Below are 142,742 nucleotides of genomic sequence, written 5' to 3'. Positions count from 1 at the left end.
TTAAGTTCCCCCTGACATATCAAACTCAGCTCCATCTACCAACTGGGCAGAAGCACATCCTCAAACGCAACCATTTTCACAAGCATTCATGCTTCACAGCAGGCAACATACCACCCACTATCTTTCTACCAGCATTTGCATGTTGTAAAATTTCTCTATCCATATTCTCCTCTTTTGGAAACATTCTGCCAAGATATGCAAATTCATCCTATTTTTTTGGTTTTTCATCATTTAAATACTGCCCAGAGCCATTGTTATATGAGGTGGGTGGTGAATAAATATGATACAATAAATAAATAAATATAACTTGCAATCATTCATTCCATTTTCCTTGTGAAACATGACCACTTTGGTCTTTGATTCATCCATGTCCGGATCCCTGTTTCTTGTCACGTCATACTATCAGTCTAACATTTTCTGCAAGTCAGTTAGATTCCCAGCCAACAGCGCAGGGACATCTGCATGTAAAAATACACGCAATTCACATTCCCAACCCGTGTACCTCTGACCTTTATCTATAAATACGTTAAACAAGGGTAATATCAGACATCCTTGTCTTATTCCTTTCTCACTGTGGAACCATTTGTGAAGCATTCCATTTATTCCCACACGTGCTTTACTTCCATCATATCTGATCACATTCAGCAGCCAACCTTTAACTCCGTATTTGTGCAAAGCTTTCCGTACTTCAGACTTACTCACTTTATTATACCCGCATCTCTAACGTACAACAAATGTACAACAAATCTTGCTCACACTCATGTGTGTTTCAGTGATGCACTGCAAAAACCTTGTCTTCAACCCCATCCCACCCCACCCTGCATGGCATCAAATCGCATTGCACTCCCCAAATTTTGCTTATGGCCATCTCCTGGACCTTTTCATCAAAGTTCTGCCAAACGTCTTCCCAGGCATATTCTGCAAACTCAGCCCCCTGGAATTTTTGCATCCCCCCTGGCTACCTCCCCCTTGCAGAGGGGAACCGTAATACTGGCATTCTTCCAATCATCAGTAGAGACGCAGTAACCTTTGTGTACGTGAAGCCAGCATCACAGCCGGTTTTAAAACCAAAGCAAAGCACATCCAGATTTTAACATTTCTCCCATTATACCATCCATACCTGCAGCCTTACCCTTGTTCAACACTCTCACGGTGTTTAAACATTACTTTTCATCCACCTTTTCTTGGATGCTAACATTTGTAGTGTTCATTACGGATCCACTCTTCAAAAAACTCCTGTCATTCCCCTGCAGATCTCTGGAACGCCCCTTCCCGCCCTTCCCGCCTTGGATATAATCCCAAGCCATTTCATCACTTTTGGTTTTAGCTCAATTCGCTCTGCTGGGGTCTTCTGGTTTAGCCCTCTTCGCCAGCTTTCATTTTGGAAGCATTTCCCTCAACATTTTATTTATTTATATATTTCAAATTTAGTCACCGCCCATCTGACTCAAAGAGCGACTCTGGGAGGTTTACCATAAAGATTCCTTTAGACAGTAACCCTGGCTGAAATTGAGGGTGGAAGTCTCTGCGTCCTGTTTCAGTCGCTTGCAGGCTGAGGCCGGTGCCTGCGGGGTACCTTCTCAGTGCCAGGCTTCCAGAAGTCCAGCTGTGGGACTCGCTCGAAAACAATACGCCGTAGAAGGAAAGGCCTGCAGCCTCGGTGCTGTATCTTCTCTTGCCATCCCTGGTTTTCAGCAACTCTTCCAAAGCACTTTGGGAGTGATTGTAGGCTTCACACACAACAGCCGTATATCTTAAAGTGAAACTGAACCTCTTTGTCACAGAGAAGTAGATGGTGCAAGAATTCCTCAGACTGCTAGTGATTCGGGACAGTGTTTTGAAAAAATCATTTGGCCTTCTCCCTACTTTTAATTTTCACTGTTCCTGGCAACTAGCTTGTCTGCAAACGCCATCTTTTCTCTGTCCGTAATATACAATATCTTCCTTTTAGCTCCATTGTTTTGCAGCAAGCATTCTCCTTGATGCATTTTCAGTTCATTGTTCCAATGAGCACCTTTTTCGTACTTCAGTCCCACTCTGCAATGTGATTCTTTTCACCCTGTTCCAGGCAGCTTCTGCATCCTCTTTTCTTATATCTACTTTCCTTGCATTCTGTTGAGGGATCAGTCTGTCTTCTACTTTTCATTCAGGACTAATAGCTTCTCTTCCTGTAGTCATTCTACTTTTATTCCTTTCACTCCTCTCCTTTTCTTCCATGCCTATTTTTTCTTCAGGATCCACTCTTGAAACGGTCTGCCCCACACTTGGAACCCCTCATCACCCTTCCCAAATTCACCCATTCTTTTATCATAAACAGTCATCGTGCATACCTTTAGTTTCAAATCAATTCCTTTGCCACATGTGCATATGAATAGATCTGTGCTTAAACCCTGTGTCTGAAACCAACAGGCCTTTTCTAAGCAGATACCCACCAGTCAGCATTCTTTCTTGGGTCTTGACCCAATCTAAAAGAATAATTTTCCCCCCCTGGATTACATCCGTTGAGAATGTTGTCCAGTTTTTCTGTGGTTCACTATTCACAGCTACTTAACATGCAGCTCTCACCAGCCAATGGTTCCTTCTTTCATACACACTGATAGCAACCTAGAAGATAGCAATTCAGACTTTCTGACATACAGTTAGCTCTTTCATTCGTAATCACACCCACACCTGTACCTCCCTACATGGGGCTACCCTTGAAGAGTATCCAGAAGCTTCAGCTGGTCCAGAATGCAGCTGCACGGGCTATTTTTGGCGCCCCTAGAAGGGTGCACATAACACCTTTGCTATGCGAGCTGCATTGGATACCAGTCTGCTTCTGGGTCCAATTCAAGGTGTTGGTTATCACCTTTAAAGCCCTACATGGCATGGGACTGGGTGTCATGATCACCGTTGCGATGCTTGTGACATCGCAACGGCTCGCATGACAATACAGGGAAATGGGTCCCTGGCGGATTAAGGCAAAGGCAACTATGAAACACAAAGGAAAGCAACAGGTGCAGGAAACTAAGTAACAACCGAGACTGGAGGCGCGGAAGACAGCGATACAAAGTTGCCAACAAGCAATTGACTAAATAACAAGAGAGGCGCGCCCGAGCTGTCAAAGGATTAAGAGCCTGATCGCCCAGCAATGAATCATTACTGTTCAGGAAGGTGATCGAGGCGATGCCCGGGGTGCAGGGGGGCTGAACGACCTCTCACCTGACAGGGACGAAACTGGTGGGACTCGTGGGATGCACCTGGAATAAGGTGGGGTGGAGCGCTGACCGGTGCGGGCTATTTAAATCCTGTTCCGGCATGCTCCCCTCACTCTCAGCTTTTTAAAGGCATGCACTCTGTTCCTCAATAAAGCCAGAACCTAAGCCTACGCTAGCATCTGTGTCTTTACTGGATCACAGGCAGAGCCTGACATAAAGCTGAGAGTCTCAAAAACGAACCTCGCCAGTCTCCACCAGGAAAATTTTTTTTCTGCGGGAGAAAACACCAGCAATGACAGAACCAGGGACGGCCATGGAGTCGGCGCTTCATACCAGAGGCGTGAAGGACGCAATGCAAGAGGGGGAGACGATCCGACAGCTGCTAGAGTCGGCGCACTCTAGATGGGACACGGGCTCCCTCCCTGCCCACATCGCACCCCAGTTCCAGAGCTGGAGCTCCAGCCCGGACTGGAGAGCCCCGACGGAAGACGAAGTTGGGGGCCAACAACTCTTCACGTGGGAAGGCGGAGCAGGACCCTGGACGGGGACATCCTACACCACCTGGAGACTCCACTACCCCCAAATGCCCGAGCAAGGAGTCACAGGACTGCTGATCGGGCAGCAGCCGCCAGCACAGAGGACGGACGACCCTGTCATACCGGACAGGGTCAGCGCCCTGGAAGCCAAGGTACGAGCCCTGGAACACATGCTCCAGTCCATGGCATCGGTGGTGAGCGAGCTCACAAAGACTGCTGCTGCACAGGGGGCAGGAGGGGATCGGGGCACACTACCCACCCCATCGACAACCACGAGAGGAAGGGGCCAAGCACGGACTCTTTCGCAGGGCTTCGTGGTCCCAGCCCGGTGGGGGTCATCCCTAACCACCCACAGGTGGGGGTCTCCCAAGTTGGGGGATTCGCCAAGGACTTCCCCGTGAAGTTTGACGGAGACCCCATGAACCTGTCATTCTTCCTGACGAACGCCAGGAACTACATGGCCCAGTATGGACATTGCTTCGAGACAGAAGCATCCAAAATCTCGGCAGTGGCCATGAAACTCAAAGGCAGGGCTGCGGACTGGTACGTCCAGATGTCGGAGTCTGGAGCCCCTGCCCTGGCCACTTTTCACAACTTCCTAGCCACGCTCAAACAATACTTCGAAGACCCCCTGGCAAAGGAAAGGGCCAAGAGTACCCTTAAAGGTCTTCGCCAAGGGAAAAAAGTGGTGGCAGACTAGGCTCTTGAGTTCAAGGCCCTAGCGGGTAAAATCCCGGAATGGTCTGAGGCCACCTTGATCGACATGTTCAAGGATGGCCTCAATCGTGAGGTGCTACAATGGGCACTCTATAGGGACGACCCAGACTCCCTACACGGGTGGATTTGTCTGGCCGGAAAGGCTGAGCACGCCCAGCACACCTTCATGCTAGCAACCACGAATGACAGAACCCCTCCCAGCGGGAGAGGACCAGTTCCACAGTCGGGCCCGACCTGGGATGCAGAGTGACAACGGTGGTTTGCCCGTGGGGAATGTGCCAGGTGTGAGAAGACGGGCCTCCGGGCAGCTGAATGCTTCAAGGACAGAACGACGGATCGCCTGCCCAGACCAACACTGAAGGCGCTGCACAAGCCGCCCAACCCTCCCAGACAGCTGACAGGAGCGCTAGCGACCCCGAACGAGGAAGCGGACGCCTACCTCGCAGGGGACGTGGTTGACGCCCAGGAGCAGCCGGCGGGAAATGCCTCCCACCTGCCCTAAGCAGCGCCGCTGGGCAGGTGGTAAAGGAGGGGTGCGACAACCCCAGGGTGAGTGAAGATTGCTCCATCCTGGCAGGGAAAATCAAACTGACTTACGGCTCTAGAGCCATCGCGGTCGAAGCTCTGGTGGACTCTGGGTGCTCCAGAAATCTAATCCACCCAGACATTGTCACTATACTAAAACTGCCCTGCTCCCCCCTCCCTAAACCGCTGATGTTCCAACAACTTGACGGCTCTACAGCGGGGGGTGGGGGGACTGGCCACCCAGGGTACAAGAAAGGTCACCCTGAAAATGGGCACCCACAGGGAGTCCATAGACTTTGTGGTAACCCTGGTGGGGAAGCCCATAGTGGTGCTGGGGATCCCCTGGCTAGCACGCCACAACCCCTGCATAAATTGGAGGACCCGCTCTATAACGTTCGAGGACGGGGTCTACCAAGCACCAACAAAGGAGAAATCCTCTGCTCTGACTGTGGGGAGGGCAGAGATCATCGACCAAACCCACGCCCCCCCCCCCAGAAGGACTGCCAGAGCAATACTCAGACTTCGCAGACGTCTTCGGGGAGGAGGAGGTGGACCAATTACCCCCACATCGCAAGATGGACTGTGCAATCGAACTGCTCCTGGATGTCCCATTACCCAAGCCCAAAATCTACTCCATGACCCAGAAGGAATTGGCGGCGCTGCGAGAATTTTTGGACAAAAACCTCTCCAGGGGCTTCATCAAACCGGCAAGCTCGCCAGTTGGAGTGCCCGTCCTATTCTGAGAAAAGAAGGACGGCACCCTGAGACTATGCACAGATTACTGCGGATTAAATTCCGCCTCCCTATCCAACAAATACCCCCTTCCTCTCGTAAAAGACATGCTGGCACACTTGTCAAAGGGAAGGGTGTTTTCCAAACTCGACCTCCGCGAGGCGTACTACAGAATTCGCATCAGGGAGGGGAACGAGTGGAAAATGGTGTTCAACTGTCCCTTGGGCTCCTTCCAGTACAAGGTACTGCCTTTTGGTCTTGCGGGGGCCCCGAGGGTCTTCATGCAACTCATCAACGAGGTGCTGCATGAACATCTGTTCAAGGGCATACTAGTTTACCTAGACGATGTCCTAATCTACACAAGGACTCAGAGGGAACACGAGAAATTAGTGAGACAAGTTCTCACTAAGCTCCAGAAAGCCAAACTCTACGCTAAGCTGTCCAAGTGCGAATTCCACAAGTCGCGCTTGGACTACTTAGGGTACAGAATCTCTGACAAGGGCATAGAGATGGACCCCGCGAAGGTTCAGGCAGTTTTGAGCTGGGAACGCCCACACACCAGGCGCCAGCTTCAAAGCTTCCTTGGGTTTGCGAACTTCTATAGGTCCTTTGCGAGGGGGTTCGCAGAAATTGCCCTGCCCTTAACCGATTTACTAAAGACCAAAGGCGTCAGGGAGATGTGCAAGGTCAAAAACCCAGGGGCTGTGCTTAATTGGGCTCCCAACTGTCAAACCACTTTTGACAGGCTAAAAGCGCTGTTCACAGTGGAGCCAATCCTGTCCCACCCGGACCCCGACCGGCCTTTTGTGGTGCAGGTGGACGCCTCTGACTTCTCAATTGGGGCCATCCTACTGCAAAAGGATTCCACTGGAATCCTGAAGCCATGTGCCTATCTCTCTAGGAAATTTTCAGAGACAGAGAGGTGCTGGCACATGTGGGAAAAGGAAGCCTTTGCAGTTAAAGCAGCACTGGAGGCTTGGCGTCACCTTTTGGAAGGGGCGACTTGCCCGTTTGAGGTCTGGACAGACCACTGCAATCTCAAGGCACTCCGTACATCCCGGCGCCTCAGTCCCAAACAGATACGCTGGGCTCAGTTCTTCAGCCGGCTCAAATTCCAGCTGAAGTTTGTTTTGTTGTTTATTCGTTTAGTCGCTTCCGACTCTTCGTGACTTCATGGACCAGCCCACGCCAGAGCTTCCTGTCGGTCGTCAACACCCCCAGCTCCCCCAGGGACGAGTCCGTCACCTCTAGAATATCATCCATCCATCTTGCCCTTGGTCGGCCCCTCTTCCTTTTGCCTTCCACTCTCCCTAGCATCAGCATCTTCTCCAGAGCTGAAGTTTATCCCAGGAAAAAAGAATTTCCTGGCAGACGCACTCTCCCGACTACCCCAGGATGCGGAGCCTATCTCCGACATCGTCGGGACTGTGCTCTCTGACTCCCAGCTGGGTCTGGCAGCTGTCACCCGGGGACGTGCTCAGGGACAGCCTGCCCCCCCTGCAAGCGACTCCGGCGCAACCTGCCCCAAGGCGCAGGCAACCACAGATGCCAGGTGGGCTACGGGCAGATTTTATAATAGCAATAAAATCTGACCCCTGGCTCCTCGTCAACCCTAACAAAGTAACTATGGAACAGGTCCTTGCATGGGCGGAGGGAAGGTTATATGTCCCTGACTCACAAAGACCGACGATCCTTAGCAGATTGCATGACAGCAAACAGGCTGGTCACTTCGGGTTCCTGAAAACCCTACACCTAACTCAGCGACAGTTTTGGTGGCCCTCGATGAGGAAGGATGTCAAAATGTATGTGGCGTCCTGCCCGGTGTGTGCGATGGCCAAGTGACCGGCTGGTAAACCCCAGGGGCTGCTGCAACCCGTGGCTGAACCCTCCCGCCCTTGGGATGAAATCTCAATGGATTTCATTGTGGACTTACTGCCTAGCCAAAAGAAAATGATCATTTGGGTAGTCAAAGACTACTTCTCAAAACAAGCCCATTTCATCCCCTGCGCCTCGATCCTGTCAGCACAACAGCTGACAAAACTTTTCCTGGTACATGTGTACCACCTCCATGGGTGCCCCTCTCACTTGGTGATAGGGGCACACAATTTACCTCGAGGTTTTGGCGGGCTTTTTTGAAACTGATAGGCACCCAGCAAGCCCTGTCAACCTCCTGGCATCCCCAGACGGACGGATCTACAGAGATCCTTAATGCCACACTGGAGCAATTTCTCCGCTCCTATATAAACTACCACCAGGATGACTGGGTGGACCTACTCCTGTTTGCAGAGGTCGCATACAACGATGCAATACATCAAAGCACGGGACAAACCCTCTTTGGGGTGGTGTCGGGTCGGGAGTTCATCCCCATCCCTGAGCTACCCCAGCCCCTGTCCCCAGCAGTGGCTGCCTGTGATTGGGGTGCAAAACTCGCAGATTCCTGGCCAGTCATCAAGGACGCGCTTAAAGAGGCGCAAACCGCATACAAACTGCAAGCAGACAAACACTGGCACCAACAACCAATGTTTCGGGTAGGGGACCTGGTCTACCTATCCACCAGATTCATTAAATCACCGCAACCATCTAAGAAACTGGCCCCCAAATTTATTGGGCCATTCCAGGTGACACAAATCGTGAACCCAGTCACGGTGCGCTTGGACCTGCCCCATAATTTAAAGCGGCTGCACCCGGTGTTCCACTGCAGCTTACTTAAGCCGGCAAGTGACCCCTCCCAGTGGCACCCATGCATGCCCCCCCCCACCAGTGATGATAGACGGACAGCAACACTTCGAGGTCAAGGAGGTACTAGACTCCCGCAAGCTGCAGGGCTCCCTTCAGTACCTAGTCAAATGGAAACACTTCCCACACCCTGAGTGGGTTACTGCCCGCGACATCCAGGCTCCCGACCTGATCCGCAACTTCCATACCGCCTATCCCTCCAAACCCTCGGTGATTTCCTAAAGGGGGGCAGTATGTCATGATCACCATTGCGATGCTTGTGACATCGCAACGGCTCGCATGACAATACAGGGAAATGGGTCCCTGGCGGATTAAGGCAAAGGCAACTATGAAACACAAAGGAAAGCAACAGGTGCAGGAAACTAAGTAACAACTGAGACCGGAGGCGCGGAAGACAGTGATACAAAGTTGCCAACAAGCAATTGACTAACAACAAGAGAGGTGCGCCTGAGCTGTCAAAGGATTAAGAGCCTGATCGCCTGGCAATGGATCATTACCGTTCAGGAAGGCAATCGAGGCGACACCTGGGGCGCAGGGGGGCTGAACGACCTCTCACCTGACAGGGACGAAACTGGTGGGACTCGTGGGACGCACCTGGAATAAGGTGGGGTGGAGCGCTGACCGGTGCGGGCTATTTAAATCCCGTTCCGGCGCGCTCCCCTCACTCTCAGCTTTTTAAAGGCATGCACTCTGTTCCTCAATAAAGCCAGAACCTAAGCCTACGCTAGCGTCTGTGTCTTTACTGGATCGCAGGCAGAGCCTGACACTGGGTTACCTGAGGGACCACCTCTTCCCTGCTTCATCAGCACGTCCCACCTGGTCATGCAGAGAGGGCATGCTGCAGACCCCGTCGATAAGAGAATTCCATCTGGTGGAGTCCAGGAAATGGGCCTTCTCTGCAGTAGCACCCGCCCTCTGGAACATCTTGCCCCCAGAGGTGAGATTAGCCCCATCGCTCCTGGCCTTCTGGAGGAATTCGAAGACCTGGCTCTGCCACCGGGCTTGGGGCAGGGAGGAGAATAGTCATACTTGGGGCTGGCTAGTGCCTTGAAGTGCCCCTCCTACACAATGACTGAATGAGACCACAGCCATCTGGATTTTATTATATTTGGTAGTTGTGTGAAATTGTTTTACATGTGTTTTATACTGAAATTTTATTATATATTTATTGTTTTATATTGTAAGCCGCCCAGAGTCCCTCCAGTCGGAGGAGATGGGAGGTGACAAATTTGATAAATAAATAAAATAAATGTATTCATCAGCTCTGCGCCACAAGATCAGGCCACTTCCTTTATTTATTTGTTACATTTCTTTCAGAACTGTTACTTCCTTCTCCTTCTCCTTTTCCTTCTCTATTTTCCTTTCTTTCCTTTCATGCATCACTTCACGCTTTCCGCCCTTCATGCCTCTTAAATTCCAAGTTGCAATCTTTTGTCTGACATGAATCATCACCAAATGAGCTCATAGCTAGTGACCTCCACTGCCCATCATGAGTTTGGTCATTAAAGCTTTCACACAATCCTTTTTAGTGAAATACAGTGGCTATAGACTAAGCTACTGCTGTCTATCACAGCGATGGCACATGCAGCTTTTCTTGCTGATGGTCAGGAGAAAGTATACCAGTCAGTTTAGCCCCCAGATTTTCATTTCAGTAGCTCCTCTTACATTGTCCAAGGAAATCCTCTAGGGCCTGTATCAGTCAAGACTTCAGTGATGTTGCAAAAATTTATTTATTCCATTCAACACCTGGGATCCAGTAGTGGATTTATTTTTATACTCCCATTTTATATCATTTTTGTTTCTGTCTGTTTAATCTAGTACTGAATTAACTATCCAGCATGGTAAATTACTAGCTCACTACCTGAATATTAAACAGACTAACCCAGTTCTCCTGTCTCAGAGGGCTGGCTGCTGTTGTGGGGAGATGCTGGAGAATGGAGCGTGATGTAAGCAACCCTGAGCTCCCATAGGGAGATGAATCAAAGAAAGGAAGAGAACGAGTCATCTAAAACATGCCCCCCCAGCCCTCCTTCCTCATTCAATAGTTCTGCCAATGGGCATTCACAAATCCTCTTCCGGTCAGTACAAGTTTGCTTAGTCAGAGGAGGTCAACACTAATGATTTCCTCTGATCCTGGACTTTTATGGGAAGGTGACGTTTTACTGTTGTGCTATCGTCACTTATGGACTCCAGCAGAGGTCACCTGTCCTCGACAATGAGAAAATAGTGGGGGAGCTGCTTTTGGGTCTACAAGCCCAAGGGCTCCCTAGCTCCCTCTTGCCCCACACCTTCAGCAGTGGGCTAGGGTGAAGGAGCAACATGAAGGAGGGAGGAAAGGAGGAAGAAGCTGACAGGCTCTTCTGCTCAAATTTGGCTGATGCTACCCAGCATGGCTGAATAAGAACCTCCATTGCATACTGGGATGAAGCCACCATAATTGACCGACCCTCCCTCTCCCCTCCCTCCCTCCCTCCCTCCCTCCCCCCTCCCTCCCTCCCTCCCTCCCTCCCTCCCTCCCTCCCTCCCTCCCTCCCTCCTTCCTTCCTTCCTTCCTTCCTTCCTTCCTTCCTTCCTTCCTTCCTTCCTTCCTTCCTTCCTTTTTTCTTGTAACTCTTTAGTGTTCCTCAGCTGAAAATTTCCTACTAACAGTGTTGGATTACAGCTTCCAGAATCCACTCATAGCAGTGGTGGTTGTGGATGTTGGGGCTGCATCCATCTGGAAGAGAACACTGAGTTGGGGAAGATGGATCCACAAACACGCTGTGGCCCAGGAAAAAACAAGCAGTGACTTGAGAGGCACTTCTTGTCTTTAAATGCAGCCTTGGCATAGCCAGTTGCCTTGTTTCTTCTCGGCTGGCTACCTGAGAACTATCCAACGGCTCAGCTCCCACCATGCCTCTTCAAGATGGTGGAAACTCCAGGCCAGGCTTGCAAAAATATTCTGACCAACCAGGGCATATGCAAACTGGGGCAAATCTAATTCAGATTTTGCACTGAGGATAGAAAGGACACGTTAAGGGACTGAGCGACAATTTTGTTTTGACCTAACCTGTCTGGAAATCTTTAGGGTTAGTTCTCAGTGATTTCACTTGCCTCATGGAGGAAAGGTGAACTGCTTTGTTTGTGTGTTTCTTTGTGCCTCACCTGGACCAACACGACTCTCCCAGCACTGAGAAAGCGGTTACCTCCACTCCATCTTACGGGGGGCATGGCATCGGGAGCAGACCGAAAGGCTGCACTTTCATGTTAGGAAACACCCCCCCACACACTTGGTCTCCTCTCATGTCCCTGGTAGGCATTTTGCAAGACCAGGCAGACTTGCCTGGACTTGGTTCCGACACACGACGGTCTGAGGGTGATGGCGGTTCAGAGTGACACAGCGGCTGTCAAGACGGGCTGAGCATTAGGAGAGGACACGTCTGTGCCCTTCGAGTTACCAGTTCCAGCCTAACTGTGCCTTGCCCCCAAAAGGTGGCTGCAGAGGGTGCTTTGACATGTCACCTATTCGGGTTGCCCCGTGCTCTTGAGGGTGAGCTACTAGACATTTACACAGAGTTATTGGTGGATCAACCCTACAACAGACCCATCTGTGAGGGCCTCCATCTTAGTTGCCGAAACTCTGCAACTCTGGGTAGCCAACTCTGATCCTTTCTTAGAGGCGTCATGACCACATGTGGCTTCCATCTTAACTTTTTTGACCCCCCCCCGAGGACACCCTGTCCTCAAGGCCAGAGTTCCTCAACCTTGGCAACTCTAAGCTGTGCGGACTTCAACTCCCCAGCAAAGCTGGCTGGGGAATTCTGGGAGTTGAAGTCCGCATAGCTTAGCGTTGCCAAGGTTGAGGAATCCTGCTCTAGGCTATTTCCTAGATACCTTGATCCCTCTTGTTGCATCTCTGGAGCCCTGCTCTATACTGTACAGCCTGGCAGAAAAAGCAGTGAACTCACAAACATCAGATTCATGTTTTAAGAATTTCAGGAGATATATATTTTTTTTAAAACAGAATGTGTGTTTGTTGTACTTTTATACACTCAGTAAATGGAACCCTCTGTGTGTTATGCAATCAGTTAAAACATTTTATAGGAAGTAAAACCATATAAAAGTAATATTGGAATAAACTTGTTGAACTTGACTCCTGGAGACCATCCATGCATTCTTGGCAGTGTTACAAAAGAGTTTTGTTTTTGCCTTCTTCCAGAATACACTTCCCTGTCTGGTCAACAGTCCTGGGATATCCTGGTTATCTTCCAGCCAAGTTCCAGCCAGTCCCAATCTTGCTTAACTTTTTCTAAGATTGACAATGCATTCAAAAACCAAGCTCCCCCACTTTAATAATGGCCACACCGATTGTTAATGTTCCCCTGTCCCAGAGAGAGAGAGGGAGAAAATAATACTTCCATTTTTTTCTGAAGTTGGTGCCCATTTGCCACATAAGGGCCAGTTGTTTGAATCAGAAGCAGCCAGACTCTGCAGGGGTGGTCAAAAAAGTCAAGATGGCAGCCACCACAGTTGGGCAGCCATATAAATGTGTCAAATAAAACGAACAAACAGTGCCATTGAAACTTTGCCTGCATGCCTGCAGAGGCTGGCCGCTTTTTCATGTGCAACAAAAAATGGGCAAAGCTTTGATGGCACTGCCTGGATGCCATCTTGACTTTTTTGACATCTGTGGACACTCTTGAGCCACTGGAGAGGATATTTCAGTGGAAAATCCACTGGAAGACATGTCTCTGCACAACCATCTGTAACGCAAATCACCTTCTTCTCTGGGTGTTGGTCAAGTGACATCAGGGCAAGTATTAAAAATTCACCACACAGTCCTGAATTCACCTGTTTTCTGGGTTCACACCATCCCTTGATCCACATGTTAACCCAGTGTTTCTCAACCTTGGAAACTTTAAGATGTATGGACTTCAACTCCCACACCCAGAATCCCCTAGCCAGTTGACTTCCACGCATCTTAAGGTTGCCAAGGTTGAGAAACACTGCCCTATGTTGCATGTCCAGTAACATCTTTCTATGTAATTAATTAAATAATTAATTTAGGGATGTATTAATTCAACTATACATCACTTCAATAATTTAAAGTAAAAAGGGTTTTCTTTTTCCAAGGTCCTTGCTGCAACTATGAAGCTAGGGCATCTTTGTTTTGTTTTAAACAGGTGAAATTGGCAAGAATTTTGCCACTTTCCTGGTCTAGCCCAAGTAGTAAGAAAAATGGTAAAAAGCTGATCTCCCTCCCTCCCTCCTTCCTTCCCTCCCTTCCTGAGCTATAGTGAACCTCCTTCAACAAAACACGAAGCCAAGGTGCAAAGGGAAGATTTATGCGCAGGAGTCAAGCAGCTGACAGTTGTAGCGCAGAAAAGAAAGAAGGCTGTGCTACACTAGATTCCCTCCTTGATCAACCAGCTTTCCACGTGCAAGGGATTTGTAAAAGGGAGATCTAATCACTGGAGCCCTCCTTGAAGTCCCAGGCAGGGGAAATTAGAAAGGAGGCTTCCCACTTCAGCAGAAATGGCCCCTTGTCCGTTCTTTACCCCCTGCCATCCCCCATGTCCTCTGACCTGCTGCTTTGCTGATTAATGCCACTGTGGAAACTAATGAAACAATAATTATAGGCGTGCCAAGGTTGCCAGGGAGCTGCCCTGCTGGGAAAGCACATTAAAATCCTACAGCAAACAAAAGGAGGTGAGAACAAGGTGGTGCAGCACCCTTCCCCAAGGGCTGGGCTGGCTGGGGATGATGGAGGTTGTGGCTCAGCACAGTCAGAGAGTTCCAGGCTCCCAAAGGCCAGCAACGATCTATGACCCAGTCTTCTCTCTTCTTTGAATTGCTCCGTCCAAGGAACCGATGCCCTGATGTGATTTTAGCATCATTTTTCACTCCTTTTTCATCGGCTCCACCTCTGAGCCTTTTCCTTCCAGGATTCCACGCCCGTTGCTGCCAGACCTATCACTCTTGATAAACTTTTCCCTTTTCTTGCCTCATTTTGCTTTCTGAGAAGATCCAGGTGATTCATGCCGTGCCTTCCATGGAACATCAGGAAGGGCCGGATCTTCCTCTTGGTTATGCAAGGTTGGGTTCCTTGAAGGAGTGAGATAATTTCTGTGCTATTTTCCTTTCAGGACAGAATGTTCTCCCATGGAGACTCTACATGATTGGAGAATGAGGAAAACACCCACCCCAGTCCTCAAGAGCTGTTTCTTAAACGGCTGGTGGTTACCCAGGGAGACCCAGGTTGAAGTCTACCATCCATCACAGAAGCTTCCTGGGTGACTTTGGGCCAGTACTTCCTTGCAGCCCAGCCTTCCTCACAGAGTCTTGTGGGGGGAAAATGGGAGGAAGGATTGCCATGAGTTCTTCGTTGAGCTGTTGAACAAAAGGTGAGATATGAGTCCAGCAACAAGCAAATAAATAATAAAATTGCATTTACACAGCATAGGAACCTTGGTTAGTATCAGACCTTGATTTTGGGTTTTTTGGGTTTACCATATTGTGTGAATCAAATCCATTTGGTAGTTTATGGTTCAGAGTAATGTGTGAAGCCAAAAAGGGGTTAACATGGTAACTGGGTTAAATCTATATTAAGCACCTGTTGTGAATACAGCACACTCTAACTGCAGCACACAGCTTGGTTAATTGAAGGTAGATTTGCCCACTTAACCCAATGACAGGGGCATCTGAAGAGGGGAGTCAAAAGAAGTCAAGATGGTGGGCATGCCCATGCAATCAAAGCCACTTCCCCTTTTTTTGCACATGTGGGACTTCACAAGCATTTAAAAAGGGATAGGCCTTCAACTGTATGGGCATGCCCACCATCTTGCACCATTGGCGGATTTCCCTGCCCAAAGGCCCGTGTTTGCACAACTCACTGAACCACAGACACTGGGTCTACACAATGCCCCAGACATTGTGTAGACCACAAACAAATGGTTTGTGGTGGTGGTGGTTTGTTTGTGGTTTAGAGTGTTATGCTAACACCGCCTGGTTGTTGTTATTTAACAAGGACAGTCTTTATTCCATTATTTACCTGTCCCAAAACCATAATCTTATTTTGCCTGTTTAAACTCTTGGAAGTTTGCAAACATGTTTATTAGAAACCAGAGAATCAGAGAATTGAATCAGATATCTAAAATTACCAGGGGCTCTTGAGGCTATCAAGTCCACTCTGTGCTCAGGACAGGAACACAAAGTCAAACATGCCTGACTAAGCACTGCCAGAATGCATGCAAAAGGGCATGACTGCCATCTTGAATTTTTTGACTGCCCTAAACAACTCTGCATGCTCAACTACAACCAACTTACTAACTGCTTAAATCCTACAATTGGTTTCAGTCCAGATTTTCTCCCTTAAACGTTCTTTGCTCACCTTGAAAATTGATACTGCCCTGTCTATCCAGGTGTTTGGGCACCCCAGAACTTCCTTCTGTAAACCGCCCCCCCCGAACTTGCTAGCCCTGCTGGAGCCTTGCATCTCACTGGGCTTCCAGTCACTTCCTACAAGGGACAGGCGCAGGAAAAGATCCAGTAGGCAGGGGATGGGGGGGGGGGAAGCATTTTTCCTTGTGTTGGCTAAATGATGTGCAGCTTGAAAAGGTGCACTAAATTTTTTGGGCTGGATCAATCCAGAGGGAACTGACTCATTAATAGGTCCCAACAGCCGAAAGAGAGAAGCCAACAGCCATCCTATCAGGGCCTGTTTCAAATGACCCAATAGGAAACAGGACATCTGATTCCAGGAAGTCAGGGGGGAGGAACCTCCAAATCCACCCCTCCCCCCAAAAATATCTGCAAGGAAGGAGGCAAGAGAAAGGAACTTCAAGGCAGGAAGGCTGGTTTCATCTGGCTGTATCTGTAAAGAAACTCATGAACAACTCATCAACCTGTGACTCATATGGAATATGCCCTCCAGAGGTGCTGGGCCAGTTGCGTCCTGCAGAGATGCTGGGCCAAAAGAACTCAACTTCTTTTGCAAAAGGGTACAGCTGTTGCACCGGGAAGCCCACACACAGACAGTGGGGAGAAAGAAGGCTCATGACTGCATTCATGCAGCATGCTTCACCAGGTTGGTGGCAACCTTAGAGGCGACTGTCACACAACATGGAAACCTTGGATAGTGTGGACCTTGGTTAATTTTTTACAGCTTGGCCTGGTGTGTGAGGGCACCCCATTTGTTTAGTTTGTGGGTCAGTGTATTGAGCAAACCCAGTAAGTGATTAAGGTAGAAACTTGGCTAAGGTTGTGGTGCTGTGCGATGCGGACACAGCAGGGGATGTTTGGCTGTCATAGCCATGTGAATGTTACGGGTGGTTGCTCCACAAAGTGATTAAGCCACATTGCAACTTGCAGTTGTGCAACACCTTGATATATCCTTGTTGTTCCATTGGGTAGGAACTTCCATCTGAAGATAATTAGTGTTCCTAAAACTGACAAGCCCACTCCCCTCTCCCACTACACACGTATGCAGGAACACAACTGAAGCAAAACTCTCTGGTTTTGCTGGTTTCTATAGACTTTGTTGCATCACATCTCCAGAAACTATTTCTGGCATGTGACACTAAAGCTGTGTGACTTGATTGCAAACCATTACTTTATTAGATATACTATTATTTATTTTATTTTTTTATTTTGTTTATCAAATTTGTCATTGCCCATCTCCTCCCATCAGAGGGACTCTGGGCAGTTTACAACAAAGTAATCAATAAAACAATCAATATACAATATAATTAATATATAAAATACGATATATAAAAATACAATTACAAGTAGACAATAAAAATAAATAAAAATAAAATCCAAGTGGCAGAAAGGTCTAATTCAGTCCATGTGTGTGAGGAGCACTCTAGGGCACTAGCCATCCCCAAATGTGACTACTCCCCTCCCTGCCCCAGGCCAGGTGGCAGAGCCAGGTCTTCAAATTCCCCTGGAAGGCCAGGAGTGATGGGGCCAACCTCACCTCTGGGGGAAGAGTGTTCCAGAGGGCGGGATCTACTGCGGAGAAGGCCCGCCTCCTGGACCCCGCCAGACGGAATTCTCTTACCAATGGGGTCCACAGCATGCCCTCTCTGCCTGACCAGGTGGGATGGGTCGATGTAACAGGGAAGAGGTGGTCCCTCAGGTAGCCTGGTCCCATGCCATGTAGGGCTTTAAAGGTGATAACCGACACCTTGAATTGGATCCGGAAGCAAAGTGGTACCCAGTGCAGCTCACGCAGCAAAGGGGTTACATGTGCCCTTCTAGGGGCGGCAAAGATAGCCCGGGTGGCTTCATTCTGGACCAGCTGTACCTTCCGGATAGTCTTCAAGGGTAGCCCCATGTAGAGTGCATTGCAGTAGTCTATATAACAAGGGCATGAGTGACCATTTGGAGGGCCTCCCGATCCAGGAAAGGGCGTAACTGATGCACAACACAAAGTTGTGCAAAGGCCCTCCTGGCCACGGCTGCCACCTGCTCTTTGAGCAGGAGCTGTGAGTCCAGGAGGACCCCCAGATTATGCACCGGGTCTTTCTAGAGCAGTGCAACCCCATCCAGAAACAATGATGGTAAATTCCCGAATACTGAGGAGCCATTAACCCACAGCCACTCCGTCTTACTGGGGTTCAGCTGAAGCCTGTTGTTCCCCATCCAGGCCCCTACAGCCCCCAAGCACCAAGAGAGGACAGTCATGGCATCACTTACCTCACCTGGGATGGAGATGTATAGTTGAGTATTGTCCGCATATTGATGATACCTCATCCCATGGTGATGGATTATCTCACCCAGTGGTTTCAGAAGAGCGGGGAGAGAACTGAACCCTGCGGCACCCCACAAAGTAGAGGCCATGGGCTGGATCTCTTGCTTCCTATCAACACTGATTGGGACTGGCCCTGGAGAAAGGAGGAGAACCAGTGCGAAACCACACTGCCCACCCCCAACTCCCTGAGCCACCCCAAAAGGATACCATGGTCAATGGTATCAAAAGCTGCTGAGAGGTCAAGAAGAGCAAGGATGGATGCACTGCCACCATCCTGCTCCCACCAGAGGTCATCCATAAGTGTGACCAATGCCATTTCCATCCTGTATCCAGGCCTGAAGCCTGACTGAAAGGGGTCTAGATAATCTGTTTCATCCAGAACCCTCTGGAGCTGCAACACCACCACTTTCTCAACCACTTTTCCCAAAAACGGGAGGTGGGAGACTGGACAAAAATTGTCCAGCACAGTTGGGTCCAGCGATGGTTTCTTGAGGAGGGGGTGTACCAGCACCTCCTTAAAGGTAGTTGGAAACACCCGCTCCCTCAAGGATGTATTAGCCATCACCTTCACCCAACCACATGTCACCTCCCGAGCCGCTTTCACCAGCCAGGAGGGACATGGGTCTAGATGACAAGTGGTAGCATTCACAGTCTGGAGGATCCTGTCCACTTCCTTGGGCCCAACAGGATCAAACTGTTCCCAGATAACTAGGTAAATACACTCCCTTGGTATCTCCACGGACCATGCCTCATGCTTGGAGTCTAATATAGAGCAGATCTGAGCAATTTTGTCTTGCAGATGCTCTGAGAACTCCTCTGCATGGCCCTGTAGGTGGGTCACCTGGCCCACTGTCCCCAAAAGGGATCGAGTAATTTTAAACAGGGCTGTTGGGCAGCATTCTGCAGACGAGATAAGAGCGGAGAAATATTGACACTTCGCCGCTCTTATTGCCATTAATCGTGGCCCTAACCAGTGTTCGGTCAGATTTGGTACTCGTCTTCCTCCAGCAGCACTCTAGGCATCTCTTAACCCTCTTCAGAACCCTCAACTCCTCCATAAACCACAGGGAGTGTGGGGTTCGATGGGGCAAGAGAGGCTGCACAGGCACGATCCTGTCCAAGGCCCCGGCCGCAGCCCTATTCCAGGAAGCAGCCAGGGCCTCTGCTGGACCGTGCAGGAGAGACTCGGGTATAACCCCCAGCTCCCTCTGAAACTGTACTGGGTCCATCAGTTGCCAGGGGCGGACAAATCGAATTAGTCCAGCCTCACTGTGGAGGGGGCCAGCATAAGAGAATCTCAGGGCCACCAGGGCGTGATCTGACTATGACAAGTTGCTGTCTTTCAAGTAAACTTACTCCAAATTGTTGTCTTGGGAAAATATAAAAGAAAAACCATCCCGTCTTCCCCCACTTGGAAAAGCTTTGAGGACTGTGGATGCCAGAATTCCCAGTCAACATGGCCAACATGTCCAGTAACATCCTTTCTTTGGTGCACAATGATTGATTGATTATGTACCATCAAGTTGTTTTTGACTCTTAGCAACCTCATAGATGGACCTTCTCTGTGACGATCTGTCCCCTAGTCCTTCAGGTCTTCCAACAGTGTCCCCATCACCAGTGTTACTGAGCCGCTCCCCCTCGCTGCTGGTTGTCCTCTTCTCTTTCTTTCCACCTTTCCCAGCATTAGAGACTAATGTGCAAAATACTGTTTCCTTTTGTTTTCTTCATCTGTCCTATTTTTTGGAGGAATCTGTTTCTTCCAATACTTCCTTGGAACTGCTGTTAATCAAGCATTACTGTTGTATATTTGAGTAACCTCCCCATTTTTTGGAAATATTTAATAACTCTTTCACCTACCCTCATTTGGGCAGAGGGCAATCAACTGATTGAAGTAGTTGCAACTGTTTTCTTAAGTAGCTGTGCCCTATCAACCCCTGTTGAGTTTAAGGCAACTATAATAGAATGGCATATGTAGACATCTGGTAAGAGCCATGGTGATATCATATACATGTGACATTATCACACAAGTGATGTGAATTGCATACTCCACATCATTTGCATGTTGATGATGTCAGGGTGCAGGTCTCATCTCTTCCCACTTCCTTTTCACCAGAGACACCCATAATGGCAAGATCGGTTTCTGCCCCCAAACCATTAATAAATATTGTATTAGCTAGATCCCTGAAGGGATTCAATTTCACTTATTCACCCAGATATTCACAAGGTGCCATTCACTTCCCTGCATCTGTTTCTTTGCTGGTTGCTGATCCTTTTCCCTGGAGCTAAGAGGCAGGGAAATTTTGCCTTCTCTGTGGAAGTAGGTGGGTGGACCATTCAGGAGAAAGACAATGAATCAGCTCAAGTGTCTCACATGGCTTAAATTAAATTTCCAACATCAATGAACTTCATTAAGTCATGGCTCAGAATTCATAATACCCATTCCTTCAATCTGTTAATCTTGCATTCTTTCTCTTAGTGGGTGTGATTTTGGTAGGACAAGGTGTTGGGTAAAGCTGCAACTTGTTGAAAGAAAGGTCCTCCCCAGGGCATCATCTGATTAGTAAGTTGCCTCCACCCCTCCCTCAGCTTCATTTTTACCAAGATGGAGGTCCGTCCAGTACTCAAGTGCTGTCAAGTGAAATGCTTTCATGGATCATGTCCAAGGTAATCAGAGACAGATAGGATTAAGTGTTCCTTCTGAGGTGGCTTCTCATGTTATTGTTGAAAGTGTGTGCTTTTGATCATCTATCATCTAACTGTCATCTATCTATCTATCTCTATCATCTATCATCCATCCATCCATCCATCCATCCATCCATCCATCCACCCCTATATATCCGAATCCATAGCTCGCTCGCTCGCTCGCTCACTCGCTCGCTCACTCACTCTATCTATCTATCTATCTATCATCTATCATCATCTCTCTCTCTCTCATCTCTCTCTCTCTCTCATCTCTCTCTCTTTCTCTCTTTATTTATTTATTTGTCCAACTTATATGGTTGCCCGTCTCAGCAATTGGCTCTGGGCAGCAAACAGAATTAAAATAAAATAAAAACAATTACAAACGTCACAAAAGTTAAAATACAAATCAGCCGAGCAACATCAAATGCAAATCACTAATGCAACCAAGGAGCGTGTCCCCGCTTAACTCCTGTGACAGCAATAAGAAATAAATTGCACTGTTAAGAAGCTGGGAAGTTGTTCAGGGTGGTGGGAGAGATGAGAAGGTTTCCATGTTTCAGAAGAGCTTTCCCTAACTCAGTTGTCTTTGGATGCACTGGGATGCAGGGCATAGTCAAAATAAGTCAGGATGGCAGCCACAGTGATGCAGTCCAAGCCCCACTAGTTTTATACACATTAAAAAAAAGGGTGGAGTTTTGATTGCATCATCACAGCCACCATCTTGACATTCTAGACACCCCAGATGGATTTCATCTCCAGAATTCTCAGCCTGCCCTGCCAAAGGCCAGGGTTTCTGGGTGTTGAGATTGAACACACTTCCCATCCACCAGTCTGGGAAAGGCTGGCTTGAAGAGAAAAAAAAAATGGGTGTTTTTGGTGCAGTTGAATAAAATTATGATAATCTGTGGAAAAAGTGTGCAACTGATTTGGGGAAAGTGAGGCTGTGTTTAAAGCTGCCACTCCCTGCCCGAGGCGGAGTTTGCACAACATGATAAGCCTGCAGTGGGCAAATCCTCTGCTTTTGGACTTGCCCCACATGTTCCCACATGTTCTCTTCCTGGCCCTCCTTGATCTTGCCAGATGTTACAAATGTACATTTCAAGAAGTTTGCCATTTGCTATAGAATTTAGGAACCTTTTTTGTGCAGTGCTAGAGCAACATCAGTGAACACCACCCAAAATTTCCAGGAGACCACTGGTAGATTTTAAAAAGCTTTATTCTAGCAATACAAGCATCTTACATTCACTCCCTCAATCACATCAACCGTACAAACCAAGAAACCCTACTTGTTGTTGGCCAACTGATTAAAGTGGGTGGGAAGTCCAGATAGCTTTCTGAGATTATCCTTGATGGAGTGGAAGATAGGACTTCAAACTTCTCTTTTCTTCACTTCCCCTTTATAGGCAATGTTGGAATATCTCAGCATGGCCCCTTGAGTTGATTGATGGTTCTTCATCAAGCTACAGAGGTCATTCACCTTTGTAGGTGTCATCAGGATGGTCTGGTTTTGCCCATAGGCTGTAACTCTAACCTCAGGGAATGCAAGAAACTTGTCGGAGTGATGGATTTAAGTAGTTTCCCTCTCCTTCACAGCCTGGTACATCTTGAAATGCCTCTGAATGTCTTGTGCAACCAGATGCCATAACTATACATCACTTTCAAAGAGTGCAGCACTTCTACCCTTTAAGGCCTGGCCATTAGCTTGTACGATACTGTATTATATGTTAGTACTCTCATGTTTGAGGTTTTATTCTCATGTATCAAGAGCCTATGTGGTGGTGAAAGTGCTGGGTAGAAGCAGAGAAATCTAGGTTCAAGTCCAGATTTGGGCCAGACCCCTTCTCTTGACCAAAGAACTGATGTGATGGTGGGATGGTGATGAGAACACTGGGATTAACCGTGGGGAGACTCAAGTTTAAGTCCCCCTTGGCCATAGAAGAAACCTGGTTGATTTTGGACTGCTCTCAGCCCAACAGGTCTGTGTAGGATGATGGTTAAGATGCTGGACTAGAAGTGGGGGATCCAACTACTAGTGTCATTTAATCATGGAAGCTTTCTCAGAGACTTTGGGACAGTCATTCTGTATCTGCCCAACCTATTTCATGGGGTTATGGATTTAGGGAAAATCTTTTAAAACAGTGATATGTATAAATCTATATATGTTTAGGCAGGAAGGCTGAATTCCTTGGAACACCAGTGTGGTGTAGTGGTGAAAGTGTTGGACTAAGAGTGAGGAGACCCTGGTTCAAGTCTACTCAGCAACTTTCAGCCTAATCCACAGGGTTGTTGTGGGGAAAAACAGGAGGAAGGAGTGCTATGGACATTACCTTGAGCTAGAAGAAAAGGGAGGGAGGGAGGGAAGGAAGGAAGGAAGGAAGGAAGGAAGGAAGGAAGGAAGGAAGATCTAATCTGATAGCCATGAGGGTCTTCTGTGAGAAGCACAGTCAAGCTAACAGAAATATGAGTGTAAAGGAAGAAACTCAGAAGCAAATAAACAAATGAAAAAATGACACAACTGCTGAATTCCCATAAACAAGCAAGCAAGCAAACAAACAAATGATGCAACTGCTGAATTCCCATCCCTTCTCTTCAGAGATTCCTCAGTGGGAATCCTTGGATCAGAAATCTTTTCCAGCAGCAAATTCAACCTGCCCTCCTCTTCCCTTCATCCACAGCCAGTCATCCTGACAGCCAACATTAAACCAACTTTTCTCAAAGATGCCTTGCAAGGAGAGAGAATTTGAATGGCAATCAGCCACTACAAGTCTGCACACTAGCTCCCTGGCCTGCTTCCATCCCATGTATAGGACCAACAGAGGCTCTCTTTCTGGTCCAACAAGGACGTTTCTCAATAAACTGTCCTTATTCATAAACATTCTGGATACTTCCTATATTCTCCCTGAAGAAAATGCCTTGTTCTTTGGGGAAGTAGAGAAAGTAAAGCCATTTTTTTATATGGCTTTCTCAAAGAGAAGTCATGAAGTTGAACATTCTTGAACATCTGCCACTGCCCTTGGGATGTCTCAATCACGTAAAGCACCCTTTCTAAGGCACCTTCTGCCAAGCTGAAATGCCAGGGGAGAAAGATTAATTAACCAGAGAGCAATTCCACAAGGAAGCTACCTTTTGTGAAACATATATAACCTTTTATGTTATGTATGCAAGATTTTTCATCAATGTGGGCCTCCTGACGCTGGTCCAGTCATGACTGGAAACTCTGTTGTCAGGCTGGATGGAGTTTCACTACAAATTTGTGATAGACAAGAATCTGGGTTGTCTCACTGCACACATTAATATTTTAGCCACAATCACATTGGTTCAGCTACTAATGGAGCAAGTAGGCTACCCTTCACTGGATGGTTGAAATGGAGGCCTATCAATCATCTATTAGTTGATTGATTGATTGATCGATCGATCGATTGATTATGTGCCGTCAAGTTGGTGTTGACTCTTAGTGACCACATAGATTTTCTCCAGAAAACCATCTGTTCGGAATGTTTTAATTTTCATTTCTGCACTGAAGAGGAAGTTAGATTGATGACCTCAAGGGTGTGGCTTTTCAAGTGTGTGACTTTATGATTCATTTAGTTCCTTGCTAATTTCCACATTCTGCAATTGAATCCACTTTATGAGGTCTAAATGTAATTTTCCCATAGAGCCTTTTAAGAAGAAAACGGGCGTAGCAGTAGTCTTTTTCATTTCAGATGACCTGCCAACACCTCTTCTGTTTTAATTCCTTGAGTTTTAGAAGCATCCATCCTCTTCCAGTGCATCTTCAAATGAATGACATTTCTTTCATGACAATTTAAGCATGGGCAATTCACTGTAGCACACACCAGTTTTGTACACTGTGACTTCTTGAAGGAAAAGAAATACATCGTGCATTTCTCTTGCATCTTTACTTTGTATTCCTCCTATAAATAAAGAAATTTTAGTTGCTGGAAGGTGGTGGTGGGTGGTGGGGGAACCTATCTCCATTTTCATTTCTCACAAAGACAACTTTAAGGAGAGTTTAAGTCAAGCTACCAATGGCAATCTTTGGGGTCTCTTGTCTCCAGAGCGAAGTGGGAGTGTTACATTATTGTGATTCTAAAAAGATAAGTTGGGAATAACTTCATTATTTCCAAAGACTCACTAGAATTCAGTCAGTGATTATTATTGCAGGCTTTGGAATTCTTTAAGGCAAGAATTGAATTGCACAATATAGGGTGGATGGTGAAGGGGATCTACATCTGTCATGACCTGTGTGGGTGTGGTGGATCTTGCCTCTGGCAAGCAAGTGAAGATCGGTGCCTGCTGTTTGCCATGATAAGCTGCTCCAATTACACAAGGCTGGTTCCAAGGGTGGGGCCCCAAAACAAAGCTAAGCAGGGGGAGGCCTGGTCAGTACCTAGATGGGAGACCCCCAGGCCACCCACTACCACAATAAGGCAGCATAGCAGGACTCGGGGAGGGAGGTTAGACCACACTAGGAAGTTGGGGGGAAAAAACCAACACAATGCCAAACCACTTTAGCATTATTGCCACGTGGACCTGTCTATAATTAGGTTTGAGTTGAGTAAGACTCAACTTTAAAGCCAATACTATGATCGAGTACACAAAACTATTGGAAGTGATATATAAGCAAACATACTTCTGGTTCTTCTTTGCTTGTGCCTCACTTCAGCTCCAATGTGACTTGGCCATCTTTTTTTCTGTGTGTCTCCATGACATTGCCTTCATCTCATCCACAACCCTTAAATGGTCCTTAGGTGAGCCAGTGTTAATTTTCCAACGTAATCCAACAGAAGTCAGCAACAGCCTCAAGCTGTGACAAATCATGTATTGCCCTGGAGGGATGTAGGTGGCTGCTGTGACTTGAAAGAAAGGCAAGAGAATCTGGATTGAGATCATGAATGGGGACAGTCATTGTCACCTGGTGTTAGCCTTCTGACGTAGACCAGACAGGAAACACAACCAGATGAGATAATTCTACTTTATTGCAAGGCTACATTAACAGAATCTTGCAAGTCTGAAAGTACAAATCTCCCACTGTCTCCTTTACAGCCTGAGAAGCTAGGGAGGGTCCCTCCTGAGCCTCTTGCCCAGCCCACTATCCAGCTGTGGGCTGTGCTGTCTCTTATCTGACCATTCCCTAAGCAGCATCTCTTTGCCCCGTCTCTCAAGGACTTTCCCACACACCAGTATACCTGGGTGTTTGGGGTAGGATGGGTGGAGGATATTTCAACTCAGTGAAGGGAAAAAGTCTTATGAAATGTTATAGCAGCCATATCCTTTGCAAGACTCCTACAACTGTTTGAATGTTGCCCTGGTGTCTCCATGTACGTGTGTGCTTATATCACTGCTTCACTTTGCTGATGGTTGCAAAGACCTGGCACACGCATGCATGTTTTCGAAGCAGCCACATGACTCTCCCAAAACACATGGCTCTTGTAACCCTTCAAAGAGAAAGGCTCCACTCTCACTAACACACTTTGCAAAGCACAACTTTCAAAAGTACTACCATGCATTCTATCTAATCTTTTGTGTGAAACCACTGGGGTGATCTGAAGTCTTATGTCATCATTATAGTCTGTTCCTTCATATTCCAAGGAGGCTGTGAAGGTGTTTTCAGCAACCTGGTGTTCTCCAAGTATGTTGGACTTCAACTCTTGTAATCCTCTTGTTCGGTGGGAATTATGGAGGGTTATCTACTGTATCTTCTACCATATCTACTGTACCTTCTCTTGAGCAGTCCATAATGCTGGGAAAGGAGGAGGGAATGAGAAGAGAACAACCAGCAGCAAGGTGGATTGACTTGATTACAGGGGTAATGGGTGCACCATTGGAAGACCTGGAGGAGCAGGTTGGGGACAGGTCCATCTGGAGAAGATCAATTAATGGAGTTGGTATGAGTCAACACTGACCCGATGGCACATTATCATCATAACCATCTATTGTATCTGGAAAGTATCAGGCTGTGGAAGGAGGCTAGAAATTTGGAGTTTTTTCTAGGCACTGGAAGGTCAGGGAGATAAGGTGATTTATAACTGAGTGTTTTACATAAATAATTTAAAACACACAATAATAAGCATGCAACATTGGTAGAAAGATGCAAGGGACAAAAGGCATGTCATTCCATGAGTACTAAGTTTCAAACAGGAGAACAGAAAGTCAGATTTTTGTGGCACAGGAGGGCAAGTGTCTATGCCAGCTTGGACTGCAAAGAAGAGGCATTTCAAGGGTTGGGCACCATACCTGAGGAGGTCCTTCTTGGATAGCACACCCGTCCCAGACATGAGACATTGAGAAAGGATTTCTGCATAACTGTTGTATACCTCCCAGAGTCACTTTCATGAGATGAGTGGCTATTTTGTTGTTGTTTATTCGTTTAGTCGCTTCCGACTCTTCGTGACTTCATGGACCAGCCCACACCAGAGCTTCCTGTCAGTCGTCGACACCCCCAGCTCCCCCAGAGACGGGTCCGTCACCTCTAGAATATCATCCATCCATCTTGCCTTTGGTCGGCCCCTCTTCCTTTTGCCTTCCACTCTCCCTAGTATCAGCATCTTCTCCAGGGTGTCCTGTCTTCTCATTATGTGGCCAAAGTATTTCAGTTTTACCTTTAATATCATTCCCTCAAGTGAGCAGTCTGGCTTTATTTCCTGGAGGATGGACTGGTTTGATCTTCTTGCGGTCCAAGGCACTCTCAGAATTTTCCTCCAACACCACAGTTCAAAAGCATCGATCTTCCTTCTCTCAGCCTTCCTTATGGTCCAGCTCTCGCAGCCATATGTTACTACGGGGAACACCATTGCTTTAACTATGCGGACCTTTGTTGTCAGTGTGATGTCTCTGCTCTTAACTATTTTATCGAGATTGGTCATTGCTCTTCTCCCAAGGATTAAGCGTCTTCTGATTTCCTGACTGCAGTCAGCATCTGCAGTAATCTTTGCACCTAGGAATACAAAGTCTTTCACTGCTTCTACATTTTCTCCCTCTATTTGCCAGTTATCAATCAAGCTGGTTGCCATAATCTTGGTTTTTTTGAGGTTTAGCTGCAAGCCAGCTTTTGCACTTTCTTCTTTCACCTTCATCATAAGGCTCCTCAGTTCCTCTTCACTTTCAGCCATCAAAGTGGTATCATCTGCATATCTGAGATTGTTAATGTTTCTTCCAGAGATTTTAACTCCAGCCTTGGCTTCCTCAAGCCCAGCTTGTCGCATGATGTGTTCTGCATACAAGTTGAATAGGTAGGGTGAGAGTATACAGCCCTGCCATACTCCTTTCCCAATCTGAAACCAGTCCGTTGCTCCATGGTCTGTTCTTACTGTTGCTACTTGGTCGTTATACAGATTCTTCAGGAGGCATACAAGATGACTTGGTGTCCCCATACCACTAAGAACTTGCCACAATTTGTTATGGTCCACACAGTCAAAGGCTTTAGAATAGTCAATAAAACAGAAATAGGTGTTTTTCTGAAACTCCCTGGCTTTTTCCATTATCCAGCGGATATTGGCAATTTGGTCCCTAGTTCCTCTGCCTTTTCTAAACCCAGCTTGTACATCTGGCAATTCTCGCTCCATGCATTGCTGAAGTCTACCTTGCAGGATCTTGAGCATTACCTTACTGGCATGTGAAATGAGTGCCACTGTTCGATAGTTTGAACATTCTTTAGTGTTCCCCTTTTTTGGTATGGGGATATAAGTTGATTTTTTCCAATCTGATGGCCATTCTTGTGTTTTCCAAATTTGCTGACATATAGCATGCATTACCTTGGCAGCATCATCTTGTAAGATTTTGAACAGTTCAGCTGGGATGCCGTCGTCTCCTGCTGCCTTGTTATTAGCAATGCTTCTTAAGGCCCACTCAACCTCACTCTTCAGGAAGTCTGGCTCTAGCTCACTGACCACACCGTCAAAGCTATCCCCGATATTGTTATCCTTCCTATACAGGTTTTCTGTATATTCTTGCCACCTTTTCTTGATCTCTTCTTCTTCTGTTAGGTCCTTGCCATCTTTGTTTTTGATCATACCCATTTTGGCCTGGAATTTACCTCCGATGTTTCTAATTGTCTGGAAGGGGGCTCTTGTCCTTCCTATTCTATTGCCTCCTTCCACTTCTGTGCATTGTTTGTTTAAAAATAATTCCTTATCTCTTCTGGCTAACCTCTGGAATTTTGCATTTCATTGGGCTATCTCCCCCTATCACTGTTACCTTTTGCTTTCCTTCTTTCTTGGGCTACTTCTAGTGTCTCAGCAGACAGCCATTTTGCCTTCTTGGTTTTCTCTTTCTTTGGGATGTATTTTGTTGCCGCCTCCTGAACAATGTTGCGGACTTCTGTCCATAGTTCTTCCGGGACCCTATCTACTAAGTCCAGTCCCTTAAATCTATTCTTCACCTCCACTGCATATTCCTGAGGGATATTAGTGAGCTCATATCTAGCTGATCTGTGGGTCTTCCCTAATCTCTTTAGTCTGATCCTAAATTGTGCAAGAAGAAGTTCGTGAGTGGCTATATGAATACAATAAATGTATGTATGTATGTATGTATGTTAGTGTTTGGGCAGGTTCCTCCTAGGTAGGTGATTCCCAATGTATCAAGGCTGAAATCATTACCATCATTTCCAAAACCTTGATGGTAGTAGATACTTAACCTTCATAACTTGGTTAATCTTAGTAAGTGTTTTGGTGGCTTAGCACATGCGTGAACTCAGCCTGTTTGGTTCATGTGGAGATGTCAATGTGTTGTGCAAATCCAGAAATGGATTAGTGCAGCCAACTTGTCAGGGAATTGTGTAAACACAATCTCTGGATGGTTTGCTCTTAGCCTTTTGACATAACAGTCCTTCAGATTCACCACTTGGGAGAATTCCAGGAGCCCAAAGGAACAGGTGGAGCCCAGACAGGTTTTGCTTTCTTTTCACAGGTGTACTTACGTTACTCTTTCCTGGAAAATCTCAACCTGATTGCCCAAACATGCCTCCATTCTATTCAATGCAGAGAACCTTCAGCTGTAGGGTTACCATACCATATATGTTGTCTGCATGCCTTGGTTGCCATCTAGCAGGCATCTGGATTTTTGCCGACCAGATTTGGAGGACATATTCAATTGAAACATGGAAGAGAACAGGCTGAGCCTTGCTGAAGACGAGGCCGTCAAATAATACAAACCAGTCCTGTGCCATCTTCAACATTTTACTCATTTGCTTCCAAGAAAGCTTTATAATTTCTTCACAGTTTGAGACCTGCAAATCCAAAGGCTTGTTTCCTCTTAGATGCACCTTTCTGAGACCCTTCAGTGAGAATCTTAGCTTGAATCCACCACCTTTTAAGTACATGGTATTGGATCTATAGAAAGGGCCTTCTTCATGGTGGCACCCAACTTCTCTATTTTGCTGTTGTGGCAGGAGATGTCTATTTTCAGATACCCATTTAAGAATCTACATTTTAAAGAGATGAAATATTCAGGTGTTGCATTCAGTGGTTACTGCTATTATCTTTAGACAAATTTTAGTGGTGTTTTCTATTAATAATAGAAAATTCAACAGCACTAGTATCTATCTGTCTGTCTGTCTGTCTGTCTATCTACCTATCATCTCTATCATCCCCATCTATCCCTCTCTCTCTTTCTCCATCATCTATTATCTATCATCTATTATCTATCATCTTCTATCTTTCTATTTGTAACTCCTGAGATACCCCCAAAAGGTAAGTTGTATTGTTAATAATTTTGGAAGTTGTTGTTGAAGATGTAAAAATTGTGTATCTTAAATCACCTTATGATTTAAGCCAACTGCTAAAGAATTATGTTCAAAATGTGCTTTTTTAAATATACAGCCAATTTTATATTTGCTGCCTACAAATGCAATAACCTGGCCTTTTCCACCTACTACTTCAGCTACTTTTGTATAAATTGAATGATAATAATGGGTTCTTGACATGGCTTTTCTACTTCGCCATGAGTTAAAAGGTAAAGGTAAAGGTTTCCCTTGACATTAAGTCCAGTCATGTCTGACTCTAGGGGGCGGTGCTCATCTCCGTTTCAAAGCCGAAGAGCCGGCGTTTGTCCATAGACACTTCTGTGGTCATGTGGCTGGCGTGACTGAACGGAATGCCGTTACCTGCCCGCTGAAGCGGTGCCTATTCATCTACTTACATTTGCATGTTTTCGAACTGCTCGGTTGGCAGGAGCTGGGACTAGCAATGGGAGCTCACCCCGTCACGCGGATTCGAACCGCCGACCTTCCGATCGGCAAGCTCAGCAGCTCAGCGGTTTAATCTGCAGCGCCACCGATAACCAAAAAAATGTGAACTTGTTCACTTAGCTTCTACTGCCTCTTGATTTATTATATGGGATAAAGGCAACCCCTTTCTTCAGCACTATGCTTTTTAAAATAAGAGCTTTGGAAAGGTGGGGCCATTAATGAATTCATTTGATTTAATAAAAGGCTTATGGGGATAATTTGATGCTCAAACAGGGAGTCCTGTGCAAATACTGGCTTAAAAGCTGGAGCTGTCCAGAGGTTCATCAGGAGCATGAAAAATGTTTTCCTGCCAAGATAAGGAAGGATCTGCATAGGAGCATCCAAAGTGTGTGTGTGTGTGTGCACGTGCGCACACGCGCACCAAAACCTGCAAGATGGTAGGCAGGGCAGGGCTTTGATTGTGACATCATGCCCACCATCTTGGAGATTTTGACACACCCAGACACAGAGCCCTGCAGACACCAGCCCAGGGAGCAGCAGAACCTTGAATGGGGTGGATCGTATAGATCAGGCTGAAAAGTACATGAGAAGGTGATGCCATTGGAAAGTCAAGTTCTGCCTCTAGCCTCAGGAGCAACCCCATGTAAGTTGGCCAAGCAGTTGAATCCCGGGAGCCCTAAGGGACTTAGGGTGAAGATGATTGTTCAAGATCCATTGTGTTCTGGGAAGAGTCCCACTGAACTGGATTTGGCTTGCTTCAAGTAGACAGGATGCCCTGATAGCAGAAGCATCAGAAGGATCTGTAGTTGCACCTCAACTGAAATGCAAACTCTTCTCCTTGACCTGTGATGTCAGGATGCAAGCACAAAAGGGGCTGAATTGCAAAAGCATCATGACAGTGATGATGTCAAATTTTCATAATTTGCCCCCCGCCCCGCCCCTGACAGCTGCAAAGGTCCATGAGGAATTGAAGGGAAGATCCACCATCAAAAATGGTGGTCACTTAGGTTGGGTTCAGACCTTGGAAATGCAGAGATAGAGGCAATGAGCTGCCACCAACTTCATCTTTAAATGGGAAACTAAATATGTGGCTTTTGATGCTACAATGGCTGCAAGTGTGGAAAATTCAGAACTAAAATTACATACGCAGCCCAAGTTAATGTGAAATTTCACCCCAACAAGGAAATTGTCAGTTGCTTACATTTCTAGAGGGCGGGTTTTAATATAAATCCATCTCTTTGAAGCACCAGGAAGGAAACCCGATTCTCTTTGATATTTACTTCTTTTTTCCCCCTTAAAACATGCCACCGTTTTGCCCTGGTGGCATTCAAGGAGACTTAATCAAATCACGAGAAAGCACTGATAGAATAAAAATGTAAAATTGCTGATAAAATCTGAGCAGGTAGCGTTTTACATGAACCAAGAATGAGAAAGGAGAAGTGTGCAAACAAGCAATGAATAGAAGGAAACCAGTCATGGGTGTCTTCACGGGGAGCCAGAAATGTCACGATGGTGGCCACAATCATATGATTGCATGTGAAAATGGTTGGAGCTTCTGTCACATGGTTTTGGCTACCATCTTGACTTTTTTTTGACACCCCAGAATTCCCTGAAACCAGTAAAGAGATATGGACCACCTGGCATCTCAAACATCATCCTGAGATGATCTCTTGTGTAAGGGAGTTCCATGGGCAACATTCTTGCCCTACTTTGTCCTTGCATTGGAAATGAAGGAATTTGGAGAGGACCCAAGTGGGACAGCCAAATTAGTTTTTGATTTTCTGCCCTCTCCATTTCCTGGAATTCCTTTTTCTTTTTTCTCCTTTTCACTCAAAGCCTGTTCACATGAGAAATTGTTTGCCAACTCTTCAAGCAGATAAGTTTTATGAGTTACTGTGCTTTAATTTCCCTCTTTTGGATGATGACAATCATATCCCTGAAGTGGTGCAGATCTCTTAAAATTCAAAGCACTGGGCAGGAGTTCCTCATGGACATAGATGAGAAGAAAATTTGGGTACCATGTCAGGACTGGTACCTGCTGTCATGAGCACTGATGGCGAGCAGGAGGGGGCCCCTATCCAGGGGGGGAAATGCATGCGTAGTAGTGAGGAGTTGAGCAGCCATTCAAAGAGACACAGAACAGACCCACCTTGACCTTCCGGGTTTATCTGTCTGGGTTTTCTCACGCTTCTTCAGTTTGGTAGGATTTTCTGTGTAACGTAGCAGTAATAAAACACTAGAGACTTATTTCTCGCCTCAGCGTGGTTGCTGTTAGGACACCTGCTATGGAGAAAAGCAGATGCTTGAGAAATGGGTGAATTTCTGGATCCAACTTCCTGACCTCCACCCCTTGACTCACTCTTCCAAAGCTAAGATGAGACTTGAATGGTGTAACAGACAATTGTTGTTCCTTGCTGGGTTATGGTGGGACAGGATTACGGTTAGGCTCTCTTAGATCTTTTCCATCTTTTTCCTGAGGATTGGGAATATAAGCCACTTTGAATTGGTGACGATTGAAGCAGAGTAAAAGCCGGAGTAAATAAGTAAGTGCAACCAAAATAAATGTCCAGTCTTTATTTGACCACAAAACTCAGAGCTCACTTGGTGATTTGGGGCTGAGCATGCTGTCTTTCTCTCTCTCGTACACAGCCTACTCTACTTCACAGAGTTAGATAAAATGTGTTCACCCAACATGTTTTACCATGTCAAGTAAAGACCCAAACTGCGTTAGTAGCTCATGTTCTCTTGGTCTTTCATGTTCGCTTAATTTTAACTTTGCAAATCATCATCACCATCATCACCGTCTAGAAAATTCAGGTAGTTTATGGTTCCATTAATTGAAAACAGGTGAATTCAATAACCAAGTTAAGTGTGTGTGTGTCTGTGTATCTGTGTGCCTGTGTAAAACCATTGATGTCCCTTGGTAAAGTCAGGATAGAAGTATAATTTATTTATTTGTTTCTTTGTTAATCAAAGTTTATGGCTGCCCATCTCACAAAAAGTGACTCTGGGCATTTTACAACAATCAGTTTTTCAAAAAATGCATATATAAATAGTCATATAAAAGGTAAAATCAGTATTTAAAAATTAAATATTGTTAAGAATAAACAATATTTTATTGTTTATTCCCCTACTGGAAATGTCCATCCTTCTGTCCATCCAGTGAGATCCTTCTGGTAATTATTATTATTGGCCATCTCTGGATTGATTATTTATTTATAATTAAACTTGTATGCTGCCCAACACCCAACAACTCTGCAGAGATATTTGCAGAGATTCACCAGCCCTTGCTTCTTTGTTATTTCACTGGGTTTGCAATGAACTACTCTCAGGACTGAAAATGAAACAACAACAACAACAACAACAATAATGAACAATTGACCATCTGATCAGGGGCTGCAGCAAAATTTCACAAACTGACTATAAGCAGCACCATGACCCAGTTGCCAAAATTATTCATTGGAAACTTTGCCAGAGGTTTGGATTTGAATGTAGCAAGAACTGCTGGGACCATAAATTGAGAAGGATTTGGAAAATGAACAGGTTAAGATTTTATGGGATTTAAAATCTAAAGAGACAGGCACCTTATTCATAACATGCCTGACACAGCAGTTGTTGAAAAGAAGAATGTCTGGTTTGTTGATGATGTTGCTTTACTGGGCGATGCTAGGATTGAGAAAAAGCAATTACAAAAAATTACAAAATACTGGGACTTGCAGATCAAAGTTCAACACTTATGGAAAAAGAAACCTGCTCTTATACCAATTGTGGCTGGAGCCCTTGGTGCAATACCTAAAGGATTCCCTCGATGTTTGGAAATTTTGAATTTATCGGACTTGAACACCCTAATTTTACAAAAAAATACCCTGCTTGAAACTGCTTATATCTTCAAATGCTACTAGCTTAATAATTCTTAGGTCCTTGGTTAGGACTTGAATTATTAAGTTTTCACCAGTTTTTGACTGTGAATCTAATTGTGAATAATAATAATAATAATAATAATAATAATAATAATAATAATGTATGTGCTGCCTGACTCCCAGCAACTCTGGGCTCCAGCTGCAACTCACAAAAATTTAGTTAATCTGGGCTCCAGCTGCCTTTTTTTAAAATGTGTTTGTCAGAAAAGGTGCTACCAGACTCTTGATTTCGTGCAATCTGCCTGAGGAAGGCTCCTAAGGTTGCATGCTGTCACCATCTGCTGGAAGCATCTGGACAGACTTGGGGGAAAGTGTTAGTGCATAACGAAATGAAATGTGTTCGTTAGAACGCATTGCAGCCCATGAGCATTTGAGTTCTGCAGAACACTTTTGTTAGGACAGAGCTGTACAGAAAGAGCAGTGGGTGAAAGAGAAAAAATAAATAAAAAAGCATTACCACCAAGTCAGATGTAGTTACTTTTGATGGACTGGGTGGCCTCTGTTCTACAACTCTTGTCGACACATGGTGGGTTCACACAAGACCTTTAGGATACCTAAGAGGCTGTGGCTCTATTCACATGTGCTTAGCTTGGTTAGCATTAACTTTGGCCAGTTGTGTTTTTTTTTTACTTAAGCAGCTTGCACAAATTTATCCCTTTGGAATAGTTTATGTATTTGAACCCAGAAAATGGGCTAATTTAGTAACCAGGTTAAGGGTCTTACGGAAATTCAGTACAGGGATGCCACCTTTTCATTCCTAGCATCTTTCAAAAGTGTTACAGGTAATCCTCACTTAACAACCAGAATTAAGACCAGAATTTTGATTGCTAAGCAAAGTGGTCATTAAGCAAATCTGACTCAATTTCACAACCTTTTTTGCAGCGGTTGTTAAGCAAATCACTGCAGGTGTTAAGCGAGCCATGTGGTCGTTAAGTGAATCATGTAGTTCCCCATTGATTTTGCTTACCAGAAGCTGGCCAGGAAGGTCAAAAATGGGAGTCATAAATGTGAATCCGTTGCCAAGCACCCAAATTGTGATCATGTGACCGGGGGAGATGCTGCAACGGTCGTAAGCATGAGGACCAGTCACAAGTAGATTTTTTCAGCACCGTCGTAAGTCCAAACCATCACTAAAGGAATGGTTGTTAAGTGAGGACTACCTGTATAGTAGGGAACTGATACAAAACTCCTTTGCAGAATATTAACCTATTATTTGTTTTGTGCATTATTTTAGTATAATACTAAATCTCTACCTATCCCTGTCCATCCATATCTATACATTTTCCCCAGCACTTACTATTTCAAGGCCTAAAGAATGCAATAAAGATGCACATTTCTTGCTTCGTTATGCAAACTGGGTGAGGATTTGACTCCAGCCTCACCGCAGAGGCTCTCCTGGCATCTCCTTTACATTAAAAAAAAAAAGATGTACAGGTGCAGGAGGTAGCTGAGTCTGCTGATTCTGAAAACCTAAGCAGGGATTGCCCTGGTTCATCCTTGGATGGGAGACCAGAGCACAGGCTGAACTGGGAAGGCCAGTGCAAAAGATTTCAGTATCAGGAAAGCAAGATGGTTTTAATTCCTGGAATTAATAGCATCACAGCTGTTCTTGCTTGGAGATGCTTTGAAGCGGAAATGGCTCTCGCTCTGTGATCTTTGGCATGCAATGCCTTCGACTGTCTGTTCTTAGAAAGATGCTTTCTCCTGCTGGGCCCCAGATGATTCTCTGTTCTGCAGAAGTGAACAGCCATGCCATGTGCTCCTCTCGGCCCACAAAACCGCCATCCATCCCCTCTCCCAGAGAGAAGAGCTGATGGACTGATTTTCACATTCTCTCGGATTCTTCTACCCAACTCGACATATTCTTTTGAAATACATATTGAAGCTTGATGCATTTTTGGTCCACATTTCTCCACATCTGTGCATTTTTGTTGGCAGTTCTGCCAAAAGTAGATGCTTTTTGAAAACAGTTTTCCGTCATGGAAGGCACGGGAATATATTATTTTTTATGATATCTCTGTTTTTGTACATCTTTTCCTTTAATATATTTTTTGTTCTTGATGATACCCTTGATCAATGCTGCTCTTCTGCACAGTTGTAACTATTTCAGCAGATTAGCAGGAGAGAATAATGCTTCAATACAGATCTGTTCTGATATTATCTTGTGTCTTTCAGGATTCCGCATTCCACTCAATTGCTCTGGAATCTATTGGTGGGCATTCACACAATGAGATTAACCAGGTTACTTAGAGACTTAGTGGCCGCAGCTGAACAGCATGCTAAGCTTGGTTAATTTTGATCTTAGCTATTTTAGGGCTTAGCATGTCACACAAACTCAGCCCAGTTTTAGTTTACAGTCTAAGGTAACTGGCAAATCCAGGAAAATGTATTAATCCAGCAACCAGGTTAAACATGATTGTGTGAATGTACCCACTGTCCCTCTTCAACAAGAACTGTTCTGAGGTCACGGCTTGAATTCTTTTCTCCCTCACCTCCCAACATGGAGATGGGAAATAGGATACATTAGGGCTCGGAGGACTATGGTGGGGGCACTGTCTTGATGGATCATTCTGCTCTAGGCTTATTTCCCCTGTTTGTGCCACTTGGTAAACTAGCCACAGCAGATGGCTTGAATATGGCTTGCAAATCCTAGCTCTTGCATAATCAGTTAATGAGCCTTCCATGTGCACACTTAAGGGGAAGCTGGGATAAGAATTGAGTCCTGTCTAAACAGAGGGAGGGAGGTAGCAGGAAACAGGGCTGCTGGTGGATCCTCAGTGCTCAGTCTCATTCTGGATTAATAAACTAAGTTTGCAAAGTTGGCTTGCTTTGCAAATGAGATCACGGCCCATTAGAAGACACATGAGAAGGTTGGGATCCAGAAATTTTCATGGAGGTTTTTATTTAATGCTGTTTGTTGATAATGAGAACCTTTTTGAGGAGATCTGATCTCCCACCAGTTGAGTGCTCAGCTCTCTGCATCTACCTTATCCTACAGGTTCCTATTTCTGCTGGAAGACCAACCAATGCAGAGATCTTCTGGATGTTGGCAACATGGCCATCAGCTTGGTGGTTGCCACAGTCCTTCTCCATTATGCGGGTGGCTCGGTGACAGTCTTGCAGTTTGCTCTCTGTAACTGTCCTGGCCTTCTCCAATGGCTGTTTCCAGAGTCGCCCTGCCAGGTCCTTCCATGACTTTCCTTCATGGTCCTCAGATGCAAGAATTCTCCTCTTGCTTGCCTGCTTTCCCCCAAGACCATGCTGGGGTGGAGGCATCACTGCTTGCTCTCAGAGGACTGTTTGGATATGTTTCTGGCTAGCGTGGTGAGGAGCTGGCTGGGAACGAGGTTCGGGTTAATGCGATGGCCACAATGTCGAAACACTTCCTCCATAGACTCAACGGCAACCTTGGCCACAGACGCTTCACAATCGCCCTGAAGGTCCTGGAGTGCTGAAATGATAAAAGAGAACTAGTACTTTCTGAAAATGACCTTGAGACCAATCGTTATAAACTACAGAATTTATGCAGAAAAAGTCACTGGTCCAACCTAATGAACAGTTTTACTCACCCAGATAAACCTCCTCAACTTGTTTTGCAGTGACTACATCTGGTTTCATATACTGGGCACTGCATGCTAGACAGATCAAGAGAAAAAAATGCTGTTTGTGCCTTTGATCCTTGTTGCAACTGCCAAAGTCCCCATCTCCATTGAGGCAATAAGAATTAGCCAACTTAAAAGAAAAAGGTTGGCAAAATCAAGATGTTCTGCAAAGTAGTGATATCTAGCCAACCTTGGTTGAGATTTGGATTGTATATTGTTGTTTGGTTTTATTGAGTGAGCTGCCCAGGGTCAATTTAAGTTGGGCAGTGTCAAAGTCCAATAAATAATAATTAGTTAATCAATAATATATCATGAAAAAAGCTAAGCAGAGTTGGACCCAATTAATACTTGGATGAGAGACCACATGCAAGGGACTACAGGCAAGATTGGGAAGTTGAAAACATTTCCAGAAGACAGACCACTTCTGTGTTGTTGCCTACATAACAGAGAGAGATGTTCACGTACAAGTACCAGTTCAACACAAGGGGGATGTTATTTTTTAATAAATTGGGCCAATGTGGGGAGGGAAGGAGAGAGGAAGTGGAAATCATAGCAAGGAAGAAGGCTTCTGATAACCAGAAGTGTCAGTGGCGTCCTTGGTGCTCCCTGAGCCTTGTTGTTTTCTTGCAGACGTTTCATTACCCAACTAGGCAACGTCTTCAGTGCGAGGAGGGAGTGGGCCTCGCTCTCTGTTATATACACGTATAAATAGTGAATGAACAGTAGATAAACAGAGAGCGAGGCCCACTCTTTTCTAGCACTGAAGACGTTGCCTGGCCTGGCAATGAAACGTCTGCAAGAAAACAACAAGGCTCAGAGAGTACCCAGGACTCCACAGTTCAACCCTGAGCTACAGAGATTCTCCTTGAGAAGTGTCAGTGGCATCCCAGTTGTTCAGATCAGCAACAAGCTGATAGGAATTATGGAGAACCAGCTGGTCACTCATGATATAAAATCAACTTCCAATCTGATGCAATGTTGCTTAATTCTCCACCTTTTGATTATAATTATCAGCATGCATTGCATTAGTCTGAACAGCTGTCTTGGCTTTACATCCTCTTCTCCAGGAGTTGTATTTTTAATTACCAATTAATATGGCTGCTGTCTCCCGATAGCACGCGTTCCTGCTCTTCAGATAATTCAGCATCTGAACTAGCATTTTGTGAAACTTTTCCTTGTGTTTGGATACCTGGGGGGAAACAAAGCAACGAACAAGCCATAGACTATAGCTTCCTCTTTCACAAAGGATCCACTTTCTTGGTAAGGTTTCTAGTCCTTTTTTAAAAAAATAATGTTTACTGAAGAAATTTGTAACCAAGTAAAAACCATAAAATAAAGATGATAGTAAATAGTGAGAAAAGAAAAGGAAAAGGAAAAGGAAAAGGAAAAGGAAGGTTATAAAGAAGTAGCTTCTGATCTTCTTCACAGTGGTTATAAATACATTTATATTTTGCCCCCCCCCTCTACAGTTATGTCATAATTTCCTTTTTTCCATAAGCTACCCTTTCTAATCTTCAGACCCATAATTGGTAAGGTTTTTAGTTCTCATGGTTTCATGGAACCCTTGTTGTTCCTGAGAGAGCAGAAACCCAAGAAGAATCCCTCTAGTCAACATACTCCAACCTGGAGAAAGATAATCCACCATGGGTCATACTCACAATGAACTGGCAGATGTTTAAGTACATGTTGTTGAGACTGGCATATGTTTCATAATCAAACAAGGTGCTGGGCATGTCTACCCAGTTCATGTAGGAGGCACAGGAGTTGAGCGTGTCCTTGGCGATCTAAACAATGGGATGAAAGATGGAGCCAGAGAGTCCTGATCCTGGTTTTGTACATGGTCTGCAGAGAAAATCCACCCCTTCTCCTAGCTCAGCAGATGGGAACTTTGACATGCTAACCCAGGACTAAGATATGTCAGTGTAAGGGGGAGAGTGATGACTGCAGAGTCTCTGTGCGGAAAGAACATATCTCTCAGCATCTGTAATAAGATGGTGGAAGAGCCAAATCTCTCTATTTTAGCAGAACTGAAGCTGTAGAACAGAGAGAGGAATGTGTAGGTCCCCATCTCCATCAATCCTGGGTAGCAGAGCTGAGAGCTGAGAGCTGGCAGCTTGGCAGCACCCGAAGGACCACGTGTTGCCTCTTATTATTGTAGAAGGATATAATTAAGTGCTCAAGACACTGTCTAGGTAACAGAACAGAAGAACTGCTGGATCAGGCCAAGACCCATTTGGTTCAGGGTTCTGTTCCTCATAGTGACCAACCAGATGCCTCTGGGGACCTTGCAAGCAGAAGATGGGGACCTACTGCTCTCCTGTGCTTGTTTCTCTACAACTGGTATCTGGAGACAGTCTGATATCTGCAGATCAAACAGAGGCAATGTGAGCAAGGCTTGAAAGCCACAGAGAAAGGGGATTAAAAAAAAGCAAGCTCTCCATTGAATCTGACTTGGAGACCAAACAGAGCTCAACCCATTCAAGGCCAGGAGATATATACCGGCTTTGTAGTATCCAAAGCCTTCCCCAACCAAGCTTCCTCCAGGTCTGTTAGCTCCCATCATCCTCAGTGGTGGTAAGGGATGATGTGACGTGTAGTCTAATAATATCTGGAGACAGCCTGGCTGGGGAAGGTTACCATCATACAGTTGGTAGCTCCCATGGGGAGATTCTGTAACCCATGGACAATTTTTGTGTCAACCACAGGCAGTTTTAGGATTATCCAGAACCTCTTTGCATCATCAGGAGTGTCCACATGATAAAGCAACATTGCTCTGGGTTGGGACAGGGTTCAGGGTGGTACCATGAAGAAGGTGGCATGAACAGACCAGGAGCTGTGGGTTACCCAGCCCTTCAACTCACTTCTCTGGTCAAATCATCTGTGAGCTGGATAAAGAGAGGAACAAGACTTTGGAGGACGTCTTCTGTCACAGTGCTTCTGTGTATCTCCTTCACCCCTTTCAAGAGTATCCCAAAAAGGTTGATGGAGAAATATCGCAGCTCATAATCTTCCTGAGAAGGAAGAGAAGCAGGTTAGTCTTTCCAACAGCAGACAATTTATGTAGCTCAGGGCCAAACTGTTGGGTTCTTGGTGTGGTCTCAGCTTGGTGGTTCTCCTACAGACGTCTCATTATGTTTGCAGGAAAACAGCCAAGTTCAAACCACACCAAGAACTCAACAGGTTAGTCACTCTCGTACTCTGGTCAGGAAAATCTTGCCACAGTTTTCAGGACTTTCGGGTGATTCAATCCTGCTGCTGCTCTAAGGAACTTTCTCCAACCCGGTGTCTTCCAGAGGGGTGAGGCTGCAACATCCCTAGATGTCCTAGGTTGGGTGGAAATGATAAACCAGGAGAAATGAAGGGCATCAGTGTGGCTTTAGTTCAAAATGGGATGAACGTGGGCTTCTCATGCGAATGCTGTCACAACTGGCAGTTCACCTTGGACTAACTTATCCCAGCAAATTTTGGGAAATCCTCAGGGCAACCCAATGGTTGTGGTTGCCATCTTGACTTTTTGACCCCTCCCCCCATGGAGGAGGGGTCAAAAAAGTCAAGATGGCAACCACAACCCCTGGCCTTACTATTAGGAAAGGTTTTTTTTTTTCTTTTTCCAAGCATTCAGCAAGAATCTGCCTTCCTATAACTTAGCTCCATTATTTTGTGTCCCGCAAGGTGTGCAAAGTCAAATGGGTCAAATGACACCCTTTCGGGTATTGGAGGAGTGCTGTTATATCCCCTTGGTCATCTTTTCACAAGGCTACATATGCCCAGCTCCTTCACTCAATCTTCGGGGATTGCTGTTTCCAGTCCCCTGATCCCCTGTGCTGCTCTTGTCTGAACCCCTTCTAATTCCTCTGCATCTGTGTTAATGTGTGATGCCCAGAACTGGACTCTGGGAACCAGAATGCAGTGGGACTACGTATACCTTCCAGTGATTTGGACATTATACTTCTGTTACTGCACCCTAAAACTCCATTTGCCTTTTTCGCAACCACATCACGTTGCTGGCTCATATTCTGATTACAATCAACTACTATTCCAAGATATTTTTCACAGGTACTAATATCATGCCAGGTAACCTCCCATCCTATGCCTATTTTGGTCGTGCTTGTCTCTGTTAATTTTCTTTCTCGTTACTCTCAGCCCATTTTTTTTCAACCTATCAAGATAATTTTGAATTGCATTTCCTTTTTAGGATATTGGCTTTCCTATTCAATTTTGCATAACTTACACATTTGGGATGTCTTTCCTTCAACCAAATAATTAATGAAAATATTGAGAAGTAGATGAACCAAGATTGAGCTATGTGGCTCCCCACTAGATACCGTTAATGACCACTCTGGGCATGGTAATCATCCCAACTGTCAGCCCTCCCAGGTAGACCGTACCGGAAACACAGCCAGATGAGCTAATTCTACTTTATTGAAGGGCTACGTCAACAGAAACTTGCAAGTCTGAAAGCACAAACCTCTCGCCCTATTTGCTGCCTGAGTAATCAGGGCGCATCCTTCCTGAGTTTCCTTCTCTGTCTATTGCTCCGTTACGGGCTCCTTTCTCTTTTATCTGATCATTCCCTAGGCAGCACCTCTTCCAAGGTGACCCTCGCCTTGGAGGGTCACACCAACTATGTATCTACTTAATTGTAATGCTGTCTTTCCTTCATTTAACTAGCTTGATAATTGGCATATCATGGAATGCTTTGTAAAATGCTTTGCTGAAATCAATATATATTATGTCTATCAAATCCCCACAATCTATTACAGACTTGTGGAGGGGAGTTTTATTTTTGTCCCTTTGAGTCAGCGTTGACACCCGGCGACTGCCTGGACTAGTCCCTGCAGGTTTTTTGACAGGTTTTTTTGGAAGTGGTTTGCCCTTGCCTCCTTCCTAGGGCTAAGAAACTGTGACTGGCCAAGGTCACCCAATTGGCTTCATGCCTAATGTAGGACTAGGACTCCTCCTTTCCTGGTTTCTAGTCTGGTCCTTAACCTCTACACCCAACTGGCTCTCTATTAAGGAATTATAACGGCCTGTGAGAATAACCTTGAGGATCAGGAGGAAGAGCCACAGCAGAGTCAATGGTCAGATTAACAAAATCTGAGTCCAAAGCAGAAGTGTAATTTGTGAAAACGACTCAGGCTTGACCCTCCCTAGTTTTCTTAAAGATAAAGGAGGGAGTGGGAAGGCACTTTCAGACTTGCAAGATTCTGTTTCTGTAACCCTATAATAAAGGTAGTATTAGTATTCATAACTTTGGTTTCCTAGTCTGATCTAACTGAGAGGGTGAACAGGAAGTTACATACTCAAAAAACAAGGTAAGATTAGCCTGGCAAGATTTTTTTCCCCTGACAGTTCCATGCTAACTACTGGCAATTGCTATAAAGTGCTTACAGATCAACCTCTACGATATGATCTAGGCCAGTGCTTCTCAACCTCAGCAACTTTAAGATGTGTGGACTTCAACTCCCAGAGTTCCCCAGCCAGCAGAGTTGAAGTCCACACATCTTAAAGTTGCTGAGGTTGAGAAACACTGATCTAGACTCTTTCCAGATACCAGTGCCAGACAGACCAGTGTGTGGTTTGCTGGAGCTGAAGAGAGTGACAACATTCATTCCTCTCCAGTCATCTGGCACTTCTCCAGTTCTCCAGGATTGCTCAAAGATCATTTGAAAGCTTACGCTCCGCTTTATATTACCATAACATAATTGTTGCCGGCCTACTTCTAAGCATTCCTGACTAAGTAGAATCCTGCAGATGGTCCACCTGCCGTAATTCTGGGAGAAAAAGAAAAAGGGGGAAAGAGAGAGGATCGATTTGTCGTGAACTGGTTGACTTACATCACTGAAATATTTCGAGAGGTGCGGGATAAGACCAGTTGCCTTGAACCCGTAGAGCTCAACTTCCAGGTGTCGGAACATGTACTGGAGTGCCTTGATAGACTCTTTAGCAATTCCCCTGTCTGGTTCGCTAGCACAGTTTATCAGGGGAATAAAAACAGGCTCTAAAATCTCATTCTGGAGGAAGCAGGGAAAGAACAAGCAATTAAACATGGCCACTGTAGCTCTCTGACTAATGCAGATATACTGTACGCACAAACACTTCAGCTTACACAGTTAAACATATCATAATATGCACCATTCCAAGCACATAGACATATGCACTTCTTCTTTGGGGCTGCTTGAAATTATGAGAAGTTAGGACAAGATGTATAAATAAAGCAAACCATAATAATCAGCATTCCAGGTGGAAGTGCTCCATCATCTCTGGATCTGCAAGGGGAGATCTTCAGCAAGCATCTGGAAGAAAGGAGCTGGAGGATTTCAGGTTGCCTCAGCTCAGTATCTTCCTCATCCCAGGAGTTTCAGGACAAATCACAACTTGAAGCAAAGCCACAGGAGTGTAGTGGCTGGGAAGGCTTCACGTTAGTTGATTTGGTGAAGTAATTTCTGCTCGTTGTAGACCCAATAGGACAGCTCAGCCAGAAGAACCAGGCTTCTTCTTTAGACATTGTAAGGAACATCTAAGGACTCTTTTTTGAGGCACAAAGTACAGCATCTCTCATGGTCCCTCCCTCTGCTTAGACTTCAACAGATTAATCTGGCTGTTTTTATTAGGGATATACAAGAATTGTGTTACAGTTCCTGCAGGAAGCAAAATTAGTCCTTAGCGGGATGAATGCAGAGGTAGGCAGTGTGGTGCCTCTGGCTGCAATTTGTCTTCTCTTGTGTCCATCAGCTCCTTATCCCACCTGATTTTTTAAAAAGATTATTTTTTTAAAAAAGTAACCATGTTTGTTTGTTCATTTACGTGCCATTAAGTTGGTCCCGCAGGGACGCGGTGGCGCTGTGGGTTAAACCGCTGAGCTGTCAATCGGAAGGTTGGCGGTTCGAAACCGCGCGGCGGGGTGAGCTCCCGTTGTTAATCCCAGCTCCTGCTCACCTAGCAGTTCGAAAACATGCAAATGTGAGTAGATCAATAGGTACCGCTTCGGCGGGAAGGTAACGGCGTTCCGAGTCGTCATGCTGGCCACATGACCCGGAAGTGTCTATGACAACGCCGGCTCCAAGGCTTAGAAACGGAGATGAGCACCGCCCCCTAGAGTCGGATTCGACTGGACTTTACGTCAAGGGAAACCTTTACCTTTACCTAAGTTGGTGTTGACTCTTAGCAATCATGACAATCTGTCCTTTACTTGGTCTTCCAACAGTGCACTTATCACCACTGTAGCAGAGTCCATCCACCTGGCTGCTGGTCGTCCTCCCCTTCTCTTTCCTTCTACCTTTCCCAGCATTAGAGACTTTTCCAGAGAGCTAAACCTTCACATAATGCATCCAAAGTAAGAAAATCTGAGGCTGGTCATTGAGCCTTCAGCAAGAAAGATTTGTTTGATGGTTCATTGGATTGTTTTCTTGGCTGTCCATGGTCTTCTTAATAGTCTTTTCCAACACCAAACTTCAAAAGTGTCAATGCTCTTCCTATCCGGCTTCTTCAAAGTCCACTTTTTGCTTCCATTGAGTGTCACAGGGAAAACCATGGCTTGCACAGTTCTGATCTTTGTAGGTATAGACACAACACAGCATCTGACTATTTCCAAAACCATGTTTATTCCCTATTTATTTATAGCAATGTATTTGGGCCCCGCTGGGATGGGAGAAGGCACCGTGAGATGCTGGTATACCACTGAGTGAATGAATACCTCACTATGCCATTTTCTGAGTGCGTCCTACAATATGCTCTCTTAAATATGCTGGTTCCAAGAGTCAGATTTCTGTCAAGGGCTAACTCAGGCAGGCATGAGGTCTACCTCATATTTATCTCATTAAAGAAAGTGCTTTTGGTTTTATCTTAAAAAAGAAAAAAGAAATAACAGCATAAACTTATGGCAGTGTAAGGCTCTTTGATGAGGCTCTCTCTGTTTTCAGTGCCTTCTGCACTGACCAGGTGACTTTACAAATCCAAGCCTTGTTCTGTGCACATTACTGTTTGATTGTGATTATGTACCATCAAGTTGGTGTTGACTCTTGGTGACCGCATAGACAGATTTTCTCCAGGAGGATTGGTCCCCAACCTGGTTCTTCAGATCTTCCAGGGGTGCCTGCCTCTCTGTAGAAGGTCGGGTGCTGTAGCTGAGTCCATCCCTCTTGCTGCTGGTTGTCCCCTTCTTCTCTTTTCTCCACCCTTCCCAGCATTATAGACTTCCCAGAGAGTGAGGTCTTTGCATTACTAGACACACATTGCTGCTACCTTGAAAATCATTCACCTCCAGCACCCCATCTCTTACCTCAAGGGGCTGCTGCAGGAGGTAACCCAGACCTTTAATGCTGAGTACTTGCATAAGGGGATAAGGCTGCATCATCCATTCCTGGAGAACATCCAGGATGTCTTGCTTCATGAAGAAGAGTCCTGTCTCATGGTGATAAAGAAGCTGAGAAACAAGAGTTGTGAGGCTGAGTGTGAGCAAAGCAAAGGATGGGGAGATCCCACAACAGTCTGCACTAAGCTATTCCAAATTCAGCAGTTAAGGGGAGAGAAAAAGAAAAAAGAAAACAGAAGGAAATCACTTAAAGATCCGGTTCAGTCTAAGTGTGGCAAAAGTTAGAGCAAGTGGTAGCTGGAAGAGTACAAAACTTCTCACAATGCAAAGTAGAAATTTGGGGATCATTATGAAACAGAAACACCTCCCCCCCAACATTTCATATTACAGAATTATACTTCAATTACATACTAGGTGATTATTTTATAATGATCTACAATATAAATAATAGTTATTTCATAATATATTAAACTTACAGAAATGACCTTGTAAAAAAACACTATAGGAAATTATCTAATTAGACTAAATATTTGTATTTGTATTCAAAAGAATACAAACAGATGCTGACTGCAGCCAGGAAATCAGGAGACGTTTAATCCTTGGGAGGAGAGCAATGACCAATCTCGATAAAATAGTTAAGAGCAGAGACATCACGCTGACCACAAAGGTCCGCATAGTTAAGGCAGTGGTATTCCTCGTAGTAACATATGGCTGCGAGAGCTGGACCATAAGGAAGGCTGAGAGAAGGAAGATCGATGCTTTGGAACTGTGGTGTTGGAGGAAAATTCTGAGAGTGCCTTGGACTGCAAGGAGATCAAACCAGTCCATCCTCCAGGAAATAAAGCCAGACTGCTCACTTGAGGGAATGATATTAAAGGCAAAACTGAAATACTTTGGCCACATCATGAGAAGACAGGACAGCCTGGAGAAGATGCTGATGCTGGGGAGAGTGGAGGGCCAAAGGAAGAGGGGCCGACCAAGGGCAAGATGGATGGATGATATTCTAGAGGTGACGGACTCGTCCCTGGGGGAGCTGGGGGTGTTGACGACCGACAGGAAGCTCTGGCGTGGGCTGGTCCATGGAGTCAGGAAGTCGGAAGTGACTGAATGAATAAACAACATTCAATAGAAGAGAATATATGTATTCAGTCAGGCAAGTCTGGAGGAACAGCAACAGATACAAAGTCAAGAAAAGAAATAGTACATTTGGTTAATAAAAAGGTAATGCTTTTATTGTGTTATATAGCTTCTAATGATACAATTCTGGTGAATTAAATTATCTAGTTACAGAGGCAAATTTCTTAGTGAGTGTATCAGAACATAGATTTTGGTTTTGTTCAGTTTATTTTGTTTCTTTGTGCAACATTAAAAAATGTTAAAAGCTAGTAGCAAATATGCATTAAGAGCCAATTCTGCACACGTTTTGAGCTTCCATTCAATTGGGTGTCATTTGCTCAAAAACATTTGATTCCAAACCATCAGTTAAAAAAGATTAGAAATATGGGATGAAGTATAATATAAAATAACAATGTAGAAGCTAGCTATAATTATAGGTGTGGCAATTAATTTACATTTTACTGAAATATCTCTTCATGTTTTGAACCAGGACAGGAATCTGGCCATTTAGAGTCAATAAATAAAAGCTATTTAATTAGATGGATCACTGAGTCACCTAGCCCTCCAAATCAGGGTAGAAAGTAAATAGTTGAGAGTGAGAAATGGGGTGTCTACAGAGAAAGGTCAAAACAGTCAAGATGGCAGGTGTGACTGCATGTTGGAGGCCCCATCCCTTTTAATATGTAATATATGTGCAATGCATGTAAAAATGTTTTCTGTTTCAGCCACACCAACACGCTGGATTCACAAAACCCAATTAAACACGTCATTCAAAGAGGCTTCAGCTGCATAACTTTATTAGTCAAGCTTTCTTAGTTTTAATCTTTAGTTGTGTCTAAGCATACTGTGTGAACCGAAGCTGCTTGATTAATGTATGGTTCCAGATATTGCACAGACCCAGAACAGTTGGTTAATCCAGTAATCAGGTTAAATGAGTTGTGTAAACCTAGCAAAGGAACATGGACTTTGGCTAATTTGTGCAGGGTGCAAATGGCCTTTTAAAAGCAAAGACAAAAAGGATCGTGATCTGGGCCAGCCAATCAGTCCTCCGTGGAGCTTGACTGGAGGAAGATGGCTTTATACAGCCAAACAATCAGCCTCCACAGAGCTGGATTGGAAAGGGACTCCCTGGTTGTTATCCGGGCTAACCAATCAGGGGGAAGAGAATGACAAAATGCTAAGGAAGAAAATCCTGAGATAGAGGGAAGTGTGTGTAAGAAACTCTAATCCCACTTGATTTGTTTGGTATAAGATGAGAAAGAAAGAAATGAATGAAGAGCAAAAATGAAGAGCATTCCTGAAATCCCTGCTGCTTCTGTTTCTTGACCTGGCCTACCCCGAAAGGCTGGAGGTGATCTCCAGACTGTTGCAAGACCAGCTCATTGTCACACTGAACAGCTGACTGAAGAGGTGGAAAGGAAGCAACTCCAGGTTTGTCATCGCATTACAGAAGATACCCTCATGCCTTCTCAGTTTTCAAGATGGACCAAGCATTTGGAGAGTCGTATAACAGCTCAGACCCACCCCTAATGGAAAACCCTAGTGTTGGCAACTAGGCTTTGCCCCTTTGGCCTGTATGGTCTAGCCCAGTGTTTCTCAACCTTGGTGACTTTAAGACAGGTGGACTCCAACTCCCAGAAACCCCTAGCCAGCCAAGGTTGAGAAACACTGGGCTAGTCAAACCCAACTCTGCTTCTGACTACAATAGTGGGTATTCCAGTCATCACACATGGAGACCCACCCTGGACTCCTTTTCCTGACATCCAAAGCATTGGGGTGCACCATAACTTCCCGCTCACCTCAGTGAAGAACGCCATCCCAATGGTCCTCTCTTTTGGATCAAGACGGCGCAAGTACGTGTTGGCCTGTTTGAACATCATCTTGAGGTGCACTTTGGACAACATAAACAAGGTCCTGAAAGATCCAGTACCCAGGGATAAGACAAGGTCTTCCGGTTAGTGAGAAGAACCACCAAGGTGGAGAGAGTGAATTACGTTTGAATTATCGGCAGAGGGATTTAATTAATTACTCAATTTAGAGAATGTCTAGTTTTGTATGCTGCCCAGAGTCTATTGGAGTCGGGTGGCCAATAAATTTAAATAAGTAATAATAAATAAGAATAATGTTCTTTATTTTGTTACAAAGTTTTTATCTTGTTTTTATTTATGGTTAGCTGCCCAGACCCATGTATTTGAGCTGGGTGGCTGTACAAACTGAATGAATTAATGAATTAATTAATGAAAAGATAAATAACTAGGCATGCCTGGTGTCATGGTGCAAGGCCCTTGTGTCTGGCCCATGTGTGCAATGCATGTGCAAAAAGGGTGGGGCTTGCATCACGACACCACAATGTCCTCTTGCCTGTTTTCACACAGACACACAGACACACACACAAAACACAGGTGCTGTTGCTTGTAGCCAAGCTCTTCTGCTTTTTGGATTCTTACCTGATCAGGTGAAGAATGCCATCAAAATAAGTATCTGGAGATGACAGCATGTCCCAGCAGCCTATTGTATCCAAAATATTATATTCCCTGGTATAGCCGGCACACACAATCAGGTTCTTTAGAGCTTGCACGGCAGTTCTAGGTCAGACAAAGGAACAAGAATCAGTGCAAACCATTTAGCTGATGCCCCCTGCAAAGTCCAAGCTTGCATTGACGTCAACCTGCCACTCGCTGGTGTTCAGGATACCTTTCAGGTTTCATTTGCAGCTTGCACAGCAACCACAAAACAGAACAAAAAACCCCAAACACTATTTTTTTCTTCCGCTTAAGGAATAAAGTTGGTTGTTGGGGCTCAAAGTGGTGTGGTGAATTTCAAGTTTCCTTGGTCTGCACCCCAGAGAAGAGTTTTTTTCTTTTTAACCTCAGGAGAAATAAGCAATAACAACAAAACAAGCAACAAACACCTGGCCCAGGAAGACATGAGTGAACCCACAAAAGGAAGATGTTGGGACGGCTACACGTCCTGAAGGGCATGTCAATACACAGCATGGGCCTCCTGGCTGGTGGGATGCAGGCAGTGATGAGTCAGTTTGCAGGTTAGTCCCTAGATTAGAGATCCTAGTTTGCATAGGCTAATACGAGCTTGGGGTAAAAGTGGGCTTGGGCTCTGCTTGTGGCACACTGGCCCTCATGTGCCCAAACTGGCACTGAGTCTTAGGGTTAGCTGGGAATGATGCCTGTGGCATGGCTATGAGGAGGGCTGCTAAGCTAGTTACATCTACTTTGAACAAAAGGCATGCCATTAAAGCCATGATTGAACCAAGCCATGATGGCTGGCAGTGTCTATGGGATGGCACACAATGGGCCCATCACAATGGGCCATTCTAGGGAGCAAAATCTTCCATCTGGCCTCAAATCCACTTGTTGCAGCCACCACTGAAATCTGGCAGCGGGAGTATTGAAAATGGGTGGACTTTTGTCTCCCCATTTTGAGTCACAGAGAGCCTTGCATTGCTCCCCAAGTTTAAGGTTGACAGCGTTGTGTGAATTCAGCCAGAAAATACTGTATGGGCCGTACAATTATTCCAAAAGAATTTAAAACCCTTCCCTGCCTCAAGAAAATTGCTAGGAAGAACTTCAGGGCAGGCAAAGGCTGCCTCTTTTTGCATCGGGTTCAATCACTTGGTTGCGCCCACCATTTGGGCATCGTTGATGGCCGATGTGGATGCCCCAGTGACTCCCTCTTAGGCTAGCCTACCTCACAGGGCTGTTGTGGGATAAATTAGAGAGGGAATGTTTCCTGAGCCGTCTGGAGCTCTGGAGAAAGATGGGATAGGGATCTAAAACAAATAAATAAATGATGCAGCCCTTCTTGTTTTGCATCTTTGGCCTCCAGCCATGGTCCTGGTCCTCCAGTTCCCTGATGATACGTCACCCCTGGCTGCTGTTTATTCCTGGCTTAGATGGACCCGATCCATGCAAACCATGAGAATGCCAGGAGTGCATCTTGGGGGAAATTTGTAGGCAACCTGCTCAGGTGTGCACAGATGATCCAGACTGGGCCTAGGAGACGTCTTACCTCAGTGCGTTGGGTTGTTCCGAGTTTTCCGAGATTGCACTTGCTCTCTTGGATCCCCGCTTCCCTGTCCCGATCACAAAATAGATTTGCGTGACCAGTGCAATTAGGAGGTTGGGGAATTTGTTCTGGAGAGAATCAGAAGCGTCAGGCAAGGAGAGGATGAAGCACAGCGCATGGGTGGCCTGGAAACGGGACGAAAGGAGGTTCACCTTGGCGCAGGGGTTCCTTAAATTACGAAGTCCAAAAGTGGAACTCTTCTGATGGGGGCCAGCCAGGGAAAAGACTTTTCATTCCCCCGGGGTGCTGAGCCAGGGAGTTCCACGGCTGAGACACGGTGCAATATTCTGCTGGAAGTATGACTTAGGAAGCGCAAATTCTGCAATCCCTCCCGACTTTTAAGAGGACGGGGGGGGGGGGGACAGTAGATAGAGAGCGAAAGGGAGATGAAGCTTATGCAAAAAGCAGCACAAGTGAGGCAGAAGAAGGGACAGAGAAATTGCTAATCAGAAGTCACTTTTCCTGCCTTTGTTCCCAAGCACAGCCATGAGTGTGTGCTCTCGCCTCACCTCCTGATACAGCTAGTCCTTGCTTAACGACCACAGTTGGGACTGGAATTTCTGTTGCCAAGCAAAGCAGTCATTAAGTAAATCCAACCCGATCTTATGACCTTTTTTGCAGTGGTCGTTAAGTGAATCACCACAGGCGTTAAGAGAACCATGTGGTTATTAAGTGAATCACGTGGGTCCCATTGATTTTGCTTGCCAGAGGCCGGCTGGGAAAGATGAAATTTGCAATCACGTGGCCATGTGACACTGTGCTGGTCATAAATGCAAACCAGTTGCCAAGCACCCAAATCATGACCACATGACCGCAGGGACACTGCGACGGTCATAAGTGTGAGGACAGGTTGTAAGTTATTTTTTCAGCACCATCGTAAGTCCGAATGGTCACTGAACGAATGGTTGTTAAGCAAGGACTACCTGTATGATGTACGGTAGTTAGTTAGCTGTTAGGCTTTGTCCATTTTTATCATGCATTTTCTCAAATCAATCTCCTTTTGGTTAGATACCAGACCTGCTCTGCTCATCATTGCTCGGGTCACATTCCCGTTCTCAGGACTGCCCAGGAAGCACAGAGACAATGCTGCAACCTCCAGTGGGGCCCTGTGGCCCTTACCCCAAATTTTGTTCCAATTTCCGCCCCCAGCCTCTCTGCCCACTGCCTCCCCCAACTATGGCAGGCCTGCTCTTGCGCCTCTCGCAAGCGCTGATGGGAGAAACCAGGAGGTGACCCTTCTTCTGAGATGCCATCGCAAGCGCCCCGTTTCTAGATAAAATGAAGAAGGGTTGCTGGCTGGCTGCTTACCGCGATTGGCATGACCGACTTGCTGTTTCGCCTTGAGCTGGCTTCCAAAACGGGGTCTTCGTCCTGCAGTCTCTTCAGGAGCGGTCTCATGATCTTGATGTTGGAATAGGGGTCTGCAACCAGCGCCCTCCATAGCTCCGATGCACTTCTGCAGGTTTTCAAAAACAGATTGTGGAAAGTCAGGCCTCCCTCTAACGCTTTCCCCTTTCTGCTCGGAAGAGGCTTTCCAAACGGGTGGGCTTCCAGCACGGCCAACGGAAGTATGGAAATCCTGGGGCTCTAGAGCATTGGGGGGCGGCGGGGAAGGCCGGAGGAACTGGCCTAAAAACAGTGTTCCTACTGCCCATACAGTTTTCCCCATTTTCTTGGGAATAGCCCCTTTTTGAATGAAGGACCCTATAAAAAGAAATGTTTCAAACTATCTGTGGCAGAGAGAGTCTGTGACAGACTTGCAATACCTTCTTGCTAAATTCCTGAGCGCACACTGTGGCTAATTATTACAGGTAGTCCTCACTTAACAACCACAACAGGGATCAGAAAACTGGTTGTTAAGTGGTGCGGTTTTTATGTGAGTCACCATGTAACCAGACCCAAATTTATGACTGGTTTTATTATGGTCGTTAAGTGAATCACCACAGTCGTTAAGCAAATCCAGCTTCCCCAAAGGATGTTTTTTGCCAGAAACCAGCTAAAAAGGTGGCAAATTGTGATCACGGGTCTGTAGGACGCTGCAACTGGTTGTAAATGTGAGCTGGCTGCCAAGTGCCGGAATTGTGATCATGTGACTGTGGGAGTGGTGCAACGTATTACGATGGTCGTAAGTGTGAGTACAGGCTGTAAAGCATTTTTCCAAGGCTGTTGTACCTTCAGACCATCGTTAAACGAACAGTCGTTAAGCGAGGACTACCTGTACTTTTGCATCATTTGTTCAATGACTGCTGGAAGAGAGTACTGTGTAGCACTAATAGATTCCCCCCCCCCCCGCCACTGGTTCCCTTTTCCAATTTTTCAGAAGTTCCTGAGAAATATATTTCTGTGGCTTTGTCTGGGTTACCACCTCCCCATGAAGGAGAAAGGGTTGCCAACTGATTTGACTGCACTTAGCCTAACGTGCTCCTGTGCCTCTGCAGCATTTGACCTGCAGCAGTGAAAATCTTCTGCAGCATGGAAACCATTGTCCCCTCCTGAAGTGTGCTCTTCAAGTTACGGCAGCACGGGCAGGTAGAAAAGTGGCAGCTCCACTGAAACAAAGGGGCACTGCTGAGCAGTTGGCAAGCTGTGCCATGCCATCAATGGCCCGTGCTTTGGCTGGCGATCCCTCCAACAGGCCATCTGTGCCACCTGAAATGCCAGGTAACACAGATCTGATAGACGATGGGAACATTTCTAGGTGCATGGTGTCTATAAGAATAACAGGAGAGAGATGATGGTGCCATCTCCCTGAGGTCCCTACTCATCACACTCCACCGAGCACTCCAGGAGAATGTCTACCACTCCGTTCAGACGTTTCGAGGCCAGGTGACACACCGACTTCAGCATTTCTTCTCTGGTGGCAGGGTTAGTAACCTTGGGGAGATGATTGTAAATTTCCTTGACAATCATGGGCAGCTACAACAAAACAGAGAAATGATCAGAGCAATGGGATCCACCGTTTGTCTCCATTTCTTCCCACCCTTTACATGGAAAGTCTTTTTGCTCCCCTACTGCTTAATTTAGGGGTGTGTGCAGGGTGTGGTCAAAAAAGTCAAGATGGCAGCCGTGATGGTGTGATGGAAGCTCCACCCAATTTTAATATTCATCACAATAAGAATTGGGCTGAACTTTGATTGCGCTATCCTGAATGTCAACTTGACCTTTTTGTCCACACCCTGCAGACACCCTTGGCTTAATTCCTTATGGTAAATGGAAGAGGGTGCCTGCTAGTGGTTGGGGGCATCCTACCTTTAATGAGCCGATGTCGAGAGGTTGTCAGAAAGGCTAAAGCCCAGAATGAGTTGAGGATGTTACAAGTGGCAAAAACGGCTGATACACTCAACATAAAAGGATGAGAACATCATTAGGGTAGCAGCTGCTCTGGGAACACATCAGAACACTAACATGGAACAAATAAAACGCAGAATTACTCCTCTCTTGGTTCACTCCTGTCTAAGAAAAAAGTGGAAGTCCCACCAGGCATTGTTTAACAGCAGGAAAGACAGGCAGGATTGGAGTTTGAGATGGATGGAAGTAGGGCCTGGCAATGTCTCTTTTCTCTGAATGGGTTTAAATCTTGAGGGTCAGTTGAATTGCACCCCAGGGTACCAAAAGAACGAGCTGATGGCTTGGATGAAATCAAGCTTCATGGATTATCTCTGAGAAATTATGGAGAACGGGGTGGAGGAATATCAGGAGAACTAAAATGATGCTGATACTTGAGAAGAGTCTAGATTTAAAAAAAAAACAGTCTGTAAGCATCTTGGGAATAATACGGTTATGTCAGTGGGCTTCTGGGGAAGAAATGGCGGACTGAAGATGGTCCCGCGAAAAGTGGAGCTGATGACTGTGGTGGAATGAAGAGCCACAATCGCCCACAAGTGCCCCACCAAATAACAAACCAAGAGAGTGACCTGGATAATTTTCCTATAATGGATTTACAGAAGAGGCTTGTTAAAGCTTTGAAGAATTTTGTGAGGAAAGAAAAAGAAAAAATGAAAATAAATCAAATTCTAGGGCATTATCTGGGACGCGGTGGCGCTGCGGGTTAAACCGCTGAGCTGCCGATCGGAAGGTTGGCGGTTCGAAACCGCGCGGCGGGGTGAGCTCCCGTTGCTCGTCCCAGCTCCTGCACACCTAGCAGTTCGAAAACATGCAAATGTGAGTAGATTAATTGGTACCGCTTCGGCGGGAAGGTAACGGCGTTCCGAGTCGTCATGCCGGCCACATGACCCGGAAGTGTCTATGACAACGCCGGCTCCAAGGCTTAGAAACGGAGATGAGCACCGCCCCCTAGAGTCGGATTCGACTGGACTTTACGTCAAGGGAAACCTTTACCTACCTTTAGGGCATTATCTAAAGGGACTAAAGATCAAGATTTTTAGAAGTAAAAGGAAGGAATATAAAGTGGGTTTATTTGATCAAGGTTAAAATAGACATGTTATCTCTGGTAACCCTTAATGGATTTTTGCTGACATCAGGAGCAAAATGACGAGGCTTTAAGGATTTGTTTGTAGATAAGAGATGGGATATGGGAAGTAGAGATCATTTGTTGTATTTTAAGAGAAGGCGATAAGTTACTAAAATTGTTTATATTTGTGATGAAGGGGGAAGTCACTTCTGTATATATTTCTTTTCTTTTTCTTTACTATATTTTCTTTTTTTCTTTTTTCTCTTTCTCTTTTTCTCTGCATTCTTTTTCTGCCCTTCTACTTTTTCTTTTTATTCTTTTCTTTTTTAGTTTGTACTAGTTTTTATTGTTGTAATTGTAATCTTTTACAATGGATTCTCATGTAGCCAGCTCAGGTCGACTCAGCCTCCCATCCTTCCGAGGTTGGTAAAATGAGTAACCAGCTTGCTGAGGAAGGTGATGACTGGGGAAGGCAATGGCAAACCACCCTGCTATAGTCTGCCAAGAAAATGTCACGAAAATGGCATCCCTCCAAAGGGTCAGACATGACTCGGTGCTTGCAGAGGGGACCTTTCACCTTCACAATTGTAATCTTTAATAAAATTACTTTAAAAAAGGAAATAATAGTTATTATACAGAAGACAGTAGAGATATATGTTAAAATATTCTGTTACTTCTTTGATTGGGTAGTTTTCTCAATAGATTGTGGGAATGCTACAGACATAATATATCTTCATTTCAAGAAAGTATCTGATAAACTACCTTATGGCATTCTGTTTAGCAAGCGTGGGTTGGATGGCAAAACAATTAAGTGGATAAAAAGCTACTCAACAATGGTATTAACAATGCAAATGAAAGGTATTTAACTAGAGGGAGGTATCATTAAATTGGAGGAAGGTATCAAGTGGGAACCACAAAATTTCATCCACTCTTCAAGATTTTTAAATTAATTACGTGAATTAGAGAATGGAGAGAATGTTGTCTAAGGACACAAAAGGGAAGGGTGATGGAACAAAGAGCCAAAGCACAGTATCTCTCATGGTTCCTCCCCTGTTTAGACTTCAAGGGACTAATCTAGGTCTTCCTACTAGAGGTGAAAAAGAATTCTGCTGTGGTTCCTGCAGGAAGCAAAACAGAAGAACAGAAAAGGAACACAACTGAGGAAAATAATACAGACAAGTGTCCAGTTCTGTTCTAATTTCAGAGTGGAAGATAATGACATAATGGAAGGTAACTGCTCACTGAATGTTATGGAAAGCATTAAAAGTAAGAGCAATTTGACAATGAAATCAGTGACCCAGCATGATGGTGACTCCCCTTCACTGGATGGGTTCAAGCAGAGGTTGGACAACCAACTATCTGGAATCTCTGGACTGGGATTCCTTCCAACCCTAGGATCCTATGATCCTGTTTGGAACAGATCTGGACCTGGAGTGGATCCAGAATGACAGGGAAAGAAAAGATTGGGAACAGTCAAAAGTGCTGGACTAGAACTCCTGACTGCCACAGCCAGTGGCAAGGGATGCTGGGGTTTATAGTTCAAATTTTGGAGGGCCACTAATTCCCCACCTCTGTGCTACAGCTTTTTCTGATGTATTGGACTACCACCTCCATTATCCCCAATCAAGTCCAGGCTTGATGCCTGAAGACAACATGGGTAGATAAATGTAGCTTTCATGAAAACAGTATGGCTGGTTTTTGCCCCTACCTTCTTCTGGGATGTCTACCCCATTTAGTCTACAGCCCTGAGATTCCCTGGTGGTCTCCCATCCAAGTCCTAGCTTTCTTAAAACCAGCCAAAGCCTGCTGTCACCCATAGGAACTCAAAACAGGAGGCTGCATGCATTCTCGCCTTCCCCTTCTACAAATCTCCTATTTCCCCCTTGCTCCAATCTGTGGGTTTCTTACTTCCTCCAAGTCCATCCCGCATTCCTCCAGGAAGGAGCTGAGGAGCAGTCCTGCAGCCTGAGAAATGTTCTTGTCTTCATGCACGAGCGACCTGATTGCTTTCAGGACCAGCTCTGTGATCTGCGAGGGGGAGAGATGCTCACCAAAGGCCTATCGGAAAGAAGAAAAGGACGCCACGCAGAGATGCATCAGGGTTTCAACTCCCTCCTCCCCACTAGCCAGGAGGGCCGTCAGAGACTTTGGCCTAGATCTGGGGAAAGCACTTTATGCGGAGAGGCAGGACTTACTCCATGTAATTGGGGATGCCCACTGATATCGGGGTGTGTGTTAAAAAAGGTCGACATGGCAGCTGCAATTGCTGGTTCATGGCTGTCATGTTGATTTTTTTTTACCCCCGCCCCCCGCAGACACCCTTGTGTGCATTGGAGGCCATTTTGATTCCCACAATTATCACAGACAGTCCCAAAGGGAGGGGCCCTTGGTTATCCCAGCCTTAACTCCTTTATGTACATAACAGTTTCAGAAGAGAGATGGAAAGTAGGACACCAGGTGATCCATCCTGTATTCTGCACCATGAATGAAACAATTTGGTGGATGGGGATGTAACAAAATCCACAGCTCCTTGACTCAAAGAGATTATTTGTTTGGGCGGCAAAGGCAGATCTCTGGGAGAACAGAGAGATGTGGAGTCCTCGGTGCTCCCTGAGCCTTGTTGTTTTCTTGCAGACGTTTCATTGCCAGACTAGGCAGCATCTTCAGTGCGAAAAGGGAGAGGGCCTTGCTCTCAGTTTATATACCGTGGCTTGCCCTGCTTGTGCTGGTGGGGGTGTTGTTCTCTCCTTGGGAGTTCCTTGATTGGGCTGCTGTTCGCTGCTTGGTTGATTGCCTGAGTTGATAGTTCCTTGATTAGGGTGTATTGTGCTGTTTGATGGTTCATCTGGTGTTAATCCTGGTGTTAATCTTTGCATATGTGGGTGTTGGTTGCTGGCGAGGAGGTGTAACAGTCCAACCCTGAGCTACAAATATTCGCTTTTATTGGTAGAACAGAGAGAGCTAGCAGTTGATGGACTGAGGCAAGAAACAGCGGGATTTGACACTGTCCCGCTCCTTCAGAATTTAACTGGTTGGAATTTCTAGGAAAGGAACGGAAATTGGGTAAAAGGAAAGCAGGGGAACACTTGCTTCCAAAGTCTTTTTTCAGTTTTGTGCAAACAAAAAAAAAGTATTTTTCGCCAGGAACTGCATTAGGACCTTGATTTATTTTGCTGGGTGAGCTAGAAAAGCTGCATTGTCTCTTCCTCTTCTGTCTCTGCACAAGTGGACCATTCTGTGTAAGATTTATTTGTTTTTTAACTGATTCTAATTTGGAAGTGGAGATTCTCCCCTAGCTCGCTAATTACAGAGGAACAGCACCATCTGGTGATCTGCTGGAATTCTTATACTGACTTCCAGACATTCTGTTGGATGGACGTCAAAAAGGGACGGCGCTTGTATCCTGCAGTCGCAACCGTCTTGACTTTTTTGACCATCCCCAGGGCACCAAGAGGTCAGAAAGAAAGGCTAGCAAGAAGAGGGGAAGAATGCTGAACAAAAGCATACCTTAGCTACTTTGGAGATGTTGTTGTAAAAGATGGTTGGACCCGAAATGAAGAAATCTTCCCGGAGCCATTTCACAATATTCCCCTTCTTATTCTTGCGCTTCTTCTCCATCTCTTTAGCTTTGGGGGGAGGAAAAACCTGTTGCTGTTGGAGTGGCTTGCTCACCGAAGTGTCCTCAGGGGGTGTCACTGGGGCGAAATAATGCCAGCAGCATCCACCCGTTTTGCACGTGCATTGTGATAAGCCACGCGCAAGTACAAATGGGGTGGAGCTTGTGCTGTGATGTTGTGATGCCTTTGGCAATATGGGTGGGGGGCTCTGCATCTTCACAAAAAGAGTACAACTCTGTTAGGGGTACATGGACAATGGCAGGCCTTCTCTGTGGCAGCCACCCGCCCCCTAAAGACTTTGGAACTGTATGCTCCCAGCAGCGTGTAAATCTCCCTCCCTGTTGGCATCTGGAAGATCACTGAAGATGGCTTCAACCCTAATTAAGTGTCACTGCTGTCCATCAGAGGGGACCGATCTGTTATTATTGTTGCTTTTTATATTGTTCTGTGCTGCAGCCTATCCAGACTCTTCTGACTGGGGTGGGGTATAAACACTGTCAAATAAATCATTAAACAAACAAAGCTATTCACGAGCCAGCCACATCTGCCCTAACTTTGCAGTAAGCCACGGCTTGATCAGCTTTCCTTTATTGAACCAACAGGGCACCAACATCCTACTGGTCATCACATGAAGGATGTGATGGTGATTGGGCCTCAGTGGTGGGTGAGGTGCAGGTTGTTCTCATGGCTTTGCCAAACCCACATTGGCAAAGAATAAACGGCAGGCTGAACTCAGCCTTGCTCTGTGGAAGGCCAAATATTCTTGCAGAGAGGAAAAGAAATGTGGCCGTGGCAGTTCTCGTGCCACAGTTGGGGGCCTCTCTGCGTTAGGGTTGGTGACCTGGCACGGTCTCTTTCTCTCTCTCACACACACACTTTGCAAAGCATCAGGGCACTCACGTTCAGGGGTGGCCACAAGGTATGGTAAAAAAAATAAGATCAAATCAAAATGGTGGCCATGACAGTGTGATGCACATAAAATCAGGCAGAGCTTTGATTGCACCATCACGACCGCCATCCTAATTTTTTGATCATACCCTGCTACCCCCACCCACATTACTATCTAACTCAGTGTTTCTCAACCTTGGCAACTTGAAGATGTGTGGACTTCAACTCCCAGAATTCCCCAGTTGCCAAGGTTGAGAAACACTGATCTAACTAATCAGGAACAAAAAAAGTAATATTGGCTGCTTAACTTAGTTGCTGAATTAACCTCTTTTCTGGGTTAACACAGTAAGTTGGACCTTAAATAGGGCAAAAAGGATGGGGTTACCTAAGACGTGAATTATGAAAAAAAAAAACCCAGCCAGACTTAACCCTGACGAAAATTGCATGTTGTGCAAATGCAGCCATTGTGTCCTTAATCGATTTGGTTAAGCATTTAACTAACCAAGCTTAGAAGGTGATGCTAAGCACTCTTCCGCTCTTTCACCGACATTGTCTTGTGCATTGTCTGAAAACAGCCAGTAACTTGGTTAACCCACTTTCTCGCTTCCCACCATATACACAGCCATCAGCTTACCAAAGGCTGGCTTTGCAAAACATAGCAAGCCACAAATGACACGCCAAGATTAACAAGACCCAGGTTTGCACGTGGGTGACTGTGGCTGCTTAGTCTGAAGGACCCGCTTATTGTGGGAATGCTGCCATAGTGTGACTCCTGAGACTGAGATGCAACCCTTTAAAATGCAAATTCAAGGGAGCTCTGCCAAGCCCAATGACCAGGGTCTTGGTCAAGCCAGAGGCTGCGCCACCAAGCTGAGCTGCTGAGTGCTATTCTGGGCAGTGGGCAGCTCTGGTGCCTGGCAGTGCGTCAGCCGCTTGGCAAGGAAATTTCTCACCCATTTTGCTCATGATGATGTAATGGAGGTGATAGGTTGCCTCGGCGGCTATCTGGCCGATCTCTTTGATGCTGTCAGCGATGTGAAGGGCCAGCGAACCCACCAGCTGGCCCAGCAGGAAAAACTCAGCAGTGGTCTAATGAGAGGAAGACAGAAAGAGGAGAAAGATGGGGAGGGGGGCTCATGAAGCCTTCAGCCTGCCAAGCTGGCAGATTTTCCTTTCATGCCCCTTTCCCAGGAACAGGGTGCCAAATGCATGGTCGCCACAGCACATGAGACCTCTTCCCTGCAGCTTTCTTGGGTTGGGGGAGAGGCAGGGGAATTATTGGGGTCTTCTGGGGGGAGGAAAGGCAAGGAGTTTGCCAGGTGGGGTGTGTCTCAAATTCAAGAAGAGGGTCACCGCTGCATGACTGAAGCCTTTGCACATTTTTTACATGCCCGCAAAAAACGGGCAAGTCTCTGATCAAGTGGTTTCTCTTTTTGACCACCTCCCCACAGGTGTCCCCAGAAGGGAGGGAGGGAGGGAGGGAGGGAGGAAGGAAGGAAGGAAGGAAGGAAGGAAGGAAGGAAGGAAGGGAGGGAGGGAGGGAGGGAGGGAGGGAGAGAGGGAGGGAAGGAGGGTGGGTGGGTTTGGGGATTCAGATGACTGATTCCCTTTTTTCTGGTGTGCAAATGTTCCTGGCTCCTTGCACAATGGCTCTTGGTTTGCACATTTTGCTAGAAGTGAATGAAAAGCAGAGATCCCTGACTGTCTACCTATCTCAGAGAAAAGGTTAGCTGAGGTAGGAGATGCCAGCCAGGAATTCTCATATGCTCTGTTTGCGTGCCTGTTCCTTTACGGTTGATGAATCATGGCCACTCCATTAATACTAATCCCTGGGTTCTCATGACACACCGAACTAGCTAATCATGCTGTTGTGTAAACCATGCTGGCTAGGTCTGGGCAAGGGACTAGGGCAAAATGTGGTTGCCTGCTTGGGGGCTCAGTGAGTTGTAAACACAACCATTTGGATTTGGGCCCCTGTCAGCCCTTCAGGGTAGGCCAGGTCATGAAATAGATACCACAAGGAAGGCTACTTTATTGTTATAGGGTACTAGACAACTCATGACCCATTGGGTCATCTTTTCAGAGATACTTCCTTACCAGATTCCTCAATGCCTTCAACAATGGCAGAGCTTCTAATGTACTGGAAAAGTTCTTAAAAATTCAGAGACATTCAAAGATGTGTCTGCCTTGAAAGTAGCCAATGTTGAACCGTATAGCCCAATCAAACGTCAGGAGCTGACCACGGGAAATGTTTTATGCCATTTTGCATCACGTCATAATACGTTTTATGATAATTTTTATGTCATAAAACGTTTTATAAAATTTGCCAAATTTCTATTCCATGGGAGTCATGGGTCCTGGATTTTGGACACATTCTGTAAGTTAGCCCATTTGAGGTACCTTGGTTCAAAAATTGTTGCCCTACGATGCACGGTTTTGCCCAGCTAAAGGTTACAAGTATCAAACAGACACAAGAGTTTTAGTAGCATATAGATAACAACAGATTCTTAAAAGCCTGCAGTTGATGTTTATTTTGAGTTTCTCCCCCATGGAGCGAGCTTCCGTTTCCCCCCCCCCCTTAATGCTTCCCCCACATCCAGGTTATCTCTACATTGCTGAGATTTAATTCACCCTAAATTCTCTAAATTTACCTTTGGGCCCACCAAACCAAGCCATTTCCTCACGGTGTCACTTACATCGAAATCTAAGTGTTGAGAGACAAACTTCAGGAGGTGGCTGGTGCTCTTAATTGCCCTTTCTCTCTCGTAATTCTTGGGGGAGTCAATCCAGGTATTGGTGTGCTGCAAGGAAGGAAGACAAGCAGTAAAGGAAGGATTCAGGATCCAGGGTTTGCAGAGCCACCAAATTTGCCGGTGCTGTGGAGAAAATCCAGGGAACCAGGCCAAGTTGAGACATTTGGCAGTTTAGGTCTGTTCCAAAGTCAAAACTAGAGTAGCAGTTGAACGTTTCTGGAATAGTGGACAATGCTTAGCTCTGTGCTGGAGTAACTTGGGAGGGGGGCAAGGGCATTTGTTCCATCTTCTTCCACCTTGAACTTTTAGAAACCAAAAATTCAAGAGGGCAGCTGCAACCGTGTGGTCAAAGCCCTCCCCCACTTTTTACGTGTGTCACATGCACGATGCAGGTAAAAGAGGAGCAAGGCCTGGATTATGTCCATCATGGCGCCATCATGACTTTTTTGACCCCCGCCGACGCCCCTGAGCACAAAGCTGTCAGCTCCTAGAAGCATCCACCGGACGTAACTGCCTCAGTTTTGCATAATGGCAGGACTTGCTGGCTTCATTTTTATACCAACAAAACCAAAATTCTTATGCTAACTTAAAAAAAAAATTAAATGGGTTTTTATGTCAAGAAAAGCAAAAAAATTATGCTTTCAAAAAAAGTGGATGGACTCGGCCCCGCGGTCTTACTCAAGCAAGCACGCAAGGTAGCTAAGAAACTGTAAAAAGAAAAACAGAATGGAAAAAGTTAAAAATGGAGATAAATGGGACTGAAAGAAATGTTGAACGGTCTTCAGGCCCGAGCGAAGCGCATCCAACGATTCTAGCACACTAGAATTATAACCAGATTCCTGCAGTTGTGCAAGACGATGGATTCCCAGGTTTAAAAAATGTGCTTTAAAGAGGACAGAGGCAAGAACACAGCGCCAGCCTTTACTCCTTATCCAGACATGCCTTTTATGGGGGAATGCGATTGCCCTCTGCCGCTCCCACAAAATCCTGGAAAACACGGTGGGAATTAGAGCTGGGATGAGGTGGTGCATTGCCTTCCTGCACACGCTGATCAAGCACCTTTGCCCCTGAATTCAAATTCAAAACATTGTGCAACCCGAATTGTCACCGACTGGTAGAACCCACTGGCTGGCTGGCTGGTTTGGTTTAAAGACACAGGATCTGTGTATTTAGGCTAAAATTGTAGTAACATACAGCACAGGTCTATTGCATGATTTGTAATAGTTTAGCTGGGCAGGATAATACGGCCTGAAATCATGAATTTGAGTAGCTAGCGCATGTTTCTCAACCTTGACAACTTGAAGATGGGTGGACTTCAACTCCCAGAATGCTCCAGCCAGCAAGCTGGCTGGAGCATTCTGGGAGTTGAAGTCCACCCATCTTCAAGTTCCCAAGGTTGAGAAACACGGTGCTAGAAAGTGGCCTTGTTGGTAAAGCAATGGGGCAGGAGGTGTCATGAGTACTGATGGCGAGCAGGAAGGGGCCTCTATCCAGGGGGGAAAACACGTGCGTAGTACTGAGGAATTAAGCAGCCATTCAAAGAGACACAGATCAGACCCGCCTTAACCTTTGGGGTTTATCTGTCTGGGTTTTTCCCATGCTTCTTCAGTTTGTTAGGATTTTCTGTCTGATGTAGCAGTAATAAACACTAGAGACCTACTCCTCGTCTCAGCGTGGTTCCTGACTGTTAGGACAGGAGGCTAGAGATGGGTGGTAGTTCAAAGAGGACAGAACAGCCCAGCGAGAGCCAGCTCACATGAGCAATACAGCTCAAGAAAGCTAAATATAAGGAGCTGGGAATGCAGCTAAAACCCGCTGCTTTGGGGGCAATATTCGCTGAGCTCCATGGCTTATCCACTTCATTAAGCTAACAGTAGAACTTTATTGCATTCTATTTTATTTTACCTTGGACATTTTTTCTTTCAAAGAGTCGATTTTGGAATTATTTCGATAATTTTAACCCTCGGTGGATATTGCCACCCAGATAGACCACAGCATTTCCCTAGATGATGATGCAACGTGGAGAAAAAAAGACGAACCGATCCAATTCTGGATAGAAGGAAATTCAAGGAGAGCCTTGAAACAGCTACAGATGGATGCTTTGGCTCCAGTGGGTAGTCAATGCAAAAAATGCAATGACTTTCTGTTAAGTAATCCGTATGATCCCCTGGTAGATTTACAGGATGAGATGGCCTGGGAAGCTGGGAAAGATAAACGGGTAGACGAGACCGTCTAAGCCCTCCTGCCACTAAAGTCACTATCCTGTGGGGCTACTGCTGCATATTCCAACCTTTCAAGGAGGTCAGATGGCTGTGGATTGGCTCCCAGCCACCAGAGTTGGTTGTAGACTCCTGCTTACATTTCATTCCATTTAGGTTAATCAAAATGAGAAACTATCTGGCCATATTTCAAATCTTTGCTACTCGAGTCTTTAAATTAATTAAGCCTTTGCTGACATGTCCTGAAGCTGGGCTTGGTTCAGATGCAGTTTGGCTGGAAAAAGCAACAAGAACAACTTCCTGTCCTGGCTGGGGAAGGTGTCCTTGGAGAGACAAAGTTGGCTTCGTTCGGACTGAATTAACTTCTTCCCATTCTTCTGCCTTAACCGAAGAGATGCAAACGCTTTTGTTTTACTACCCAGGGATGAACAGATCACTGTCCTTCAGAGATGGGAGGATTTGGAAACCAGATCTTACCAGCTTTCTAAAGGCCATGCAGCCACTCAGCCCACGGAGCTGAACATGTCTTCTACCAGATATGCTGTAAGCTCCAGCTTAAGGGACAGTCAAGATAAAGGTATGGATGTTTGCCAAAATGCTCAGGATGATGCTTACTGCAACCAGGATGCGCATCCTAAAATGCCACAAAGATCTGCATGTAGCTCTCATTTGTTGGGTCTTTGTGCCTTGTCTGCCTGGTCCCACCTGGCCTTCTGGATTCAGATTTCCAGAATGATCCTATTTGCACTGTGCAGGCTTGTTCCTCTGAAGGACTATCATTGTCTATTCCTGCAATAAGCCTTATATCCTCAAATATTGCAGGGTGGTGTGCCAAACGTCCCAACCCAGAGTATCTAAATCAATTTACAATAATATTTTCACAAGACGCTTGGTTTCACTTCCTTTTCCCTCCCAGCCAGCCAGAGACTGAAGGGAATTTGCCCTTTAGGGAGAATTACTAATTTATTGCCAGATTCACTGCGTGTACAAGCCCTGTCTGTCTGTCTCTCTGAACCACCAGCTACAGAGTCCTCCATAAAAACATTACATTTCTTCTGATAAATGCTTACTTTCCATTGAAAAGTCTCATTGAGCATACTCATAGCACTGGGATTGTTTTAAGCCTGGGCTCAGTGACCTAGACTCCCAGTTTCCTGACTCTGTAATGATATTGGCCGGAGGCTTTAATGCCAGGATGGGATTTAGCAACAGGGCTGTTCCACAGCACAGAACACCACACAGTCCTCTCTCCTGGGGAGATGCCACATTAGTCGCAAAACCCTGGCATTAACATGAGGGTGGGGCGGGGGAGATTGTTTTTGTTAACAACAACATTTGATTTGAAGATTCTGGATGGTTTTATGTCCAGGGATTCTGAGGGCAAGTCCACCTTTTGGGGGTCCCATGGAGTGTCCGCTTTATAGTTAATATCTAGTGGCTATTCAGTAGTCCTTGCTTCATGACCATTTGTTTAGTGATGGTTCAGACTTATGTAGGCACTAAAATCTGACTTATGACTGGTCCTCACGCTTATGGCCGTCGCAGCATCCTGTGGTCGCATGACCACCATTTTCGACTTTCCCAGCTGGCTTTTGGCAAGCAAAATCAATGGGGACTGTGTGATTTGCTTATTGACCATGTGGTTCGCTTAACGACCATGTGGTCTGCTTAATGACCACCACAAAAATGATCATAAAACCAGGTCAGATTCGCTTAACGACCACACCACCTAGCAACTGGAATTCTGCTCCCAGTTATGGTTGTTAAGCGAGGACTACCTGTATATCTCTTTCTTTGCATTTTAGAGTAGCTTTTCACTCAGGAAATGATCACCTACCATAACCGGGCATTTTCACCTCTGTAGGAATTGAGCAGAGCTGTCAGCAATGTCTTAAAAATTGTCTTCCATTAGATAGGTAGCTTAGAACCACGTGGACAGGTAAGCTGGCTTTGACCACAGCTCAGTTTTTCAATGCCCCACAAACTATCGACCTGAAGGAATCACTACTTGCTGCAAATGATTGTCTTGAAATAATATCAATTTTCCAAAGTCTCATTAGCTGTGCTCAGAAGTATGCTCAACCTACCCTAATGTCATTCTCATACCAACCCAGTAAGTGACCGAAAGCTTGCTAAGATAAGGAATGTGTTTTAGCCAAAGCCAAGGTAGTACCAACATATAGGGTGGCCTGAACAGCTAATGGTTTCAAATCCTGTGAAACATACATCATTTTTGTGAGTAAAGAGATATAAGAGGCTATTAAAGGAGAAAAACTGCAGGTTTGCACCTGGGCCAGGATCTATCAGGCTGTGATAAGTAAAGATTGTCATCTATTTTGGCACCTTGTTTCTGTAAATCTACAGTCACGTAGACCCTTACGGCAATGATAATTTAATTTATTAATATCATAATTGCAACTTGGGCCCAGCTCTTCTGAGCTCCATTTACAGCTTCTCAAGACAGTGCCCCCATTTTCAGCTATGATATGACTCCCTTCCAGAGTAGCCATCAGTATCTCCTTCTGAGATTCAAAAGTTAATTGTCCAGTAAAAAAGAAATGAAGCTTCTGGCAAAGATTTAATTCCACTTGAATTTTTAAAGCTAAATCCAACCTGGTGGGTATTGGTGTTAGCCTTTTCCACCACCATATACAATTCTATATGTATACCCAAAGAATAGCTTAATGTCATTATTCTTCCAATATATAAAAAAGGAGATAGGTGTGGCCTTGATAATTATGGCCCAGTTATAATTAGTAAACTATATGCCAAGTTTTAATGTCATGAACTTCCGGATTGGCTGCGTTGTGAGAATACCTGAGGAGCCTGAGCAGGTCGATTTACACTGATCTACAATGAAGTAGTGAATAATTCTGTATCATTTAGCAGAGAAATACTATAATCTCCCAAATGGGGACCTCCATGTTGCCTTCGTAGATCTAAAGGCAGCATTTGATTCTACGTTGTTGTTGTTTATTCGTTCAGTCACTTCTGACTCTTTGTGACTTCATGGACCAGCCCGCGCCAGAGCTTCCTGTCGGTCGTCACCACCCCCAGCTCCCCCAGGGACGAGTCCGTCCCCTCTAGAATATCATCCATCCACCTTGCCCTTGGTCGGCCCCTCTTCCTTTTGCCCTCCACTCTCCCCAGCATCAGCATCTTCTCCAGGGTGTCCTGTCTTCTCATGATGTGGCCAAAGTATTTCAGTTTGGCCTTTAATATCGTTCCCTCAAGTGAGCAGTCTGGCTTTATTGCCTGGAGGAAGGACTGGTTTGATCTTCTTGCGGTCCAAGGCACTCTCAGAGTTTTCCTCCAACACCACAGTTCAAAAGCACCTATCTTCCTATTTGATTCTATACCTCAAGAGAAATGCTGGAGAAAATTAGCAGCCTCAACCATTGATCACTGTCTTCTCAGACTGATTATACCATTGCACCAAGGCACAATCACGCAGGTCAAAGGTTAATAGCAACGGGGGCTTAACGGAGCCAATTTCTACCTGTAAAGCGATCAAGGAAGGATGCATACTTGCTGCCTTGCTGTTTAACCTTGATATTTATGACACTGTTGAAATTTTTGCCAGTCCAGACCTTCATCTTTCATCTGTTGCCAATTGCCCCATATCTATTTTTTTAATAAGCAGAGGATGCAGCCATTCTTTCTGTATCAAAAAAGCCTTCTTGGCCTATCGAGAACACCTCAAAAACAAAAGTTCTGGGTTTTTTTAAAAAGAAAACACTTCAACCCGTTGGTTAGATGGTTGATAAATGGAAGAACTATCGATCAGGTGAAACTTTTCAAATATTTAGGGATCTACTTCCAATCTTCTACCTGCTAAGGCAACTAAGCAAAGGAATTTGCTATAAGGATCCAAAGATCATCTCTAGCAATTATAAAATTTACAAACCAGCATGGGAATAATTTTGTCCTAGCTGTCATTAAGCTATTCAAGGCCAAAATTTTAGATTTATGGTACTTAGGTGTGTGTCTAGGAGAAGCTCTCAATCTTTGACTCCATACAAGCTAAATTTCTAAAAACCACAGCATGCACCTGTCACTCTAATGGTGTAACATAATTAGAATTGGGCTGTATCTCTTTTGGGGCCTATGCAAGATCATGCTGTTTAAGGTCTTGGGCAAAGCAAATCCTTTAGGGGAGCTCCTTGGTTCATTTTTACCTTGAACAATAGATTTGTATCTACCCTGTGAAGGCAAATTGTAACTGTATGTGCGAATGACCTTGGGAGACAGGAGGAAGAGCTGCAGACGAGACAGTGTGGCAGCTAAGTCTGCAGAAGCAATGGGGTGTGGCAAACATCTCAGAAGGGACCCTCCCTAGTTTCTTGGACTGTAAAGGCAAGATGGGGGAGAGAGAAATGTACTTTCAGACTTGCAAGATTGATCATCTTGAGAGGTAGTTCAGACAAGAAGCACATCAAGAAGGACTAGTTCTAACTTTATTGTAAGGTTACATTAATAGAATCTTGCAAGTCTGAAAGTTCATCTCTCCACCCCCCTGGTCACCTTTACAGCCCAAAAAACTAGGGAGGGTCCCTTCTGAGACATGTACCATGCCCACATTCTTTCAGTGGACTCAGCTGCTGCTTGTCTGACCACTGTCTAGTCTGCCACTCTTCCTCCTGTCTCCCAAGGTCATTCCCACATGCCATTACCCAAACTGATCAAGATTCAATGTATTGTGGTCTATCAATATCAGCTTCACTTACTTTAGGCCTCAATAAAACTTTAGCAGAATTCAAACAGAGGGCTAGGGCTTCAATATTTAGCTGGATGGGCCCAAAATTTCCCATCCATGTTATGGTGGAATTGTCCTGTCCTCCTGAACTTCCCCTTGGCTGATCACGCATGCTCCACGTAAGAGGCTTTTTCCCTTCCCCAAATCAATGCGCTACCCATCAGGGGGACAACCAGAAGACATTTCAACCTCCCATATGAAAATGGTATTTGTGATTGTTCTAGTCCTAAGCTTGAATCCATACGCCATGTTCTATTAAAGTGTCCACTTTATGCACAGTGGCAGTTAGAACTCATAACCCAGTTATTAGAAAGTTTAAGCTCCCTTATGAGGAGATCACTGTTTTCCTTTTAAGTGAGCAATTTTTAAATGATTGCTTTTGGCTTCTGCGTAATTTATATGCATGGATTTTTAAACTGTGATACATGTTGTAATGTCTGATAGCTTGGTCTTGGAATAATAATAATAATAATAATAATAATAATAATCCTTACTATCAAGATATCCTGCAATGACTCCAGATTGGGGGCCTCCGAGAGCAAGCTGGTGAGCATACTGTTGCAGGCGGTAACTGTCTGTTGATAAAAATCCTAAAAAAAGAAAACGAGGAGAAAAAAGTCAGAAGGAGGAGGGAACGAAGGACAAAGGAAGCCGAAAATGGAGTGGCCCATCTAGCTGGGCAGATGACAGAAAGGGAGAAAAAGGGAAGTTTGTAGGGAATGCTTTCTCTGCAAAAAGATGAGGTGGATAGGACACTGTTAATGTTATCATTCAGGAAAGAATTGGGGGCATTACTAAAAGGGTGAATGTCTTTCTTACAGTCCAGGGATAGTCAGATGGTTTATATTCATTCATTTATTTATTTAATTTCTATAGCCGCACATCTCAACAAGCGACTCTGGGTGGCTTACAATCATAAAAACCATAAAACAGTTAAAACAATTAAAAACCATTAAAAGTATAAAATAAAAATATATGGTCGCCAAATAAACAATGCATGGATGTTAATATAGCCAAGAAATGGGGCCCTCAACACACTTGGGGCCCCAGCTGCCCATCCAAGATAGCTGCCCACCCTAGATAGTTGCCCATCCAAGTTCCAACCATGCCTGATCTTGCTTAGCTTTTTCAAGATCAGCCATGGTATACTGCTGGACAAAAAGACCCTTTCGAAATTCTTTATCTGACTTAATGGGCAGATTTTTCTGAATTTCTCCAACCATTTTCAGAAGACACAATGCCCCATAGGAATGACAGAATCCCATTGGGCAATGTCTTCTGATGTCCTCCCTTGATACAAAAGCAGGGGAAGCCAAGGAGTGCTTCACAGAGCTAGATGGAAGTAGTAATTCTTTTCTCCTCTGCCGTAATTCTGATTAAAATGGTTCCTCTGGCTGATCTGGGAGGAAAATCCATCAGTCTCAACAACGGCAGGAGCTGTGTTCTTCTACAAAGTACACACAATCTTTCGTTGAGGTTTTTATCAGGATCTGAACAGGGACCAACATGCAGCCTAGGCGTTGCTCCTCTTTCGGACTTGCATGGTGCAATTTTGCACTTCCCTATTGTTGCTAAGAAGCCCACATGGATATGACCCTGAAGTCAGCAGGAGTCAAACTCATGTCAAAAAGATTCCACCTTTCCTTGAGGGTTCCTTGGGGCTACCTGGGAATCATAGCCAGAGCATGCAAATCAGAGCTCTTCTGCACCACCATGGCCTTTCTTTCCTCTGGGGGCAAAAGGGGGAGGTGGCAAGTTTGCTCTGATAAGATACCTCAACAGAAGATAAACAAATAAGCAAGTGGAGGAAGAGGGAAAAAATGGAGAGGAGGAGGAAGACCGTGGAGATGTAGTCCTACCAAGAAAGTCCATGATGAGAAGGAAGCATGCTCTCAAGGCTAAAGAAAAAGGGATATGCTTGCCTCAATGGATGGATCCAGAGCTTTTGAGTGGATCTTGGGTGAGGTTTAACCTCATCCTCCCACCAAAGGCCTCGGTGGATTTCATGTTGCTTTGTGCCATCTGGACTCCTCACCTGAGTTTGGGCTAGTTGAGTTGGGCTACCTGCTTTCACTTTTGTCATCTTCAGAGCTGGCAGAGAAAACACCTTCTGGATACTTTTGTTCACCAGCTTGGACCTCACAGCTGAGTCCAGCAGGGGCTTCAAATTGCTGATTACGAGACAAGAAAAGAGGAGGCGGCTGAGAAGATGAGACTAACATGGAAGAGCTGATCCAGGAGTGTGCAAGGATTATAGTGGACCACAGGAAGGAGAAGCCTAAGAAAAGTTAGCTACTCAGAAGCTAATTGGCTTTGCACAATTTCATTGGGCCCTTAGACATTCAGGGGATCATTTTCTCAAATGATGGAGAGAATTGGAAGATTCTGAGATTAACAGCTAAAGTCCTCAGGATGGCTGGTGGCTCCATAAACCTTGCTCCCCACGTCCTCCAAAAGTTTGATCAAATTGTAAAATTTAATGCAACAGAAGATGCTATTATTGAATATAGCCTTGCAGAATAATCATATTAACTATGCTCAGTTTTAATTAGATGTCATACAGGTAGTCCTCACTTAACAACCATTTGTTTAGTGATGGTTCAGACTTACAACGATGCTGAAAAACCCAACTTACAACCAGTTCTCTCACTTATGTCCGTTGCACCGTCCCTGCGGTCATGTGATCATGATTTGAGCGCTAGGCAACCAGTTTGCATTTATGACTGTTGCAGCATCCCCTTTTTGCCTTCCTGGCTGGCTTCTGGCAAGCAAAATCAATGGGGAACCGCATGGTTTGCTTAATGCCCATGGTGATTTGCTTAACAACTGCCCCAAAAAAGGTCGTAAAATCAGGTCAGATTCACTTAATGACAGCTTTGCTTAGCAACTGAAATTCCAGTCTCAATTGTGGTCATTAAGCGAGGACTAGCTGTAAAATGAAATCCCTTTGAGTTCTGGTCCTGGCTCCACCTGCTACTTTGGAAGAGTGTCTCTAGCATGTGGCTTGAAGGCCAAGTCCAGCCCTTGCCTTACAGGACTGGGAGCTCTGGTTCTGGCTGTGATGCTTGGTTTAACTCCTATTCTTTGTCACAGTTCAGCATTCCAAATGCTGCATGTTATAGATGGCAGCAGAGCACCCAGGGCCCAGGGCTGGAGTAAACAGCTCTAGAAACAGATGCTTCTCCAGCAACTGCATCCAAATGAGCATGCTCAGCTAGCTTCCCAGTCCTCAAATACCGAAATTTTCAGATTGCTAGTATGCAAAATCTTCCTGTGTTATTCCAAATCCTGGGGCTGACCTGCCCATTCAGTGCATGTTCCAAAGCACAGGGACTTGGCATGGAAATCCAAGAACTGGGTCCAAATCCAAGACACATTCAACAGTCAACACAGAGCTGGTGAGAAGATGAGGATGGAGCAGGTACGTACGACATGCAGGTGACTGTGATGATCGCTTGATGGAGGACCATGACGGAGAACGATCCCACTGGCTCATCTTCAATCACGTCCTGAGAGAGGGGAAAGACATCCAAGAAAGCTCCAATGATACGGCCACTATCCAGCTGGCACCCAGACCTATTCCCCTCCCCATGCACTTTTCCAGTGGTCACTTCAGGCGTCTTCCGGCTGATATAAGGACTGGAAGCTGGGCAGGTAGGGAATCAAGGCCTCAGCTCTCTGAGAAGTATGTTTATTACAAGACTCAGGAAGCTCTCAAGAAAGGATCCCACCAACTGTCAAGTCTAGCATGCAAGTCCAATTTATGGTGGAAGCAAAATTCAATTTTTTGTGCGCTTTCCTCCAGACCAGGGTTGGGAGCCTCACACTTTTCAGCAGGATGAGTCTCCTGTTAATGCAATAGACAAATCTGATCTCAGTCTGTTTTCTTCTGATCTCTCCAGAAGAAGCCCTCACAGCAGTTGTTAACAACTGGTCCCACCGCCAAAGACGTTGACCTAGTTTCTACATTGCCCCAAATCATGGTTTGCTTAGCCAGGTTGACCTTGGCTGGAACAGTGGCAAAACACATTTTAAAAAGTACAGTGGTTGGGTGCACAAAAAACACTAAGTCGAAACCATGTTTTATAAACCATGATGGCTGGTACACAAAACATATTAACCTAAAACCATCTGCCCATCCTTTGCCCCAAACAACTTCCCAAACAAAAGAGGGAGGCATTTCACAAGCAGACCACCTGCAAAAACAGCATTGTCCTTCAGATAGCTTCAGGGGTACAGGTAGTCCTCACTTAACAACCATTTCTTTAGTGATGGTTCGGATTTATGATGGTGCTGAAAAAAATGACTTACAACCGGTCCTCACACTTATGACCATCGCAGCTTCCCATGGTCATATGATCACCATATTCAACCTTCCCAGCCAGCTTCTGGCAAGCGAAATCAATGGGGAACCATGTGATTTGATTAATGACTATGTGGTTTGCTTAACACCTACAGTGATTCACTTAACAAACCACTGCAGAAAAGGTTGTAAATTGGGTCGGATTCACTTAATGACCACTTCACTTAGCAACTGAAATTCTGGTCCCAATGGTGGTCATTAAGTAAGGACTACCTGTATCTGCGGGAAGATGAAAAAGATGTCAAGATGGGCCCTGCAACTGCCCAGTTGAAGATCTGCCCCTTTTTTACATGCATTGCACAGCTGAGGCTGCCATTTTGACTTTATTCACCCCCATGGAGCCCCCCAGATAGCTTGCAGGAAGTGATGGGTCGGTTAGGGAAGGCTAATACAGGCCGTTAGTTCTTGGTGCTCTATCGATTCTATATTGGCCACAATATATGCATTTCATTCTGGTCCTTCCCATTTTCATTCTCACTCTCACTCCTCCTTACCCCATTTAGTTCTCTCAGCCTCTTGGAGGCCGGCATGGAGAGTGTTTAGAAACACCCTTGTAAGCTTTGAGAGAGCAGAAAATACCAGTAAAGCAAGTTGCATCCACAGGCACACAAACCCTCCGTCCTGTTGCCTTCTTGAATGGCACCCGCAACAGCGTTTGCTTGACTTTGGCTCAGCAGGATGCACAGATTGAGCCGTTGTGCTTTGCAGAGTTGAACTTGGGGGCTACTTTTGCTGCCATCCAAAGCCATGTCGGTGTCTTGCCTGACAAACCCTAGTTACATCAGACCATGGTTTAGCATGAAGTCCTGTAGGTGGCTAACCCTGTGGCTTTCCTCTCCAGCTTCTTAGCCTTTGTGACCAGATTGTCAGGATTTTACGTCTCCATCTCTCCTGTCCAATTTCAGACTCAACCAATGACTAGCCGCAAATAGAACTTGGTCTCTCCTTCATTCTGAGGACTTTTCTCCAGGAATCTGACCTGGAGATTCATCTATTTCAGGGTTTCTCGGCCAGGGTTCCGTGGACCCCTCGGGTTCCACGAGAGGTCCCTAGGGGTTCCCTGGGAGATCACAATTTACATAAAAAATTATTTCAAGTTTGGGCAACTTCACATTAAAGAGGTAAGTTTCAGTCTCTATTTTTAGTTTAGGAACGCGGTTAATGCATATCGACAGGCCCACGCATGAAACGGATACTATCATTTTGTAACTTCCGGCCTATATTTGGGCCTGAACGTGCAAGGGTTCCCCGCGGCCTGAAGAATATTTCAAGGGTTTCTCCAGGGTTGAAAAGTTGAGAAAGGCTGATCTATGAGCTCGGCTCTGACTCTGTCTTGGTAATTCAGTTGCGGCCTTGCCTGCATCCGCTAACCCTCGTGGGCTGTGGACTTTGGGAGTTGGGTTTTGGGTGGAAGTTGTTTGGCGGGCTTTTGATTTCTTGTGTCTGCCATGAGCCCGGCCTCCCATTTTAGGGATGGCTGGTTGACATTTGTAGTAGGGTTTTAATTCTTTTAATAAAAAATTGTGATGCCCTAAAAAAAAAAATTGTGGCGTTCACGTCTCGGCCCCTGGCACCTCGGTGCCCAAGGAGCAGCCCGGCAGGGGCAGGGGTGTGTTCCTAGTGGCATTTGCCCCATTGCCACACCCTCGGGTGGCAGTGGCTCTGCTGGGCACAGGCCTCGGGTGCAGTTGCTGAACCTCCTCATCCTGCAAGCCCTGGTGGTGGAGCGGCAGGAGAAGCTGCCTTGAGAGTGGCAGCGCGGCGCTCCATCCCCGGACTGGGACGCAGGCCAGGTGGCGGATGGGATCCTTGCCCAGCTGGAGGAAATCTGCGGAGTGGAGCAGGCGCGCATGAGGCTGCGGAGGAAGTGGGAGCGGCTGTGGCCATGGAAGGCCGCCTCGGCTGCCCCCTAATCATGTGACACTAATGAACTGTTGGGGGGACCGGATTCTGAGATGTTAGGCTCTCGGACTTTTTTGTTCCCAGACCGTGGACTTTAGGGGTTGAGTTTGGGGAGGGGATTGTTTGGATTGATTTTGAGATGTTGTATTTGCCATGAGCCCGGCCTCCCGTTTTAGGGGCAGCCGGTTGACAGTTGTGTAGGCATTTAATTCGTTTAATAAAAAATTGTCATTTCCTAAAAAAAATAATTATGATTCCCTAACCCTAACCCTGAGCCTCGAGTGGCGCAGAGTGGTAGACGGCAGTATTGCAACTGAAACTCTCCCCATGACCCGAGTTCAATCCCAGCAGAAGCCGGATTCTCAGGTAGCCGGCTCAGGTCAACTGAGCCTCCCGTCCTTCTGAGGTTGGTAAAATGAGCACCCGGCTTGCTGGGGAAGGTGGCGACTGGGGAAGGCAATGGCAAGCCACCCTGCTCTATAGTCTGCCAAGAAAACGTCACGAACGCGGCATCCCCACAAGGGGTCGGACCTGACTCGGTGCTTGCACAGAGAACTTTTCACCATTTTTCAACCCTAACCCTAACCCTAACCCTTTTATTTATCAATAAAATACTGTCAGTTTCTAACCCTAACCCTAACCCTAACCCAACTCTGTCTGGCAGATCCTTGGGTATATCACAACACCGCAAATGGCTAGGAAGCACCTGGTGCTTCTCTCCCAGGAGCATCTCCCCCACTTACAATAATGCAGACAACCAGTTCGGCTTTATGGGGAATGTTGATGTCCTGCCTCTTGCTATGTAGAAGGGCTTTGCTGATCATGATCACGGCCCTCAGGAAAGCTTTCTTCATGGCTTCATCCTGGAGAGTGGGGGGAATGAGAAGAAACTGAGATGGTACAGAGGATGGAGCAAGTTCTACCCGAAGGAAAAGGGATGGGGAGTGAATCTGAATTAGAGGTACAACCTGAGACCTGAGCTGGCATGCTGCTCCAAAAACCATGATTCCCCCAAGCAACCTCTAAGAACTACAATCGGATTGCAATTGTTCTTGTAAAAGAAAGGGGGAATGATGAAAGGCAATACTGGAAAATAATCATAGTTTTTCATTTTAATTCAGTGGGAAGGCCTGTGACATGACCTCCATCTTTCTGAGAAAAGGTAAGCTGAGCATTAAGTAAACCGTAGGGTGGGAACCAGCTTACCTTGTTCGTAGTAGTAAACTGGAAGAGGATCTCGGACACAATGTAATCAATTAAAGACAGCATGTCTTCTGGTTGGGCACCCATGGCTGCTTGCCCGTAGCACAGTATCAAGTTCGTGCGAGTTTGTCTCTCGGAGAGATTCCATGATTCCTGGAATAATGGGATAAAAAACTGTACCTAGGGGGCATATAAGCGCAGTGAAAGAGCCCTGAGGCTGGATCAAGCCCCAGGGCCCTATTAGATCAACAGTCGGAGTCCCAGATGGCCACCTAGATGCCTTTGGGAAGCTCACATGCCTGGCCTGGAAGGGGGGTCCCCTTCCCCCATATTGAAGGCCTTCTGCCTTCATCCAGGAGGTGGTCATCAACCACTATCAGGCATTGCTATTAGCAACCTAATTCTCCATCCATCGTCACCTTTTCAACCATACAGATTGGTGGCCCCTCCCACAACAACTTGCACCAGATGCCACAGTTTAATGGATGCTGTGTGCGAAAGTATTTCCATCTGTTGGTCCTGAAGCTCCCTGCACTGAATTTCGAAGAATAACCTCAAGATCTAACAAAGTGAGGGAGGAAGAAGAATTATTTCCCTTTCTCTATTATATAGGCCATGTATGAATTTATATATCTGTAGTCTTCAGCCTCCTCTGTCTTTTTTTTTTAATCTGTGATAACTTTTAAAGGTTCACGGACCAGGACTGTACACAAAGCTCCTTCAGCAACATGTCAAGGAATCTTTTCACATCTGCAAAATGTTATTTTTATTTATTTATTTTATTTGTCATATTTCTTTACTGCCCATCTCGTAACGATGACTCTGGGCGGTTTGTTTGTTTGTTGTTTATTCGTTTAGTCGCTTCCGACTCTTCGTGACTTCATGGACCAGCCCACGCCAGAGCTTCCTGTCGGTCGTCAACATCCCCAGCTCCCCCAGGGACGAGTCCGTCACCTCTAGAATATCATCCATCCATCTTGCCCTTGGTCGGCCCCTCTTCCTTTTGCCTTCCACTCTCCCTAGCATCAGCATCTTCTCCAGGGTGTCCTGTCTTCTCATTATGTGGCCAAAGTATTTCAGTTTTGCCTTTAATATCATTCCCTCAAGTGAGCAGTCTGGCTTTATTTCCTGGAGGATGGACTGGTTGATCTTCTTGCAGTCCAAGGCACTCTCAGAATTTTCCTCCAACACCACAGTTCAAAAGCATCGATCTTCCTTCGCTCAGCCTTCCTTATGGTCCAGCTCTCGCAGCCATATGTTACTACAGGGAACACCATTGCTTTAACTATGCGGGCCTTTGTTGTCAGTGTGATGTCTCTGCTCTTAACTATTTTATCGAGATTTGTCATTGCTCTTCTCCCAAGGATGAAGCGTCTTCTGATTTCCTGACTGCAGTCAGCATCTGCAGTAATCTTTGCACCTAGGAATACAAAGTCTTTCACTGCTTCTACATTTTCTCCCTCTATTTGCCAGTTATCAATCAAGCTGGTTGCCATAATCTTGCTTTTTTTGAGGTTTAGCTGCAAGCCAGCTTTTGCACTTTCTTCTTTCACCTTCATCATAAGGCTCCTCAGTTCCTCTTCACTTTCAGCCATCAAAGTGGTATCATCTGCATATCTGAGATTGTTAATGTTTCTTCCAGAGATTTTAACTCCAGCCTTGGATTCCTCAAGACCAGCTTGTCGCATGATGTGTTCTGCATACAAGTTGAATAGGTAGGGTGAGAGTATACAGCCCTGCCGTACTCCTTTCCCAATCTTAAACCAGTCCGTTGTTCCGTGGTCTGTTCTTACTGTTGCTACTTGGTCGTTATACAGATTCTTCAGGAGGCATACAAGATGACTTGGTATCCCCATACCACTAAGAACTTGCCACAATTTGTTATGGTCCACACAGTCAAAGGCTTTAGAATAGTCAATAAAACAGAAATAGATGTTTTTCTGAAACTCCCTGGCTTTTTCCATTATCCAGCGGATATTGGCAATTTGGTCTCTAGTTCCTCTGCCTTTTCTAAACCCAGCCTGTACATCTGGCAATTCTCGCTCCATGAACTGCTGAAGTCTACCTTGCAGGATCTTTACGGTTTACGAACAATTAAAAATAGAGAAATAACGTATTGTTAAAATAAAACAACATAAATACAGATAAAAATACATATAAATATGTAAGTGCAAAATATAAAATATAAAATTCAAGATGGTAAGAATATTATCACTGGCCCCATCAAGGTGCCAACCACCCCCAAGATTGGTTATCCCCCCTTTTGCCCCAAGCAAGGTGGCACAACCAGGTCTTCACCCCCTTCTGGAAGGCTGGGAGAGTGGGGGCCTGCCTTACCTCTGGGTGTAGCTTGTTCCAAAGGGTGGGTGCCACAGCAGAGAAGGCCCTTCTCCTGGGCCCCGCCAATCGACACTCTCTCATGGACAGGGTCCGTAACATGCCCCCTCTGCCTGACCGGGTGGGACGGGCTGATGATACAGGGAAGAGGCGGTCCCTCAGATACCCTGGTCCCATGCCATGTAGGGCTTTAAAGGTCATAACCAATACCTTGAATTAGACCCGGGAGCAAACCAGCACCCAATGCAGCTCACGCAGCAGCGGTGTTACATGTGCCCTTCTAGGGGCCCCTAAAACTGCTTGTGTGGCTGCATTTTGCACCAGCTGGAGCATCCGGATACTCTTCAGGGGTAGCCCCATGTCGAGCCCGTTGCAGTAGTCTATATGGGAGATGACTAGGGCATGAGTGACTGACCGGAGGGATTCCTGATCTTATGTGCCAGTAAGTGACCCCACGACAACTACACAGCGACCTAAAGATGGATGGCTCTGGACCAGTAGCTACAGTAAAGAGAAGGATGGATCTGGATCAACAGCTGGAGGGAAGGGAAGGATGGGTTTGGATCAACAACTGGAATAAACAGAAGGATGGGTCTGAGTGAACACTGGAGTAAAAAGAAGGATGACTTTGGGTCAACAGCTGAAGTAAATAACAGAGACTAGGCAGAATAACAACTAGTTGAGGTGTTTCTTTTCTCAGAAAGATGGAGGTCATGATCTTCTCTAGTATTATAAAATAGTTCTCCAGGAGTTATACCAGGAAGATGGGGAATTATACCAGCCCCACCTATAATCTCAGTGCTGGTCTCAGGTCTTTGCGATCTATGGTCAATCTGAGGAGACCAGGCAGCTTGGAGCACGAGTCCTTTTAAACGCACTGGACTTTCTTTCCCAGAATCCCCCAGCCTTCTTCTGCACTAAGTTTCAGACCTTGCAACGCCATTCTGCAATTCTCTGGCCTTACCTCAGGCATAGCTTCTACCAGCGAGGACTTCTTTGCTTGCATGAAGTGACCAAAATCTCTCAGGGCCACCAGGATCTCTGAGAGGTGGCAAAATGCAACCACTCCAATTGCTTCAGAGATTCCCTAGGCAAAACGATGCTTGTGAATTAGGACATTTACACACCTTTCTGATAATAGTATTTCTTTATGCTTTTTCTATTACGAGTGCTAATTAAAAGCCACATTTTGTTTTCCCTTGAGGATGACCCACTTTCTGGAGTCATTTGCTCCAAACAAGAGTGTCCACAGGGTAGGTAGTCCTCGACTTATGACCACAATTGGGACTGGAACTTCTGTTGCTAAGCGAGGTGGTCATTAAATGAGTCACACCTGATTTTCTGACCTTTTTTGCTGCAATCGTTAAGAGAATCACCGCAGTTGTTAAGTGAATCACATGGTTGTTAAGCAAATCCAGCTTCCCCCATTGACTTTGCTTGTCAGAAGTCACCTGGGAAGGTTGCAAATGGTGGTCACATGACCCCAGAACTCTGCAGCCATCATAAATACATGCCAGTTGCCAAGTGCCTGAAGTTTGATCATGTGACTGCAGGGATGCTGTGACAGTCATAAGTATGAGGACCAGTCATAAGTCACCTTTTCAGTGCTGTTATAACTCTGAACAGCCGCTAAATGAATTGTTGTAAATCGAGGACTACCTGTATGGTCAAAAAGATCAAGATGGTGGCCGTGATGGTACAACTGCAGCACCATGGCCACCATCTTGACTTTTTTTACCATCCCCTGTGGACACCCAGCTCCAATCTTTCATCCTCTGCCTAATCTATTATTCCTGTCTCTGCAGGAATAAATATTAGCCAGTGCTAAAAGTCTCCTTTCGATCAAGAAGAGTCCATGATGTTATTTTTTAAAATAATAATAATAATAATAATAATAATAATAATAATAATAATAATTCCTTTCTTTTTATTCTTTCCAAGCCACTGGAAGGTTGGAAAGAAATTAAATAAAAGGGGGACTGGACTTTGTCCATCTGTCCATCAGCACAATTCCCTGAAAACAAAGCAGAACAGGACCAGATTTGCTGTGCAGGCAGCTGCAGACAAAGAAGGTTACATTTGAAAATGTGCTGAATCAGGCCAGAGGTGAGGGGGAAAACAAATACTGAAAAAAATCCCAAATACATCCAATGGGGTAGTGACCCAAAATATTGGTGTCTGCTCCTTTTTACCCCCCACATCCTTCCCGGTCACCTGACCCAGAGCTAACTCATTTTAAGGGGTTGGAAAGAATTGACAAATTTTCCCAGGCTTGTCAAAAGCCGCTTGAGGCTAATCCCCAAATAAGGGAAAAGCTGCTCACAGTCAGATGTTCTTAGCATCAAAAGACTATGAAAGGTGCGCAGGAAGAGCAAACAATTTTTTTTTAAAGAAGTGTTGCTTGATAGGAAGGATTTCACTTTTACACATCAAAAAAGACATATCGAAACCAGGGGCGTTGGGGCAGGGTGGTGGGCAGTGTCTGCAAGGTGGTGGGCCCTGCATCACCATTGATGTCCCACCCCTTTTTTACATTCCCATGTATAGTACATACAATCCCCCCCCCCCAGATTAAAAGAATTCCCAAGCGGAAAGGCTAATTATGAAAACTAATAACGGGGGAGCGTCAGCCAGAAGGATGGACAGCTCAGCCGTTGTGGGTATCCCCTTCCCGCCACTCACTTCTCTGTCTGTTTCTTCTTGAGCCGACAAATTCAGAAGCATATGCAGATACTCGCTGACGACGTCTTTGTGCCTTGAATTCCGCAGTTTCACCCCATAGTATTTGTAAAGGCGAATCTGAAGGTTGGGAAAAGGTTCTGTGAGTTGTGGGGAGGTTTGCCAATCAATCAGGAAAAGGAAGAGGAGGGCAAAATATTATCGGAAATGGATCTTATCTGTCATCAAGCACAGGGGCATCTTCCCAGGGGGGTGGCCTGTCAAGAAAGTCAAGACAGCAGCTGTACCTGCATGATCAAAATCCCAACCCTTTTATGTGCATCACACATCATTTCAATTGCATGATCATGGTTGCCATCCTGACTCAAAAAATACAAACAAACACACTTTTTTGACCCAACCCTCCCCATGGGCCCCCCGCCAACCCTCCGTTTGGGGTCCTGATGTGCTTTATGATTGCTGTGCAAAGCCTGCAGCTCCTCCTTTGTGATGGCATCTGCTTTCCCTGGTGCCATTGGCAGGGGAAGGGGGACGTGGCTTAGGGTCTCAGACAACCGCAAGAAAACCTAATCCATGAATTGCAGGATATCTACCTTCTCTAGAGACAAGGGATGGGAAGTCCTTGGTTGCGCTACAGGTTTCTGAATTGTGGGAGAACCATCTGTCGACACTGAATTTAATTTTCTCTTGGGCTGTTTTGAGTCTGTAGAAGCCTGCTTGAACAACAACAACAACAATAAAAAGGTTGTGAGAAAGTGAAGGAGCAGAGTAAGGAACATTTTTTTCCCCAAAGCATTGCTTTCCCTTCCACATCAGGATACATACAGGTTGTCCTCGCTTAATGACCACAATTGGAACTGGAATTTCAGTTGCTAAGAAAAGCGGTCATTAAGCAAATCCGACCCGATTTTACGACCTTTTTGCGATGGTCGCTACGTGAATCACCACGGGCATTAAGCAAACCATGTGCCCATTGCTTTTGCTTGCCAGAAGCCAGCTGGCCTGCAGGAAGTATAATTCAGCACATTCTGGAGAGCCACATTTGCCTACCCTTGGGATAAAATCTCCCCTGAGATTGTTCTTGCTCCTGCGACCTCTCCGTGCTGGGCCTCTGGGTCCATTCTGACACGACCCAGCCAGGCTTACCTGGAAAGGAGGGCGGAGCTGTTCCAGAATGGTGTCCAGTATTTCTCTCTCATCCATCATATCCAGGATTTCTTTGATGGATCTCCCTCTAAGCGGCCTCTTGCTGTCCCACAAAGTTCTAAAACGTTCGTCGGAGAGCTCTGGGAAAAAGAGACGGACCGAGATTGACGGGCAATTCGACGGGACGAGCATTCTCAAAAGAGAGAGAGGAAATGTCTGGCTTAATTTGTAGAGCCACACAAAGCTCAGCCTACAGACTGCAATTGCGCACACAAACACACACACACGTGGGGGTCAGTCGGGGTCAACTGAGAGGATGCTCGGATGACCAACCTCCCAGGAGCATTTCCAGGCTGACTTTGCAAGTTTGGGGATGGAGAAGTTGCATCACTTGGTTCTGACTGTGCCCTTCGAGTTCAAGCGATGGACCCTGCAGGGATTCTAGGAATGCTACCTTACTGCTGTAGCGGATCATAAAGGATCCCCAGATGCGCATCCGAAGCGTACACAGAGCTAAATGCTTCTACCGTTACCCTGTTATGTTCCACCCGCGCTAATGGGGTTTGAGATAACTGAGCGGCTGCGGAAGGAGCTTTGAACCGAACGTTGTTTTAAAAATGTAGTTTCTTTGCTTTCCAGTCCAATCAGTATTTTAAATTATTCTAAAGCACGTCTCAGATTTAAAGATGCAAGTCAACTACTGTTTTTAATGGGACGAAAAGGGAACGTTATTAAATACAGAGGGTGTATTCATATGGACTCTGCTTCCGGGTCCAGTTCAAGGTGTCGGTTATTACCACCTATAAAGCCCTACATGGCATGGGACTGGCTTACCTGAGGGACTGCCTCTTCCCTGTTACATCAGCCCGTCCCACCCGATCGTGCAGAGAGGGCCTGCTGCGGACCCCGTCTGCAAGAGAACTTCGTTTGGAGGGGTCCCAGTGATGCCCGCCTTGTGGAACATGCTGCCCCCGGAGGTGAGGCAGGCCCCATCGCTCCTGGCCTTTCGGCGGAGTCTGAAGACCTGGCTCTGCCGCCTCGCTTGGGGCGGAGAGGGGAATAGAGCTACATGGGGATGGCTGCTACAGACCACTCCTCCCACACTTGGACTGCTTTAGCTTCTTGTGCCACTTGGACTTTTTATTTTTTACTCTTATTAATATTATTTATTGCTGTAATTTTATACTGTATATTTTATTCATTGTATTATTGTTGTTTTAATTGATTACTGTAAACCGCCCAGAGTCCCCTGATGGGAGGAGATGGGCGGGGACAAATTGGATAAATAAATAAAATAAATAAAATAATAATAATAATAATAATAATAATAATAAATCAAATTTAGCCACCACCCATCTCCCCCCAAGAGGGACTCTGGGCGGTTTACAATAAAATCCAGCAGGGAATATAAACATTAAAATCTCATAAAAACAGTAATACATGTAATATAATTGTAGTTCCTTTTGCGTGCAATCAGATCCAGATGTAGTTTTTGTCCAGACCTCATTGGTATTTTGCAGCCTCTGGCACAGAGACAGGGTAGCCCTTGGTTAGAAAACACAATACGTCCCTGTGCTAAACAGAGATAATTGCATGCACTAAAATTGCAATGCCTGTGTGTATTTATATATACAGTGTGTGTGTGTGTATGTCTTCAAATCCATCTTGACTCCTGGTGACTACATGAACAAGTCCATGCAGTTTTGTAGGCAACATTTCCAGAAGGGTCTTGCCAGTCCCTTCTTCCTAAGGCCAAGAGAGAGTGACTGGCCCAAGGTCACCCAGCCGGCTCCAGGTCTAAGGTGAGATGAGAACTCATGGGCTCTTGGTTTCTAGCCTGGTGCCTTCGCCACTACACCAAAGTGTCGCTCACCCCCAGTGCTTCTCGACCTTGGCAGCTTGAAGATGTGTGGACTTCAACTCCCAGAATTCTGGGAACTGAAATCCACACATCTTCAAGCTGCCAAGGTTGAGAAACACTGCTCACCCCAAATACCTGGATATAAAGGCATGTCTGGAGTCCGCTTTTTCCCCTGGGGGGTGCTGCCCTTCTGAGCCCTTTCCCGCTCAAACAGCCTTGGCAAGCTGGTTGGTTCTTTGGTGCCTTGCTTGTTGTCAATCCGAGCGGCCACCGTAGGACTCTTGGTGGTTTGTCTCTGTACCAAATCGGGGAGCGCCACCGTCTGAGGCTGAACCTTCTTCTTAATCTCCGCAGGAGCTTGAGAAGGCTTCATCAGCAGCGGCAACAGCTGTGAGGTCCGCTGAGTGGCTGGGCTATTGGAAGCGGGTGGCTGGAAGCCCGAGAAATGGGCTTCCTGGTTATCCCACCCGCCCTGGCCATGATTGACCTCTGGATTGGAATCACTGTTGTCCCTCTTCTTTAGGAGCTGCAACTTTTTCAGGAAGGATGTCATCCTGCCGTGAAGCAAAGGGGAACGTACTGGTTAGGGTCTTAGGATTGGAAGCAGATCCTGAGGCCACCAAGCCCAGCAACTGCAGGAACCCAAAGTCAAGGATTTCAGGCAGATTACCGGGGAAATAGTTGTGGTTTCAGACAATATATGTGGCTAGTTTGTCCTTCAGATCTGTTTGGACTTCAGCTTGTGGGGAAGGAGTCTCATTACATTTGGAGGAGGCCAGCTCAGAGAAGGCAACTCTACTTCTCAAGAAGTGAACTTCCAAGGATCCATACATGATTATAAATATACTAGTCTTTAAAGTGACACAAGACTCTGTTGCTATATGATGAATATCCGAAACCACCTTCCAGAGTCTCTGTTCTTAATTCACAGTGGATCTCTGGGTGGCATCATTTGATTAAAGTCATTCTCTCTGGGGGGACACATGCTCCTTTCCCGTGCTGTGGAAACTCCTGATAAGCATCTTAGGCTGAGAGAGGTCAGGGGTCCACCTACTTCTGGGTTAGCTTCTCTGCCAACCAGATCTCTTCAGAAAGAAGAGGCATTCCCCAACAATTAAAACTACATTCTTAATAATCTAAGGATATAGGTAGTCCTCACTTAACAACCATTTGCTTAATTATAGTTCGGACTTACAACAGTGCTGAAAAAACCGACTTATGACCAGTTCTCACACTTATGACCATCGTAGCATCTCTGCAGTCACGTGATCATGATTTGGGCACTTGGCACCCAGTTTGCATTTATGACCATCACAGCATCCTGTGGTCACATGATTGCCATTTTTGACCTTCCTGGCCAGCTTCTGGCAAGCAAAATCAATGGGGAACCATGTAATTCACTTAACGACCACATGGTTTGCTTAATGCCCACAGTGATTTGTTTAATAATTGCTGCAAAAAAGGTCATAAAATCGGGTTGGATTTGCTTAATGATTGCTTCGCTTAGCAAATGAAATGCTGGTCCCAACTGGGTCATTAAGTGAGGACTACCTGTACCAAGGATCAAACTGGAGACCTTTGCATGGAAACATCTGCTTTCACCATCCAACTTGAATTCCTCCCCGATATTGTCATGTTCACTGTTTCAATGTGCACTGTATATCGTAACATTTCACATGCCATGGTGCTGACGCGCGTTTCTGTTGGGAGGGAGCTGCTGGGGGACCTTGTGCCAAGCTCTGCATCTATGTTCGTTTCAATGGAATGTGTTTGGGTGATGTGCTCGGCTCAAGGACTTTTCCACCGCATCATCAGAAGCCGTTGGGAGCACCTGGGATTGTGAGCCTGGGAAGATTCTACGGGGGGAGGGATCTCGTTTGTACCGAGGGTTTTTTAGTTTGCATTTGGCGCGCTTTTCCCATTCTCAGCTTTCTTTGTACTTGCATACTATTCTTAAATAAACCAGATTTTATTAAGCTCTTGCTTGTGAGTCTGAGAGTGTTTTAGGATAGGCAACCGTTACAGATATACAGCTGACAGAGAAAACCAAGCATACCGTCACTGGTGCCTCCTGATGTTTTGGACCTCAAATCAGCCTTAACTGGCACAGCCAACTGGGACAAACAGAGCAGTGGTCCAAAACTTGGGGATCACCCTAGGTTATGTCCAGCTCCTGAAGCTGGGCAAGACCAAGACAGCAGGAACTGTTGCAGATGCTGGGAAAGCCTTTAGCCCAGGAGAGGTCAAAAAAGTCACACACCAAGCATTTCTATAAAAATAATTTATTTACAGAAAGCAAAAACAAAAGCAAAACATTTAAAGTACTTAGCTCCATTTGGAGCAAGCCTTGCTGAGCTACATTTCCAGCAGAGAGAAAAAAGGAAGTGAGAAGACAAGTCCGGGCAGGTCCTCCCCCCAGGCTATTTTGCATGAAGCACGTGAGAGGAGACAATCAAATGCAACCCCTTCACCTGGCCAAAATGATTTGTTACAATAGCAGTCTTAATCTATTAGTAGGAAAACCTCAACACTCCCCTTTTTACACTACAGATTAAGTTGCAAACCAATCTTCTCTGACTTTATATGTCTTTCCATTCACATTACCATTATCTCCCCTTTGGTTTAACAGAAAGCTACCATTCTTCTTCCTGTGTTTTTCCAAACCTAGGTAATTGGTCACAACTCCAAGGCTTTTTCTTTCAAGGATGCTAACTCCTGTTGCATGGCAGAATGCCAATTTTGTGCAATCTCAGGTGGTAAAGCATTCACTTGTTCTAAAGACTCAGGTTCTGTGAATATGTGAAAAGCCTTTACTGTTTCAGCCTGAAAACGTGATGGAGGAACGCCTTTATTACTCCTCTGAGATCTGCGAGGTAATACAGGGCTTGATTTTTGACTCCTATCACTTTCCTGAGAAGCATCTGTCTCATCAGACAGATCTTCAGTTTGCTTTTCTGATTTAATGTCCTCATCAGGCAAAAGATCACCATCAGCAAGTCCTTGCTGTTCTCTTGTGGTGGTCAGTTCAACTGGAGAGCTAGAATTTAATCTCCCCCAGTTTTGTTCAGCAAAAGAAGCGCTTTTGCTAATTATTAATTTCTCTCCCATTATGAACCTGTAGCTCCTCTGGCTTTGTTCATAGCCAACAAAGATGGCTTTCTTTGTTGTGGGGCCTCCTTTCCTTCTCTGCTGTTTTGGAATGTGAACCCATGCAGTGCTACCAAACACTCTAAGATGGCTTACCTTTGGTTTCACACCATAAAACAAATGGAATGGAGTGTCCTGAATCATAGAGTTATACAACCTGTTCTGTACATAACAAGCAGTCGATAAAGCTTCTCCCCAGAACTTAAAACATAATCGTGAATCTTTTAACATGCATTCCATCGCATTTTGCAAGGTTCTGCCCTTTCTTTCAGCAACACCATTTTGCTGAGGGGTGTACGGGTTAGAAAGAATTTGTTCTATCCCCTTTTCCACTAGGAACCTTCTGAATTTGTGAGAAAGGTATTCTCCTCCTCTATCACATTGGAGTGCAGATACAGGCCTAGGGAATTTTCCATTTGCCCATGTCACAAAACTTTTAAATTTCTCAAATGCCTCATCTTTATGTTTTAAGATGTAGATAAATGTGTATCTTGAGAAATCATCAATGATGGTCATTGCATACCTTGCTTGTCCAAGACTTGGAGCAAAAGGACCAATAATATCAGAGTGTACAATTTCCAAAGGTCTAGTTGTAACTCTGTCACTGTGCTTACTCACAGGAGCTTTCAGTGTTTTGCATTCTTTGCAAACTACACAATCTAAGTATTTATCACAGGGTTTTATCTTTAGGTCAGCACACAGCTGTGGCATTTGTGCTATATACTTGTAATTAGCATGACCAAGTCTCCTGTGCATCAGGTGTACACATTGGTCATGATATGGTGTGTTGCCAACTGCAGCCTTGCAGCTTGGCTTCCTTGCATTTTGCACAATGTACAAGGAGTCTTTTAACATACCAGTAGCACACAATTTCCCATTTTTACGTATCTCACAACCATTTTTCTTAAATGTTATGATACACCCTGTTGCAGCCAATTGTGCCACAGATAAAAGGTTTGATTGTAAATTTGGCACATACAACACACCTTTTACAGTTTCTCCTAAGCAGGATAAATACAAGTCACCTTGTCCCATAATTTTGGTCACAGACCCATCAGCCAAAGATACACTTTGTCTTTCAGTTTTAGACAGTGACACAAAAGAGCTTTTACAATTACATAAATGACAACTGGCCCCAGAATCTAACACCCATACATCAGAATTACCCTTCTCAGCAACCTGTGCAATTTGGGTTGTCTGAAGAGCCTTCTTCTGTGTTGCCATTGTGTTCTTCTTCTTTGTCTTTCTACTCTTGGGTCTCATGGCACAGTCTCTTTGCAAATGTCCAGCTGAACCACAAGTGAAGCATCGCTGGCTGGCTAGTGCTGTGGCCTCAGATTCCTTTCCCTTCTTTTCCCTCATTTTCTGGTCTTGCAGCTTTCCAGAAGAGATGGGGGGGGATCTTTCCTCTCTCTTCTCCCATTCAGCGAGTAAGCGCTGTGTAACATACGATGGGGTGAGGTCTGCTTCAGGCATAGCCTCCAAGGTACAAATCAGCGTGTCCCACGTTGCATTTAGTGAGGACAGGAGGATATAGGATTTTGTGAGAGGTGTAAATTCCATTCCTCTCTCCTGCAACTCAACAAACAGCTGCTGAATATAATGCAGGTGCTCAGGAAGGCTATCTCCTTCTGCAAGGTAGGCTCTGTACAGCTTTTTCGTCAGGGTAACTTTACTCCCTGCTGTTGCCTTTACATATAAGTCTCTCAAAGCGTCCCAAAGTTGCTTTGCAGACTGCATGCCTCGCACGTGGACTAGCTGATTGTCCTCAACTCCCAGGATAATGGTGGCTCTAGCCCGCTCATCCTGTCTCAGCCATTCAGCATTGGGATTTTGGGGGGTTTGCTCACCAATTGGCAGCCAAAGATCCTCTCTGCGAAGATACATTTCCATCTTCAGTGCCCAATTCAAATAGTTGGTCTCTGATAGGCGCTCCAGAGGCATCGCTGAGGGCTGGGAGGTAGCCATGGCTTCTTCCTTCTTTTGCAAGTCACCTCAGCTGGCTTCTTTGTCCTGTAGACTGGCAGTTGCTGGAAAATCTCCAGGTGGCTCCAAAGAAAATCTTCACAGGTCTTTGCTACCTGCCTTTAAATTGTGCACGAGGTGTGGAGCTGACCTCTCTTTTCTCTCTGGGTTTTACTGCGTTGTTTACTGGGCACATAACCTGTTGCAGATGCTGGGAAAGCCTTTAGCCCAGGAGAGGTCAAAAAAGTCACACACCAAGCATTTCTATAAAAATAATTTATTTACAGAAAGCAAAAACAAAAGCAAAACATTTAAAGTACTTAGCTCCGTTTGGAGCAAGCCTTGCTGAGCTACATTTCCAGCAGAGAGAAAAAGAGGAAGTGAAGAACAAGTCCGGGCAGGTCCTCCCCCCAGGCTATTTTGCATGAAGCACGTGAGAGGAGACAATCACTTGCAACCCCTTCACCTGGCCAAAATGATTTGTTACAATAGCAGTCTTAATCTATTAGTAGGAAAACCTCAACAGGAACAACCTTGATTTCAAGAGGAGGTCCCTAATGGTAGTCTGGGGTAGATACAGACCCTTGGAAAGTATAGGAGGAATTTCCCAGCCTTGTTAAACTAATTAAGGTGGAGTCTCTTGGGAGACTTCGAAATACTTCTTCCTGGAGTTCTCTCCATCTGGGTTAAGCTGGGAGATGAAGTTGGTTCCATAATCTTCCTCTTATTATTTCGGCAGGATCATGATCTTATTGTTTATGGCAGTCATTCTACAGTGAATTTTACTGTAGTTTAAAGGCCAGGTAGCTGATACTGGAATAGCCGGGAATTTTCATCACCCAAAGCGACTTCATGCCAGTCAATGAGTGACAGAACAATTTCTGCTTCTCCTGCCAACTCCTCCAGTTCTCTATTGGCTGCTCATTTACGTGTTCCCTCCCCTCCCTTTTCCAGCCTCCCCACAATCTCTCACAGGTTACCTGCCAATAATCTGCAACCCAGGAAAGTCTGCAGGGGGTGGGGTGGTCAAAAAAGTCAAGATGGTGGTCCCAATGGAAGTCTCACCCTCTTTTAATGTGTGTGAAAAGAGGGGGCTTCAACCGCATGGCTGTGGCTACCATCATGATTTCTTGGAGCCCGACCACCTCCGTGGACATCTTCGAAGCAACCTGCTCCAAGAAATGGTGAAAATCTATGACCAGGTCTTCCTAAAGAACCTGAAGTGATGCACAGTTCCTTTTATAGCATCAGCATCTCTCCTTTCTTTCGAGCAACAATAAATTTAGAAGTTCTTTAGTATTTTCTGAACACTAAACTACATGGGTGGGATTCTGCCTGTTCCTGCTGTCTTCTAACACACAAAGTAGTCCTTACTTAATGACCACAGTTGGGACGGGAATTTCAGTTGCAAGGTGAAGTAGTCATTAAGTGAATCCAACCTGATTTTACAACCTTTTTTGCGGCGGTCGTTATGCAAAGCATGTGGTTCCCTATTGATTTTGCTTGCTGGAAGCCAGCTGGGAAGGTCAAAAATGGGGATCACATGACTGTGGGACGCTGTGACAGTTGTCAATGCGAACTGGTTGCCAAGTGCCCGAATTGTGATCATGCAACTCTGGGAATGCTGTGACAATCGTAAGTGTGAGGACCAGTCGCAAGTCATGTTTAGACTGTCGTAAGTCCAAACTGTTGCTAAATGAATGGTCATTAAGTGAGGACTACCTGTATAATCTTTGCCTATATTGAGAACTAGCATTTATCATGTTCCCCCGATTTCCTGACTAGTTTCCCCACTATTTTATAGATGTCTTTTTCTCTGCATTTACAGCTACTTTTCAAATAGCTTCCTCTCTAGGGCTGCATTTATTCTGGACATTTAGCATCATGTACAAACTGTCAAGCTGTGCAATGCAAGACTGTAGTATTTACTCAGAAGTAGCCTCCACTGAATTAAACAAAACTTCTAGGTAAAGATGTGGAGTGAATTGCAGGCTAAAAGTACAATAGAATGCACCTCTACTCAGAAGTAAGCCCCAAAGTTTCGCTAGAATTTTCAAGTCAATATAGGGCTCACCTAAGGGTAGGTCCATATAAACCCAATAGGACAAAGGTCTAAGTAAACAGAAATGATTATACTGTGAATCTGATTTATATACAGTATAAATCTGACCTTCTGGGAATTTGTGTTTTCACTGAGGAAAACAACACCTCCAAGTTTCTAGACCTCAGGACTGCTTGTGTTTGCTGCAGGGAGCAGATGGTCAGTGTGGTCCTTTCTTCTCTTTAAATGGCAGCTACTTGGTGGTCCCTCCTGTTACTTTCCACGGACTGCAACAGCCCCCACCCCCAGTGTGCATCAGCTGCTGATAATCCAAAGGAGGGAGCTTCAGGAGGCAGGCGTGCCCCAGCCTTTGGGGTGACGCTGGATGGCCATGGCTTGTGTGTCTGGAAACCAGAGAAGATGACAATGGCTGCCTGGGAGGGTGGTGCTTCCTGCTTTCTCCAGCATCCTTCTTAACTCTGTTATCCAATCTAATATTATTCTGTTTCTTTGGCTTGGAAAGGATTTGCAAGGCTCAGTCCTATTTCTCCTGACTAATCCCTAAATAGCTGAAGCACGTCTCTCTGTGTTCTGAAAATGGTCCTTGAAGATGTCAGAATTTCCTTCAGGGGACCATCTTCCCCTCTAACACGGAAGTCCATCTACACCCAAAGATTTATGCCACCGCCCCAACGCTGTTAGGCTGTCTGGTTGGCTACGGGGGTCTACCCTTCTTGCTTCCCTGCTGCAAGATCAGCCTTGCTAGTGAAAGCAGGTGCCAGGAGTAATGGTGGTCCTTGAGCCAAGCTCAGTCCAAAATCAAGTCCTGCACCTATTATGGGATGTAGGGGCTGTTTATTACAAACATAGACCCTGAAGGGGTCTATGATTATATGATTGAACCTCTAAGTTCTGGTATTTGCTTCATTCATTTAAGAGCTTGTGTATCATCCATCCATCCACCCATCCACCCTCTAAGAATTTAAAGATAATCTGCAGAATCAAAATGCTGTCTTACCTGTTTTTCTAATCTTCTCAACTTTCCAATCCTGAACTGCTTCTACCGTTCCCTCGCTGGGGTTTCCACATTCACAAAAAAGCTCCCCGATCCTCTGGCTCTTTCCCATCAACTTTGCCTCCAAGCCTCTGCATCCAGGGACCATGAGGTCACAGCCTTATTTATGTCCTCACTGGGGGTAGCTGATGTCATTACATAAGAGGCCTGTTACTTCCCTAACCCAAGATAATGGGAATGGGGTATGAAGGTCCTCCTTGACACCATTCTCAGTGCCTTGGGCAAACAAAGCAAGTGGTCTCCTTTGTAATGACATCAACTATGTAATGACATTAACTGACCCAAAGGGCTGGTGCCTCTCAACCTGCTAAACCTCAAAAGAACCTAACCAAGATTAAGGCTACTCGAGTTTGCCCCGTGGCACGAACACAGCTGCTAAGTCTGTAACTGAGTTGGTTAAATGTGTTCACTTGGACACAGCCATTGTGACATTACTTTGGGCTTTATGCAGAGAGTCTACAAGCTGGGGAAGGAAAGATATGTTCCACCCAAACTGACTAGAAAAACAGAGGATTTAAAATAAATAACTAAATGAAAGGGCAAAGGTCAAAATCTGTGTTTGGTGGGGCATGCCCTGAGCAAAGTAGAACTTCTCAAGTTTTAAAGTATAGACCCTATGGAAGAAGATGAAGATGAAGATGTTCACTTTTTCAGTTAGTCATCATGCATGCAATATATATGGAGCTTTTTTAAAAAAATCTTTTAGTTGTGTCCAATTCTTGGAGATTGCCTGGACAAGTCCCTGCAGTTTCCTTGGCAAGGTTTTTCAGAAGTGGTTTGCCATTGCCTCCTTCCTGGGGCTGAGGGGGAGTGACTGGCCCAAGGTCACCCAGCTGGCTTTGTGCCCAAGGCAGGACTAGAACTCACGGTCTCCCAGTTTCTAGCCTGATGCCTTAATCCAGAGTTTCTCAACCTTAGCAACTTTAAGATGTGTGGACTTCAACTCTCAGAATTCCCCAGCCAGCACAGCTGCACATATAAAAAGACTACAAATATGAAGTGTGTTAGAAATAAGTTGTAACGCCTGCTCATCTTCATTCATGCTTTGGCAGCCAACTGAGGATGAGTGTCATGGGAAGGTGAGATGGAGAAGGAGGTGTGCCAAGGAACCTTCTCGGTGATCTGGTTACTGAGAATGGTGTTTAGATATGATTCTGACTTCTCAAAAACACTCTCTATTTTCGAGAACTGCTTTCTGCATTCATGGAGGTTCACAGAGTCCTTCCTTGTCCTGTAGAGAAAGCAAGTGTTTGAACGTGGCTGTCAGGTCATCCTGCCGCTTCAAAAATAATTTGTTTTTAAGTCGATTCCTAACCACCATGGGATCTCTGTGATTAAATACAGCTTTTGACTCTGGTTTCACTGCTGAGTTTGCTTCAGTTGCTTCCTCCATCTTCAGCTTCCTAACTCAGGTACGTTGACCTCTTCAGCTTTTGGCAACCGTCTCTGCAATATATCTACCTCCAATCAGCTTTATTGCGAACAATTCCCTTTTTGGTTACCTTGTTATACTGCATGTCACGTCTGCCTTTTCTTCTGAGATCAACTGGCTGGATTTGACAAAATAGTTTCATTACTCGAAGAAACTTTATACATAAAATAATAAATAATCAGTAAAACAATTATATGAGATAATGCTAGATTCAGTGCCCCAGCAGCTATTAGAGATAAACCATACTAATAATGTCCTTTGATACCTTGGATGTCCTACTTGAACATAATCATCTGCTATTGCCACAAGTCACAGCTATCATTAGTCTTGATCAGGTGAACCTTGAACTGACTGGGTAGAATTCTCCAGTTATTTCAGATATTGGAGGTTGGGGTCGTTTAGTCCATTTAAGACAAGTGCAGGATCCAAATGCGAGCATCCCAGAGACAAAGATGGTGGTCCAGCCTCTGCTTTAAGTGCACCCTATGAAAGGAAGCTCATCACTGCTCTGGATCCACTGTTGAATTGCTCTTACCCTTAGGAATTTTCTTCTTGGCATCATCTACCAAGGGCATCCACAGGGAATGGTCAAAAAGCCAAGACAATGGTGAGATCAAAACTCGTTAGCCCTGCGAGGTAGTCCAGACAAGAAGCACGCCCATGAATATTAACACTACCTTCTGTAAGGTTCCATTAACAGGATCTTGCATGTCTTAAAGTACATTTCTCCCCCCTCCCTTGCCTTTACAGTCCAAGAAACTAGGGAGGGTCCCTTCTGCGATGTTTGCCACACCCCCATTCCTTCTGTGGGCTCGGCTTCCTCTTATCTGACTATTGCCTAGTCCAGTGTTTCTCAACCTCAGCAACTTTAAGATGAGTGGGCTTCAACTCCCAGAATTCCCCAGCCACCCATGCTGAAGTCCCCTCATCTTAAAGTTGCTGAGGTTGAGAAACACTGGACTAGTCTGTGGCTCTTCCTCCTGTCTCCCAAGGTCATGCCCACATACCATTTGAAAGCTCCGCCTGTTTTCTCTGTGGAGGGAGATGATTTGATTTCACTCGAGGTTAGGACCTTAGTCTCTGGTTTTTTGTCTTCTTTTCAGCTAGCAGGAAAATACTTCCCTGTATGTCTGTTCATTTGTTCTTAAAGCTTTTTCTTCCTCCAGCAGTCTTGGGTGTCTGTGTGTGTGTTTGTGTCCAGGGTGCAACTGGAAATCATATCAGGGCCAGAGAAGTCCTAATTTGAAAATCAGCATCTTACAGCTACATTCAATATTTAAGATTGTGGTTAAATAGAAAGCCCATGGGTTCACCATTAATCTTTCATTTCCTTCTCTCTCTCTAATTACTTTTCCCAAAATGTGGTGGAGAAATTGAAGACTTGCATAATATTTTAGGACCTGAAACTGGTCTGATAGAGGAATTGCCCTAGTAGGTGCCCCAGAATTTCTCCTCTGGCTGCCTCCCTTACCTTTTTGAAATGCAAATTGGTTTCCAGGGGGTGTTCTTTGCAACAGGTGGCAGCACTGATCTGCCTTTTGCTGATTTTCTAAAAGCCCAGCATGGCTAGAAAGTCCTGAAGGGCTGGGAGATCACCAACCAGGGAGTAGGTTAATAGGGAAATAAACAAATCCTGGAAGATGGCAAAGGCAAAGTGATCCTGCTGAGAAACTGACCGGGACATGTTCACGAAGTCCAAGCATTGCGTGCTGCTCAGCCTTGACTGGAGGCCCTTTTTTTTAAAAAAAAAAAGTGATTTTGAGTCAATCTTGACTCTTGGAAACTACATGGACAAATCCCTGAGTTTTTTTGGCAGCATTTTCAGATGTGCTTTGCCCTTGCCTTCTTCTCCCCAGGGCTGAGGGACTGGCCCAAAGTCACCCAGTGGCTTCCGTGCCTAAGGCAGGACTTGAACTCAGGGCTTCCCACTCTTAGTTCAGTGCTTTAGCGAGCTCCTGCAGCTTTCTTGGCCACAGTTTTGGAAGTGGTTTGTCCCTGCCTCCTCCTTCCTTGGGCTCAGAGACAGGGACTAGCTCAATGTCCCCCAGCTGGGCTTCGTGCTTAAGGCAAGACCAGATTTCAATCTCCCTGCTTCTAGCCTAGCAGCTTTAACCACAGTAACAATCTGGCTCTCTGGAGGGGCTTCCAAGTAGAATAAAATGGATTGTGAATAAAGTCACAGCAGCCAAGTGTGGCCTGAGGAATCCTTACCTTTTACCCGATATCCTAAAATTCCCTGGCATGTTCCATGGTTAAATTGTGGTGAAGGATGGCCGTTTCTTCAGGACATTTTTAGGGATGAAGCGTATAGAGCATTTAGTGAGGGGGTATGCGAGGGGGTGAAGGGTAGCAAGTAAAGTGCTGGGGAGAAATGTGAGCTAACTAGCAAAAGAGGGGGTGCTTTTCTGCTCTAGCTGTTGGCCAAAGGAAAGCAAGTTCAGGAGAGTTGAGTGGTAGCATCTCCAGAGCTGATGGCAAAGAGGTAGATCAGGGTTTTTCAACCTTGGCCACTTTAAGATGGGTGGACTGCAACTCCCAGCATTCTCCAGCCAGCCACCTACCCTGCTGTAGATTAACTGTGAGGTCCAAGGGGCATGCTGACAGTGATAGACAATTCCACATATGGGAGACATCACCCCACCTCTTTGTATCTCAGCTTGCCCGGTTGTAAAAGTTAATGTTTCACGGGCGGAGGATGAGCCAAGCGGAGCTGTAACCTTGTAGTGCAATGAGTGGGGCAAAAAGCGACCTTTGGGGTGCTGATTGCTGAAGCAAGGGTAAAATGCACACCAGGACCAAATTGCAAGGTTGATCACGGGGCAACGTTTGCAGGAAAGCCTGGGGTTGGAGTTCCCATCTGAAAGGGTGAGATATGAGGACAGTCACTCTAGAATGAACATTTTGTGCAGCGGCCTGGTTCTAGCACGTGAAATCCAGGCTCTTCCAGGTGGGTTGAGAACGTCCAGCAGGCGCTCCCAATGGATCTGCAACTCAGGAAGACCATCCTGTGTCCTGTGGGTTTCCCATGTCCTGGGGGTTCATCCAATCCTTCTGACAGGGCCACCCTGTGGGGTTAGGCGTATATGTCACGTTTCAGAACCTGAGACAGCATCTTTGTGATGCCCACGTTCCCAGGGGGAGCAGAAAATCTACCTTGTGCAGCTAACTGACAAAGGCATTCACACAGCACCCTTAACCTGTGAAAGATCTTACAGCTGCATTCAGACCAAATGCTACGCCTGATTGGTGTGAACCTTTGTTAGGGTTTTTGATAGGGGACAACTTGGTGTGTCGAATGAATCCAGCCAGTTTGGTGAGTTCATTTTTTTTTTAACCCATTCAATTATGTCTGATTCTCGGAGACGGCCTGGACAAGTCCCTGCAGTTTTCTTGGCAAGATTTTTCAGAGGGGGTATGCCATTGCCTGCTTCCTAGGGCTGAGAGAGTGGCTGGCCCAAGGTCAACCAGCTGGCTTCATGTCTAGGGTGACACTAGAACTCAGGGTCTCCTGGATTCTAGCCTGGTGCCTTCACCATGACATCAAAGTGGCTCTCTTTGGTAAGTTCATAATTCACTGTATTATGCAACCCTGAAAATGGGTTAATGCAATAACCTGGTTAGGTATATGGGGTGAACCCAGCCAGTATCAATCACTTCACAGGGTAATTGTGAAAACAGAAATGGGGAGTGAAGGAGAAAGACAAGTGTGATATTGATATAAATGACCTTGGAGCCATGTGGCTTTTGGAATGTGTCCAAGTAGAACCGGGGGCACGTTCCCTGCGTTCTTTTGACCCATGATCATGATGTCTGGATCTTGGTGTCAGGTGCTATACTTGTTCAGCCGTAGAGCTCCTCGTGAATGCTTTTCCACGTTCTGATCCCAATTTCTGTGTGATACATTCCCCCCCACCCCCAAAGATGCCATTTCTAACTCCAGGAGAGCAACGTCCCTCAAGTGCATGCCGGGGAACAGATCACCAGTCAGCCTCTCCCCATTGATCATCTGAAGCATATTTGAGCCTCCCCATATTGATCTGCTTTGAGAATATTTGGGAAGCTAAAATGAGGCACGTGTAGCCCAAAGGCATTAAGATCTTGCCAATTATCCTGCTGTTGGTTCTTTGTTCACGTTTCAACTTTATAGGAGTTTTGTTCATATTTGTGAGCTTTGGTTATAAATGGAATCATTTTGCAAATTGTTCTGTTAGTATACCCATCTGACTCATCGTAAAATTACAGTACAGGATGTTAAATTTTTGTGTTAGATCAAAGGATGAAGGTAGTCTCCCAACATTTAATAAATATCCAGATTATTGCCTTGTGATCTTCCTTGTTGTATTTTTACATAAAAATGGAGACCACTGCATATTTATGTAATTTACTGTCCCCCTCTGAAAGGAGTTTGACGTCATTTTCCAGGAACAGCAATCACAGATTCTCTTGGCTACAATTATAAGTCGATATGATCTCTTGATATTATCACATCTATAGTTAGCTCATGAATAGATTCCAAATGAATATTTCCATTCACATTGTTGCTCCGAGACAAGAAGCAGGGTTAAGCTTGCTGAATTTAATTCCAACCTTCTGTCCCCAACCTACCCCCTTGCAAATCTCAGATTTCTTTTTGGACTTTGTAAGATTTCCTTGAGGCGGGTCTGTTTTTTCTCACAATGGAGTTGAGGTCATAATGTTGAAAGGCCAATGGCTCATTGACTTCACTGTGGCCCAGGAGATGATGAAAAAGTGGGGGGGGGCGGTAGAAAGGGCTACGTAAAGACATCAGATGCTCAATTGACCGGTTAGCCTTTAACCAGATGGTAGGAGCTGTCAGTACGTGCCCAGGTGGAGATGAAAGAACCGTGCTGTGTTTCAAGCCTCTGCAAAGCCAAGGCTCTTTAGAACGACGTCTCCCTTTTCAACAGAAGTTATACCTGGATGTCAGTGACCAAGATGTTGGAAAAAGTAATAAACTCGGTGGTGATCCGGAATGAAACTTTCCGACAGGCTTTGGCAGAGGCCCTGGCCACCTTCATCTTGATGGTGAGAAGACGTGGTGCTTTGGGGGGAGAAGCAGAGAGGGTTAGAAGATTGGGGGGGGTGAGAAGATTGGGAGTATGCCCCCTTCTTGCCTTTGGAGATAAGTGATGCATGGACCTAAAGTGTTGCTGTGGCTGAGTCACTTATGTGAAGGGACAAGCTGGTCTGAGCAACCTGACTTCACTTGGTCCCCTCTGGATTTGTTTGGGATGGAACTCTCAGGGTTCCTTGACAGGTGACAAATCTCAAAGTTTGGGGAACTGAAGTCCCAACGTCTGGAGGGCACCAGATTGGGGAAGGCAGGGTTAAGAAGGCTCGAGGGACAGACAATCTTTCTGAATGGGGTCCTCGAGAACTTTCTTTAGAGACAGGAAAGTTCTCGCATCACCTGTCAAGGAAGACCAAGCTCAGCTTCGCTCTCTTCTTTCCCATATAATTAACGTGTGGAATTCCCTGCCACCTTAGGGGGTGATGGGTGGGGTCCTTCTGTGACTGGGGAAATGGATTAGGAGGAGTCATGGGGCTGGGGCGGGGTGTGTTTGGTCGTGGTTAGTTCAATTAAAGCTCCAGGTTTAGAAGCTGTCTCTGGCAGACCACCAGCAAAAGGTTTGTTTCTTTTAAGCCCCCTCCTCAGCTTCTCTAAAGCATCTGTCGGCCAACCGCTGAAGAAAGTACATGTAAACAATTGTTTTGATCACGGATGGTTTTCTTCTTTTATGTTCTAAAGAATCCAGTGGAAGTCTTCATTAGCTGGAAATCTTGAGAGTCAGGGTTTCTTGCTGGTTTTTTAAACATGCTGGCTAGATGGATCATTTTCTCCTTTTCCTCATAATACGCAAACCCAAGTCCATCTAAGACAGTTAAATGGTGCGAGAGTCAGGACAGACAACAAGGAAGTGCCCCATTACGGCACCCGGTTAACAGGGGTGGGCCGATCTTTCATTTGAATTCGAGTTCACATTGACATTTGACTGGGTTGCCACCCAGAATCTAATTTCAGAACTGCATTGGCAGGCTGATTTTGAACTGTTGAATCAGAGGTCATCAAACAGATCCAGATGTTTTGGACTTCTCACATGCAAAAACATTTTTCTCGGCTTCATTTGGACAGCCACATCAGACTGGACCAATTTTCTGAATCTAGTCAGAGTCCTGCCTTGGATTTTGTTTGATTCTCACACACTGTTGCTTATGGGACTCTACCTGCGTCCACAAAGAAACTCTGATTGTTGAGTCATTCCTGGGGGTAAGGCTCTGCAAAGCTGTCTTTGACCGTGACTGTTATCAGAGTTTGATATTCAGCAGACTGAACCAAGGTGATAATTTACTTTTCCACATTGACAAAGTGCATGTTGGATAACTTTGCTCATGAAACGCTGATGTTATTTCTTAAGATTTTCTTTATATATCACTAGGACACCCATAACATCCAAAAGGTGGTGAATATATATATATATATTTTACAAAACGATAGCTGCGTTCTAATACATCCAGGCATAGAAGAGATCGATTTCTTGATACCTATTGCAGAGAAGCCTGAACTTAAGGTCCTCGGCTCCTATCTGGTCATGACCCACAGAGCAGCTAGAATGTGGTTGTAGGTCTGTCCACGTTGCATAGAACGTTCCTCCATTTGTTGTGGCTGTAGTTGTGAGCCAGCTGTTTTACTTCTATCAGGCTGAGTTTTGCTAGCTTATCTTCTATATTCTATAGGGAAACAAGTGGCTGATTTAGAGAAATACAGAACAGCTCTGTTGGATCCAGCGAATAGCCATCTCAGCTCAGCATTTTATGTGTCACAGTAGCCAACCAGATGCTTCTAGGGTGCTCAGGAGGAGAAGCTCCTCTTCCACCACTGCTCACTGCAACTGGGATTTGGAGGCACACCACCCCTAACCCAACTTTGAGTCTTCAAGACCCATAACCCTTGAGCGACCCATCCTCCACGGAAGTATCCAATCCCCTTTTAGAGCTATCCAAGTGAGTGACCATCACTACATCACGTGGTAATGAATTCCACAGATTAGTCATGAGTTATAAGCTTCCTTCTGTCCATTCTGAATCTCCTTCCTATCAGTTCATTGGGTAAGAACGGTCAAATTCAGTCTTATGGCTCTGTGTGTCCTGTTAAAGATGTAAGAGGCTACAGGTAGTCCTTGCTTAACAACCACAATTGGGACCAGAATTTTGGTTGCTAAACGAAGTGGTCATTAAGTGAATCCTACCCAATTTTACAACCTTTTTCGCAGCAGCCGTTAAGCGAATCACTACGGACATTAAGCAAACCATGTGGTCATTGAGCGAATCATGTGGTTCCCATTGATTTTGCTTGCTGGAAGCTGGCTGTTAAGGTCGTAAATGGCGACCACGTGACCACAGGACGCTGTGAGGGTTGTAAATGAGAACCAGTTGCCAAGCACCCAGATTGTGATCATGTGACCGTGGGGACACTAAGGTGGTCGTATGTGTGAGGCCTGGTCGTAACTTGGTTTTTCCAGCACCGTTGTAAGTCCAAGCCATCACTAAACAAATGGTTGTTAAGTGAGGACTACCTGTACTACTAGCAAAGTTTTTCCTTCTTGCTAAGCTGAATACAGGTCACCAGCCATATGCAGAAGCCCAATCAATTTTTGGGTGTGGGAAAACGGCATCATCAGGAAAAGGTGTTTCTATCAAACACAAACAGCTCTGGTTCCAATGGACTTGTAAAAAAGCCAGAAATTTTTGGGTTTAAATCCATACGCTTATGCAAAGAATTTTGAAGATCAACATTCAGCTGAAACCAGAACTTCTCCTGCTGGCATTAATGGACTGTCAATTAGAAAAGAGCCATGGAAGATATATAAAAATGATGATTACTGCCATGAGATTGTTATATATGCCAAAATGGAAAGACTCTGAAATCCCCACATCAGAGGATTGGTTGGTGAACGTGACAGAATTAGCAGAGACGGCCAAATTAACCATTCTGGGTGTTCGATTAGAGAAAGATCAACAATTACATTTATTAGTGACTGGAAACCCCTTGTGGACTGTTTGCTGGAAAAAAGAGGAAAATGAGCTTGTGATTTATGGGTTTGAAAATTAGAAAGGCTAGCTTATGGAAAGCAGGAAATGATGATGCAGCTTTAGAGAGAGAGGGCAAAATACTTACTGTATAAATGTATCTATAACCATTGTTAAGAAGATCGGAAGCCGCTTCTTTAAAATCTTTTTCTTTTTCTTTTTTTTACTATTTACTATTTTTCTTTATTATCTTTATTTTCTCTTATAGTTTTTGTTAAAAAGGTCTCAATAGAAATAACAAAAAACAAAACCCAGCCCTGGCTTCAGCAACGTCTGACCGAGAGGTCTTTACCAACCTTGGTAACAGGTCTGCTTGAGCTCAGGCAAGCAAAAGGCCAAGCAGAAAAAAGTCCACCTATCTGAGTCCTCCAGACTAAATGTGAGTGAAGGATTACAATCCCAGCCAAGCACATGAGAGAGGGTGACGATGTCATAACAAAAGCACACGACGCTGGTGAGCAGACTTTGCAAGATGGGAAGATCAACTCACGCAAGTAGATGGAGACAGGTCGACCAAGCTCTCTCCCCATCATGGTACTTTAGACTGAATTAGATCATTGGTGCATTTACTTCAAAGTTCTCTCTTCCCATGGCCACCGCCTTCCAAACTCTCAGCGGAAATCAGGGACTGAATTTAGGATTTTTGGCATGCAGAACACGTTCTGCCCCCGATTTTTGAACCCTCTCCACAACATTTTCCGGGGAATATCAGAGAACAGGCAGCATTATTTTCCTTCTTCTTTGTAGCTTTCTGCCATCCTGCTCTTCCAACTCTTCATTTTTCCTGGACTAGTTTCTAGGTAGGCCATAAACTGTCCCCTAACTAAAATGGCAGAGTCCCTGGAAGACCTCTTCTCTTCTCTTCTCTTCTCTTCTGACAGGCTTTTGGCCTCGGCTCTGTTGCGCAAGTCGTGCTGGGAGAGAAGCATTTTGGAGAATATTTGAGCATCAATCTAGGATTTGGGCTTGGTGTTATGTTAGGTATCCATGCTGCTGGTGGCATTTCAGGTGAGTCTAGTAGATAAGTGGGGGGGTGGGGGGCAGGGGCGGGTTTGATCCAGAATCCAACCTTCTCTGTTAGCCTTCCCCAACGTAGCATCCTGCACACCCTGTCTTGAAACTACAACTCTCAGAGTTCTCAAGGCACAGGACTCAATGTTTTAGCTCAGGGTTTCTCAACCTTGACAACTTTTAGATGCTGGCTGGGGAATTCTGGGAGTTGAAGCCCACCCATCTTAAGGCTGTCAAGGTTGAGCAACCGTCTTCTAGCTGAAGTTCCCAGGTGCCCCTTCAGCACATGTAGAACAAGTGTGGTGTTCTTTGGCTATTTCCACTGCACACATAGCACATGATGGAGGCTGAATCTTTTTCCTACCATTTTCCTAACTTTTGTTTAAGCAGATGCCTTAAGCGGAGATTGTGTGGCATTTTATTGTGTAACTGCCTGACCCCCGTGGAATAGCAGAAATGGATGGCGGTTGGTTCTATCAAATCACGCTGTTGCTGTTCTTGTGACCGCTACCATCATGATGATTCGTCTCCCATTGTCTTTGTTGCTAAAAGGTGCTCATATGAACGCTTCCATAACTTTCGCCAACTGCGTGGTGGGAAAACTTCTCTGGCGCAAACTTCCGGCGTATGTGATTGGCCAGTTCCTGGGATCGTTTGCAGCATCGGCTCTGATTTTTGTTTTGTATTATGGTAGGCATTCCCCCACACCTTCTGACAAAATCCTCATTCACTTGCAAGAGGGGGAAAGGGTTACACTCCTTATCAGGGAAAGGTCTGCATTTCTGGGCTGGAAGCAAGGAGGCTGTGACAGAAGGGTACAACCGGTAGCTTGCCAAAGCCAAGCTGTCGGTACAAATGTGCAGCTTTCCCTTGGTCTTATGAACCAGCCACAAGCCCATTCCCTAATGCAATATTGCATGCAGTGATTGGGGATGTCAGTTAGCCTCATGCAGACTGGTAAAATCATGCTTAGGCCTTGATACCCCTGTGGATTGTGCCTTGCAAGCCCTTTAGGGGGAGGCAACTGCAGACTTGGTCCCAAGGAGTGACCATCAGCTGCTATGACACCAGTAGGAAGCAGAGATCATTTTATAACTAGAGGTCTGCAGTACTGAGCTCCAAGGTGAGGAAGATGCTTCAGATCCCGCTTGGGCATCCTCTCTGAACTTGTCTACGAGTGATCGGTTCCACAAAATGTGGTGATGGCACTAACACGATGGGCTTTGGAGGGAGATGAGATAAATTCATGGAGGGCAGACCTACCAAACCATTGGAAGGCCTGAAGGACCAGGTTAGGGACAGACCATCATGGAGAAAATCTACCTATGTGGTCGCTAAGAGTCCAGGCTGACTTGATGGCACATAGGTCTACCAAGGGCTCTTAGTCTTGAAAACTCAAGGTTGCTTCCAGTTTGGGGGCATCGCGTCTCCAGATTCCAGTTGTGAGGGGACAATGGTGGGAAAGAGGGAGGTTTCCATGTCCTGCTGGAGGCATCTGGTTGACCATTGGGAGAAACAAAATGAACGGACCTTGCCTGATCCAGCGGTTATCCTGTGTTCTTACATAATTAAAGACACAAAAACCCATTACGGTACTAAAATTACATTTTCTGCGTTTCTGAAATTACGTCACCCCCCCCTTGGGGACTTTTCTGCCAAACTGCCAGTTTTCTATTCTTATATTTCTAGTGTAGCTAGTGGCACAATTTCTACTGGTTTTGAAGCAGGAGCTATGTAATGAAAGGCTGGACATGAAAGAAAAATAAAAGGCAAAGTCTCCTTAGAGCTCCTTCCTTGACAAGCCCCCTCCATTTGCAGCCCCCAAAAGGGGAGAGTGCCTGGTTCAGGTCACTTGGATTTGGAAAATAAGCCAGTTTGGGCCCGAGTACCCCTTGGATGGGAGACCACTAGGAAATTCCACAGCTGCAGGCTAGAGCGGGAAGTTTAAAAAAGCCATTCCTGAAAGTGGTGATGGAAAACCACTGCCATAAAACGGGGATCCAGTCCTCTGGGGTGGAGCGTGCCGTGAGTCTTATTTTTTCCTCTCACCTTCATTTGTATTTTTGCTGTCCAAAGACTTGATTTCGTCTTCCGTTTTAGAAGCCCTACAGAATTACACGGGAGGAAACCTGACTGTGACGGGGCCTACAGCCACCGCAGGGATCTTTGCCACCTACCCTGCCCCCTACATGTCCCTGTGGAGAGGGTTCCTACAGGAGGTTAGTGCCCCCGGACCGATTGCGAGAAGGGTCACCGAGGCACGGGTCTAGCATGGCGAAGGGACAGGAGGGCGACCTCTTGCAGTGCCGGCATCTTTTGTGGGTCAGCCTGCTCAGTCCTTCAGTGAACTTGTCATGTGGTTGGAAACGTTGGGCGGGGGCCCATGCTCAGGAGGGAGCGCTGCACAGAGCTGGGGTGTCCATGGAGATGTTCTGGTGATTGGTTGCTTCACCGAAGGAAGGACTTTCTAAGGAGCTGGTTGATGCAGCATTTTGGGCAGGGGGATGAGCCACTGGGGACCTCTGTCCCACAGTTGGCTTTTGTCTCTCATGCTGATCCCCAGAACAAGAAGCAGATTTTGCTTCCTATGGACAGTTCAGGAATAACAACTGGCTGCTGCTTTGAGACTCATCAGAGAGGCTTAGGAGGAGCTTGGAGGCCCTTGGATCAGGGATTGGCTCCTCCAGAACCCCCCCTCTGTCCCACTGGGTCATCTAGAGAGGGCTTGCTGAGGTTAGGGGCCGTGCTCCTCTCCCCACAAGGTGGAAGATGCTGTCCCCTTGCTCTTCGTTTCCAGGAAAGCTCTCAAGGCCATTCTATTTTTATGGGCCAACAAAAAATGGGTAAGTTGGTAACGTTGGCCCAGTAAGTTTTGAGGGCTTTATTAAGATGATGGGTTGTGCTGTTGGTGGGGTGAGAAATATTACAGTCACAGAATTGGAACAGACCTTAGCAGTAGTTTAATCCAACCCCCTGCTCAGCGCAGGATCCACTGGAGCGTCTTCCACCAATAACTTTCCAGCCTCTGTTGGGAGATCTGTAGCAGAGGGGAAGTCACCAGTTCATGTGGCAGCCCATTCCACTGGTTGATAACTTGTACAGTCAGTAAGTTTTTCCTGGTATCTACCTGAACCTTCCTTCCTACAAGGTAGGTAGGTCCAAGTACAACCTTCCAATCCATTGATTCAGGTCCTGCCTTCTTGGGCAACAGAGAACGAGGCCCTCCCTCTTGCAAGTAACAACCCTTCAGATATCCAGAGACTGCTTTCACTTCTCCCCCAAAACTTCACTTCTGCAGGCTAAACACACCCTATTGTTTAACGATCCTGAGCCTTCATTCCTGTTCTTCTCCTCTGCAGCTTATTGCAACCAGCATGCTCATGATTGGTATCCTTGCCATCAATGACGCGAAGAATGCAGGCGCTCTGCCGGGCACCAACGCCTTTATCATTGCGCTGTTGGTTGTAGCCATTGGCATATCTATGGGGATGAACACTGGCTATGCCATCAACCCTTCCAGGGATCTGCCCCCCAGGATTTTCACTGCTCTTTCTGGATGGGGGTTAGAGGTGTTCCGGTGAGTTCAGGGCACTGATTTATTTTACCGATGACAAGGACATTCACACTGTCCGGCTTGGCAGGACCCCTGGTAGCTTACCTTATATATTGAAGCAGAAGAGGAACAACGGATTACTAAACGGTGATGGTCCACCAACGATCAGCCCACCAACCATCTCACCATAAATGCCTTGGCACAAGGTGCCAAGGTACCTTGAGAGGAGATGGTGGCCCAGAGTGTGGGGCCATAACCAATTCTGCTAAGATATTGCAGTTGGAAGAGAGAGTACTAGACTCACCATGGGTCTGACCTGCTATATTCACTTTCTTTATATTATTCAAAATAAAAAAAATTCCCTTCTCACCCCTAGGGGTGGTATGTGTCTTCCTCAACCTCGGGTCCTCCACCAGGGGCCTGGGAGTTTGAGGGTTCTGCGCAGGATCTCAGCTGTTCCTAGCATTGCACTCTTCTGGACAGAGAGCTCTGATGTTGCTCCTGGGATCTGTTGCAGCCCCTCTCCCAGCTGAGGAGTCCCAGCCCCGAGTGCCCCTACCACCACTGGGACCACTTTGGCCTTCCCTTTCCACATCCTCTCTAGTTCCTCCTTCAGGCCTTGGGGCTTCTCCAGCTTCTCATGCTCCTTCTTCCTGATGCTGCTGTCACTTGGCACCGCTACATCTATCACCACCGCTGTCTTCTGGTCCTTGTCTACTACCACGATGTCTGGCTGATTGGCCAGGACCTGCCTGTCCGTCTGGATCTGGAAGTCCCACAGGATCTCAGCCTTGCCATTCTCCACAACCTTCTGTGGAATCTCCCATCTGGACTTGGGAGCGTCTAGCCCATATGCTGTGCAGATGTTCCTGTACATGCCGGCTACTTGGTGGTGCCGTTCAGTGTGTGCTGTTCCTGCCTGCATCTTACGCCCTGCCACTGTGTGTTGGGCTGTCTCTGAGGCCCCTCTGCACAGCCTGCACCTCCGGTCCTGTCTAGTGTGGTAGATCTCTCTCTCTCTCTCTCTCACATGCACACACACAACAGTATATATATATAATAGAAATTATATATATATAATTTGGAAGGTGTTAAATACTGGAGGGAGAAACATTTCAGATCATTCAATGGGGCACCTTTGTAATGAATGAACAATAAAGGAGGGTTGGAAATTAGTTGCCAAGGCTGAAAAACACTGCTCTAGAAGTTCTGAAAAATAATTTAGAGGCAGATGTTTCAGATTTTTTTTTAAAAAAAAAATCCTGGGAGAAAATGCTGGCAATCTGTTTTATTGTTTTTACTGTTTTATGATTGTTTTACAGTATTTAGTTTTGTCGTTGTTGTGAGCTGCCCAGAGTTGCTTAAGGTGGGCGGCCAGATAAATCTTTTAAATAAATAAATAAGTAAATAAATAGTCTACAAGGACATGCCCATCAATTGCCATGAGCTGGGCTCAACTTGGTCCAGGCCAATTTTCAGATTAAGCCACCCTTCCAACTTTACAGTGTCCAATAACGATTCACACAATGCCCTGCTCCAGCTAGGAACCATGCTTTTATCGAACAGTCAGGGGTTATGGCTTAGGGTTGGCTGTTAACCCGCACTGCCTTCTTCTTTCAGAGCAGCCAACAATTGGTGGTGGGTCCCAGTGGTGGCCCCAACGCTGGGGTGCCTCATTGGGATCTTCACCTACAACATCCTGATCGACTTCCACAATCGCCCTCGGACAGATCCAGAGCCTTGGAAGCAAGACCCAGAGGCTGAGATGACGTCTCCCATGTGACGGGGCAGCGCTGCTTTCAAAGAATTACGTTTTTTGGCTACCTGAATATGCTTTCCTTCCAGGCCCCCAAGGAAGAGGAGAGCACCTTTGGGGAAGACGGGAGAAACCTGGAGTTCATCAGCTCATATGGGCCTGCTCTAGGGAACTGCCTCCTTGTTCAAAGTGGAGTCATCTGTCCACCTAAGAGACATGCAGATCGGGACAAAATCTGGACGCCAGAGATAGGGACTTGGAAAAATAAATCCACATGCTAGGATTAGTGGTGGAGACAAGAGTGGGCATCCGTGTTCCAAGGAGCGCTGGTCCCTGTCCTTTCCTGGTCGGAAACCGGCCGAGAATGGGTCACTTGGATTCTTTAAGGAGAAGCCTAAAATATCACCTGTTCTTTGGAGCCCAGGGTGGTTTCTGGGCCAAAAGGGTGAGAAAAACAGCAAAGGCCAACAATACAACTACCGCCCCCCGCCCCCAAGGCAAGGGGATTGCTCTTCCTTTCTCCGGGACCATCTTCCCCAGCGAGTTGCGTGGTCACCTCTGCACTTCCCATCCGGTATGGTTGGACCACCTGGCTGGGGCCTTCTGAGAGTCATAGTCCAACAGCTGGGGGGGCGCCAGGTTGGGGAATGCTGCCCTGCGTGTTCACCAGGAATGTGTTGTCCTTGAGAAAGGAAGGAAGGGTCTCCGGCAATCCTAAACCCAGTTGGGGACGGGTCGTGCCGTATCAAGAGGTAGAAAAGATCCAAGTGGTAAAAGCAAAAACATCTGCATTACAAACCTGTTTCCGTTAGGGTTTTGGGGAAAGCACTTCGTAGAGGCCTGTCACATATTCTGTGACCACAGTCCAGCTTTTCTAAGTGGGGGACAGTGACATCCTGCCCCACAAAACTAGGATGGTCTGGAGGAGGAAATAAAGTATGAAAAATGGGAGTGGGGGGGAAATGGAAGCACAAACGCAGTCCTCAGATTGCCCACCCAGATCTGCAAGAGGTGAGCATCAGCCTGGCTATGGAGGTTGGGACAATTCTGTGCAAAGCTGGGCAGGGGAGGCAGGGCATTAACAATGGCCCTGCTTTTGCCCTGGGTCTGTTTGAAGAGTCAACCCCGTGTGCAGGTGTGGCCCAAAGGAAATTCAGCCAGGACTCCGAGGCTTCTGCAGTAAATATTCTGCGATAAATATTAAGTCCTGCAAAGCAGAAGGAGCGATACGGAGCTGGAAGGCTGGGTGACTCCCGGGGGCCCCAGAGTTTGATCAAGGCTGGGGTTCACGTCGTCTTGACAAGCTCCCGACCTGCGAAGGGTTCCGGGGGGACCCTCCTGCTGTCTGACCCTTCTGGGAGGTGGGCAGTTGGGACGGTGACCTCTTCTTGACTATGGGCATTTTGGTTTTGCTGCGAAAAACCTTATTGGGATCCAGCTTGTTGACAAACGAATCAGCCGCCTCTGAGAGCTGCTCCATGTTGACCGTGATGGGTTTGTACATATTGAACCATTGCTGGAAAAGAGGAATGGAAAAGGAGACTCAGACCAGGTGTTTGGGATGGGGGGGCAGCCAGGTGTACAAAACCTGCCTGGAGGGTACCCCGGGGAACGCAGCTAATTTACCTCTGAGCTGGGATGAGGCTTCCCTTGAAGAGATAACAAAGGGGGCACTTGGGCACTTCGTTCTCCACCCTGCTGGGGCGATTTGCCAGGGAGGAAGACATCTGCAGGGCTTCAGCCTCTCCCCCAAAGTGGGAGCCAGCAGGGCCACGAAGGAGCAAGGAAGGGCTTCCTGAAGGGGCTGCACTCACCTTAGCCTGGGGGCTGATGCCGTAGCTGGTGAAGCTGTACTGCCACTGGGGGAGCCCCAGGTGGGTGATCAGAAGTCGGTAGTAAGCGGTGAAGGATTTGGTCAGGAAGTGCCAGTAGAGGGCTCGGTCCAGGAACCAGATTTCTGATTCAGGGCTGACAACTAAGATTGAGACAAAAGATGACCACAGAGGTTAGGGAGCTGGCCGAGAACAAGAGCGTCCCGTCTGTGACCCTCTGCGGCAAAACGTGCTGCCTGCGTTCGCCACGGTGAGGCCATGCGCTCTGCAGCTTCTCCGCACTGGCTCACCCCACCGCAGACTTGCCAGCCAGCCTTGGTTTCACTCAGCACAGGAGGCAAGGAGGCACTGCGCGACTGAAAGCCAGAAAATCTGGCTGAGTTGACTGGGGTTCAGTTAATGGTGGGTGAGCATGTCGTGTGAACGCAGCCTCTAAATTTAGAGACCGGGGGCTAATTCTGAGCTTGTCAGGTGTGGCTTAGAAATGCTGTAAAATAAATGACTGATACAGCTGACAAGCCAATGTGAAGGACCATGGCCAGGGCAAAGTGTTGTTGTTACCTGGAATTTTAGGCTTCCTTATTAGCTTCTTAAGGTGATATCAGCATTTAAGCATGGCATCCACGCCGCCTTTTCAAGTTCAAAAAAACACGTTTTCCTGTAACCCCAAACCCTTTCTTTCTTTTACCTGCAAAAACTAGCCTTTACAGCAACTAAACAATAGAGAGCATATTCTGAAAGTCCTTGAATACACTTGCCAGTTTTAAGTTGATACAAACCCGGCTGCGAAAGGGAGTGACGTAACCCATAAATTTGCCCCTTGTGGAATGTTATCCAGAATCAATGTTTTCTATTGTTCTATTCTCACATGTAATCCATGTCTTTTATTGTCTCATTACTTGCTTTACGACATATCACATATACCAGATGCATCATTTGTCTCTGTACCCTGTAAAAGGACTTGACACCACCCCCCCTTAATAAATGCTTTTGTTTTTGCCTGGATTGCTGCGTGATTCATGTTTTCAGGTAGGCAAAAAGCCACTTTGCACAGTTAGCCTCTCCCCCAAATTCAGGGACCACGTTTTTATCAGCTCCACGCCAAACTCGGGGTGCCTGAGTTTCTAGGCAACAACATGTCCCTGCTGGAAAGCCTCCTACGGTCTCTGTCTGTTGCCCGAGCTGAGAAGAGGGGAGAACATCCGAGCCCCTCCCCCAACCTGCAGCAGCTCCCCAAATCCTTGGCTGGCACAGCAGGGACAGAGGGGCCAGCTGGCGAAGGAGGAGATGGAGTCAAGAGTGGTCCAGAAAGGAGGAAAAGAGGAAGTGGAGGGGGACTCCTGCAGGGGCCCCACATGCATGTTTTGAGAAGTGGGGAAGAGAGCTGGGGGGAAGAAAGGCAGCAGACCTTTCCTTTGGGAGGCAGGGGTGGTGGAGAAAATGAGCATAGCCAACAAAATGGAGGCTGCTCCATTTGACAGGGAAGAGTCTTTTGGACATGACCAGGGTCAAGCCCAGCTCCCCTCTTTGCCTAATCCCATCAGACCCAGACAGACTGACCCTCCCTGCCCCCAAAAGCCCCCTGCCATCCCATCTGAACCAAAGAAGAGAAGCCTCCTCACCCGGCCATGGCACAGACTAGACCATGGTTTCTCAGCCTCGGCCCCTTTAAGATGCGTGGACTTCAACTCCATGCTGGCTGGGGAATTCTGGGAGTTGAAGTCCACACATCTTAAAGGGGCCGAGGTTGAGAAACCCTGGGCTGGAGGGCAGCCCCAAGAAGGGAGTTGCAACATAGTAACAAAGTGAGGAACCCCAACTTTCCATGCTCAATGAAGGACACGCCCCCCATTGTCCCAGCATTTGGACTCCTTTAACAATGGACTTTCCCGGCTCTGCTGCCCTCCTGAAAGGGCCGTTTGGCCTAACAGAAGGAACCCCAGGTACGTGGACAAGGCCTGCCCACCTTCCTCAAACTGGCCAGCCAATCAAAGGCCTAGGATTTCTCACCGTGTAGCCCTTCACCTCTATAAAAACCTTCGCTTTCCCATGGTTCGGGGTCCCTCTTTCTTGTAAAGCAGGCCCCCAAAGATCGATGAAACAAACAGTGTGGTGCTCTGTGTTTCTGAATTTTCTCACACAGCCTTAAGTGAGTTGCGTTAACCGTGATTTATTGCTTAAGTCAACATTGGTCGGGTTCACCCGACCCACGAAACCCCAAGCCACGGTCTACAAACCTCAATTAGGACGTTCACACAAGAGATTTAGGCTCTGATCTGCAACGTACCTGGCCTGGTGTTCTTGTAGACCAGGCAGACCTTCCCGTTCCCTGCGCAGGGGTCTAATTCAAATATCAGACATCGGGAATCCAGGTGAGGCCTCTTCGGTTGTTCCTTGTTACCTTTGGAAGAAACAGCCATGAAAACAGACCAGGCTTTCCCCAGCAGCCCTGGGTGTGGAAGGACAAAGATGGGGAAGTTTTGGACTTCGGGAAGATCCAGAACCCTGTATGGGTGAGGTCTGGGTAGCAAAGGAAGATGCCAGAAAACAACAAGGGCTGCTACTGTGAGAAAAGACCAACACGCTCCAGATGTTCTCCCTATCATTTAATGTGGAATTGGACCTCCCATCACTGAAATCCATTACAGGTAGTCCTCACTTAACGACTGTCTGTTTAGCAACCACCCTGAGTTACAACAGCGCTGAAAAAAAGACAACTGGTCCTCATACTTACGACCGTCACAGAATCGCCATGGTCACATAATCACGATTTGGGCACTTGGCAACCGTTGCACATTTACAATAGTTGCACTGTCCCATGGTCACATGAACGCCATTTTCAACCTTCTCAGACGGCTTCTCATAAGCAAAATCAATAGGGAACAGTATGATTCACTTAACAACCATGTGCTTTGCTTAATGACCATGTGATTCACTTAATGACTGTCACAAGAATGGTCATAAAATCAGGTCCAGATTCGCTGAACAACCACATCGCTTAGCGACCAACATTCCAGTCCCAATTGTGGTTGTTAAATGAGGACCACCTGTATTCCCTCTCCTGCACCCAGGAATGGGGAGAACTTAGCTCGACTTCCTAAACCCTTTCAGATATTTGAAGGGCACTACCCCAGTACAGCATCCTGGCATCAGAGTTGGCAGGGCCTCTTCAGACGCTCCAATCCCATGCGCTGCTGAGTGCAGAATCTGCATTCGGGCATCCAAGTTAGAAGGAGGTCGAGATCTAACCTCTGTCTGAACATGTCCAACAGAGGAGAGACTACATTTCTGCGGGTTGTTGGTTCTACTACATTTACTTTCCAGGATGCTTTTTTTTTCTCGCATTCAGCCAGAATCCGCCTTCACGTAAATCCAGCAAACTCCGACCCGAACAGCTTTTGATCTTCGTGTCAGAGGCAGGGACGGGTAGGGGGTGGGGGTGGGGGGTGGGATATCTTATCAGCAAATGGGTGCGCATCATATGAGAATGGCAGAAAGACTTCTGTATGTGCACAGCTGGAAGGATACGCAAATTCCCACAGTAGAAGGATGGATGGAGAAAATAACGGAACTGGCAGAGATGGTGAAACTGACAGCATTGATAAGAGAAAACAATTTGGCTGGATTTGTTTCTACGTGGAAGCCGCTTTTGAACTTTCTGCTTGTATCTGAAAAAAATGAAGCTTTGATTTTGGGTTTTGATGATTAGGTTGTTATAGCTTATAGAATTAATGTTTACTGTGGTTTGAATTAGAGTAAGAGATTAATGCAGCCTTTCTCAACCTTTTGACCCTGGAGCAACCCTTCAAATATTTTTCAGGCCTCAGGGAACTCCTGCATATTCAGGCTCAAATATAGGCCCGAAGTATATTTGTTTCACGTGTAGGCCTGTAGACATGCATTAACAGTGTTCTTAAACGAAAAATAAAGAAGGAAACTTACCTCTTTAATGGGAAGTTGCTCAAATTTGAAATAATCTTTAAAATAAATAAACCCCTAGTGACCTCTCATAGAACCCTAGGGTGCCACAGAACCCTGGTTGAGAAACCCTGGATTAATGTATTAAGTATTTATATTTGTATCTGTGCTGGAGAAGGTCAGAAGTCATTCTTTTTGCATTTCTATCAATTTCTGCACTTTTTAGTTTGTCTTTTTTCTTGTCTCTAATCTTCTCTATATTTTGTATTTTATCTGTACTTTGAAACTTTAACAAAGTATACGTCTGTATGTGTGTGGGTGTATAAATAAAAAAAAAAGTGTGCGTGTGTGTGTGTGTACCTTCCTCGTCGTCGGTGTCTTCCAGGTCAGCAAGAGTTGGAGCACTGGGCAAGGCATACGCTGGTGAAACACCAAGGCGGTTCAACTTGGAGATGCTGTTAATTGTCATACAGCCCAGAGAAACAGGGTTATCTTGAAGAGAAAATAACCAGGTTCATGCACTGAGCAAAGGCACAGCTTGCTGAACTGTGGTTGGCTGAATAGATGTGTGCAGGCAATATGCTACGCCCAAACCTGGAAGGCCAAATAAAATGAATCTCAACATTGCAAGAGACCCCAGTGTTGATCTCACTGCTGAATGGCCCACGTTTCCTCAAAAATAAAATGAGGAAAGCATGAATTTAACCGGAAGAAACAGAATAATCTTCCCCAACGTGGGGGCTGTCAATGCACTTCTGGAACCGGAAACATGCTGCCTGGAGCTGGGAGAGCTTTCCTTCCCACACATCCAGGTCTGGCCGAAATAGGACGCCAATAACCAGGGACAAAGAAGGGGCTGGAGACGCTCACCGTCAAACTTTATGCTCCAGGTCATACAGAATCCGTCTGTCATGAGGTAGAAATTCTTTAAATCCTCCGGGAGGACACAGGCATTTTTCTGCAAGCGAAGATGAGGGCGGGAAGAGAGCAGAAAGCTTCAGGACTAAGAAGTGGATGTGTTGCGTCCTGCAGAACGAGCGAGCCACTGAGCAAGAAAAGCAGGCGTAGAGGAGCCCAAGACGACCCAGGAGAAGGTATGCAAAGACTGCTTGCAAAACAGGAGCTCAGTCCGGGAAAGCGAGACAGCGTGAGAAAGAAAGTCAGGGATGACCAGTCTTGACTCTCTTTGGTATGAGGAGGAGGGAAGGAGAAACGCTGCCAGGCTTTCAACATTTGGTTAGTATAGCCTAGATCAGTGTTTCTCAACCTCAGCAACTGGAACATGTGTGGACTTCAACTCCCAGAATTTCCCAGCCAGCCATACTGGCCTAGATCAATCAAATGGAGTGTCTCCTTCCTGGCCTGGCCTACCTCAAAGGGCTGACAGCAAGGTAGCTTTTGGTTGGGGTGCTGTGGCTGGGCCATGGACTCTTTGGACTGGATGGAGGGCCACGTTATGGCCAACCAACGTACCCACACCATTCACTTTTGGAGTTGCTCAATGGCAATGGAAAAATGTTTTCTCTCTACAACAGCACTTTTCAACCTTGGCAGCTTGAAGACGTGTGGGCTTCAACTCCCAGAATTCCTCAGCCAGCCATGCTGGCTGGGGAATTCTGGGAGTTGAAGTCCACACGTCTTCAAGCTGCCAAGGCTGAGAAACACTGCTCTGAGAAAAGATTGAGTGAGATTTTAGCAAGATTCACACCTTTAAAAATCCCCCTTCTTAAAGGAAAAAATGATCAACTGAAGCCTGAAAAAAACCTTCCTGAACCTTCTTAGGCCTGATGACACTGTTTGGCTATCCCAGACCAGCCCCTGGAGAGGGAATTCACAATGTCGGTCTCAGATCCAGACCAGGCTTCACGCACGTTCGGCCCATCGCCCAATGCGGCACCAGGGAGGGGTCGTGTCAGTAGCAACCAGGGCAGCCTCTCGTGCTTGGAGAAGAGGAAACGCTGATCCCGGGGCCCCAACCGCAGCTTCACGGTGACGGGCATGCACTGCCCCATAGTCCCATTTTTCCCAGTGGAAAGGAACTTGCCAAAGGGGGTTTGAGCAGACAAAATTGCAGACCAAAACCAGCATCTCTGCTAAGCCACATCTCCTCTTGGCCATTTGGGGCTGTTTTAGCATTTATCCTTGTCATCCTTGGTTTGGCCCTGATGTTCCTGCATCACCAGAGACCCCTCCAGTGTTTCTCCTGAAATAGCCACGGCTATTTTCTCCCCCCTAACCTTCCGGCATTCTTCAAGACCTGAGTGACCCCTCTGGACTCCTGCCCCTCTTAAGCTTTGCAGCCGTCGTCCAGCTATCTTTGGCTGGATTTCAGCTGTCTGGACAACTGCCCGCTGTCCGTTCTCGGCTGAATTATCTTGACCACCTAGATGAAGTGCCGTTAGAATTCCGCCTTTGAAAAACCACGGGCTGCAGAGTTGGCTGCTGCAACGGCCAGCCCAGGAGGGAGAAGCCTGGGACTCTTATGGAGAGAGAAGTGCAAGACCAGGTGGGAAGGTTGTATTTTTTCCTATTTCAGTCAAGTTACAGGAGTTAATTAATGCTGAAAGAGGAACGGGTGGGTGTGGGGGAAATATGGCTCAGAATGAATGGTTCTGCATGGTTAATTTACTTTTTAACTACCTTGATTGCAAGGAGAGAACAGTCTGTACCATTTCAAGAGAAAACTATTCCTGGCACGTAAAATTCCAAGCAAAATGAAGCTTACGTGGAGTAGGTCTGCCAAGGAGGATGGTTTGCGGGGGCCAAATCCTTTTGCCTGATAGGCTCAATTGTTAGGGACAAATAAAGGTGGGTGGGTGCCATTCCCCACCCCACCCCCTGTACTCTCCCTGTCTTTTCTGTACTCTGTCCATCTAAAAGCGATGAATTGCAATGCAGTTGCAATTGCAAAAGCGACAAATTGCCTGTAATTTGCAGCCAGTCTGTGAAACGTCAGCTGTGTTATCTGCAGGTCAGAAAACAGCCTCTTTTTCGGGGGGGGGGGCAGTAAAATGGCTTTCCTTACAAATAAAGCCTGAAACATTTGTGTGGGGTGGGGGAGGCGTTCTCGCAGAAGCTGCAGAACTGGGGAAGCTTACATGGGTACCCTATAAAAGAGGACTACAAACTGGTATTTCTGTCAGAGGCAAGGAGGACCACCTAATGGAGCTTCCAAGACTGGGACCAGTATATCACACAATAAGTTATACCAGGAACATAGAAAAGGGAAGGGATTCCCTTTCATATCCTACTTGGATGCTTCATGGAACACCTGACTGGCTGCTGCTCGGAAAACATGGAGGAAATTTGGGTTCACAAATTTCCCTTCGTTTCCTGTTCTCTTTTTTCCTTTAAATATTTGCTCTTACACACTGGGCATTTTTAAGACATGCAAGTGAATTCTGGACCCTGGGCCTGATCCACCACTTCACATCTCTCCCTCTCCAAGGGATTTCTTAACCCACTGAATTTACTGCAGACGGCTGGTGGAGGGAAACTGTGACATCTAGTGGAAGGAAATGTGGAGGGAAGCGTTCCCAAAGCTGCTTACGTCAGAAGGGAAAAGGTGAAGCCGCCTGGATGCTGCTGACTTTTGGTGCAATTTGGGGGTCCCAAGAAGCCAGACGGCGGGTGTTTGCCATTGGCTTCTTCCACAATGTCTTGAGGCTAGTCTACACCTTGTGGTCTCCTATCCAGGTGCTAACCTGATCCATCCAACCCTCTTAGCTTTTCACAATGGGCCAGACAGGCTAGCTAATGCCACCCAGAGCTGAAGGAAGGGTCTCCCTTGAACTGAGCTCCACTCCTGATGTGTTTATGGGGACAACAACAGAGTTTTCTTGGCAACCTTCTTGACTTCCCAATCTAACTTTCTGCCACCCCGCAAGGGATTTCTGGTGTTCTCCCATCCGAGTCCTGAATGGGCCAGATTCTGCTTAGGCAGCCTGCTTAAAGGGGTTTTGCTGCAAGGAGTTTTGCACTCACCGCCCCAGCCCGAAGGCGGAAACGTGCCCGGCTCTCAGTTGTGCAAGAGAAAAGACAAAATGCGGAGAGAGGTCGTGGTACCTGTTCCCAGGAGATGATTGCGTGGCGCTCCGCGGGTTCTTTTTCTACAAACATCACTTCTGTAACTCCTGGAGAAGTTTCTGCAACAGCAGACAAGACAAAAAGTTCAGCTGACAAAGAATAAACAGGGAGAAGGAAATGTAAGAACGAGAGCTGGAAGAGACCTGGGGATAGGGTACACATTTTTGAAAAAAATACATCCATTTCAGTTTCTCACTCTTGCAAATACACTGAAGTTTGGTTCCTTGAACTTGAGAATTTTTTTTTAAATGACACTAAAATATCTCTGCATTTTACAGCAGTTCAGTTTGCCATTTTTCAAACAATTCTCCCTGACAAGAGTACAGGTAGTCCTTGCTTAACCACCATGACTGGGACTGGAATTTCAGTTGCTAAGCCAAGCGGTCATCAAGCAAATCTGACCCTATTTCACAACCGTTTTTGTGGTGGTCATGAAGTGAATCACCGCAGGTGTTAAGTGAACCATGTGGTCATTAAAGGAATCATGTGGTCCCCCATTGATTTTGTTTGCCAGAAGCTGGCCAGGAAGGTAAAAAATGGCGATCACATGACCATGGGATGCTGCGATGGTCATGAATGTGAACCGGTTGCCAAGTGCCCAAATCGTGATCACATGACTGCGTGGATGCTGAAATGGTTGTAAGTGTGAGGACCAGTCATAAGTCAGTTTTGCCAGCACCGTTGTAATTCTGAACCCTCACTAAATGAATGGTTGTTAAGTGAGGACTGCCTGTACACTGTTTTCAGGCTATATGTGAATAGGGTACTGATGTTTCTACAGTGTGGACAACAGTTATGTTTTAATCAGAATCAAGCTTCAGTCTTGCGGTTGGTCTGACAACGGGTAATAGAAAAGATGGAATTGCAAAGGTGTGCCCACAGATAGGGGGTCAAAAAAGTCAAGATGGCTGGGGGCACCATTTTGACTTTTTTGACTTTCGCCCTGCAGACCCGCCTGTATTCCAATGTGGGCCCAATGCTTCCTTCCGATACCTAATAGATGGGAAGTGGAGAAACTGATGCTTCCTGCCAGACAGGAAAGCCTTGTTCTGTGGAAAATATCCGGGTTGAGAAAGTCAGATGCAGAAAGTGATGCTTAAATTATTAGGGACTGGAAACTGCTGGGCCAGGAAGCCGCGCAGGAGTTTGAGCAGGTACCTGGGAGCCAAGCTAGGAAAGAGAAGCACATATTGTACTGTTTTTGCTCAACTTCCATCCTGCCTTTCCCCCAACAGCTCAAGGCACTTTCCACAGAGGTCTGTCTTCTGCCATTTTTACTGCCACAACCACCACCCTGCAGTGTAGGCTGGGCTGAGCGAGAGCCACGGGCTCAAAGTCCCCCAGGGAGCTCCCATGGTGGAGGGTGGACTCAAACCCAGGTCCCACCAATCCCCATCCAAGGCTTTAATCGCTACATCGTAGCGGCCATACCTTATAGTTCACAGAGCCACGTGTGTGGATGATGGGCGACGTAGTCCAACGGTAACAGGGAGCCTCAGGTTAGGGAAGGCTGATAGAAATGATCGGGGCTCATAAAGAGGGAGAAGTTCCACCCCCTGATTACTGTAGCAACACTTGGGGCTGGCTAACGTGCTCTTGCACTGAATGTTAGGAAAAACGTCCTGCGTAAAAGCGGTTGGGGCCAGTGACCCAGAGGGAGGTTGGGCTCCTCTTCATTGGACGCGTTGAATTGGATGCTTGGACAGCCAGCTGTCTGAGATGCTTGAATTCAGATCCCCGCCCTGATCAGCGGTGGACTGGATGGCCTCAAGGGTCCCTTCCAACTCTAGGATTTGTACCTCATGCTAGGCTGTACAGGTATTCCTTGCTTAACCACAATTGGGACCAGAATTTCAGTTGCTAAGCAAAGAGGTCATTAAGCCAATCTGACCCAATTTTATGACCTTTTTTGCAGCGGTTGTTAAGCGAATCACCACAGGTGCTAAGCGAACCATGTGGTCATTAAGCGAATCACGCAGTTCCCCATTGATTTTGCTTGCCAGAAGCTGGCCGGAAAGGTTGAAAATGGCGATCATGTGATCACGGGACGCTACAATGGTCATAAATGCAAACCGGTTGCCAAGCGCCCAAATTGCAAGTCATTTTTCATCACCGTCGTAAGTCCGAACCGTCACCAAACAAATAGTTGTCAAGTGAGGACTACCTATAATGCGGTTTAGGCTTAGCATAGGGTGTCCCCAAGAGCCCGGCCACTTGCCGCAGTGTCCAACTGTGCTGACTCAGCAAGCCCCGGTTAAACAAGCCATAATTTGGCTGACACTGCGAATCTGGGGGATGCGATTCCGCAGAGACTCACTTTCCAAACGGTGGCAGGCTTTCTCCAGTGCCAAAAAAAGCAGAAGAAAGAACTTCTCAGGGCAGAAGAAAATCAAAACTGGGGTCTCAATTGGGTATCCCGGCTGGAATCTTTGGGCCAGGAAAACCAAAATCAATCTTTTTCCTTCCCTTGTTGCCACACCGGGTAACCTCCTCAACCTGAAAGGTGAGCTGGGTCGGGCGGATGGGAGACCACCAGGAAATCCTCGGGTTGTCGGCAAGCCCGGAAAATTGGAAAGCAAAAATCCCAGCAGCAGGAGGAGCAGTTTGGGCAAAGGCTGGGAGAGGCTGCAGCCACCCACCGTCTCCCCGGGGAAGCCGAAGCTCGCCGCGCGGCTGCCCGCGGAACTCCCTGCCACTTGATGCTCGGAGGACCGGGCTGGCTCCAGCCCGTCCCCGCCCGGACCGTCTCCATGCCAACGCGGAGGCGCAGGGCCCGGCTGCCAGCTTACCCAAGAGGCGGGTCACCCCGAGGGTGAGCTTCTCCAGGTAGGGCTTGACCCCGTGCAGCTCCGGTTCCTCCATCTCGCCCTTCGCCGCCAGCGGCCCCTCCTGCCAACCCCGCCCCGCAAAGCACCCGGCCGGAGTCTATTGACCCCTCTCGACACCCTTAGCCTTGAGCAGCGGCGCACCATCACACCCGACCCGTTCGTTGGATCGCGGCGCGTCACGGGAGCGGTAGTCCGGCGTGGGGAAGGATTCCTCGGAGAGGAGGAAAGCGAAAACTACACCTCCCAGAAAGCAGTGCAGCGGTTTTCTCCGGGTCTTCTGCGGGAGACGGCCATTGGCTGCTCCCGAGGCTCCGCGTTGCCGGGGCCGTATCTGGGCAAAGCTTGGCTCGGGTAGCCAATGAGGAGCGAGAGTTTGGTGCTGGGGCGGGGCGGGGCGGAGGGACGCTGGGAGTGGCGGTTGTTTCAAGATGGCGGATGTGGCCGCGGGGCTGAAGCCGGAAGGAGCTGCCTACTGGAGCCGGGACCGTATCCTTTCCTCGGGCGGCTGGGCGCGCGGGGAGGCGGCGGGCGCGGGGAGCGCGGCGGGCTGGGCCAGAGGGCAGAGCGACGCGTGGCAGCAGTGACGTTAGCAACCATGACTTAGGTAGCCTCTGAACATATACAGAGCGCTTCCGTGTTTATTTTTTAGAAGGGGGCTTTCTCGCCGGGAGGCCCGTGTGGAGTGGTGATTCCGGGAGATGGAGCAGCCTTCGCCAGCCTGCTCGCTTCTGGACTACAACTCCCATCCTCCGCAGGCTGCAGAGCCATTCCACCCAATGACCCTCCAGCGGTGTGGGACTCAGTTCCCGTCCTCCTCAGCCAGCTGCGTGACTGGCTTTGCTGGCTGGGGAGGATGGGAGATGTAACCCGGCACCTTCCTATGGCTCTGGCTGGTTGTAGCCGTGGACTTTGGGGAGGATGCAATTCATGCCCCCAAGAGGTTCTGCCATTGGCCAGTAATGCTCTGACGAAGATGATGGGCCTTGTAGTCCCCGATGAAGCACGACCCCTGCTGCCTTGCTTTGCAGCATTAATGGCTGTAGAAGGGCTGGAATTAGGGTGGTTTTCTCTGGGAAAAAGAGCTGCAGGGATGGCAACCCTGTTGCCCCGTGAAAAAGTTTCCTGATGAGTTTGGGGGAGTCCTCCCAAGAGATCCCATGCAGGGCAGCATGTTGGGGAGCCTAGAGCCCCAAAGAGCAATCTGGTAGTTCTGTGCTTGAACGAAACAAACAGCAACCGGGCTGACAATAGTGGGCTGCTGTTTCCCGCTTTCACATCTGTGCAAAACTTTGCCCTAGAATTCAGCTAAAGACGAATCTAAAGTTTACTGAATGCACCAAACTGAAGAGTAAACTTAGCTCTTCAAGGTAAACATAAACCTCTCTCACCGAAATGATTATTTTTGGAGATAAAGTAATAATATGTGATAACTGTCTGGGAATTTGTTCCCATCTCCCGCAGTCCCTTGCTTGAAAGGGATTGGAAATCTGTATTTTAATGGAGAATTCCCCCCTTTTTGTCCCTGCTGGCTAGAATGTGGCCCCAAATAGGACTTTGGAGCTGGGCTTTATTATGATTCTTGGTCACTTGGACAATTGGTGTGCAAATCTTTTGGATTTTCTTTGTTTCCTTTATTTGATTAAACTTAGAATTGACTGATAAAATGCCTGTAGCTGATTGAAAAGCTTTTAGATCAGTGTTTTTCAAACTTGGCAACCCAGGGAATTGAAGTCCACACATCTTAAAGTTGCCAAGTTTGAAAAACAGTGGGGTAGATGGTTTCTCCATTTTTTTTCTTGCTAGGTTTAGTTAGATTTCCACTTCCTTTCTCTGAGTGTCTGATTTTAATTCCCTTTGCTCACTGTTTCTCAAACTTGTTGTGTACTTTGCATAAAGCTGCTTGCCCTGACGGAATAGCATGAAGAAGTTGTGCGTAGAAAAAGTGTTCTATGACCGGATGGCATGCCATCCCCAGTATGGCTGTTTTTGCACAACCTGGGCCAATTCCTGAAATGCAGTGGTATGGGTTTCTGCTATTTTGAGGCAAGAAAGCACATGGACATGGTAATATTTGTTGTAAACTGCCCAGAGTCCTCCCTTTGGGGGGAGATGGGCAGTGGCTAAATTTAATAAATAAATATATAAATACTCTAAAGCAGATTAAATATAGCTTAAAAAATAAATACAAAAGAGAAACTGCTTCTGAACGTTTTGTATGACCATCAGCCACTAAAAGTTTGCCCATCCTTGTTCTGTATTAATGGGCTGTTATAACACACCTGTTATCTGAAATCCAATCTTATTTCTTTTGAAATCCTTGTCTAAATGTACAGACTGACCAAATCATTCCTCTGCTAAAACATTCAAAGCTAATAGGGTACTCCGAGAACTTGTGAGAAAGTTGCATGTCCTCCTTTGGAATTTCAGTGGCTTCAAAGCAGTATTTTGTTTTCCAACATGGTGGCAATTAAAGGAGAAGGTACACAGTGTTACGAATCTTAACATCCCATCCACTCTGCTGATGCAATTGTCATTAGCCAGAGTGAGAAGATGAGCTTGGTGAGGAGTAAACGGGCTGATCTCGAAAAGACTCAGGAAAGGTAGTACTTTGATAAGAGACCTAAAGAAATACTAGACTTGTAGGCTAGATTAGATAGTCCAGAAAAGAAGAAGAAAACTCACCAAAAAAGCTAGCGATATATTATTTCTTGTTTCAACAGGTGGTAGCACCTAGAAGGCCTTATCTCAAAAGCTATGCAGGATTAGGTTAGTACTCGGGTAGAAAATCACCATGAAAACCCAAGAAAGTTGGGGAAAAACTCCTAGCTGAAGACAGTGGCAAACCATTTATGTGTTTGTTTATTTATATTTCAAATTTTGTCACCATCCATCTCCCTCAAAAAGAGGGACTCTGGGTGGTTTACAATAAAACTGAAACTACAGATTAAAATGCAATAAAAACAAAACCTCCTCAATATAAATATAAAATTAAAATACAAAATATAAAACAACTGTGTTTTTGAAGTTACTAGTAGTAGGGATTAGGTTGAAGGAAATTCTGCCTTTATGTTCTCGCAGAATTTTATGCTGGATGAAGTTGGGTGTGGGAAGCATGGTTTGAAGTGTTTTTTTTTCTTAAGTAACCTATGTTGCCATGGTAACATCTGTCCAGCGCATAGCGTAGTGTTTGTGTGAGGCTATTGTTTGGTGTTTACCCAGAAAGGAGAAGTGGATGAGAAATAGGGAGCTTTTTGACTGAGCAAGCTTTTGAACCTAGGTTTCTGGAACTTAGATCCAAAATTCTCCTTGCTCTTCCTGCCTTTTCAGAAGGTTTTGGCAGGACAGAGGTCTTATTCTGTCAGGATTCTTGAATAGACGCTGAGTCAGGTGGCCATGTAAAGTAGCCAACTTTGTTCCTGGAGGTTCATAGTTTTGGAGTTGAATGAGGGCACTGAGGTGGGGCAGAACAGTGCTCTCTGCAAATGCATCATCTCGAATAGTTGGGATAGTTTATTTGTCTGCTGCTTACCCAATTGATTCTTGGCAGCTTATAATTCTGAAACTGAACATCGGTCAAAATAGCTTGCCAAGCCCACAGCCTTCCATTAAATGCTCTGGGAAAGAACATGGTTCTAAATGCTTTTCTAAAAGGTAGGGGCCATCCTGACCTCAGGGGCAAGCTGTTCCAAAGTGAACACACCTTGAATTAGGCCCAGAAGTCAACTGGAAACCAGTGCAGCCCTCCCAAGATAGGCGGCCACTCTGCTGTATTGGTTAACCCCAGTTAGCAGGCGGGCAGCTGCATTCTGTGCCAGCTTGGGCCTTGCCTTCAAGGACCGTCCCAGGTAGAGGAAATTGCAGTAGTCTAACTGGGGTACGATGAAAGTTGGAGTCCTTGATCCAGGAAATGCCTCAAATGGCAAAATAACTGCAACTAGTCAAACACTCTCCTGGGCATGACCTCCATCTGCTGCTTTAGCAGCAGCTGTGAGTTCAGGAGGACTCCAAGAATGTACATCTGCTCCTTTGAGGGAGTGCCACCCCATACAGAATTAAAGCAGAACTATTCTGAAACCAAACCATAGCGCTGGCATTCTGGGATTCAGTTTGAGCCTGTTCCATCCCATCTAGATCTTCACAGCCCTCTAGGCCAGTGTTCCTCAACCATGGCAACTTGAAGATGTGTGAACTTCAACTCCCAGAATTTCTCAAACAACACGGCTGGGGAATTCTGGGAGTTGAAGTCCACACATCTTCAAGTTGCCAAGGTTGAGAAACACTGCTGTAGGCACTGGTTAGGAACTTCTGCCCCATCTCCTGCTCAGCCAGATGTTATCAACATTTTGATGATAACTCCTTGCGGACAGATGGGTGACTCCCAAAGGCTTTCGGTAGATGTTAAAATGCAGTTGTGAAGTTGCATCTCATTAGGTGACAAATTCTAGAAAATAAGCCTGTGATCCATAGACACATGATCACAGACACACAACTATTTGCATGAGGAACTTTTTGGCCCTGGTCAAGTTTTCTGTGCTTTTATTTTTCTTCAAATGTAAGCAGGGCATAAGAGATGTAAACTGTTGAACTGTCCTGTCTTTTATAAGATTTCCAGTAAAAAATCAATTCTGATCAACAGTATTTCCTCCCGATACGATTTCAGCTACATTTGGCTGTTTGGAGAAAAAAAAGGCATGTAAAATAAATACAAACACATTTGGAATGTTGCTTATTTTGTGTGGCAGCTAAACACTTTATTGATTTATTTTTTAATCCTTTGGGACTGTTGGCAACATTTCTGACTAGGGTTTTATTTTTCCTTAAAAAGCAGCTTTTACTTTTATTTGGTCTGGGCTTACATCTAATTGCTCAGGTGTAATAGGTGTAAGACCTGTTTTAACTAAATTAAGAGTAGAATAAGGTAGAAATAAAATTAGGTAAAATAAAATAAGGTTGTGCACAGTCTGCATTTCAAGGTACCAGGACAGATAAGTAAGCCCAGCTGGATAGGCCTGAGGGTGGTGAAGGGCATCCCTGTGAGTGCCATTTTTGTTCTGGACTCTGGTAACAATCTCCTGACTCTGTTACAAAGTCTTCCATAAGGGATGACGGTCACAAATTGGTCAGAATTGATTGTTTCTCTGAAACAGAGAGTCTAGTATTAGAGATGGCCCTCTCTGGTCCTCTCCAGATTTCCTTCCTGAATAACCAAGTTCCAGACACACAGAGAGAAATGATTGGCCCCGTTGCTATTCATAGAGTTTCAGAAACCCTCAATCAGTGGAAGGCCTCGCAAAGTTCCTTTTATAATCAGAGCTCATTGAGAGACGCATAGTGCTCCGTTATGCTGGTGACTGAGCTAGCTGCCCAAGCCTGCAACAACGGACCACTGTTTAATTCAGGTTTGGCTATTTTAAAGAGCCAGTGAACGAAAAGAAATGTCTGCTTCGGTAATCTCTCCGTGCCTTCTGCCTGTGATTTGTTGGTCTTAGGCTGGAAGAAATCTTTCCCTGACATGCCTTTTAAATCTTCAGATTCTAAAACTGTGGAATAGAACAAATATTGCCCTTGCTTTCCTTGAATGATATTACACTTAGTTTCAGATGAAGACCGGCAACCTGTATATGTTCCAGGTATGATGTACAAATGACTACTGCAGTAGTTGGAGAGGGATTGGCCGGGAATCTGGTTCAAATCGAGTTTGGGTGCATACTGCAAGCAAACACTGAGTAGTCTTGATTTAAGCATAGCAGACGATTTCAGCTCCATGAGACGTGTTGCATCCCTTCAAACCAGGCAAAAATGAAAGGGTAATAGAGAAAGTCAGCCTTCTGACTCCATTAGCTGTAAAGATACCAGGCTTCAAAGCTGAATGCTTCTGAAGATGCCTGTATATACTTGAACGGTGTATGTGTGAGAGAGAGTGGTTGGTATATACAAATAGAAGCCAGTTGATTTTTATCAATGGGGTACCTTATTTTGCAGGCGATTAATTTTAACAAAGTCTTAATTTACTTCACATACAGTATATGTGTATTTTTTGCCCTGGCCCTCTGTTCTGTTGGGGTGTTGCTTTTGGCAAGCATATACACATGCAAGTTTGTACAGAAATGTATTTCTTGTGAATGGGGGTGGGGAAATCTCCAGGAGTGGCTGATATCACAGCTAGCCAGTGCAGCGGGTGTTGCCAGCTCGGTTCAAGGGGGTGGGTGGGCAGCTGCCCTTTCAGCAGAGTAGAACTGCTTCTCCCCACTCCCTTGGCTCTTCTGCCTGTTGGAACAGTTTCTGTTAGGTAATTGCTGGCGGGTGGCCGAAGGAAGCTGGCATCTTAGCAAAGGTGATGGAAGAAGTCCTTTTACAGAACAGTTTCCAGAGCTCCTTCGGGAAAACCTTTACGGACAGGTAGATTTTTGATCCAGCACATTTTTGATCCAGTCTTGTGTTTCAGAAAAGTATGGTCCTCCAGATGTTGTGTCAGCCTCAGCCAGCCTGGGAATGCAACGGATGGATCTGGACAGCTGCTCATTCCCCAGATCTGCCCGGCGTTGTATTAATTGATACAACCCACATCTTCTGTTGCCCTGGGGTTGCTGGGCTGTAGGAAGGCAGAGAGAAGCATGGCTTTATGGCCGAATGGCCAGAGAGGTTGACATATAGGCAACAACTGACCTTTACTTAAAAAAAAAAAAAAAAGAGAGAGAGAGAGAGAGAGATTCTCTTAGACCCAAATGATAAAGGCACCCTAACCCTTGGTTGGGCAGTAAAGATTTTGATTGCCATTATCCCTCAGTTAGTTAGCTTCCATTCCATTCCTCGGTATGGCTTGCTCAGAAAGATTCTGGATGATTTCCAGTTTCAAAAGAAATGGGAGGAAGGAAGGATGGTAGCTAAACCCAGCGTTAGCACATAATGTTGTAAAGTTGATTAAACAACTCCAAAGTAAGTAAGTAAAAATGTGCGAGCTTGGTCCATAAATTAATTGAACTTATCCATATGAAGAAAACTGCTGAAAAGCACCAGGTGTGATAACAATCAAAAGCCAATAAATTCAATGAGTAAATTTTACGGCGTTGCCTTTATGGGAATCTCGAAGACAGGTATCGGGCCTGCTTCTGATAGGAGAAGTGAGAGGCAGGGTTTTCTTGGAAAGCCTAAAACGTGTGATGATGTGGGTGCGCGCGTGCGCACATGCGCATGATGGGATTCCTGGGGTGTACCTTTTAATGCTTCTTGTAGTTCCTCCTTTTTACTGGAAGCGTTGGGAGAGATGCTTTGTAAGAACAACTGGAGAATTTCCCGGTCTTGTTTATTCCATCTGCAGGAGTTTCTGATGAGAGGAATGTTAGAGCAAGGCGTCTTCTGAGAGGGCAGAAGACAGAAGCGAAGGCCAAAGTAGCTGTCGCTGCGACTCCAGCCCCAATGGAGGCCTTGAAACAGACTGGAGAGGAAGCTGGGCAGGTGAGGATGGCTTTTCTCGTCACAGCAGCTTCAGGACGATGCTGCGGGTCACGACTGCACACACGGTGGGCTTGTGCAGCTAACCACTTGGAGTTATTGGGAGTTGAGTGGCGTATTTGAGGGACCAGCTCTCCCCCACTGCATCTCCCTGTCCCATTAGGTCTGGCAGGAGAGGCATGCCCCGGGTCCCGTCTCCTAGGAAGTGCTGCCTGGTGGGGCCAGGAAGAGGCTCCCACCCTTTGGAAGATCATTCCCCCCAAGATTAGATTGGCCCTGATCCCGCAGGCCTTTCAGAGGTGGTTTTGTCCCCGGGCACAGGGTCCGGATGTGTGGCAGAGCCTGGGCAATGGGCGTGTTGATTATTTGGTTGTCTTTTTTACCTCTGCTGTTGTTTATTTGTGTGCTGTTTTTCAAAGTTACGTGTTTTATCAGGCTTTTAACTGTTGTTAGTCATCCAACATCATGAATTTGAGATGATCGGCCACATAAGTTGAAGTACAAGTTTGTTTATTTATTTTTAAGCATTCAGTTGTGTCCGATTCTTGGAGACTGCCTGGATAAGTCCTGCGGTTTTCTTGGCAAGGTTTTTTGGAAGTGGTTTGCCATTGTCTCCTTCCTAGGGCTGGGAGAGAGTGACTGGCCCAAGGTCGCCCAGCCAGTTTCACGCCTAAGGCAGGACTAGAGCTCAGGGTGTCTCGGTTTCTAGCCTGATGCCTTAACCACTACACCAAACTGGCTTTCAAAATACTAATAAATATAATAATAATATAATTAATGTCATTCGTTTTCTGGCTCTGTAACCCTTTCAGCCTATTATCCCTAGTCATAAACGTCCAAGGTTTTACTGGATGGGAGAGTTGGAGGCTTGACAAAACCTGTTTGCTGAAACTTTTCAGCAATGTGTCCTGCTCATCAATCCATGTCCAAGATGGAGCGAACAGGACCAGTTCCCTTCTTCAGCGTATAGGGAGCAAAACATTCCTTCCAGGTGGGCAGGAGATGATATCACAATTTGGGTGGATGTAAATGGCAGGGTTTGGGGTCATGGCAGGGACTTTTGCATATAAACCTGTCCTGATTATTTGGTTGGCCTCAACCTTCTTGGCCTTCAGCAAGGGAACTGGTGGCTATTCCCCTGGGCATTGGGGTGGGATAAGTAGAGATCCCATCTGGAGCGGGGTAGGAAGGTGGACCAGGTTACTGATTCTTTGCTTTTTATCTCAGAGGTTTTCTTGTTTGGTTCTCTTGTTCGGCTATTGTAAGCTCCCTCTGAGTTGCAACTACTCTTTTAAAATAAATATTTTAGAAAATCCCCTGCTAATGTGCCAGCAGCAAGGGAGCGTGGCTGGACTGAACTTTGTTCAAGTGCCGCCTTCTGTCCTCAGTAAACCCAGCGCTCCATGAATGAGGTCTTGGCCGTCTCCTCCTCTCTGTGGCCTTTGGGCTCCCTATTGCATTGGCAGGTTGCAGCCACCCTGAGTTTGCTTGGCAACTGCCACTCCGGTGCCACAGAAAAGATCGTTGCTTCCTTGGCCTGCTTTTCCAGGGAGGCTGTCTTTGGTGGCTTATTGAGGATCACTGGCTGTTCTGCCTTGCTCCTGGAGAAGAGTACTTCTTAGCCCTTCAGGACCGTCCTTATTTCTCAGGGAAGCTGTTTTCTTCACAGCTGGCTATTTATTAGAAGTGATGTGATCCCCGTATTGAGTTGTTAATGGAGTGACGGAGGCAGGAGTGGGTAGTCAGAGTGAGATTTCGGTTAAGGTGACATTTGCGCAGCCTGTGCCTGAGAAGGATGTGTTACTCACTGAATGAGCCTTTCCCTTTTCAGCCACTCTTCTTATTTTGGGCTTTGGGATGCCTGCCATTCTTTTCTCTGCTTAGTTCCCCAGTTGCTGTCATAATGCTATAGGTGTGCTTTCTCCCCCTGTCCAAATATATTGTTCAGCTAAAACGTGTTCTCTTAATAATTACTATTTTGTTTTGGTGCATGGAAATTGTGAGCATCTCTTGATGCTTCTGGATAGCTACATCTAGGTATCCTGTTAGGAGATAAGCTTAGGTAAGATATCTCCAAGTAACCTGACAGTCTTATGGCAGGTGGCTGAATCCACATATTTGACTGTGCTTGCATCCCACAGTTCTATGGGACAGATCACTGGCATTTATGTATATATCAGTTTATATGGCTGCCCATCTCATAGTTGTGACTCTGGCTGGTGATTAAAACCAGCAAAAGCAACAAAAACAAAAGCAACCAACAAGAACAACAATAGCAGCAACACAGTACAGGTAGTTCTCAACTTACGACCGTTCGTCTAACAATGGTTCAAAGTTACGACAGTCTCAGAAAAAGTGCTTTACTGCCTGTACTTGCACTTATGACCATCATACCACTTACGTAGTAAATTTGGGAATTGGCAACCACCTCACATTTATGACCGGTTGCAGCATCCTGCAGTCGTGTGATTGCGACTTGCAACCTTTTTTGCCAGCAAAAAATGTCCACTGTTAAGATGGATTCGCTTAACGACCTTGGTGATTCACTTAATGACCCATGATTCACTTAATGGCCATCGATAAAATAGTCGTAAAATCAGGTCCAGTCACCTGGTGAGTTGACTTACGACCGCAATGACTTATGATGGAAATCCTGGTCCCAATTATGGTCATAAGTTGAGGACTACCAGTAATGGCTCCCAAGGATAATCTGACCCCATTTATGCAAACTTAAACCATGTTAAGAAAAATCACATCAACAGGCTCAGCCAAGCATTAGACCTCGTGCCCAAGGGAGCATCCCCATCTTTGGGGACGTAGAAGATGCCGGAGGCTTGGGGCCAAGTGAATCTCAGAGGGTATGGTGCTTATCTTATCCTGCAGACCGTATTTTCCGGCACTCACATATGCTGAGCGTTACGCTATGAAACCAACAGTTCCCGAGTTCTGAATGCAGGCTTATCAGGCTTTGAAAAGCTGCTGCGTTGCTTAAGTGGACCTGAAACTTGATCACCACTGAAATTCTTTGACTCCAAAGTGCAAAGGACGTTGCTGGTGGCTCTGTCGCACGCAACAGAGGAGCACCATGTATGGCGTGCACGTGCCAAGTGAGCCACAGGCTTTGAAACGGGTTGTCTTTTGAAAAACCCATGGAGAATTTTAGCAGATAAAACCTGGAGCTGTTACCTGGAAGCGGTTTGAGTGAACAGGCTGTTGTAAATTAGAAAGAAATCAAAGGACTTGAATGAAACTCTCTGCTGCCTGGGGTTGCCCGAATCTTCCCTCCGTGCAGGTTGATCGCTAGTATCCATTTCAAAGTCAGCTTAAAATAATAATGTTTGTTGTCTTTTGAAGTGTTTGGAAGAAATAGTGCAAGCCAGAAGGGCGTGTTTTCCTGGTAATGTCTAGCCACGGCTCCCAGGCATGCTGTTCAGGAGGTACCTGTGGTGGGGAAAAGATGTGAGCCTTGTGTTTGTTGTGTGATCTGTTCTTAGTTGTGCCACTGGCAAGAAGAGCGTGCCTTGTTAGCTTTGTGTAACTTACAGCAGCACTGAAATCTTTTAAGATGGGTGGACTTCCACTCCCAGAATTCCCCAGCCAGCATGCTGGCTGGGGAATTCTGGGAGTGGAAGTCCACCCATCAAAATCTCAGAGGTTGAGAAACGCTGCCTTAGCTGACAGAATGTGGCCACTGAACATGGAGCGTGCCAGCGCTATCTTTTGGAAACTTAACCCTGCCTCTTTAAACAAAAAACCTATATTGGGGATAAGGCAGAATATCCTTTGCTCTCAGTTAAGGACATTTTTCCAAAATCTGGATGGTAAGCCTGGGCATGCACCTGCCAGTGCCCTGTCCCACTCCCAGCAGGAGTTGCCAGATACAAAACTCCCACAGTACTAGGCAAGTGTTTGTGCTTATTTATTTGTTTACCAGATTTATATGGCCACCCATCTTGTGCACTATAACTCTGGGGGGCTAACAACCATCAAGCCCTTAGGAATATGTGAAAAAAAGAAAACCAGGACTCCCTCAAAATTTAAAAAACAAACAAGCCCATTATGCTTCAGCCAAGTTCTGGGTGTGCCAGAAAGAGCAGGTAGCAAAGGTAGGCTTATACAGGTAGTCCTTGACTTACAACCATTTGTTTAGCCACTGGTCAAGTTACAATTGTGCTGAAAGAAGTGACTTATGACCAGTCCTTGCACCTGTGACCGTTGTAGGGTCCCCGCAGTCACATGATCACGATTTGGGCGCTTGGCAACCGTCGCAGATTTACGATGGCTGCAGTGTGCCGGGGTCGCATGATCGCCATTTGCAACCTTCCCAGCAGGCTTCTGACAAGCAAAGTCCATGGGAAAGCTGCCAAGGAAGGTTGCAAAGGGCAATCGCATGATGCCTCGCTTAATGACTGTGGTCACGGCAAAAAAGGTCGTAAAATCAGGTGCTGTCACGTGATGCTTCACTTAATGACTGCACCGCTTCCCAATGAATTTTCCGGTCTCTATTGTGCTTGTAAGTCGAGGACTACCTGTAGCAAGTGTAGGCTAGATTGGAGCACCAAGGGAATTAAGATTTATTTATTTATTTAATCCATTTGTATAGCCGGTCATCTCACCTGTTGCCAGAAAGACAGGTGTCTGAACAGCAGATACCCCCGAATGGCTTGGCCAAGCCTCAGGTGGAGGGAATATTTGGTTCAGAACGCGTAGCTGGTCCAGCAACCCACTGGTTACCTCTGCTATTTTTTCCCCGTTTTATCCATGTTTGGGCAGCTACAGGTGTCGTGTCTGACTCGCTTGCCTCCTTGGTTGGGATGAGTAGCTCTTGCTGGTTCTAACATTTTCTTCTAAAACTGTATGTCATGGGATGGGGACTGAGCTGGCTTGGGCTGTTTTAACCCTTCCCCGAAACCAGGGTTCCGTAGGAAATCTCCCAGGAAGCCCCTCTTAGTTCCAAGAGGAATTTCCTCCATGCAACCGAAAATGGTGCTAAGGGCAGTGGGGATGGTTTTTCAGCAGGAAGGTACGGTGGCGGGGGAAGAGAGCACGTTGCACCGCTGGAGTCCTCCCAGCCCGGCCTTGCAGTCGCAGCCGTCTCAGCACTTCACTCCCCCGAAACTCCCGCACTCATGATGTCATTTGGTAGGGTAATGAAATGTTCTCTGAGCATGGAGCACCCCAACAAAGTGGCACGTCCTGAGCTACACACATTTGCTCCTGTTGGGGGGGGGGTGTTTCCCTTCAAACCACGATCCAGATTCTGACCGCTCCTGTTGTCGTGGTCTAAGATCAGGACCATGAAGTGACTGCATCACGCGGGTTGGCCTGGGTTCCGGCCGTGCGTAACTGAGAGGGCTGATTTATATCAGTATTGCATTGGCCTTTCTCAGGAGGTTCCTCCTCTCTCTCCAAAACAAATGTTTAATTCATGGGCTGGCCATTTTCCCTGAACTCCTTTTGGTGGTGTTTATTCATAAACGCCTGTATTATAATTAATAGTTCAGTGGTATAGTTTTGTTTCTCTCGCTGGGTGGCTTAGCTGCTGGCAATATTGGCTTTAGGAGAGGCATTTGTGTGTTGTTGTTGATTCGTTCAGTCGCTTCCGACTCTTTGTGACTTCATGGACCAGCCCACGCCAGAGCTTCCTGTCGGTCGTCAACACCCCCAGCTCCCCCAGGGACGGATCCATCACCTCTAGAATATCATCCATCCACCTTGCCCTTGGTCGGCCCCTCTTCCTTTTGCCCTCCACTCTCCCCAGCATCAGCATCTTCTCCAGGGTGTCCTGTCTTCTCATTATGTGACAGTCTGCTTTAGAGAGGGCTAAAAAAGTGTCTGGAAATTGCAGCTGGGGCAAAAGGTGATAAAAGGTTCCCCTTCCCCTAATCATTGAATCATCATCGAATCATCATCGAATCAACAAATCATTTTTGTTGTTTATTCGTTCAGTCACCTCTGACTCTTTGTGACTCCATGGACCAGCCCGCGCCAGAGCTGCCTGTCGGTCGTCACCACCCCCAGCTCCCCCGGGGACGAGTCCGTCACCTCTAGAATCTCATCCGTCCACCTTGCCCTTGGTCGGCCCCTCTTCCTTTTGCCCTCCACTCTCCCCAGCATCAGCATCTTCTCCAGGGTGTCCTGTCTTCTCATTATGTGACAGTCTGCTTTAGAGAGGGCTAAAAAAGTGTCTGGAAATTGCAGCTGGGGCAAAAGGTGATAAAAGGTTCCCCTTCCCCTAATCATTGAATCATCATCGAATCATCATCGAATCAACAAATCATTTTTGTTGTTTATTCGTTCAGTCACCTCTGACTCTTTGTGACTCCATGGACCAGCCCGCGCCAGAGCTGCCTGTCGGTCGTCACCACCCCCAGCTCCCCCGGGGACGAGTCCGTCACCTCTAGAATATCATCCACCCACCTTGCCCTTGGTCGGCCCCTCTTCCTTTTGCCCTCCACTCTCCCCAGCATCAGCATCTTCTCCAGGGTGTCCTGTCTTCTCATTATGTGACAGTCTGCTTTAGAGAGGGCTAAAAAAGTGTCTGGAAATTGCAGCTGGGGCAAAAGGTGATAAAAGGTTCCCCTTCCCCTAATCATTGAATCATCATCGAATCATCATCGAATCAACAAATCATTTTTGTTGTTTATTCGTTCAGTCACCTCTGACTCTTTGTGACTCCATGGACCAGCCCGCGCCAGAGCTGCCTGTCGGTCGTCACCACCCCCAGCTCCCCCGGGGACGAGTCCGTCACCTCTAGAATCTCATCCGTCCACCTTGCCCTTGGTCGGCCCCTCTTCCTTTTGCCCTCCACTCTCCCCAGCATCAGCATCTTCTCCAGGGTGTCCTGTCTTCTCATTATGTGACAGTCTGCTTTAGAGAGGGCTAAAAAAGTGTCTGGAAATTGCAGCTGGGGCAAAAGGTGATAAAAGGTTCCCCTTCCCCTAATCATTGAATCATCATCGAATCATCATCGAATCAACAAATCATTTTTGTTGTTTATTCGTTCAGTCACCTCTGACTCTTTGTGACTCCATGGACCAGCCCGCGCCAGAGCTGCCTGTCGGTCGTCACCACCCCCAGCTCCCCCGGGGACGAGTCCGTCACCTCTAGAATATCATCCACCCACCTTGCCCTTGGTCGGCCCCTCTTCCTTTTGCCCTCCACTCTCCCCAGCATCAGCATCTTCTCCAGGGTGTCCTGTCTTCTCATTATGTGACAGTCTGCTTTAGAGAGGGCTAAAAAAGTGTCTGGAAATTGCAGCTGGGGCAAAAGGTGATAAAAGGTTCCCCTTCCCCTAATCATTGAATCATCATCGAATCATCATCGAATCAACAAATCATTTTTGTTGTTTATTCGTTCAGTCACCTCTGACTCTTTGTGACTCCATGGACCAGCCCGCGCCAGAGCTGCCTGTCGGTCGTCAACACCCCCAGCTCCCCCAGGGACGAGTCCGTCACCTCTAGAATATCATCCATCCACCTTGCCCTTGGTCGGCCCCTCTTCCTTTTGCCCTCCACTCTCCCCAGCATCAGCATCTTCTCCAGGGTGTCCTGTCTTCTCATTATGTGACAGTCTGCTTTAGAGAGGGCTAAAAAAGTGTCTGGAAATTGCAGCTGGGGCAAAAGGTGATAAAAGGTTCCCCTTCCCCTAATCATTGAATCATCATCGAATCATCATCGAATCAACAAATCATTTTTGTTGTTTATTCGTTCAGTCACCTCTGACTCTTTGTGACTCCATGGACCAGCCCGCGCCAGAGCTGCCTGTCGGTCGTCACCACCCCCAGCTCCCCCGGGGACGAGTCCGTCACCTCTAGAATCTCATCCGTCCACCTTGCCCTTGGTCGGCCCCTCTTCCTTTTGCCCTCCACTCTCCCCAGCATCAGCATCTTCTCCAGGGTGTCCTGTCTTCTCATTATGTGACAGTCTGCTTTAGAGAGGGCTAAAAAAGTGTCTGGAAATTGCAGCTGGGGCAAAAGGTGATAAAAGGTTCCCCTTCCCCTAATCATTGAATCATCATCGAATCATCATCGAATCAACAAATCATTTTTGTTGTTTATTCGTTCAGTCACCTCTGACTCTTTGTGACTCCATGGACCAGCCCGCGCCAGAGCTGCCTGTCGGTCGTCAACACCCCCAGCTCCCCCAGGGACGAGTCCGTCACCTCTAGAATCTCATCCATCCACCTTGCCCTTGGTCGGCCCCTCTTCCTTTTGCCCTCCACTCTCCCCAGCATCAGCATCTTCTCCAGGGTGTCCTGTCTTCTCATTATGTGACAGTCTGCTTTAGAGAGGGCTAAAAAAGTGTCTGGAAATTGCAGCTGGGGCAAAAGGTGATAAAAGGTTCCCCTTCCCCTAATCATTGAATCATCATCGAATCATCATCGAATCAACAAATCATTTTTGTTGTTTATTCGTTCAGTCACCTCTGACTCTTTGTGACTCCATGGACCAGCCCGCGCCAGAGCTGCCTGTCGGTCGTCACCACCCCCAGCTCCCCCGGGGACGAGTCCGTCACCTCTAGAATCTCATCCGTCCACCTTGCCCTTGGTCGGCCCCTCTTCCTTTTGCCCTCCACTCTCCCCAGCATCAGCATCTTCTCCAGGGTGTCCTGTCTTCTCATTATGTGACAGTCTGCTTTAGAGAGGGCTAAAAAAGTGTCTGGAAATTGCAGCTGGGGCAAAAGGTGATAAAAGGTTCCCCTTCCCCTAATCATTGAATCATCATCGAATCATCATCGAATCAACAAATCATTTTTGTTGTTTATTCGTTCAGTCACCTCTGACTCTTTGTGACTCCATGGACCAGCCCGCGCCAGAGCTGCCTGTCGGTCGTCACCACCCCCAGCTCCCCCGGGGACGAGTCCGTCACCTCTAGAATCTCATCCGTCCACCTTGCCCTTGGTCGGCCCCTCTTCCTTTTGCCCTCCACTCTCCCCAGCATCAGCATCTTCTCCAGGGTGTCCTGTCTGAGGCATTTGTTACTACCAGCAAAACGGTGGTTTTAATTAAAGAGCCAGTCCGGTATTCTAACACACCTATCTGGTTTCCTGGGAACTGTTAAGTCTTGGCAGGCGTGCAGAAAGTTTCTGGCAATGAAGGGCCCTCTGGTGGTGCTAGAGTGCAAAGTAAACCACTCTTAGTAAAAGAGGGTGATCAAATCATTGGTGTGCTGGCTGTTTGATGCTCTAGCAATCTGGTGGCGCATGAGGCCGAAAGACCCACTCCGGTAGCAAATGGGACGTTGCGACAGGGAAATGTCGCAATTAAGTCTAGTGGGTTTTGGAATTTGCAGCTAGAATTGTAGGGTGAACGCTGAGTTGTGAATTGTGTAGTGAATTTCAGCAGTGAATCCAAAGCTGCCTATGAGAGCTTGTCTGAGAATACAGTCATTTGGGGATTTTGAATCATTCATTTTTTTTTACATTCCCAGAATGGACTTTTGCCCCCTTTCAGTTGTAATTTGCATTTTAAAATGGCTTCTAATACTTCGGATCTTATGAACTTTTACGTAGGAGTTGCTTGTGTCTGGCAAAAATGTATTAGCCATTGCTTATAAATTCATAAAGGTTAAAAACAGGACTGCACTCTCCACCCCCTGCCCAAACCAGCATTTCTGAGGCCCTTGAAAAGTTGCAGCCCTCCTCCCCCACCCCCAGCCTCTGATGAAGCCCATTTGTAGAAGCACAAGCCAGCAGTGGCTCTTCCAGCACAAAATCTGGGAAATTATCCCACCAGTTGTTTTTAAAACTTGTGTTTTCTTCACTAGTCCATTCAAGTGTGGCTGACTATGCAGCCGAATAAGCAGCCGTTGGTGCTTGAAATTCTTACAGTGTAGATTCAGAAATACTTCTTCCATGTGAACGATGTTCTTTTTGTAACTGCTGATTTTAATTTTTAGGTCCCTGACAAAGGAGGAACGAAGAGTGCTTCTTTAAAGGATTTGTGTCCCGAAGACAAGAGGCGCATCGCAAACTTAATTAAGGAGCTTGCAAGGTGAGGGTAAGCTGTGTCTGGTGAGGCGGTAGGCTGAGGCTGGGCTTTTCTTCCCAGTTATGCTCTCATGATGTGGACGGGTTTCTCTTTATTAAAAGTGTATTTCCTCATTGTCTCTCAGAGATCACCGAGGAGGTGACTAAAGATCTCTGCGATGGGGAATTTGGCAGCGAGCCTGCCGCAAATGGCCCGAGTCACACGAAAGCATGCTTTGTTTCTACCCACATTTGTTGCACACATTCTTTATCATTCAGTAGGGAAACACTGAAATACCAATTTCTCAATATCTTAACCCGTTTCTGAAACACACAATTCAAGGTGATCGCACTATGATCAGACACATAACAAACATCGATATTCCATTCTTGAATTTGGTGGTGTAAGGCCGGTGATACTAAAAAATAAGCCTAAGAAAATTCTGGTGGACCTTTGAATCAAACGTCAAATATTTTGATCTGAATTCAGGAACCTCAAGTGCCTGAAGTTTTGAATGGGAAGCGTATAAAGCATACATTCGAGGTAGAACTGTTGCCTATGCATCATATCAAAGATTAAAAATAAAGGGGAAAATAATTCGAAAGATGAACTGGAACACTTATGAGCACAGATGGTTAGATGCCCATCTACAGTTTTGTACAGAGAAATACAGAAAAAGAAATAAGAGTTAAATACTATAATATCAAAGCAGACAGAATTTATGTTAATGTGTTTACGTCAGAGCTACTACGAGAACGGTGAAAGACCCGGTCGGATTTTGGCCAATTGCTTAAAGCAAAAGAAGGGACAGTGATCCCAATTATTAGAGACGAAATGTATAAAATTGCAATGAATATAAAGCGCGTGGTTTGTTTCAACCATGCATTGTTGGATAGTGTAAGGCACCATTGCACCATAAACCATGGCTTACATGCCACTGGAGCTGGATTTACAGAACCTCTTAAGGCCAAACCCAGGAAAGTAGGGAAGTTTAGGGGCTCGAGTGAATGTAGCTGTAAGCCTCAGCATCTAAGAGCCTTCTCTGGGGTGGGCCTCTGTGCTGCTCTAAGTTCTATGGCAGTAGATAGCTCAGAATGTCAGCACGGACTTTGTCAAGGCAGGTTCTGAACCAGCTTTCCCAAGCCTGTAACTGGGGAATAACTGATCCCGAGACATCAACGTCTTGATGCCTTAGGGATCAGAAACCCTGGGGCCTGGAAATTCTGGGAGTTAAAGCCCCAGCAGCTTGCAGAATTCCCGGTCATCATGGGCCTCACGATCAGTACGGAGGGCAGCAGTTTGGGAAGCTCGGTGTAGCAAGTCTGGTTTGGAGCAGCAAAATGTATTGCATTCCAGGGCTATGCAGAGCGAGAAGTATGTTGGCATTCTAGCACATGGGAGGAGGGCTGTTTACTCAGCTGTGCCTTCTGCCTTTTCTCTAAGACCGGGTAGGCTCCTGTGGGTCAGCCAGGGGCCGTAACTAATGCTTGCATGACAATTCTAATACGTTTTCCGGCCATCAGCTTTTAGCAGTAGAGGTCAGAGGAGGTTTCATGGGCCCCGTTGAAGGAGCTCAGGAGCCACAGGCTATCTGTTCTAGGAACACGAAGTGGCATGTTTGACAGTTGCTTCTCCAGTTATTCCTGCAACATCAGTCCTGTGAGGTAGGCTGGGCTGAAAGAGGTTGGCTGGCCCAGAGTGGCCTATGGATGACTGCTGTGTGTTATTCTCACCACTGCCTTTGTCCACTCCACGGAGACCATTCAGCCTTTTTCCAGCTCTGCAGAAAACTTCAGTTTCGTCATGAAATTCTGAAATTAGAGTCAGTGGGGATTAACACACACACAGTTCTGCAAACTTGTGTAACTTTAACCTAGAATTAGGGTTTGTGACCATGGCATTTTGACTTCCGCAAATACATGCCACTTTCCTTTCATGACAGTTTTTTCCCACATATGCGTCTGATTGCGTCTCCCTGAAAAGTGACTCGCTTTCTACTCTGAGTATGAGATTAGAAAACGTCATTATTGTTGATGATGTTTACTATTGCATGTTTTTATTTTAAATGAATCTAAAAATGAAAAAAAAAAACCTTGGAAACATCACATCATTCAGAAGATTGTGATATTTGTGTATGGGGCAACGTTATGGAAGGCCATATTGTTAATACATAGCACAATCCCTCTGTAATAACATAACATAACATAACATAACATAACATAACATAACATAACATAACATAATCATCAGACGTACACTGTAGTGATTTATGTGTAATTATGGAAACCAAACTTATTTTTGAGAATAAATGGGCAATTTCTATCTAGACTTTACTTCCTACATATTTCTTTGGT

At 46.1% G+C, this 142,742-nt stretch overlaps 3 protein-coding genes and 1 long non-coding RNA gene across 6 annotated transcripts; 2 read left to right on the top strand and 2 right to left on the bottom strand.

Moving 5' to 3' along the window:
• Positions 1–37,858: 37,858 nt before the first annotated feature.
• Positions 37,859–86,767, bottom strand: LOC134490273 (maestro heat-like repeat-containing protein family member 7). Its single transcript, XM_063293189.1, has 26 exons — positions 86,350–86,767; positions 84,354–84,493; positions 83,801–83,923; positions 83,211–83,327; positions 81,493–81,615; positions 78,195–78,344; positions 77,732–77,851; positions 74,153–74,232; positions 72,759–72,894; positions 71,218–71,313; positions 63,692–63,796; positions 61,949–62,084; positions 59,998–60,116; positions 58,399–58,548; positions 54,841–54,995; positions 53,388–53,535; positions 52,023–52,204; positions 50,444–50,581; positions 49,796–49,910; positions 46,848–46,991; positions 44,404–44,580; positions 41,428–41,577; positions 40,225–40,350; positions 39,653–39,755; positions 38,534–38,599; positions 37,859–38,415 (listed from the first exon to the last, which is right to left on the bottom strand). The coding sequence occupies exons 1-26, from the start codon at positions 86,765–86,767 to the stop codon at positions 38,240–38,242; spliced, it is 3,693 nt and encodes a 1,230-aa protein (XP_063149259.1). The 3' UTR covers positions 37,859–38,239.
• Positions 86,768–100,739: 13,972 nt separating this feature from the next.
• LOC134491855 (aquaporin-7-like) lies at positions 100,740–110,587 on the top strand. Of its 3 annotated transcripts, none has more exons than XM_063295880.1 (6): positions 100,740–100,920; positions 104,865–104,991; positions 105,547–105,684; positions 105,761–105,818; positions 107,095–107,213; positions 108,354–108,505. In XM_063295880.1, the coding sequence occupies exons 1-6, from the start codon at positions 100,816–100,818 to the stop codon at positions 108,398–108,400; spliced, it is 594 nt and encodes a 197-aa protein (XP_063151950.1). In that variant the 5' UTR covers positions 100,740–100,815; the 3' UTR covers positions 108,401–108,505. The 3 variants fall into 3 exon arrangements, with proteins under 3 accessions (XP_063151950.1, XP_063151949.1, XP_063151948.1); XM_063295878.1 differs by lacking the exon at positions 105,761–105,818 and adding an exon at positions 110,168–110,587 and having other exon boundaries at positions 100,744–100,920; positions 108,354–108,571; XM_063295879.1 differs by lacking the exon at positions 105,761–105,818 and having other exon boundaries at positions 108,354–108,575.
• Positions 110,588–111,301: 714 nt separating this feature from the next.
• Positions 111,302–123,096, bottom strand: TPGS2 (tubulin polyglutamylase complex subunit 2). Its single transcript, XM_063295882.1, has 7 exons — positions 122,929–123,096; positions 120,119–120,198; positions 116,924–117,011; positions 116,414–116,545; positions 114,423–114,536; positions 112,118–112,278; positions 111,302–111,819 (listed from the first exon to the last, which is right to left on the bottom strand). The coding sequence occupies exons 1-7, from the start codon at positions 122,999–123,001 to the stop codon at positions 111,577–111,579; spliced, it is 891 nt and encodes a 296-aa protein (XP_063151952.1). The 5' UTR covers positions 123,002–123,096; the 3' UTR covers positions 111,302–111,576.
• A 268-nt stretch (positions 123,097–123,364) lies between these two features.
• On the top strand, positions 123,365–130,414 carry LOC134491854 (uncharacterized). The gene is made up of 3 exons (XR_010067372.1): positions 123,365–123,453; positions 128,562–128,597; positions 130,286–130,414. It is a non-coding gene; the product is annotated as an uncharacterized LOC134491854 (long non-coding RNA).
• Positions 130,415–142,742: the final 12,328 nt, after the last annotated feature.

This window comes from Candoia aspera, chromosome 2 (genome assembly GCF_035149785.1).
Source record: "Candoia aspera isolate rCanAsp1 chromosome 2, rCanAsp1.hap2, whole genome shotgun sequence".
NCBI classification, from domain to species: Eukaryota; Metazoa; Chordata; class Lepidosauria; order Squamata; family Boidae; genus Candoia; species Candoia aspera.
The sequence above is the reverse complement of the archived record's forward strand: the minus strand, read 5'-3'. Positions and strand labels throughout refer to the sequence as shown.

What these genes read in the sequence shown, in the direction of transcription:
- LOC134490273 (XM_063293189.1), bottom strand. Translation starts at nt 86,767, where the DNA reads ATGACATCCTTCCTGAAAAAGTTGCAGCTCCTAAAGAAGAGGGACAAC. An exon ending in CTCAACTAGCCCAAACTCAG is followed by an intron (nt 71,314 to 72,758) that starts GTGAGGAGTCCA and finishes TTCTTTTTTTAG; the next exon opens with GATTTTTATCAACAGACAGT. An exon ending in GCGGGATGGACTTGGAGGAA is followed by an intron (nt 54,996 to 58,398) that starts GTAAGAAACCCA and finishes GTTTTGTTGTAG; the next exon opens with CTGCCCATGATTGTCAAGGA.
- LOC134491855 (XM_063295878.1), top strand. Translation starts at nt 100,816, where the DNA reads ATGTCAGTGACCAAGATGTTGGAAAAAGTAATAAACTCGGTGGTGATC. An exon ending in TGGCCACCTTCATCTTGATG is followed by an intron (nt 100,921 to 104,864) that starts GTGAGAAGACGT and finishes CTCTTCTGACAG; the next exon opens with GCTTTTGGCCTCGGCTCTGT. An exon ending in TGGGGGTTAGAGGTGTTCCG is followed by an intron (nt 108,572 to 110,167) that starts GTGAGTTCAGGG and finishes TTCTTCTTTCAG; the next exon opens with AGCAGCCAACAATTGGTGGT.
- TPGS2 (XM_063295882.1), bottom strand. Translation starts at nt 123,001, where the DNA reads ATGGAGGAACCGGAGCTGCACGGGGTCAAGCCCTACCTGGAGAAGCTC. An exon ending in CAATCATCTCCTGGGAACAG is followed by an intron (nt 117,012 to 120,118) that starts GTACCACGACCT and finishes CTTCGCTTGCAG; the next exon opens with AAAAATGCCTGTGTCCTCCC. An exon ending in CTACAAGAACACCAGGCCAG is followed by an intron (nt 112,279 to 114,422) that starts GTACGTTGCAGA and finishes TCTCAATCTTAG; the next exon opens with TTGTCAGCCCTGAATCAGAA.